Source organism: Carettochelys insculpta, chromosome 22, assembly GCF_033958435.1.
Source record: "Carettochelys insculpta isolate YL-2023 chromosome 22, ASM3395843v1, whole genome shotgun sequence".
Lineage (NCBI taxonomy): Eukaryota > Metazoa > Chordata > Testudines > Carettochelyidae > Carettochelys > Carettochelys insculpta.
The window spans coordinates 21,765,443-21,904,022 of record NC_134158.1 but is presented as its reverse complement, the minus strand read 5'-3'; the positions used below and the strand labels follow the sequence as shown (position 1 = coordinate 21,904,022).

The window sequence follows — 138,580 nt, the reverse complement described above, 5'->3', positions numbered from 1 at the left end:
GGGTTTATCATGAAGCCCTCCCGGTCCCGCCATGGTTTTAAAAGGTTAATATGATACCGCTGTGTCTTCTTGCGGCAGTCGGGTTGGCGGACTTCGTAGGTGACCGGCCCTACGGCTCGAACAACCTCGTAGGGTCCCTGCCACCTAGCCAACAGCTTCGATTCGCTGGACAGCAGTAGGACCAGGACCCGGTCACCTGGCTCGAAGCTGCGGCTCCGTGCCTCCTGATTGTACGATCGAGCCTGGGACACCTGCGCAGTTCTCAAATTTTCCTCTGCGAGGGTCCCTACCTGTTCCAGGTGCTTCTGGAGCTGGAGGACGTATTGCAGCAGTCCTTTTGAGGGAGACGCGGTTTGTTCCCAGACCTCTCGCACCAGGTCGAGGACTCCCTGGGGACGCTGTCCGTATAACAGTTCAAATGGCAAAAACCGCGTAGAGGACTGGGGAACCTCGCGGATGGCTAAAAGCAAGGGGGGCAACAACTGATCCCACCGTCGCAGGTCTTCTGGGGGGAATTTGCGCATCATTTCTTTTAGCGTGCGGTTGAATCGCTCGACCAGGCCATCTGTCTGAGGGTGGTACACGGAAGTGTGTAACTGTTTGATCCCCAGGAGGGCACAGACCTGTTTCATCAGGTGTGACGTGAAGTTAGTTCCCTGGTCCGTGAGCAGTTCCCGTGGTAGTCCTACCCGGGCAAAGATCTTCATTAGTTCCCCCGCGATGGTGCGGGCCGTGATATTGCGCAGTGGGATTGCCTCCGGGAAGCGAGTGGCATAGTCCACGAGGACTAACACGAACTTATAGCCAGCTACGCTCTTAGGGAGCGGGCCCACTAGGTCCATAGCCACCCGCTCGAACGGGGTCCCCACCACTGGCATTGGAATCAGAGGGGCCCTAGGGACCCGCGGGGGCGCAGCAAGCTGGCACGCGGGGCAAGAACTACAATAGTCCTTCACATCTTGGTAGACCCCGGGCCAGAAGAATCGGGACAGTATTCGGGCCACGGTTTTTTCTTGGCCCAGATGGCCTGCAGCAGGGATGTCATGGGCCAGCTTCATCACAGCTCGTCGGTGGCACTTCGGCACCAAAAGCTGTGCCCACTGGCCCTGGGTCTGGGGGTCCCGATTCACCCGGTAGAGCCGATCCTGGTGTAGCTCAAAGTGGGGCCACTGTGTCATGAGCTGGGGGTTTGTCGCCACCCCATCGATGGCCGCCACCTGAGTATAGGCCCGACTTAGTGTGGGGTCGTCTTTTTGATCTCGACAGAAGTCCGAGGTTGCCCCGTCGTCAGGGCTGGTCCCCTTTGGGCCTTCAGCCGGTCTTTCCGCTGGGGACTCCAGGCTCGGCTCCACACTCTCCTCGGGTGGGTCCTTGGGCGTGTCCCCTTCTAGAACAGGGGCCGCCTCTTCGTTGGGTCCCGTAGCCGGCCGGAAGATGTCTGTAAAGCCTGGCCAGTCCCGACCCAACACCACAGGGTACGCTAGTTGGGGGGCTAGGCCGACGACCAGATACTGGGTCACCCCTGCCACTGTCAGGGGCACTCGTGCACTGGGGTAAGGGCGCACATCGCCATGGATACATTGGAGCCGGATAGTCCCTAGAGTGGGGTCAGCCTCCAGGCTGGCACGTTGTCGTATTAGAGTCTGGCTGCACCCCGAGTCCACTAAAGCGACCATGGCCTTGTTTCCCACGAGGACTGGGACTGTAATTGTGGGTGCCTGAGGGGGTCGCGCCCTCTTTTCAGCCGCCCACACTCGGCCAAAACTACAGATGCCTTCCAGGTAGTCCCGTTGGAGGTGCCCCCATTGACCGCAACTGAAGCAGGGTCCTACCGCTGGTTGGGACCGCCCCTGGGTTTGGCGCCCCTTAGGACCTGGTGGTTGCATGCTAGTAGCCCCCTCCATTCGCCCCTGGGGTTTACTGGGGTCTGGCTTCAGGGGTGTCGTCCGACGCGGATTGGGTGGCTCCCGCAGCTGGCTGGACGATTTGGAGCGGGGCTCCTCTGGCTTCCCAGCTCCCCGACGCAGGGGCCAGGACGATGGGACCAGGCCCGTGGGCGCCTCTGGCTCCTCCGCCGCTAGGAAGTCTTCCATGAGGCCCACAGCAACTTGCACGGTGGCAGGGCGGTGGCGCCGCACCCAAGCCCGTCCTCGAGGTGGGAGGATGCAGAGGAGTTGTTCGAGCACAACCTGCTCCATGACCTCTGCGGAAGTTCTCACCTCTGGCTGCAGCCACCGCCGGCACGCGTCCCTCAACTCCTGTGCCACGCACCGCGGCCGGGCTCCCGGGGCGTAGGTCAGGGACCGGAAGCGCCGGCGAAAGGTCTCCGGGCTGACGTCCAATGCGTCCAGGACGGCTGCCTTTACCCGGTCATAATCTCGGGCGTCTGCCACCGACAAAGCCCGGTAAGCTCTCTGGGCCCCCCCGGTCAAATAAGGGGCCAGTAATGTGGCCCACTGGCTCCGGGACCACCTGGCCACCACTGCTACCCACTCGAAGGTGACCAGGAAGGCCTCCGGGTCATCCGCGGGGCCCATCTTCGCCAGGCGTACCGGCGGGGCCGACGCTGGGCCCTCCCCTGGAGCTTCTTGCCGTGGCTCGGTGGGTAACGGCACCAGGGCTGCCAGCTGCTGCAGACATCGTTGCTGGTGCCCCTGGCTCTGCGCCATCAGTTCTGTCAGGAGCTGCTGCTGCTGGGCTCCCAGCTGCTGGATTAATTGCTGCTGCTGCTGTAGTTGGGCAGCTTGCTGTTTTTGCTGGCTCTCCGCCAAATACTGCAGTAGCCTGTCCACCTCCATTGGGGAAGCAGAGTTAGCAGCAATACAAGAACCCACAAAACAAGCACCAGAGGAAAAGAGGGGAAAAAAAAAAAAGATAGCGGACAGTTGCCCTCACTGCCCAGGGACCTTCCCGTCCATGGGTCTGCACCCACTTCCTCACCCCTTACGTCAGGGGTGGGGACCAGGTACCCACATTCTCCACCACGTGTAACACGTCCTGCGACGCCCAGCCCCTTGGTCTAGGGCGGGCGGCAACAAAAAAAAGGGGGTTAGGGCACCAGCCCATACTCAGTTCGGGCAGTCAGTGGCTCACCGCTACCACCGTACAGGCCCCCAGCCCTCAGTCTAGGGTGGGGCAGCAGTTCACAAGAGTTGTATAGTTCTGGGCCCAGCCCTCAGTCCAGGGCGGGGCAGCAGTCCCACGTAATAATACAGTTCTGGGCCCGGCCCTCAGTCCAGGGCGGGCAGCAGTTCACAAGAGTTAAGCACCATCCCAGCCCTCAGTTTGGGGCGGGGCAGCAACACAAGGGGTAAACACCATCCCAGCCCTCAGTTTGGGGCGGGGCAGCAACACAAGGGTTAAGCGCCGGCCCAGCCCTCAGTTTGGGGCGGGGCAGCAACACAAGGGTTAAGCGCCGGCCCAGCTCTCAGTTTGGGGCGGGGCAGCAACACAAGGGTTAAGCGCCGGCCCAGCCTTCAGTTTGGGGCGGGGCAGCAACACAAGGGTTAAGCGCCGGCCCAGCCCTCAGTTTGGGGCGGGGCAGCAACACAAGGGTTTACCGACAGGCTCAGTGGGCTGGCCCTGTCAAGGAGGGGGTAGGGGGTCCTCCGAGGTCGGTCTCCTCTGGGTCATCCACCTTTGGGGGCTCCGGCCAATCGTCCATAACCACGTCGTTAGGGTAGTCAGGCGGCAGCAATACAGGAGACGCAGGGCGGTCCTGGGTCTGAGTGTTGTAAGGGTCCGCCGGGACTCTGGGGCAGCCCGCTCCCGGGGCCTCTTCCAAGGCGGGGGGTCTCCGCCGGCGGGAAGGTCCTGGTAGGTCCGGGTAGTCTCCTTGGGGCATACGGACCCGGGATTGCGTGGAGCCTCTGGGGGCCTGGTCCTCTGGCGTGGCCGGGCAGCCGCAGGCCCTCTCCCTTTGGCCCCGAGGAGCTCGTGCAGGCACGTACTCCCCGCCCCGAGGCCCAGCCCTGAATGGTTCCTGAGTCCCGCCTTTGGCTCTTCTAGCCCTTGGCCCCGCCCTCTGAGGGGCGGGCCTCTGGTCTCCTGACTCCAGCCCCGCCCACCAGGGCCTCTGCATAGCTTCCCCGGCCTCCGGGTCTGCAGGAGGCCATACTGACCCACTACACTTACTCATTGTGGAGGATTGCTCCAGGAACAGACGAAAAGAATATTCCCCTGCCCCAGGACACCTGACGGCTTCCCCTGCTTTGCAGCCTTCCTCTTCCTCTGAAAATGGACAATTGTGTATAGTTTACCATGTCCACAAAGAAATGTGCTGGGTAAGTGATGGTAAATTATATATTATAAAATGCACACTTAGAATCCCATCCTCAGTAAGCCTTTAGCGGCCTTGCAGACAGAAACTTTCCCTGATAGTAGACACAGACACCCATTTGTTCCATCTGAAAGCACATTGTGTTAATTGTATCTTAATTTTGACCTTCATTTTACAGCTGCCATGCCCAGTGTGGGACACAGGTCGAGAAAGAGAAAAAGGTGCAAGTAGGATCTCATCCTGCAACATGTGGAGTGGGATGAAGCAGAAAACAGTAAGATACCAAAGGGCACTGCTCAGTGGTGTCATAATACAGCTCAGTGGCATCACAGTCAAGCTGAGTTGTAGCAGAGAGTGCTTGATTTCCAGCGACAGCAAGTGGCAAACCAGAAGGAGGCCATGGCAAAGCTCGTAACGGCAGTTACTGAGCAAACAGGTACTGCACTCCCTGCTGCAGCTGCACAGGGGCTCTCAGCACAGCACTGCAGGAGTCGATACTTGCTGGCCAGAGTACCCTGAAGAGAGGTTGCCCACCACCCATCATCGCTGTCTCCAAATGTGAGGAGGGAAAGCAAGGATAGCCTGCTGCTCTAGCCCCAAGAGCCACTGCAAAAAGCTGTTCAAGCACCTTTGACAGGCAGGCTGCTACACCAAGGTCTGCAGAGGATGTGCAGTTCAGGGAACCCCAGGCGGGTTTGGGGGAGGGCTGAAGGCACAGCTGCCCACTACATGCATTCTACGTACTGCAACTTAACCCACTTCCACCAAGTAAAAGTATTCATTCCTTACAGCATGGTATGATTTATTGGTATTATGACAGAGAAATACATCGGTATCATGTATATTACAGATCATTCATGAAGCTATGTTTGAAGCATCTCTTATTGCTGGTGCTTCAGTGTGGTTATTGGTGAATGCTTGTGTAGGTGGCTGCGAGTAAGCCTTGCCTATGGCCTCAGATTCAGAATTCCAGACGGATGGGAAATCCTCCCACCTGGATTCACAAATGTTTTGCAAAATGATGCACTCTGTAATCATGGTGGGGACATTTGTTTTGGAAAGGTCCATATGGGTTAATAAGCAGCTGAACCTTGCTTTTAAATGGCCAAAGGTGCATTCAACCACCATTCTGCACTTTCTGAGTCTGTGATTGACGTTTTCCTTGGTGCAGTCCAGGGCTCCTGAATATGGCTTCATAAGGCAAGGGAGCAGAGGGTAAGCAGGGTTGCCCAGTATTACAGTAGGCATCTCCCCATTGCCAAGTGGGATTTTCCGGTCTAGGGAAAAGGTCTTGTCCATGAGCTTTCTGTACAGACCAGAATTTCAGAAGATGCACACATCATGAACCCTCCCTGACCATCCAGTATTGATGTTGGTGAAGCAATATTTGTGATCTACCAACCTGTGCTAAACCACAGAGAAGTATCTCTTCCAGTTTATATACTGAGAGATCATGTGGTTGGGAGCCAGTTTGGGGATGTGTGTGCCATCTGTTGCCCCACTGCAGTTAGGAAACCCCTGGGCAGCAAAGCCATCGACTCTAGCTTCTACATCTTCCAGGGTCATGATCTCCCAGAGGAGACACAGATATTGCATGGGCCACCTGCATCACCATAGCCCCCAGTGTAGATCTCTCACCCCAAATGGATTTGCTACTGACTGATAACTGTCAGGTGTTGGAAACTTCCACAGAGCAACTACCATGTGGTTCTGAACCGTTAAAGCAGGCCTCATCTTTGTGGAGTTGCACTTCAGGGCAGGGGCTAGCACATCACAAAGTTCCATAAAAGTGGACTTGTGCATGCAAAAGTTCTGCAGCCACTGCTGGTTGTCCCATGACTCCAAAACAGTGTGGTCCCACCAGTGTGTGATGGTCTCACAAGTCCAAAATCCCCACTCCAGTCTCTGCAATGCATTCAGGGCAGCCAGCATTTGTGAGTTCTTGGACTGCAGTTGTGAGATTTCTTCAAAACCATCATCATCATCCTGAACCATCACTAAGCTTTGTAATTGAAAGACAAATTGCATAACAGCCAGTGTGGTTGATGAAATGATGTGTGCTATGAGTTGACGCATTTGGAGATCCATGCTTGCGCTGGCAGAGAAAATGGCGCGATTTCAAGTTAGTTTTCACATGGTTACTGGGTGCTCTCAATTCTGGGACAGTGCTTTGCATTCTGGGATTCTAACATGAAACACCCAGGAGCAACCAGGGCTAGTGCACTGTGAGATAGGTACCCACAATGCACTGCTCATGCTGTCGAACTTGCATAGGTTAATGGGGATGTGGAAACTCAACGTGGGTCAAATTTAAAGAAGGTCTGTGGACACTTAAATTCGGATTCATAAGAACGAAGTTAAAAATTGAATTTATCTCTAAGTGTAGACACAGTCTTAGTGATCAACTCAGCTAAAGAACTCAGTTGTGATGTGTTGCAAACTATGAAGGAACGTTTGGAAAGTTTGAAAAAAAGGTCTTCATAAGTACTTCCCTGAACCAGACAGCAGCTTTGAGTAGATAAGGAACCCTTTCCTTGTCAGTGTCTAGACATGGCCAAATAACCTCTCAGATTCAGAAGAACAGCTCTTGGAGTTTGCTTCAGATGGCTTCCTGAAAACAGCATTTGAGCAAAAGACACTGTCATTTTGGTTGAGCATTAGTTCCAAGTATTCAGCCCTGTCAGAAAAAGTAGTTAAGTATCTTCTCCCTTCCGCTGCTTCATACACACGTGAGTTGTGATTCTCGGTGCTGGTTGGCATCAAAAACAAACAAAAACATTAAATTGTCTTATTGATGTGGAGCCACATCTTTACCTTAAGCTCACCAACACTGAGCCAGATAGCCCTCTCCTACTGTCTCGTCACAAGCAGTAACACGTTGAACAACTTGGTTATTTCTAGGTAAATATGTAAATTTGAATTTAATGATTATTACTTTACATTTAACTGACAATATTGATAAAGCATAAGCTTCTGTACTGTTTAATTTTTTGTACATTATGTTTATCTTTGAAATAGGGGTTGAATTTTAGAATTTTTGTGAAAAAAAAATAGATGGTTAGCAAAAATTTCAATACCAAGATAGTATTAAAACGGTTCTTTCTGCACTAGATTATAAAAAAAATTTCCAGGGAGCTACCCAGAGTTCACTAAGGACTGTCATAAGACTGCCTATGGCACTGGAAGTGTTGATATGCCGATAAGTCCGAAGTCCCAAAAGGGGTATGTGAATATTTTAAGTTTGGAAAACACTACCTTAGGGTCTTTGTAAATAATTGGTTGATAGCATTACTTAATTATTAATAAATAATTTTGTTAGTCTTTAAAGTGCTCCATGACTGCTGTTTTGTTTTGTCAGCATTACTTAAATAGTTGTTGAGTATTGTTGTTAGTTAGCAATAGGGACTTTGCCTCAGGTGGGGCATGGCTCACACACCTGGCTTCAAGTCACATTTAACATGCAGCAAGTCAATGCCCATCAGCGATCCACACAACAGTTGTCTCAAATGTCTAGGGGAAAGCCACAGGAAGAACGAGGGTTGTAGTTGTAAAAACCTTCACCCTTATGCCCAGAAGGAGCTGAATGTCTGCTTGAAGGCCCTACTTATGGAGGTGGTTGTTCATCCTGAGTCAGAGCCCTCCACAGCTGACCACAGGCTGAATACATTGGCTTCAGCACAGAGTGCACCACAGCACAAGACTCAGCCTGGAACTGCTCCCCTTTGCTGGTGCCCAGAGAGCAGCATAAGAAGTGGATTCCTTTGGCGCTAAATGGCCGAGGGTCTGTGGGCAAAGGACCTGTGTCAGGCCATGTGCCCACTTTGGAGCATCAGTTGAGTACTGCTAAAATAGACCCCCTCAAGCCAGGCGAGAGACCTGTCCTGCACCCTGGGCTGTTTCCAGCCTGTCGTGGAGCCATCAGTTCCCATACCGGTTCTGGCACTTAAAGAGCAAAGTCAACTGGATCTGCAGGTGCCAGGTCAGCATACTGAAACTGTCTCCTTCACAACTTTGGACCCTGGCACCGCACCACAGCTCATAGCCAAAAGGCCTCAGTCCCTGATGAGATCCCTGCTTACTAGGTGCAGAATCTCTGACTTGAGGCACAGTTCCCTTTGCCACCAGTAATGGCAAATGTCCAACTGCAATCTATAACCAAGAGAAAGTGTTGCTTCTGTCACTGCCCACTATACTGGAGTGTAAGCCTTCTCGGTAGTCTTTCTGGCCCATGTGCCTATTCAGGACATCTGCAGAATAGCCATACCTTTACACCCGGCTATGCACTGACCCAGCTGGCTTGAGATGGTGCTGGCTTAAGCAGAACAGTACTGCAAGCTGCTAAGTCTGTGAACTCTGTGCCCACCTCCATGGTTAATATCAAAACAAAAAGCAGTCAAGTAGCACTTTTAAAGACTAGCAAAATAATTTATTAGGTGAGCTTTTGTGGGACAGACCCACTTCTTCAGACCATAGCCATACCAGAACAGACTCAATATTTAAGGCACAGAGAACCAAAAACAGTAATCAAGGAGGACAAATCAGAAAAAAATGATCAAGGTGAGCAAATCAGAGAGTGAAGGGGTTGGGGGGGGAGGTCAAGAATTAGATTAAGCCACATATAAAGACGAGACCCTATAGTGACTCAGAAAATTCCCATCCCGGTTCAAACCACCTGTTAATGTGCCAAATTTGAATATAAAAGCCAGCTCGGCTGTTTCTCTTTGAATAGCAGTGCAAAATTTTTTTTCAGTAACATGCATACTCTTAAGTCATCAACAGAATGCCCAATTCCATTAAAATGTTGACTAACTGGTTTGTGGATCTGGAGTGTTTTGATGTCTGTTTTGTGACCATTAACCCTTTGTCTAAGGGAGTTAGAAGTCTGTCCAATATACAGAGCATCTGGGCATTGTTGGCACATGATGGCATATATGATGTTAGTAGAGGAGCATGAGAAAGTGCCCGTGATTCTGTGAGTAACCTGGTTAGGTCCAGTGATGGTATTTCCAGAGAAGGTATGTGGACAAAGCTGGCAGCGGGCTTTGTTGCAAGGAAAGGTTCCAGGACTGGAATTCCTGGAGTATAGACTGTGACTGTGAGGATCCTCATAAGGTTGGGAGGTTGTCTGTAGGAGAGAACAGACATGTCCACAAACCAGTTAGTCAGCATTTTAATGGAATGGGGCATTCTGTTAATGACTTAAGAGTATGCGTGTTACTGAAAAAACTTGATTAAGTTCATCAATTGATTAAGTTCATCAATTTGTTCCAAAACCTCCTCTAATGACATCTCAATCTTGGACAATTCCTCAGATGCGTCACCTAAAAAGAATGGTACAGGTTGGGGAATCTCCTTAGCATCCTCAGCGATGAAGACTGAAGCAAAGAATTCACTTAGTTTCTCCACAATGGCCTTATCATCTTTGAGCCTTAACCAAGCCCTGGACCCACCCATGCTCCACTGTCTCCCCCAGTGGGTGCCCAACCCAGCAATGGGGTCTGGCACTGGGAGCTGGTGCTGGGGGTGGTTCAGTGCAGGTGCTGATCAGTGGCTGGAGCAGTTTGGCCAGAGTTTCTCTGGCAGCAGAAGTGGGTGCTCAGGGCTCTAATGGATAGGAGTTTGGGGGGAGACACTTGGGGCTGCAGCAGATGCGGGGTAGAGGCAGGGCCTTGGCTAGTAGGAGTAGAGCTGCATGTCTGGCCCCCCCAAAGTGGAGGATCACGCACTACCCATACACACAGAATCTTGAAGCAATTTAAAATCCCCCTTTAATTAAACAAATGTAAAATAAACTACAATCCAGTTCCTCAGCCACTTATACCAGTATAAGACAGGAGTATCTCCATTGAAGATAACACAGAGATAACCATGTCAGTCTTTGTTCTATCCAAACAAAAAGGCAGTCCAGTAGCACTTTAAAGACTAACAAAATAATTAGGACTGCCTTTTTGTTTCCATTGAAGATAGAGTTACATGACTTTAACACTGGCATGTGAATGAAGAATTGAGTTTATGGACCAGGTCATGAGTGGATGTAAATCCGCATAGCTCAGTTGATTTATTGTACCAGCTGAGGTTCTCGCCCTATATGTAAAACTTCTGAGAGATTTCCCTCTCTCTCTCCTCCCAACCAAGCTAGGCACACACACTGAAAACTAGCGACAGACAGGGTCTGTCTTTCAATCTAGTGTCCCATTGCATGATGTATTAAAGGCTGCCCTAGGTGAATAACTTTCATTTGTTTCTCTCTGTTACCAGAAGCAAAATATTGGTAAAGAGGAGAGTAGCTCTAGGGACAGAAGCTTTTAACATCAGTGCAACTTAAATAACATCTCAGAATAATGGAGAGTGGCCTCTTTCATAAAAACTCACAGCTTTTGACTATGTAGCAGTAGGATCCATGCAGCAGTAGTGAATACTCTTTAACATTTACATATATTAGTATATTTAACCTTTGTTTTGTAAAAAGGTTGCTACAATGTGTTTTTTAAACATCCTTTAGGATTTTACTCGCACACCCTATGACCAATTCAGAGGTAATGCTAAGAAATCAAAATTGGTATAACTTACATTTTCTTTCAGCTCTGGAATTATGTTACATTTCAGTTAGATGAAACTATCACAAAGTGGTTACAAAGACAGTGTTGTACATGTAGGGAGGGTTTTGGAGAAACACGCAGCATTGGCTTAACTGTGTTCCCATTGACATCCAAGGATAATTTCGGTGGAAATGAAGTTGGCCAGACACCTTTTCAAAATCCCCTCAAGAAAGTAGGCAGGCATTAAACACTTCTATACATCACCTCTGAGCTTAGCCCCACCCCAGCTGCATTTTAATACTGGGTGTGTAGATTTCTGCCCCGGATCTCATTATTGTTTCTCATTGATTCTAAAAAATCAAAATTTTGGTGCAAAAACAGAATTTGGTCCAGATTTTCAGGGGCAAGAACTGCTCTCCGATGCTCCAAGGTGCTCTCATTGGCAGCAAAGGCCTGCTCTGGCAGCACAACGGTGGCTGGTATGGAAAGGTACTGCCTGCCTAATCTTGCCACAGCAGGGAAGCGGTGCTCATTGGTTTTCCACCAGTCCAATGGATTGGTGCTGCGTTTGCAGAGTGGTTCCACAATGTAGTTCTCCAATTGTTGATGGATTTCAGGCATGCTCTCCGTTGGATCTTTCCCCAGAAGGATATCATACATGCTCTGGGACTGGCCACTTGGGCCTCTGTCTTTATGAGCAGACATCTGGCTCCCTGCTTCTGCTACTTCTGCTTTGTAGTCTGAGTTTGGCACCCAAAACTGGGTAGAAGATGGGGACTGGTGGTTGAAGACCTGGGATAACATATTTTTGACTCTCTTATGTAGCTCACTCCTCAGGTTGGGGCTCAGGAACCTCATCTCCTTGAAACGGGGGTCTAGAAACGAGGCAATAATTGCAGGGCTTTCTAGCACTTTCTCATCCTCCAATATATTCCAGCGCTGCATCAGCTCTGACTTTATATTGCCTACCACCATCTTGATGACATCACTGGACTCTTCCAACTGCTGCCCAATGGCAGCGACAACACCATGGATGCAAGGCATCAGAGAAGAGATGGAGATGTTCTGCTCCTCACGCAAGAATGATGTGGCTATTTTAATTGTTCTCATGACTGGCACCAGGTCCTGCAAGAGCTTCCATTCGTGGTCAGCTAAGTTCTGCACAGCCAACGTCCCTTTGGGATGTTCCTCCAACAAGGACATGATAGCCCATTTGAGGTCCAGGAGGCTCTCACACATCTCAATTGTGGTTATCCAACGAGATCCTACATCCATCACCAGCTTCAACTTATTTTTGTTGATTGCTTCCAACTTGCTGTTCAGCGAGCAGGTGGCTTTTGCATCCTGCTGGAAGTATCTCACAATACCCCGGGCGGCAGTCAGAGCCTCCTGCACCTGCTCGACCTCCAGCCCTGCCTTGATGCACAAGTGCAGCATGTGGGCAGCACAGCACAGGCTGGTCCAGCCATAAACCCTCTTGAGCTGCTGCGAATTCATCATTGTATTTTGCAGGGTGTCATGCATCACACAGAAAATGGATTTGTTTGACAACCCAAAGTCTGTGAGGATGCTGTAGAGTTTCTCCCCTAAATCACTCTCCCCTTTAGTCTCATGCACTAGCTGGGTTTCCAGGATACATCTTGCCCGGTGCCACTCCCCATCAATGAAGTTGGCTGTGATTGTCAGGTATGTCTGGTTGGGTTGGGACACCCAGAACTCTACGCAGATGACTATGGACTGGGCTGTTTGCAGATAGCGTTCCAGGTGCTGCTTTACCACATTGTATCTATGCCACAGCATGCTGGAGAGCTGAATAGGAGATGGGAGGGTAAAATTAGGCTCTAGATACCCAATGAGGAGGCCAAAACCCTTGTCTTTCACCACAGAAAGAGGATGGAGGTCACGAAATATCATCTCAAGCACCAGTTCCAGAATCACATCAGTCCTCGGTTCCGAGCAGGATGCAGCATGGTACATGTAGTTTTCTGGTGTCATCTGCCGGGACCTCTTTATCATGTTCTCTTGAGCTATGAAGTCAGACTCGGAAGCTTGGTCATCCTTCAGCTGCGACAGCAAAGTGTCACGAATGCTGTGCTTCCTCACGAGGTGTTCCCGCATGGTGGTGGTACTGTTGTGGAAGGAGAGCTGCTTCTTGCAAACATTGCACTCAACATAGGCATCTCCCAGCTTGGTATAATAGTTCCACACCTTTGACTTGCGGCGATCAACATAAAGGGAGGTGTTTGTGCCATCGTGATTTGCGCTTTTCTCCCTCTTCCTCCTGGAGCCTGGGCCAAGATTGGTTGCCATGTTGTAGGTGTTAAACACCATAGATATTTCCTCTGTCAGGAGAAGAAATACTAATGTCACTATTAATACCATCCGAAACCACGCATTAGCCCCTCAAAGCACAGTAATTTCATTATTTCACAGATTTTCATAGAGAGTCAAGCCAGAAGGAACCATCTAGTCTGATCTTTGTATCACAGGCTATAAATTTCTTCCAAATACCTCTGTACTGAGCCCAATTACTTTAGTTAGACCAAAGCATTTTTGCCTCCAGGAGATCAAACTGTGTGCTACTGGCAGAGAACAGGAGAACCCAAGGTGCCATCAATGGCAGAAACTATGCAAAAGTAGCAGATTGATTAAGTGAAATGTGTCCAGATGATCCCAGCAGGCAAACCATGCCTTAAAGTTCAGAGGAACATGAATAAGTGATGGGGATGGTAGAATTATAGGAAGGAGATCTTTACTGAACATGCTGGAAGACCAGTATTAGGTGTGAAAGTTCTAGAGCTGGTGTGGAAGCCATCTGGCTCAGCCAGCATTCCTAAGCTCCTCGGTGCTGTGCCAAACTGTGTTCCTCCTGAAAGCTGGTCCTCTCATCAAACTACACAGCAGCATGCAAAATTAAATTTTATGCTTTTAGTTGAGAAAGTTTAATATCACTTTGGTCACACTTTATATAGAGGAGATGCATGTACAGTTTTTATGGGTTTAATTGATGTTATAAGCATGCTACAGATATGAATGGCATGTACTGTAGTTGATAGCATATCAGTAGAAGAGATTATAGCTGATTATGAGTAACCTATTGTCTTATCAGACTCTTAACAAATGTTCAGTAACTGTTACATCTATTCAGCTATTTGCAAATGACTTAAAACGTCCCCTTCACGTCAAGTGTGATCATTATTTATACAGCACCATACATGGACCTGGCTCTTTGCATCTATACATGAGACTGATAATAACAACGACATAATGACATCATTGCCAAATGCATTTCTAGAAAGATGCCGGGGAAATGCACATACCTTGCACTGTCTGCGGGTATGATTGAGTGATAACAGGCAGAGACTGCTCTTCTATGATCTCCTCTTTAGGCTGAGCATCCCCCCCGTTGTCCTCTGGCTTAATACATTTCTGCAAGAACTGAGGCGCCCTTTTGGCATTTACATCTGCCATTTCGCTCTTAAAGAGGGAAACAAAACGATTGTTAGAACAAGGACAAGGGACAGGGTCCTGCAGTTCTGACTTAGGCATTTAAGTGGATGCCTGGATAGGAGTCCAGCTTCTGTTCCTGGTTCCTTGGGATTTACATCACATTATTGTAATCTACCCATAGGTCTTCTCTACTATGGACATTACCTCCAGGCAATAATTAGCACTAACATAGCACCTGTCATCCATGATTTGCAAAGCAAGTCAATATTGTTACTCCATTGTACAATAAACATTTCTGCCAGTGAATTTGTAGATTTTAAGGTCACTGCAATTTGTCTAAAGGGAGCTACTGCATAACATCACGCATGGAATTTCTCCCAGTAATTCCTGCGATGTAGGAAATTGTCCTTGTGAAGACAACAGTGTGGTCTGTTCTGTATAGGCACTCAGATATCTCAATGATGTATGACTTTATAAGCACCTAAGCAAAAAGAACAGTTGAAAAAATAGGTGCAGGGCAGGGCTAGACTCTGGTCTATCACAGGAAAACCTCTGTAAGAGATCTTACGGGTGGGGTTTCCTTTATTGGCAAAGGATTCTGATTTCCCAGTTCTGAATTGTGCACTGTGAAATACTCATTTCTAAATCCCCTGTGTCGTCCACTCCCAAGTATATTCAGAAGCTAAAAGCCAACATTCTATCTATGTCAATACCAAAAGGGATGCTCAGAGCACCCATTTATTTTAACAGGTGATCATTTAAGTATCTGATACCTATAACTGCACTGCAGTGTTCCATGCGAGGAGGAGGAGCCATCTGGCAACAACCTACAAAGACCAACAAGCCTTAAAGGCATCATAAATCATGAATATAAATATTTTGACAGAGGGCTTTGCAGTCACGACTCTACTGTGTCATTTATAAGACATTCAGCTATATGCACTCCATATAGTGCAGGAGATTCTGGAGGAATGCTGCAAGTCAAACTATGTATCATTTCATGGGGGGTTAGGAATCCCTATTTATTATTTTACAATCACAAGATCTCATGACATCAGTAGATACTGTGGTGATAGATGCACTATAAAAACCTAGGTCATCTCTGACAGCAAGAAGCAAAAAGAGCAAGACATATTTTCATGCAAAAATCACAGCCTTTGCACGGTTTGCACCTGTTTCAGCATGCTTGTCACGAGAGTCTTTTTAAAGTCCAACCCATCCTTATCTCATTTCCTAATGCTTCCTGCTTTCTTCCTGCCCTCTGCTGCTATTTATTCCTGAAATTGCATCATTTAACTCTGCAAAGCCTTCGGGAAGGACATGCCATTTGCTCGGAAGGTGCTACACAATCCCATTGAGAATCTGGCTGTGCTGTTTAAAGCGTGCTGGGTTACAGTGGAAATAACCAATGTGGTGACGTCACATTTAAAAACCTCCAGCTGGTCATAGGCAGAGACTAGTTCAATAAGGCAAGCCTGGAAAATGATTTCAAGGTTAATTTGCTGTAAGAATCACTACTTTACCTCCCTTGCTTTAAAATACTTGTAAATTTCAGATATTGTGTCCAGCACAGAAAAATACACTAGAGTGCATAGACGGAAAAAAGACTGAGACAAATGAAGAAACAAGCAGGCATATGACAGTGTATACTCACTGCTTTGTTACCATAGGCATAAAACAGGCTGGTGGGTTGTTTGCAGTCTCTGAGCTCCCTGCAGTGAAACGGGATAGCTAACCTTTCATCTGGAAGTAATTCATTTAGGGCTCCTCTCAAAAGTTCACACTGAGATGAAAAGTGATCTGAAATTAAATGGATGTTTTCTTGGATGCCAACGATGCTGCAAGCACATCAGAACACAGATGTTGCATACAAACTTCTTTGTGTACAAACAGGGAAGTGGCGGGGGGAGGGCATCTTATGGCTTGCATTTATAATAATATCTCTGCATCTTCAATTCACTGGGCAAAACAATCCTATTAATAAGCAATGATTTCAACATCAAGGACCAAAACACTGTGCTTGGGCTACCCAATTAATAATACACACATTTTTAAGTGTGGATAGTTTGCCATTGGAAAAAAAACTCCCAAAGGGAGGGGTCGTGGTTCTTCAAATGCTGTTCCCTGTGTGTATATGACATGTGAGTACGTATACACATCACGCCCCTGAAACAAAATTTTGAGCAAGTAGTGTGTCCACTGGTCCACATCAGTCCAGTTGCCTTCCTTGTGCTCTGAACTGGGGTCAGTAGGGAATCAACTGACTTAAAACGTGTCCAGCTCCTTCTGAGCTGGAATCCTCTATGCCTGTAACTACCTCTGTGTCTTTCTCTTCAGAACCTGTAAATATAATTGTATATAGTTTTTAGTTTTCTTAGTGTTAGAATTTTAACTTTATAGCATAGATAGTATGGGCTAGTTTTGCCCACCTTCTCCTCATTCTCGAAGACTATGCCCAAATTTCTGGGCCACAAGAACAGTATCTCCTGTCTCCAATCCTTCTCCAGGCAGGACAGAAACTGGCACTGCCTCTGTTGCCTTGAAGAGGTCACATCACCACTAAGTACAACATCTAGTGCTCTCACTGCTTCCCCCAAATCTGTGATGGATGAGAGCACTGACTGAAGAAATACCTTATGGAAAAGGCCTGTTGGATCCAAGCCCAGAAGACCCCCTACCCCTCCTACAACAGCCTCAATTGATGAGTAAAACCCTTTTGAACATGAGCTCAGGAGCCAAGGCCAGAGCAGCTAAGCCCAAGAAACCATTAACAGGAAGCCCTGCTGTAGGCTTGACCCTGAGAACCATAGCAGCAATAGAAGACTACTTCATTATACTAATACATCAGCAATTGGATTCCTGAAAGGTCTCACTAAGATCACCCTAGTGGTGCTGAAACCTGCATCACAATAGGACCTCAACTTGTACTATCTACATGAAATGAACCATTAAACCACTGGCCATATATTTGATGTCCTGCTTTTCCATGCAGATTGTCTTTCTAATTACGATCAGTCAGGTGGACTGGTGAACTAGAAGCCCTCATGGCTGCTGGCCTGCTATACATAATTTTTCACAAGGAGATGGTTTCTCTTCAATTGCACCTAAAATTCATCCCCAAGGCAATTTCTGAGTTTCATATGCATCAATTTATTCACTTACCGGTATTTTTTCTAAATCCTCATCCTTCCAAACAGGAGAGGAGACTCACTCTCTTAATATCAGATGTGCTTTGGCATTTTATCTGTAAGAACAAAACTGATTAGAAAATCACCAAGGTGATTTGTTGCTATAGTAGAATATCTGCTCAGTGACATTCCTAAGTCGATTTCTTGCTGCATCATTCTTTATTATCATTTGTCACATATTCCTCCCTGGATGAAATGGGCCATCCACAACCATCCTTAACAGCATCTCTTCAAGAGGTAGGTAGCCACACTAAGTGACCTGATGACTTTCTGAAAAAGATGCTTTAGCCAAATACACATTTTGGGCTTGATACAGGAATAGCTGGATAGAATTCTATGACCTGTGTTAATCAGGAGATTAGATGATCTTAAAATCTGTGAGTCGATGAAACTCAGAATTTGTCTTTAGCTAATTAATACAGGACATGCTGCCTTTATTAAATATCCCCTTATGTAGCTGTGGTCCACTGTGCAAGGCACAAGATATGGGAGGCTGGATCATCGAGACCATGCAAAGCCCCGTCAGATCCATGAAGGGTCTGTGCAGGTTGTGGGGTCCAACTTAGTATGTCAAACAGTGTACCTAATGAAGGCCTAATCCCGGGAATTGCCCACTGAACTCAACTCACATTGACATCAGTGAGGATGTCCAGATTCCAGATCTCTGCAGAATAAGTAGGGATAATATTTCCTGCAGCTGTGCACAAAAAAGGCTATGATCCTATCAGGAGGGTCCATGTGATATATACTCCCAGAACAAAGTGTGGTATTGTATATTCATTATATATATATCTATCAGGAATGATGGGCTGCACCACAACATTGTTTTTTAAGCAGAAGTCAGTACTGTTGGTGGGGATATGGTCTAATAATACCAAAATAAATAAAAGCTGCTATTTTCTGCATACGTCTGCAATGCCAAAGGATTTTGAATTGTAAATTCAACATGGCAACATACAATTTGCCTATAGCCCAGAGTAGATGTGGGATGTCTTGTGGAAAGAGCACTGACTTAGGACTCAGATCAAGGTGCCATTTCTGGTTCTGCTACCCACTCTACGTGACTGCGTGGAATTTGTCTGGACTTCAGTTGCCCATCTGTTAAATAAGGTAAGACTTTCTTATAATAATAGTGGGGGAATCAGTGTTGCCTAGTGTTTAGAGCATGGATTTGACAGGAGAATGGGATGCTGGTGATGATGCTGCCACTGCCTTGGGCAAGTCACTTCACATTTCTGAGCCTCAGGAGCCCCATCTCTGAAAGGGGGATAATGGTACCAGTCGCCTTTGTAAAGTGTACTGAGATCTGAAGAAGAGTATTAGCTAATAACTGCCTTTGGATTATAAACTTTTGGGGGCAGGAACTGGTTCTTACTTTGTGTCTGTACAACACCTAGCACAATAGAGCCTCTAAGTCAGCAGTGGGCAACCTGAGGCCCATCGGGGTTCTGTGTGTGGCCCACAGAAAATTTTGTTTGCTGTTGCCCATGCACAGGGTTGCCAGATTCTGCTAATTTTCATCTGCATAGTTTTTCTTTCCTACCAGTATCGCTAAAGGGAAACATGCTTAAACTCAAGACATATGAAGTGAGGTGTGTGCTGACTGCACACTACATTATGCGAGCCATGTACTCCCTCTGCAGCCAATCAAAATGTGATTACAGCTCAATCAGCACACCCCACAAATTCTAGGACACAAGAGTGGTTAGCAAAACTACCCTATCTTGGCAGAACATTTTGGTTACAACAATTTTGTGGCACTCTGACATGAAGGAGGGCCGCTCATACAGCCCACTCACTAGCTTAGGTTGCCCCTCACTGCTCTAAGTGTTACCCTAATACAAAGAAGAAATAATGAGCATTAATATGTATCACCGGAATGCAGACACCTCTGGGCTGGAACATGAGGCAGCAACACTTAGTACAACAGGTGAAGACCAAAAGGGAAGAATTAAAGGAATGATGTCCTCAGTTTTTGTTTCCTGCTGCTGTGCAAGCCTTATTGATATTTTACATTTTTAAATGATTCATCTGACATTAATCTTTACCTAGCAGATTCACACAGGCTGTATATATTAACATATTCATTGTGGATTTTGTCACTACATTTTTAATAACTTTTTCTTTTATACTCTTTCCCTTGTCAGAAGGGATGGCCTACTTAGCTACAGTATTCCCTGGCAAGGTTTCTTTGACCTCTACAGTGCTAAGCAGTGACTGAATGTATACAGTAACAGAGAAGTAGCTAAGTTAGTCTGTATTCTAAGGAAACAAAACAGCAGTCATGTAGCACTTTAAAGACTAACAAAATGATTTATTTGGTGATGAGCTTTCGTCGGACAGACCCACTTCATCAGATCCGATGTGGGTCTGTCCCATGAAAGCTCATCACCAAATAGATCATTTTGAATGTGTACAGTTATACAAAAGGGGCCTTTACTGCCACAGAGAAATCTGTAGCTGTTGAAAAATGGCAGAAGATATTAAAATAAGCAAAAGTGTGGCAGCATCTCTAGTTCTAGTTACCTATGTAGGCCTGTAGTGTGTCTGTTCTGCCATGCCAGAGAACTGAGCTGCACACCTCTGTCAATCTCTTAAAATATTTGTAAGGGAATTGGTGTCATTGGAACAAATTCAACCAAAAAATATGTATGTATTCATTTGCAAAGGAGTGACCCAAAAATATTATTTGGAAAGGAGCAACCCTAGTATGGAATGTAATAGATTCTGTGCTGTTCCACCCTATCCATTTGCAAAGCTCTGGATTTTCATACTTATCAATTGGAAAATCCTGTTAGAGTAAGATTTTCAAAAGGGGAAAATAATCCAACAGACAAGTGATCAGGTAGCACAGTCCATTCACCAACGCCCTTTTGTCCCAACCCTCTCACCTTGCTCCCTTTGGCACTTTCTACCACTCACAGATTTTGCCTACACTACACAGCTTTTAGCATAATGAATGTGTGGATACAGCTGCATTGCAAAAAGTTGGGCAGCGTAGCCACTGGTCGTCAGCCAACCTGCTGTGTTCATGTTGTCAACAGGAGAGTGTCGTGTTGACAACCTGGTGTTCACGCTGACACTCGCTATGACAAAACTTTGATCTTTTGTGGGCGAAGGGCAGGGGATTTGGCACTTCTGAACCAGGAAAGTTTTATTTCAATTGCCAGGGTAGACATAACCTAGGTTAAATACTATTTCCCTGCCTGCAGTCTTCCCTGTAAGCTGAGCGCTTGAGGTGGCCACCAGGTGAGAATCAGCTGCCGCGCAGGTGATTAGCAGGGGTATGTCACAGATGCCAAGGTCACAGAGAGGTAGCCGTGTTAGCCAAAGGCTACCCCGCTCTCCAGGGGGACAGCTATAGTGGCTTCTTCCCCGAAAGAGCCCTGGCATCATCTCATTCTCTATAGGGAACTCTATAGGAGCTCCTCCCATAGGAACCTGGAGGTACCTTCCTCCCAGTACAGTGACGGCTGTCGGGGTTTCTCGCCATAGCAGCACAGGGCCACCAGCACCCAGGGATACCCCACGCTACAGGGGTCTCTAGAGGGGCCTGTGGCCGTCGGCGCCTAGGGGGCGCCAGAGGAGCGAGCCGGGGGAGCGCGCGCAGCGCTCCCGGGGCGCCGGCCCAAGCCGCGCGGGAGGGGGACCGTCTGTAAGGATTTCCCGCGGGCCCTCAGCCGCCTCCTGTCACGTGATCCAGGTGGCGGCGGAGGGGCGGCCCCACCCCCGGTCACGTGGCGCCGGGCGGGGGAGGGTGTTCCCCGCGGTCACGTGATAAAAGGGGGCGGGCGCCCCGCCTGCCGTCCGTGGTCACGTGACGGGCGGTGTCGGGCTGGGTCCGCGCTGAGGCTGCTCCGGCGGCCGCCATGGACCCGGCCGGGAAGGAGAAGGAGGCGCTGCAGCTCCTGGCCGAGGCCGACAGGAAGGTCCGCGGCTCCCAGTCCTTCTTCGCGGGGCTCTTCGGGTGAGTCCGGGGCGGGTGGAGGCCAAGCGGCCTGGGGCTGAGGGGGCTGCGCCCGGGGGTGACGGGGCGCGTCTTGAGGGGTGCGGGGGTGGGAGCGCCAGGCGCCGGCGCGGGGGGAGGCGGGGGTGAGCCTGGGCTGCAGGGGAGGCCCCAGCCTGGGGGGACCCCGGAGCGGGGAGCCGGTGTCTGCGCCTCTGGCAGGAGCAGGGTCCTTCCCGCCTCCGCCTCTGGCGGGGACGGGGCAGGTCCCCAAAGGGGGAGGGGGTCTTGGCCTCCCCCCCCCCCCCCCACCAGGCTGGCGGCGCCTAGCGCTGCCCCTCATCTGGGCGGGGGCAGCTGCGGTTCCCAGGGTGGCTGTGTCCCCACTTGTGCCCAGAGCGCCCCCGAGACGGGGAAGCGCGTGGAAGTGATGCAGCTTTAGCTGGGATGCTGCCGGGGTGACTTGCAGGTGGCTTGCGCTGGGTTAGCTCGCGTTGGTATGTGCGGCCTCGTCTGTTGATGTAACTAGTTGTAACCTAAACCCTGCCTGGGTGCTCGAGGCTGTGCGATTGAGTCGCGCGCCGCGTGGGCGCATAGCTGTAACGTGGCCGTGTGTAGGTGGCGCGGGTAGGCTTGACAGAAAAGATGTTTGTGTTGCTGGCTATCGGTGTTGCTTTCTAAGCATCTTTTTTTTTTTCTTTAGTAAAATGACTTAGAATGTCATAGCGGTGGGGAGTTAAATAGCAATCCTCTGATAAGGTGTCCGTCCAGTTGTGACACAGTAGCCATTATAGTGGTGGTTGCTATAGCAAACTAGCCACACTATTCTGAAATTTATATTTACGGTTTAAGCCAACTGGCCATGCTCAACCTGCCAAACAATGCGTGGCTAGCGGCTGGCGTGTTGGACACCCCAGCTATCGATGTTAAGACTCAAGAAACTTAAAACAGCAACGAAGGGTCCTGTGGCACCTTATAGACTAACAGAAAAGTTTTGAGCACGAGCTTTCGTGAGCGCAGACTCGCTTCATCAGATGCTGGTCTTGGAAATCTGCAGGGCCAGGTATAAATAAGCCAGAGCAAGGGTGGGGATAACAAGGTTAGCTCAGTCAGCAAGGGTGAGGCTCACTACCAGCAGTTGATCTGGAGGTAAGAAACTTAAAGTTTTTGGTAAAGCTTAAACCGCAAAATGTCAACATCACATATCAAATTATATAAAATAAATATACTTGCAGCAACCTATAATGTTCTCCAGCAGCTCTTTTTTTTTTTTCCACAAATTTCAGTTATTGGTGCAAACTGAAGAAAAGGGTTTTTTCACTCTGGGCCTCCAGGGCCTAGTTATAGGTTCTTCTCTTTGCCTGATCTGTGGAGACTGTGCTGTTGCAGCTCTACTTGGGAGCCTTAGCTCAAGCCATCACAGCTCCCACTTTTACTCTGTAGTCAGTGCAGTCCAATAATAACTCGAGGGTCGCCACGCTTGCGGTTATGATCCTTGCATATTTGCCACAGGGCCCCTTCCCCCAAACGAATGCCCTCCTTCTCTCCCAGAGACAGGCACTGCCAGGCCACACACCTCCTTCCTTTCCTCTCCCTCCTCTCGAACAGTATATTTCAGTGACTTGCTAGAGCTGGGCCACCTGGGCCGAAGGAGCCATTTGGCTCTGGGCAGCAGCTGCAGGAGTTGTGCGGCTGCACTGGGGCAAAAGGAGATGCATGGCTCTCGGGTGGAGCTGCTTTGGGAAAACTGCTCCAGGGGCCCCCTCAGCTGCTGCCACTGCCATGCACGTGTCCCACCAAGTGGTGGGGTGCATGAGTGGAGTGGCGGAGATTTTGCTGCCCCTCCTCCTCCGGTGTGTGAACTGGGAGGGCGTTGGATGCCACTGCTGTAGGTTCCTTCTTTGATCCCCTGTGTATCTGCCAAGATGGTGGTTGACGCTTGGGCCTGGTGTACACCTAAAACTTTGGTTAACTTAGCTGTGCCTGTCAGAGATGTAGTTAAGCCAACCTAAGCTTTGATAAAGCCACAGCTAGGTCGACAGAATTCTTCTGAGGGAGTGGATTTACTGTCCTGGTCCTCCTGTTCTTTTAGAAAGCGTGTACACTAGTGCTGCTGCAGCTGGGCTACTGTGGTGCTTGTAGTAAACATGAGCCCTCTGATGGGCCTTTAGTTTCTCTGTAATCAAGTGAAGTGCTTGTTACATGGGGCATACTCAGTGACTTACCTGAGGAAGAAGTAATGGCTGACAGGCTTAGGGGTGATGGTAAGCGACAAATTAGAGATGAGCTTACAAAGTGCTGTGGCTGGCAAAGAAAAGCCAATGCAGGTTTTTGAGGCTGTGTTCTGCAGAGCCAGCATGTCACTGGAGAAGTTTGGCTGTAGTTCCTCCTCCTCCCCCATGTGACCCTATAGCTGGGCTGTTCAGTTCTGGGGCACAGTTGACTGGAAGGGAGGTCAGAGGAGAACAGTAATAAGATGGTCAAGGGGAACTTGGTAGGAAAGAGCAGATCTGTTTCATTTGGCAAAGTAGCCACTAATTCTAAGAGAGAGAGCGTGCCATGCTAGCCTAGATACTATCACAACAAAAAAGCAGTCAAGTAGCACTTTGAAGACTAACAAAACTTATTAGGTGATGAGCTTTCATGGGACAGACCCACTTCTTTGGACCATAGGCATACCAAAACAGACTCCATTTAAGGCACAGAGAACCAAAAAAAGTAATCAAGATGGACAAATCAGGAAAAAAAAATTATCAAGGTGAGCAAATCAGAGTAGGGGGCAGAGCTACTTGACTGCTTTTTTTGTTTTGATACTAATTCTAAGTGGTGATTTGCCTACAAATAATGGGCAGGTGTGAACATCAAACACTAGTGGAATTTAACATCATACAGAGGCAAAGGGGTAGGACTGATTAAAAAGCGAGAGTGCTGAATATAGGAGAAATCGCAGGGGAGGCTTCTTGGTAATGAGAGGCACTACTGCAGAATTAATTTTGCTTGGGATTCTAGAAACCATACTGGATGTTAGAGATTCTGTAAGCAACAATCCTGCATTGTTTCCCCTGGTAGATGGGAGCGGGGAGAGAAACTGAAGTGGCCAGATGCTGCCTGTTGAAAATGATGCACGTGTCTGTGTGCAGAGGGATGGGGGAGGTTTAAAATGCAGTTTCATCTGCAGGGAGATGGGGTTAGGTGGAAGTCAGCACAGCTAGTGGCTTTAATTTGATGTCCTATGTGGGATCTCAGTCTCTGCAGCTTGTCAGCTGTGCATCTTATTTTGCTGCAGGCTGGGTTTTCAACTGAAGCAGCAGCAGTAGCAGCCAGAGGAATGGTGTTGGGGGAGGTTATACAAGAGCAAATGATGAGGCCCTTGTGACTCAAGGCACATTTGAGCCACTAGATTCTCAAGGCCTCCGAAACAGGGAGCTGCAATAGATAACACTTTCTCAGACAGCACAAATTAAAGGCTGGGAGCTAGGCTGGGTTTCCAGGCAATAGAGGAAGGGGCTGATGTCAGGAATGCCATTATTAATGTGATTGTTAATTGTAAAATAGGAAACTGAAAACTCCAGAAGAGGCTCTTAATTTTTGTCTCCTAAAATTCTTTGCCAAAGACGGTGTGTCCTGGTTCTAGGAACTTGGATTTTCACACTCTTCACATTCTTCTCTGCAGATCTTCCTTACAAAATTTTTACTCAAAAAGCAGTTTAGAGAAATAGCACAACAGAGAGAATGCTTTCTGCTGAAGTGGGCATGGTGGGTGTGTGTGTGTGGGGGGGGGGGTGTTGTGTGTGCGCATGCAGGCACTCCCCCCCCCCCCACATGCACAACTTTTATAATTAAGAGACTTAGTTGAAAATAACAAGCACCAACTATGTCATCATGGTCCATTCCTTGTCATGGTGAGGTGGCTTATGTGTCTCAAGGACCCAGAGAGCTATGCCAGCAGGAGCTACAGCTTCTGGAAGGGTCATCCAAACTGGACAGGTCAAAGGCTAGAGACCAGACAAATTTGGATCACCTCTGGCTTAGGGTTAACAATCCTATCCATATATATATAATTAAAAAAAAAAAAAAAAACAAAAACAAAAACAAAAAAAAACCCTACAGTAACACAAGTCTTGGGGAGGAGTTGACAGTTAACTCGGACTGAGCATGGAGCGTGGCAGGGGAAGCTGCCCTGCAGATGATTCTTCTCTCGCCCAGGATAGCCACCCTGTTTGGTACATGGAATGTTCAGACCATGTATCAAGTAGGGAGGACAACACAGATTGCAGTTTTGGGCTTGAGGGACTAGGTAGGCATAATCTGGGCAGCTACGCCTGGCAACAGGTGAAATGCTTATCTATTCAGGGCATGAAGAGGGCACACCCCACACAGAAGGTGTGAACTTTATCAAGAGAGGCATCTGGTGCTTTAATGCAATGGACAGCAGTATCACGTATCATCGCAGCGAGATTCTACACCAAAGTGCGAAAGGTACTTATTGTGCAATGTTACGCACCAACCAGTGAAGAATCTGAGGAATGTCAAACAGACTTCTATGAGAAACTATGAAGTGTGGTGAACCAGAAAGCAAAAAAGGATATGTTGATTTTGATGGGTAACTTCAATATGAATATTGGAAGCATAAATACAAGCAGAGAACAGACCATGGGAAAAGGCCTAGGCAACATGAATGAAAATGGAGAGTACTTCAGTGGTATTTTTGTTCTTTCAATGGACTGGTGATAGGTGGTGGTGTTTCCACACACAAGGATCCATAAGGTCACTTGGGTTTCATTGGACCACCAGTCAGAAAACAAGAATGATCACATCTGTATCAGCAGTTATTTCAGAAGATTGCTGCAGGACATCCACACTAGAAGAGGAGCAGATGTAGGGTCAGACCACCTGGTCAAGATAAAACTCAAGTTCAAGCTGAGAGGCACACCACAGAAGTGAGCAAGCTGGGACTGAGACTGAACCCAGAGCAGCTGCAGGTTTCAGAGACGAGCCGGTTTTTAAGTGGAGCTCTCCAGCAGATATGCACTTCCGGGAAACCACGTCACGAAAGATGCTGCTGTAGAACAAATTTGGGAACACACCAAAACAGCCTGGAAAGAAACCTGCAATAAAAAATTGGGAAAGAGGATAAGGTGCCACAAAGAATGGATCACAGCAGAACTCTGAGAAAAGCGAAGGAACAAAATGACAGAAAAGCAGCAAAGAACAGCAAAATGAGAGCAGCCATGGTGGTAGCTCAGACTTATTCAGAAGCCAACGAAGAAGTTTAAAAGGCTGTAAAATGGGACAAGAAGAACGTTGTGGAAAACCTTGCACAACAACTCGAAGCTGCAAGACAGAGAAACTTAAAAGAGCCCTATAACACACAGCTAGCTGGATTGCAGCATTCAGTGGATCAGCTGCTATGGGGTAAGGAGGGGTGTGTGCTAACAAACCCAAGTGAGCAGCTCAGTTGATGGAAGGAACACTTTAAAGAGCTACTGAACCATCCTGCCCACATGGAACCTCCTGCGTTACCACTTGCAAATATACCGCTGCAGATTAACAGCAGCAGACGTACAAAAGAAGAAATCGGAAAAGCCATTGCCCATCTGAAAAGTGGAAAAGCACCTGGTCCAGACAACATCCCTGCAGAAGCAATCGTGGCAGGTAGTGAGACATCAGTCAACATGATGTGTAATCTACTTGGGACACTGTGGAGATCCCACAAAACTAGAAACACAGCTACCTTATCAAGCTCCCAAAGACAGGCAACATGAAGGAATGCAAGAACTGAAGGGGCATCATGTTATGGTCTATTCCAATAGGATTCTCTTGGAGAGAATGAAGACAGAATTGATAGACAGCTTGGGGAAGAACAGGCCAGTTTCTCAAGCAAGAGATCCTGTACTGACTAAATAGCAACTTTCACATTGATCATAGAACAGTTAGTCGAGTATAACTCCACCATGTACGTAACCTTCATAGACTTTGAAAAAGCCTTTGACAGCATTAAAGGAGACACTTTGTGGAAACTGCTGCAATACCATGGCATCCCATCCAAAATTATTAACTTGATTTGGTCAGTGTATGAACCCTCCACGAGCCAAGTTGTCCACAATGGTGTCTTGACAGAATCCTTCAGCAGACTCACGGCAGTGCAACAAGGGTGCCTATTGTCACCTTTCCTGTTATTGATCACAATGGACTGGATTACAAACGGGATGACAGATGGCAATCAACCAGGCGTTCAGTGGGTACTTCTCAAACAGCTAGAGGACGTAGCTTTTGCTGATGGCGTCACCCTTCTTTCACACCAGCATGAAAGAAAAGGTCACAACGCTAAACAAAACTGCCTCAATGGCTGGACTGGGCTTTAGCAAGGGAAAGACCAAGACAATGAGGATCAACCAGTCCAACACCACCACCATCACACTGGGAGGGAATGACCTGGAGGATGGGGATCAGCTCACCTATTTAGGGAGTATTATGGGCATAGATGGAGGAACAGACAAGGATATCAATGCCAGGATAGGGAAAGCAACAGCTGCATTCAAGACTTTCTATTCTGTATGGAATAGTAACCGAGAGAAAGCAGTGCTAGTCTATATACTATCAAAACAAAGCAGTCCAGTAGCACTTTAAAGACTAACAAAATAACTTTAGGTGATGAGCTTTCATGGGACAAACCCACTTCTTCTCACCATAGCTATACCAGAACAGATTCAATATTTAAGGCACAGAGAACCTAATAGTAATCAAGTTTGACAAATCAGAAAAATATTATCAAGGAGAGCAAATCAGAGAGTAGAGGGGCAGAAGCGGGAGAGGAGTCAAGAATTGGATTAAGCCAAGTGTGTAAAAGAGCCCCTATAATGACCTAAAAAATTCCCATCCTGGTTCAAACCATGTGTTAATGTGTTGAATTTGAATATAAAAGAGTTCAGCAGCCTCTTTCCAAACTGTTGTGAAAATTCCTCTTCAGTAAGATGCAAACTTTCAAGTCATTAACAGAATGGCCCACTCCATTAAAGTGGTGACTGACCGCTTTGTGAGTCAGGATTGTTTTTGTCTGTTTAATGCCCATTAATTCTTTGTCTAAGAGTTTGAAGTCTGTCCAATATACAAAGCACCTGGGCATTGTTAGCATATACGATGTTAGCTGAGGAACATGAGAATGTGCCCGTGATTTCGTGAATAATCTGGTTAGGTCCAGTGATGGTATCTCCAGAATAGATATGTGGACAAAGCTGGCAGTGGGCTTTGTTGCAAGGAAGAGTCCCAGGACTGGTATTCCTGCGGTATAGACTGTGGCTGTTGGTTAGAATCCTCAAGGTTGGGAGGTCGTCTGTAGGAGAGAACAGGCCTGTCACCTAGGGCCTTCTGGAGTGTGGCATCCTGATTAAGGATAGGTTGTAGGTCTCTAATAATGCGTTGGAGTGGTTTGACTTGGGGGCTGTAGGTGGTGACCAGTGGTGTTCTGTTCTTGGCTTTTTTTGGGCCTATCTTGGAGTAGCTGGTCTCTGGGTATTCATCTGGCCCTGTCAATTTGTTTTTCAATTTCTCCTGGTGGGTAATTCAGGTTTATGAATATTTGGTAAAGATCTTGTTTTCGGTCTCTGCCAGTAGTTGGCTCCCTCCTCAAGCCCTATTCCACTGACTTCCTGAGGAAGTTACAAAACATCCGTGTTAAGGGAATTTAACACATTCCCATTCTGACTGGTAGCATTTTTTTGTTCTAAATGACCCTACAGGGCAGTTGGGAAGGGGGATGCTTGTATTCAGTTAACCAATTCTGTGGCAACCTTAGAGACTTTAACTTTGGCCCCTCTTTAGAAACTAACTTGCAGATGTTGGATAACTTTGTACCTCAAGCTGATCAAGCCCCCGGAAACACTAGCTGACTCTGGCAAGATCTGTCATATGCAAACAATTTTCCAGGGGAATGAAATCCCAGTCTTGTGTGGGGTGAGTGACATGGGAGTAGTTACTTGTAAAAGTAGAGTGTTTATTGCAAACAAAAACTGAATCTGAATTTTGGGATATAAATGGTCTCTAGGATGAAGTTGAAATATTTCTGCAGAACAGGGGTTCAAGCTATATATTTGGTTAGAGTAGAGCTGGGATATGAGGTAAGTGGGTCCTATTTGTTGCTGAGGCCTTGTCTCTCTGTGGTGTCTTAGGTCAAGTTACTTTGCCTCTGTTTCAGATTCCTTTAAAATAGGTGGTGCTTGCGAAGCACAGACTGTTGTCTGAGACCCCTTGAGAAGGGTGATAGAAGCATGTTTTTATTTCTCTTTGCCTTCTTGAACTGGCAAACAACTCCCTGCTACCAGCATTGTGATTTCATCTCCTCTAATTCAGCAGAGCCCTGAGTGGAGAAAAATGCTGCATAAACTTTCATCTTCTGATTTAAAAAAAAAACAACCCATGATACATCTTGAATTGTTGGTCACCTTGTGTCCAGGGTGTTAGTGAGAATCAATAACTTCAATAGGTGGATGTGTGCTCATTAGCAAAGCTAATGGCAGCTGGGGCGTGTGCCTTGCCGCAATGCCTGAATTTAGAGCACTTCAGGCTGTGTCTGCGCCATCTTCGTAACTTGCTCTGAGATTAATGGGCAGACTGAAAGCTGCCTGCTTGATCTTGGCTGGCATGGTGGCAGCCTCAGCAGCTAGCAGCTACCCCCCTGCTCTTGGGAATGTGCTATTTCTAGGATCCACGTAGCTTGTTTAAGATCTGTGGCTGTTCTTCAGTGGTTTTTATGGCTCTCCCACACCATCTGTTTTGCCTGAGTAGCAGCAAAGAAAAAACATGGGAGGAGGGTTGAGCTGATGGCTTTATTCAGAACATGTTTCCTTTCCTCCCTGTCTGGCTCAGCCCTCTGAACCAGTGACCTTATTTTACTTGGTGTAAATTACACTGCTTCTGTGCAGGTATCAACCTCACTTACTGTTATGGGCTTTGGGGACTAGCCTGAAAGTGAGTGGGAGGTGGGGTGGGGTGGCCTGGCCCACTGGATATGTGGAATGTCACATGTATGCCTGGTACTTGGCAACGTTTTCAGGTGGGATCTGGAGTGGCGTCAGGGCTCATGGTTCTCGCTGACTCTGGGTGGAGGATTCTCTGTTTTTGAGTTTCTAATGATTGGTCCATGAGAAGAATTCCTGTCCTTGTGGGGAGTGTAGTATCATGGCGGCAGAGAGGGAGTTGGTGCTGCGGGGGCGGGGGCGGGTACTGCTGCTCCATTGGCACCCTGGGGAGGGGAGGACTCCTTTAGCCAATCTTCTGGCCATTGTGCACAGGGCAAAAGACCCTTGCCACTAAGAGGAGAAAATGTTCCCTGGTGCGGCATTTCCAGTGGTCTGAGCAGAGGGTTACGGCTTTCCACTTCAGTGAGTTTGTGGTGCCTGGTTTGTTTGCAGGGGCTCCTCCAAGATAGAAGAAGCATGCGAGATCTATGCCCGAGCGGCGAACATGTTCAAAATGGTCAAGAACTGGAGCGGTACGTACACCTGCCCTGAAGCTGCTGTCTCTGCTAACCAGGCCATGTTATGGGTGTGGGGAGGGGAAAGAACCCCCAACAGGACAGAGCAGTACCTCTTTGGCTCTGGGTTTGCATTGCTAGCTTGTGGCAACATGATCAGCAGTAGCCAAAAGTTATGGCACTGCAGAGGGACCATGATGCACCAGTAGCTTGATCTCAGAGATCTGCCTGCCTGTAATGTCTGAACTCAGTGGGACCTGCAAGGGATCAGTAGTTTTGAAAATCAGGCCCAAGACCTGCTCGTTGCTCACCTGGCATGAGAATGAGCCCTAAGGTGTCGTCCTTGGGGAGGGGCTTTCTGAGCAGCATCTTGCTGATTGCCTCCCTCCAGTTGTCCCTGTGAACTAGGTCTAGGCTCAGGATAGATAAGCTCTGGAAAATCAGTTTAGCTGTAGTTGAGTATGAAGTGGGTAAGCAGTGTAACAAAACCCTTGTGTACAGGCAGAGACTTGGGCAATGTCACCTCCCTATTGGCATCCTTAGCTTGCTGTTGGATGCTGCCTGGAAAGAGGAAGCTGTACCTCCAAAATGACCCTCTTGGGTGTCCCTGTGACTGGCTGCATCTCAGGAATGGCTGAGATTATGCTCTTCACCCTCCCGGTTTCCCTTACAGCTGCAGGGAACGCCTTCTGCCAGGCTGCCCAGCTCCACCTGCAGCTGCAGAGCAAGCACGATGCAGCCACCAGCTTCGTGGATGCTGGCAATGCCTTCAAGAAAGCTGACCCACAAGGTAAGGAGCCAGCACAGCTGCTGTGTGAGCGCTGGGGAATAGGCTCCGCTGTGGTTGGTGTGGAAGAGCTGGAAGTGGGGAACAGCTGTTTTATTCCTGGCTCAGGGAGAGAGGGGTGAGATGCAGGTGCCAGGAGGAATCCTTTCTGGAGGAGTCCACAGGTCAGCAGGCGGCTGCTGCTGGGACTGAGTAACTTGCTCGTATCTATTCTTGTAACAAAGTCAGAATTCACTGACCTCTGTAGAATGTACCCACATCAGCTGGGACTACATAAAATGCACATTTAATTGGATTCACACCTTCTAGCTGGAGGTATGTTGTGGCCAATAGATCCCTGTGAAGAGAGACTTTCAGACTTCTTGTGGAAATGTTTTTTCTGTGTTGTGCCCTTAACCATCAGAGGTTGGGCGCTGTGCTTGGCAGCATGAAAGTAAATAAAGGAATATTGTTCTTTCTGGTAGCACATAAACGGGGGCACCAAATAAAACTAATAAACAGAAGGAAGAGTTTCTTCACACAACACACAGCCTGTGGAATTCCTTGTCAGAAGATGATGCGAAGGCTAACAAGGTTTTAAAAAAAGAACTAGATGAGCTCGCAGTGGATAGGTCTATCTGTGGCTGTTAGCCAGGCTGGGCAGGGATGGTAGGCAGAGCCTCTCTTTGCCAGAATGTGGGACTGGGGTGGGGATGGTGAGTGTCACTTGAGTCTCTGTTCTGTTCAGTCCCTCTGGGGCCCCTGGGATTGGCCGTTGCCAGAAGACAGGATGCTGAACTAGGTGCGCCTTTGGTCTGATGATATGTGACTTGCAGCTTGAGGGAGTTCACCCCACTGGGCAGCATGGCTGTCAAATGATACATGAGAGGCCTAGCTCTGTGGAAATCCTTGTGCAACCTGAAGAGCCTGTTTGCTGTGTTATGTGACAGCTGCTGTTGTAAGGGAACCACTGCAGTCACAAACTATGTGAGGGGTGTTTGTGTGTGTGTGTGTGGGGGGGGTGCATAGAGAATTGCATCGCAGTGAAATATATATAAAATATTGCAAGTGCTTCCAAATTTGATACTCTGCTGCCCTGACTGAGTGCCTGGGGGCTTGCCTTGAAGCTGCAGATGTGCGTGTCAAGTGGTCAGCTGGATCTTCTGGTGGAGACCGCTCTGCAGTGATGACTGCTGCAGTTGTCACGATCTCTGGCGTGGATTGGCTGTTTAGGATGCAGCAGACATGCCACCCTGCTCCATAGGGGACCTTGATGAAGTTTGACCTACCATCTGGGAGCATTCCTCTTTCCACAGATGGTGAAATCGTGTGTTGTGATGCTCACCAGCACGCAGACAGGAAGCCTAGGACTCAGCTCTGCTTGGAACTTCTTGCGGCTGGCTCACCTTATCGAAAGAGCAAGGAATACAGCTGAAAATGGGATAGCTTGGGCAGCCTACAGAGATGCGCTCTTTGTGGCCGTCTGGTAAAAGGCAAAGCCTCCTAATTAAGCTTCGAAGGGGCTAATTGCTCTATACAATCATTCCCTGTGCAGTTGAGAAATGGAGGGGTTCTTAGAAGTACCTTCTCTTTACATCTTTTTGCTGTTGAAGTGGCATTCATCCTGTAAGTAGCTCTGGGGGAGTAGAAGCTGTGAACTCTGTGGGGCTCTCTGTAGGCCTCAACAGAACAGTTTGCAGCGTGTGCTGTCTGTCCCCCTTTCCTTGTCGTGCCCAGCCCAAGAGGGCTCCTACTCAGTGTTACGTGCTATGAGGGTGATAACATAAGCCATGTCTATCTGAGCCGTGGCAGGGGTTGAACATGGATTTATATCTGCTTAGGCGGTGATTTTGGAGAAAAGATAGCAAAGTAACATGAGGAGAAAAGAAATTTAATCCTCTAGTGGATTTGCTTAATCTGTCAGATTTATGTTCTGATTATCCAGCCACCCTGCTCTCTGCACAGCAACCACCGTTTATTCTCCAAATGACTCTGGCAAGGGTGGGAGACGGTATCTAGTTAAGGAGGGCAGAGGGATTTGTCCCCGTCCTGGTGGGGTTTGTGGTATTTTCCCCTCGTTAGTGCAATTATTGTTTTCCCCCACTCTTGACAGAGCTCCTTGAAGAAGACAGGCTACTGTGCTCCTCTGCATCAGGCAAAATATAACTAGTGCACCAGCTCCTGGGACTGCAGTTCCTAGTTGCCCGCCAGTGGGGACGCAGGCCCTCTCCTCTGATCAGAGCCACGACATCCCCAGCCCATGGTAGGAACTTGAGGGTAGCCTCATGGTGTTTGCTGTGAGCCAACTGGAGCAAGGCTGGCCTGCCTTTGAGACAGGGAGAGATCATGGTTATGTAGCTCTGGTATGGGTATGCTTCCTTCTGAAGAGGCTGGCTGTAAACCCTGGGCATTACTAGCTTGAGTGACTGGATGTGCAGAAATGCTAACTGATGGCAGGAATTAAAATCCCTAAATCTGCCAGTCTGAGTTTGCTGCCTCTTAATGTGGGACAACACCATTGTTCCTTGTAAGCTGAGTGCTTGGGTGGCTGCTCAGCTGATTAGCACAGCACCCACGGTGCTCAGCATGTTTCTCTATTGGTGGTGTCCATCTGCACATGCCGTGGTGCATATAAACATTTTGCCTATGGATGGAATAAATTGGAGGGACCACTGGACGGCACTGGGGCCTGACTGGACATAGCTCAGGGAAGAAGTGAAGGCAGATCCTGTCTTTTTGCTGACAGTTTCCTAGCTATGGAGTCCCTTAATCAATGTACAGGACAGAAATGACTGACTGGCAACCTTAAATGGCCTTGGGCACCTACAGCAGACATCAGAGCTCCCTGCAACAAGGGAATATTTCCATAATGTCAAAGCCAGAAGGGACTGTTGTGACATGCAGAAGGTCAAACCAGAGAGGCTCGCTCAGTGGTTCTTGTGTCCAGCCCAGTAAGTGGAACTTCTGGTTCTCCCTTTTTAAAAGCTTGCAGGTGGAAAGGCTCCTATCCATGTCTCATGTCACTCCTTGGCTCTGTTTCTCTCCCCCAGTCTGCCTTAGATTTCCAAGTCCCTAGGATTGAATTCAGTCAAGGATTCAGCAGGTGCAGCACCTCTAGAGTTAGACAGCAGCTGCCCCTGCTTATTCTAGGGCTGATTTTTGATAGTTCTGCTTCCTGCTGGGGAGCAACACAAGTGACGTGTGGGAACAGCAAGAGAAAAGTCCTCTTGGAGTTTGGCATTTGTATGCTGAAAAACACCTCCCACGTCTTTCTGGAGAGTGCTAGTGAGAGAAACTCCTCTTCTAATAGAGGAGGGTGTCATAGCAAAGGGAGCCATCTTGGCTTGCTCACAGTGCTACAAGGTATTTTCCCAGGGCAGGCTGGTAGCCTTGTCTTTAGAAGCCTTCATAGGAGTTCCTGGCTGGTCTCTTTGGCTGGAAGATTGTGTCTGAAGAGCAGTGAATTTGCTCATCTTCCTTTCAAATGGTCTCTGAACTTTAGACCCTAATCTCCTGGGGGCCACAGGTGATTTGAGCTGAAACTAACAAGGCTTGATGGGAATGCCGGGACTCCCTTGCATGCTGCCAATTGAAGGATTGGCACTGCAAATCATAGGGGTGCATGGGGTGTCCAGGGAGAGGTAGCACCTCTGGTGTGGGGACTTGCTGTGTCTCTTCGGAGTAGTTTGTGCACCTTGGGTCCCCACCTGGCACCCAGCTCTCACCTGTGCCTCCGAGAAGCTGTAGCCTGCAGCAGCCACACCCCAATAAACCACTCCGACCAACGGGCTAAACCAGGTGCAGGTAGCTGGCAGGTCTGAAACCTGCGGTGAGATAGGGAGTTGCCTATCCCAGCATGCAAAGTTGGCCCTGGCAGATTGGATGGATGAGATCAACAGTATGATCCGATGACCAGGAAGGTGGTTCTGCACCGCTCTGTGGAGAGCGAAGGGCATGGCAAGGCAAGGCACCAAAGACCATCCACTGCGGCCTAAGAAGTCCCAGCCGTGACGACTTTTCGTGCCACTGGAACCAGGCTTCTGAGGTTGAGAGAGTGGAACTGCCCCGTGCAACGGCTTTTCCACTTCACACATTCTCCTGCACAGGTTGTTTGCATGTTGTCATCACTGTAAAGTGTTAGAGGCCCTTCCTGTCCTTCTGCAGTGTTTGTGCTGGTGAGCTTTGCACATGACTGCCGGTAACTGAACAAAGAGTTGTTCTGGAGAATAAAGTGTAGCGTGCAGGTCTTCCAGATCATGTCTGTTTGTAAGGAGGCAGCACAGCCTGGAGAAGAGGGCACTGTGCCGTCTGTCCAGCCAGCTGGTCTCTGCTCCTACCTGTGCGGCTGACCTGCTGTGGGGTCTCTGTCCCGTTACTTCCACCTGTCTGTTGGTCATCTCTGGTGCCTTTAGACTGAGCTCTTCAGGGCAGGTGCCGTTTCGCATGAAGAGTTCAAGGGGCCTGGAAGTACCACTGTGCTATAAATGTTGTGGGTACAGTTCACAAAAGCTCATAATGCTTAAGCTGTTGGCTTCCTTGCAGGCAGCACTGGTCAATGATCAGCGGATTCTTGTGTGCTGTGTCCACTCTACCATCCTAGCCAAGTCATTGTCTGTTTCCTAGTCCCCTCACTCCTTGCAGGCTCATGCTCGGGTCCCTGTGGCACTCTGCCTCGCTGGTGGGAACAGCTCTGGGACACTGGAGCACAGGGTGTCAAATAGCAGTGCTGGAGAGAATCTTTACAGATTCATAAGCTCCTCTGCAGGCTCTGCTACCTGTGCTCCTGCCTCTCATGTGCTCTCAGTTCCATGGAAGTTTGCAGCCTCAGCAGCTTTTCTCAAGTGGCTGTTGATCTTGGGGAGGGATGGTATAAATACTCACCTGGCTTTTGTCCTTTTTCAGGCAGCTCAGCAGAGTTACTGAGTGGCTTCCTTGCTCTAAGCTCCAGTGCTAATTATTTCTCTTTGTGTTTCAAACAGAGGCCATTAACTGCTTGATCAGAGCTATTGAGATCTACACAGACATGGTAAGTCTGTCCTGGCATGTCTGCAGAACTACCTAACTTTCTCTTTGTTGCTGGGCTGCTGCAGAAGGGATTGGTGACCCAATAGCTGGTGCTCTTCCCTGGATTTTCAGCCCTTCAGCATTGCAGGAATTGCTGCCAGCTGAGTCAGACATCAAACCAAGTCCCTGACTACTTGTGGTCCCTGAAGGGACCATGAAACTTCTTGCAACAGTCAGTGATTCAGCCACCATGTTCTTGGCCGAGCTGAGGCAGAAGCAGAGGGAGCCTCTGCCTAACGGCCGAACAGTGAATAGGCATCCTCGCCGGCGGTGGATTGACCTGAGCAGTGCAGCCTGCTGCAGTTTTGCCAGTTGAAGACTTATGGGTTTGTAGCAACTTCTAAGTCTGCTGCCATAGCAAGTGGTGGTTATACCCAGGGTGGTGCAATTCTGAGAATTCCAGTGGGGAATTATCCTTGGCAGCCCTGAGGTTTGCAAGTTCATCCTCCCTGCAGCAAGTGCAGCACAAACCAGAAGACGAAGGTGTGGAGTTGGTGGGCGTGTTCATTTCTCTCTGCTCTTTCAGGGCCGGTTCACCATCGCTGCCAAGCATCACATATCAATAGCGGAGATCTATGAGACGGAGCTGGTGGATATAGAAAAGGTAAGTCTTGAGTGTGCTGGGGCTGGGAAGGGAGTCAATCTGCCCTTGTGGTGCTTTCAGCTAGAAATAGGTTTTGAAGGCAAATGGTCTCCTGTGATTGGCCTGGAGTAGTTGTGGTGACTGGTGCTTGCAGCCTTGCGAGACCCAGAGCTTAATCCTATGTTGAATCCTGTTAGAGGCTCTCACAGCTAATGAGAACATCCAGTGTTAGAGTAACTTCTTGGTAATCAGGGACATAAATCCTGCTGCAGGGCCTAAGCCAATTGTTAACTGATGGGCGGGGGCAGGAGGAAAAGTAGGGTCTGGAAGAAACTGTTGTAGCAGGCTGTCGTAACTATTCAGTATGATTCTTGCACCTTCCTTTGAAGCTGGTGCTACTAGCCAATGTCTGAGGTAAGAGATTGTGGGTGGATGCCAATGGTTTGGTATCGTGGGGAGGCTTGGGTCTTGCCTTAAGTGTCTTGGAGCCAAATCCAGGCAGAGCTCTGGCAAATGGTGATGCATTTTGAGGTAATACGATCTGGTTGCAGCTGCCCTTAAATCTGAATCTGGGTGGGAGCAGGTTCTGCAGTGCGCTGCACCTCATGATTGCTCACACAGTGTAGAGTGAGTGGAAGTCACTAGCCAGTCAGAAGGGCAGCACTCCATGTAAATGACTGCAAGTTGCAGGGCAGTAGAGAATCTGGTCCCAGAAGCCTCCACTTGGACCAGACAACATATTTATAAACAAACTTCACCAACTGGAACAAATGGCAGGCGCTTGTATTGAAGACTGTCAAAGAACTAACAATATCTGCAGACACTTGGAAGGGTTTGTTTTGCAAGAGATTTGATGTTGAGGAGCGTGGCTCACGTGGGTGTCTGAGAGGCATAGTGGATGCCAGCTGTATGCCCCTCAGATCGCGCCTCTCTTTTCATAAGATGAGATGATTCACCAAATGCCAGCCAGGAGAAATAACTCTTCTTTGTCTGCTGCTACCTCGGGGATTTTGTAGGGCTGCCCACGCACAAACTGGAGCTGTGTAAATTAAACCTGTGTGAATGGTTATTTTGGATTATTTCTTTTAGCTTAATCCTGTTCGGTTTTGGCTTAAACTAAACCAAAATACACTTGGTGCAAAGGAGAGTAAGTGTCCCGGGGGCCTTTGGCACACTAATTACTTCAAAAATTAATTATGTACAACTGACAAACCTGTGGGGTATGGAAAAAGGGGGTGTTAAACTCTACTTGGGAGCTGATGGGAGAGAACTCCTGCGGTCATGGGTGGCTGTCATGGGGTCTTGGGATTGGTCCCCTCACAGTCTCACAAGCCTGACTCGGAGAAAGCTACAAACCAGCTTAATATGGCTAATGGATCCATCATCTGATGTGAGGACAGGTGGCCTCGTAGTTAAGGCACTGAATGAGGACTGAAGATTTTCTGCCTGTCCAAGTCTAGAACCTGTTAATCTGTCTCTCTGGTTCCCATTTCTGGAGGAGTGGGACGTGCTGACTCTTCCCCAGTCTGTGTAGGTCCCGTAACATGTCTCGGTGGTGGCTCTGTGTGTTCATGCAGTGCCTGTCCTGCAGTGGTAGCCCCAAATGAGCGTCTGATGGAGGGTTCTAGGTGCTAATGAGGCTCTGACTGCAGGCTCCTTCTATGAACCTGGTCTCAGTTGCTGGTTGACAATTAACGCCTCTCGGCACAGGCCCTGCATTCTGGAGTTTGCCACACAGGTGGCAGTGCTGCTTGCTGAGGGTGTGTGTGGATTTTGTGTGTAGGATTCTCTTCACAGCTCTGGCATGTGGCGCTCACCTTGGGAGGCGTTTGTTTTGGTGTCTCAATCCTGCTTGTGTGGCCTGGGGAGCTCTCACCATGTGCTGCATTTTTTTCCCCCCTCCGCCCCACCAGGCGATCGCCCATTATGAGCAAGCTGCCGATTACTACAAAGGGGAAGAATCTAACAGGTAAATCCATTTGCTGTTTTTCTTCCTTTCTTAACTAGAATGTGGCTGAGTAGTGTAGCCGCCGGACAAACTCCTGTGCTCTGTAGCTCGATGTGTGGCTATGCCAGTGCAGTGCCCATCAGGCACTTTTGTTACTACGCAGCCCAGCCCAAGTAAGGGGCAGCATGTTGTGCTAGTCAAGGAGCTGGTAAGGAACTGGGTCATAGTCCCGTCTCTCTTCCCTTCCTGTGCTTGCTTCCCCCCTTTGCTGGTGCTCATGGAGATGGAGCTGAGGCTCTACCCACCTCTCTGGGAGTGAGAGTCACAGCCCCACCAGAGCTTCTGTCTTGCAGCACAGGCTCTGGCATGGCAGGTTGCTCACATGGGAGTAGAAGTGGGTTCCCTCAGCCCCTCTGCTTTCCTGCCCTGGTGCACAGCTGGGTTTGCAGCTGAGCCCTCAGAGGACTTGACTGCAGTGAGTGTTGCTGCAAGGTGCAGCCTCCCTGCTCCTTTTTCCTACTCTTTAGTGGTGTAATGATACCAATCAAACCCTTCTGCATCTGGGCCAGGGCAGAGGAACAGAGTGCACCTAAAGAGCTGATCCTGTGGGCAGGTCCCTCGAGCACAGCTCTCTAATGGGGAAAGCTCTCCGGAGCAGCAAGGAAGCACATGCTAAAGCAGGGATCCTGGTGCCTCGTGCTCCTGGGGGTGGCTGGGTGTTAAGCAAAAGACGGTGCTAAGCACTGTTCCCTTGCAAGGGGAGCGTGCTTCATGGCCCTCCCTGTTGGCCAGCCACGAGCCCCCTTGTTGTGATGTCATGGGCCTCTTTCATGCCATTTGTGTTTCTTTGCAGCTCTGCCAACAAGTGTTTGCTGAAGGTGGCCACGTACGCAGCCCAACTGGAGCAGTACCAGAAAGCCATCGAGATCTATGAGCAGGTTGCGGGGCTCTTACTTGTACTAATGGGCAGAGGTGGTGGCTCTGTCCTCCCACAAGACACGCCTCCTGATGAGACTCCCTCCCTTCTCCTTTCCTGGGGAGACCCAAAATCCATGAACCAGAGCTGCAGGGAGCCAATTGCATAGCTGCCTTTGATTCGCAGCTTGCTTTGCCTGCCTGGAAAGCATCAGGGCAAGGGATCTTGTAATGAGGATGGGAATAGCCAGGCTTTTTTTTTCCAAAGAGGAGCTGGTACTCAGTTGGCTCCCTGTCCCCCTCTGCTGGGGTTCCCATGGCTAGGACTGCAGGGGTGCCTGTATTCAGTACCGGCCCAATAAAAGCACTGGGAATAGTTGTGTGAATGGCCCATTTTAAGCTCAAGGAATGGTCTTTAATTATTGCCCCATTGGCTGTGTCTACAGACTGCCGTGGCGGGTTTTGTTTTGGGGCATTGGATCTGTATAGGCCACTAGCGGTTCCTGTCCTGAGAACAAGGATTCAGAGAGAGTGTCCCCTTGCTCCGCCCCATGCCTGGGGAGGGTGGTGTTGGTATATCCTTCTGTGCTGCCTTGCAGGTGGGCACCAATGCGATGGACAGTCCCCTGCTGAAGTACAGTGCTAAGGAGTATTTCTTCAAGGCGGCCCTCTGCCACTTCTGCATTGACATGCTCAACGCAAAGGTTGGTCTGGCGCTGCTGCTGCGCTATTGAGCAGGGCGTGAGGTGGGGTGCCCAAGTTCTGCTCCCCCAGAGGGAGACCTCACTCACTAGACCCTCACTGGTCTGTGCAAGGGTAGCCTGGGGAGGGGCCCCTGGTGAAGCTGGGTTGGGGGTGCTGAGTCGCTGCTGTAGTGACCTGAAACCTGTTTGATTTATTCATGTTGGGCTAGTGCTTGGGCACTAAGCACAGTACAAACACAGCAAAGGCCCCGTCCCAGGGAACCTCCAGTCCAAGCAGCCTGGTTCCCTGTGGGAGCCATTGCTCAAGCCGCGGGCGGGATTCACTCCTCTGTCTTTCCAGCTGGCCGTTCAGAAATACGAAGAAATGTTCCCAGCCTTCTCCGACTCCAGGGAGTGCAAACTGGTGAAAGTAAGTGACTCTCCCGTTTTCTCTGTGCTGCCTGGGGTCAGACCCCAGAATCTGCACACAGGTCTATCCCCTCCTCCCCTGCATGGCAGCAGAGTATTGGGCTGTGGGAGAAGTGGCAGGATGGGGAAGCTTTTAAAATCCAGCTCTCTGCAAGTATACAGTAAAACAACTGCACTACCAGAGCTCACAGGATTCTTGTAATGCTCGAAGGTGGGGGTGGGGAAGTGTCTCAACCTTTTCCTTTGAGACATCCCCTGCCCCCGAGAGGCTGTAAAAGCTCCACGGCCTACATCTCCCATGGCTGTTTCTCTGTGGACGGAAGCCAGGGCCAGAGTTAGGGGTTAGTAAGCAGATCTGCTGGGGACGCCATACCGCAAAGCAAAGCTGGTGTCCAGCTTCAGCCTTGTGCAGCATGGCCCTCCTTGGCTTCAGCTTTCTGCCCTGAGCTCCAGTCAGTCTCACACCAGCCCTGCTTATGGCCCTGCCCCAGATTCCTGGTTGACACTTGCTGGTCTGAGGAGTATGTTCTGCCCTTCACTTGCCCAGAACCCCTAGCTCATCTGTCCTGCTCTTCCCTTCCCTACCCCACTTCTCCCTCTAGCATGAGGAGGAGCCATCCAGCTCTGAGTTGTGAGAAGCCCTCCTCAGATCAGTGTGTGGGAAGCCTGTTGAACTGCCATGTTGCAGTAGTAAGGTACCAGTACCTGAGGTGAGCTGTGAAAGGCATCTGGACTACTGCTTCACCACTGTGGGAATCTCTCTTCCCCTTGGGCTGGCTGTTCTGCAGTGGGGATTTGTGTAGAGGGACTGGACTGGGGTGAACTGCTAGGGCAGCTCCTTACTTCCTACAGACAGTGTTCTGATCGTGAACAAACTGGTGTTGTGCTTAAAATAATGCCAGATCCAACCCTGATACACAGGGTAGTGCTTCAGTTGGCGCTGCTGGTTGGCCAGTCCTGCTTTCCCATTAACAAAACTCTGCCCTTGGCTACAGGCACTCCGCTCGCTGTTGCAGCGGCTCACTGGGAGTTCCCGCCATGCATGGCAAGTAGGTCAGGATCTGTGTGCTGATCCTTATTCCTCTTTCTCCTTCTCAGAAGCTGCTGGAAGCTCACGAAGAACAGAATGTCGACAGCTACACTGATTCGGTATGTGCACCGGGGGGAAGTGTGTAAGGCCGCTCAGCCCTGGCAAGGACTGGGAGGAAGTGACTGCTTGGGAAATGCATGTTGTGACTAGAACGTGGGTGTGAAGTGAGGATATCTGTGCTAGCCAGGCCCAGTGTTGGGACTGCTCACCGCAGCATGTTCTCGGAGACTCCAGCCCATCTTCCCTGTAAATTACCAGACAGTGGGTCTCCTGCCCTTTCCTTAGCACTCACTAGTGGATCAGGCAAAGGTTTTGCCAACTTCTCTGTAGGGCTGTTACTAATTCACCATCCCACACCACATATGGGTTTACTTTTTTGTGGGCAGTAGATGTGGTGGGGAATGTACATTTACAGAACACCACTTGGGTTAAAAGCAGGTAACCTAGAAACATTAAGTGGAGCTCCTTGAAGTGAAGGACTACCGAGAACATGGGGACAGGTGCAGCTTTTACCATTGGTGCATTCAAGGTGGCTTTTATCATGAGTGGACTTGTTTCTTGTACAGAATCCCAGGCTCTTGGCAGTGGTTTGTGAGGGTTACCCCTGCGGGCTGTTGGTGCTTAATTTTACCTGGGCCTCTGCAGGTATAGCTGCTTGCAGCTCCTGTTGGCTGGGGATCACTGTTCCCAGCCAATAGGAGCTTTGGGAAGTGGCGCAGCCTGGGACACCACTTCCCACAGCTTCCATTGGCCAGGAACAGCAATTCACAGCCAATAGGAGCTGTGAGCAGCTGTACCTGCAGAGGCATGGGTGACTAAACTGCTGTCTGCCTGCCAGGGACTCACCTTGGTGTTCAGCAAGTAGCCCGCAGGCTGGATGCAGCCCACCATGGAACTAGGGCAGTGGTCTGTTTTCCTGCTCCAGGGGGCTAACTGGGCAGCAGTCTCCTGGTGGGCACAGCCATGTGGCATGTCACTCGTTCAGATCATTCCTTCTCTGACTGTGCAGGTCAAGGAGTACGATTCCATCTCACGGCTGGACCAGTGGCTCACCACCATGCTCTTGCGTATCAAGAAAACCATCCAGGGTGAAGAGGAGGATCTGCGTTAAACCCTGTCCCTTCCTTCCCAGTCACTGTCAACTCTGTCCTCTGCAGAAGTCTGCACGGATATCTATGTGTTGGGGGGAGGGGTGCCTGGAAGAGGAGGATTCAGACCTCAATGACCTATTGCCCCTTGTCTCATAACCCTTTTGCCCACAACCCAAAGAGCATAACTGGTTTTAGCAAATACAGGGCCTGCAAATGTAACCATCTGATGCTGATGCTGCTGCTCTAGAGAGGATGTATTGAAGTGACATGAGCTATCTTCCCTGGGCCAAACAAATCACTTCCTGCTTGGCGGGGCTTCCCAACCTGCCTGCAGACTCCTGCCCAGGCAGGATCCTCTAATGCCCTTACCGTTCCCCTTGTTCCCTCTTCAGATATTTGTTCATACAATTAAGATTTTAAACCTGCTTTAGCTCCTACTCTGTTCATGCTGGTTTCAGAAGACTATGCAAAATCAGCTTGCCTCCCTATTCCTGCCATTTAGAGCCGATCCTTTTTCCACTGCCCCTGCCTTATGCTGGTGGCTGGAGTGGTTCTTGCCCAGCCTAGGCACTGATTTTAAACTCTGTACCAGCAGGAGTGGGGATGGGAGTGGCTCTCCCTCAGCTGTTAACTTAATCCCCTCCTCAGCCTGCCAGGGAATCCCTACAGGGTCTCAGAAGCCTGAGCTCTGTGTGCCTCCAGCAAGCCTGCAGCACTGCTCCAGGTTGAGAGATTATGGATGGCTGTGACTTTTCTCACAGCTGAGGGAGTGTGGGAACAGGTTTTGCTCTACACTGCCCTCCCCTAGCCTGCAGAGGGCTGGGAAATGCAGCAAGCACAAATGGGCACTTCCTCTGTCCCTGTTTGTTTCAGGGAAGAGCTGTGCAGCCTGTCTCTCTGATATCTTGGCTACACAGACTTTCCTAGGCAGTTCCTTAATCCCCACAAGGCACTGACTAGAAGCCTCACTTTGCTCTGTCCCTGTTATCTCTTCCTTTCCCAGTTCTATTGTCAACTGCACCTGCTGGCCTGAGAAGTACACCCTGTTTCTATCCCCTAGCTGCAAGGCTGGAGTGCAGCTCTGCAGCCTGGGGTGGTAGGTGCTGTGTCATTTGTGTGTGGCCCACAGAGGAGAGCGCTGGACTGGACGGTCATTCCCACGCTGTGTGGGTAGCCAAAAATAGTAGTTCTGTGCTTCTGGTACCTTTTTAGTAACCCTAGCAGACCTTTCTGTGGTGACTTTTTTTTTAATTTAATCTCATCTCCCATTAGGCAGTAGAAGACTACAGTGTGGATGCTGGATGCTCTCTGCATGCAGCAGGCTGACTGCTGCAGTGGGTATGGCCCTGGCTTGGAAGGGAACATTACTCCCATTCAGTATTGTGTGTGTGTACAGTATGTGTTGCCATAAAGGTTTTTATTTCTGGACCATTCTCTTGGTTTTGAAACCCAGCACAAGAGGGGCCAGGTGGGGCAATTCAGGGTTTACCCTGTGGTAATCTCCACTTCTGTATGGTTTGTTGGAAGAAACAAGAAGTCTTGCTGCATGTTTTAATGTCAACAGAAAGCGACTCTGCCTGAGTGTAGTGAATAATTGCACAAGAAAAATAAAATCTTTGCATGAGCAAAAGTGGGTTTTTCTAACTAATCCTGCACCTAACATCACACCCCTATACTGAGTGCATCTGTGGGCTTGCATAACAAAGGAGGCCCTCTTGTTGCAACTGATTTCTCCCATTACCTTGCAATTCATTTTTAGGGTGAGTTTATTCTGCACTGGCTATGGAGTTAACACCACCCCTGTGCACACCCTTTATTTGCCAGATCTGGGCTGTGGTTAGTCAGTCATCTGACTGGCTCAGTCCAGAGAGCATAGATGGACCAGACTTTTATCCCTGTTCTTAATCTGTCACCTATGGTAACTAAATTCTAAGTGCTGAATACTTCATTCTGACTTCTCAAGAAAATGTTTGTAAGAGTTCAGCTTCTGTTAGCAAGGCTGGAAATCAGCACTACTCATGTCAAATTCATCAGTTGAGATGATAAAACTCACTGCTGCTTCCCCAGATGGTCACTTCCAAAAATAAACTTAGCATCTTTCAGCTACAAGCATGGACTCACTGCAGAATAACTCTCATGAGGCTTTGTTTTTTATAAAGATATTTTTCTCCTTAGGCACAGCCTCATTGCAAAATCACCCCTTGAGCAGGCCAGCTGTCAACTCATTCATCCATCCACACAGAGGGTGGATGAGAATTAATCAACAGCTCTGAGATTTACCTTCCTCCCCACCCCCAATCTGATACTTGTGTTGATCTAATGATTACAAGCTGGTCTCCTTGCATTTATAGGTTGTCCTTGGACCACATTGTATCCAACCAATTAGAGTTCCAGCTGTTCATTAACAAGCCTGTCCTTTGGATGCTAGAGGCATGGTTGCTCATGTGCTGGGTTGGTTCAGTAATACATTGAAGCAGCTGTAAAGGCTGATTACTTCAGCTGACAGCTTGTAGACAAACTGGCACAGCTCCAGGGTGCCTGACTGAGAGTGGGCCTTCCTGCAGCCATCTTTTTTTTTTTTTTTTTTTTTAATAAACAGGTTCAAGAAACCCATTCTACAGAATGGAACAGCAACGAAGGGTCCTGTGGCACCTTATGGACTAACAAAAGTTTTGAGCATGAGCTTTCGTGAGCACAGACTCACTTCATCAGATGTTGGTCTTGGAAATCTGCAGGGCCAGGTATAAATAAGCCAGAGCAAGGGTGGGGATAACAAGGTTAGCTCAGTCAGCAAGGGTGAGGCTTACTACCAGCAGTTGATCTGGAGGTGTGAACCCCAAGGGAGGGGAAGCTGCTTCTGTATTTAGCCAGCCATTTGCAGTCTTTGTTTAAGCCAGAGCTGAGGCCATCGCATTTGCAGATTAATTGTAGCTCAGAAATTTGTCTTTGGAGTCTGGTCCTGACATTTCTTTGCTGTAGGATAGCTACTTTTAAGTCTGCTACTGTGTGGCCTGGGAGCTTGAAGTGCTCTCCTACGGGTTTTTGTATATTGCCATTTCTGATGTCTGATTTGTATTCTTTTACAGTCTTTATGTAAAAGAATAAACGCCCACAAATCAGATATCAGAAATGTCTTGAAATATCTTCAAAATTTCCACCATTCAAGTGTAAGTGAGCTACTCTCGTACTTGTGCTGTGTACCTTATCTAGAGTAGTTCCTTTGGATTTATGTGATGTGAACAATGCCTGTTTTTGCAAAGGCTGCATACCAGCTCATCTGCCACAGCAGGATGCCCTGCTCTCCTTGCCTGTTGCAATATAAGGTGAAGCTCTGGGTGTGGAAGCTGAAATGAGGGTTGATTTGTTTTGCATAGGCCCCAGCTTCCTGTCCTGAGCATTTCCTACTCTGTACAAAGAGTGCATGAAACAGACCCTGCCCTGGGGTGTGCTCTGGGGCTGTTCTGATGGCCCTTCCACTGTCCTAGCCTGAGGGGGAGAGGGATGCCCTTAGCCCTGCCCCTGGGGTGGGGGTAGGTGCTCTTTAGATCTCTCCCCTTCTCAGGGAGACAGAACCTCATCATGTCCCCTGCACGAAGGGGTGCTACTGGCCTGTCTCGGCATCCTCGAGGGGGTGTATTACTCCGAGCGCCCCTGCCCCCCAGTGTGGGGCAGGTGCCCCAACCCTCCCTGCGCGCGAGGGGCTACCCCACGTGACCCTTCTCTCTCCTGCTATCTGCCTGCATGGGGCTGCCCCCTCCTACCCCAGGTGACCCCGCTTCCGTCCCCTGCCCCCATAGGGGGCTGACCCGGTGACCCCAAAGGCCCACTTCCGGCGCCCGAGGAGGCGCTGCCCCACCCCGCTGTGACGCAAATGCTTCCGCCCCCTCGGGCCCCATTTTGGACGTGGGCACGCTGCCCTGCGTGTGACGTCACCCGCCACGACTTTACGCGCGGGCGAGGCCCCCTTGGCCAGGGTGGCCGCGGCGCTGCCTGAGGCGCGGCATGGCGGCGGGGGCGGGATGCCCGCTGCGCGAGGACAGCTTCACGCGCCTGGGCTCCCAGAGCAACGTGTACGGGCTGGCGGCGCTGGGCGGGCCGGGCCCCCGCGGGCTGCTGGCCGCCACCCTCAAGGGCAAGGTCCTGGGCTTCCGCTACCAGGCGCTGCGCCCGGGCGCCGGCGAGCTGCAGTTCACCTACATCCCCGGTAAGCGGCCTCCGGAAGCTGCTGCGCAACTACATCCGGGGTCAGGGGTCAGGTGGCGGCCTGGGGGCGGGAGTACGTCTACATCCGGGTGAGGGGGTCGGGGTCATCCTAGGGTCAGGAGTCCTGGAGCGTCGACCGCCAGGGAGCTGGCGTGCACGTAGATCCGGGTAAATGGGGTCAGGGGTCATCATGGGGTCAGGGGTCACACAGAGCCGGTGGCTGCCTGGGAGCTGGAGTGCACCTACATCCAGGTGAGAGGGGTCAGGGGTCACGAAGGGCAGGTGGTCAGGGCGCTGCTCTTCCTCTACCTCCTGGGTGAGAGGGGCTGGGGTCTTCCCGGGCCCAGGGGGCCTCAGGGGTAGGTGGCCTGGGCACTGCAATTCCCCTAAGTTCTAGGTGAGAGTCAGAGGTCATCCTAGGGTCAGGGGTCATGCCGAGTGGGTGGCCAGAGATCTACAGTTCTCCTACACCCCAGGGGAGGGGGTGACCGGCCGCGTTCCCCTTCCTTTTCTACGCCCCTGTGCAGAATGGATTTGGTTCTGTGCCCTAACAGAACACAGAGAGGATGTGAAACACACCCCCCTCCACAGGGGTGCGCCTAACAAAACTCATTCTGCGCATGGATGGTGTGTGGTGGGGGTGGGGCTGAGGGGTTCGGCGTATGGGAGGGGCTCTGGGGTGGAGCTGGGGATGAGGCATGTGGAGTGCAGTAGGTGGCTCAGGGCAGGAGGTCGGGCTGGGGGTGCAGGAGGGGGCTCGGTGTTTGGGTGTGTGGTGTAGGAGTGAGCTCGGGGGTGGGGTAGAGCGGGTTCAGGGCTGGGGTTCTGGGTTGGGATGTAGGGAGTGGGAGGGGAGCTAGAGTGAGGGAGGGGGTTCAGGACTGAGGCAGGGAACTGATGGGCAAGGCACTTACCTGGGGCAGCTTCCACATGGTGAAGGGGAGGGGTAGACGGATGGGTCCGTCCTGTTCCACACTCACCTACTAGTCCCACCCTCACAGCTTGGCTTGTCCGTGTTTCCCAGCCAACCAGAGCTGCTGGGATGGAGCATCCTGGCGCTTGCGGCAATGTGGCTTAAACCAGGCAGGGGAAGGGGAAGAAACGGCAGCATGCTGAGCTCCCCCCAAGCCCTGCCCCTGGAAGGGCTGATGCATAACACAGGCTGCAGCTCCTAAAGCCCCTTTCTTAATCAAGCACAGCTCTTGCCCGCCCGTGGCAACTCCTTGCTGGAGCTGAAAGAGTGCTCCTCTTCTCCAGCTCCAGCAGGAAGCTGCTGTGGCTGGTGGGGGGAGGGGGAGCAGGAGCATGGAGCTGGGAATAAGGAGTCCTGGGAAAATGGGTTATGGAAAAACACACTTTGTTTATATAAGGCCTGCAAACAGCAGGCAAGTTTCATGTAAAGTTTATTATTATTACATTAAACTTTGTGACCTTTTGGAAAACTCTAAACCATTAATCTAAGATCAGAAGGCAGGAGCTGTTATTTTAATCTTCGCTTGCACAACGCTAGTGCCATGGGGACGTGATTCTTGGTATGAATAATGATAACCAGTTCTGTCACCTATTTTTTTTTTTTTCCTGGCAGTTGACGCAGAAATTGTCTCAATTGACACGTTCAGCAAGTCGCCACCAAAAAGGGGTCTTGTGGTGGGAATAACTTTCATTAAGGTACGTATTTTTCCTTTCCTGCCTCCCCTTCTCTCAGCAGACGGCACGTGTTACATTTTAAAATACACATAGCTCCGTAGAAGATGCTGGAGTAACATCTGTGAGGATGTTGCTAACGACAAAACTGCGATGCCACATGCAGCTGCAGGGCAAACATCTGCCCCATTTCCACAATCCTGCCACATGTCCTGAGTAAAGATCTGTTCTGTCCAGGCCCTCTCAGTGAATGACAGAGGCCCAAGTCACTTTGAGTTTAGAGCCAAGCCCCAGGCTAATCTTCTATCTTCTACACAGCACAATCTAACTTCTCACCCACAGGGTCATACAAAAACCAAAAGAATATATGAAATAAACACTTGACACATATGTATAAACAAGTCATTATACTAATAGCAAGTATATTAAAAATGTAATTTAATTGTGAGTTTCCACTGCAAGCAAAACTCTTCATTTTAGGAAAACTTTCCCTGATGTCACCACAGCCAATCTGGTGTCTGACCTCTGTAACTTTGTTCTCACCCACAATTATTTCTGATTTGGGGACAATTTATACTTCCAGATTAGTGGAACTGCTATGGGAACCCGCATGGCCCCACAATATAGTAATATATTTATGGCTGACCTGGAACAACAATTCCTCGGCTCTTGTCCCCTATTAGCCCTGCTCTACTTAAGAGACATTGATGACATCTTTATGATTTGGACCCATGGTATAGAGATTCTAGAATAGAAGAATTCCACAGAGAGTTCAACAATCTGCACCCCACCATCAACTTATGCCTCGATTACTCCACACAAGAGATACATTTCCTGGACAGTACAGTACAAATCAAGGATGGCCTGATCAGTACCACACACTGCTGGAAACCTCCTGATTGCTATGCTTACCTACACGCTTTAGCTTTCATCCTGCACACATAACTAGATCCATTGTTTACAGTCAAGCCCTTAGGTATAATCGCATTTGCTGTGATTCTACTGACAGAGACCAAAAACTACAAGATCTTTACCAAATATTCATAAACCTGAATTACCCACCAGGAGAAATAAAAAAAACAAATTGACAGGGCCAGATGAATACCCAGAGACCAGCTACTCCAAGATAGGGCCCAAAAAAGCCAAGCACAGAACCCTACAGCCCTCAACTCAAACCACTGCAACGCATTATTAAAGACCTACAACCTAACCTTAATCAGGATGCCACACTCCAGAAGGCCCTAGGTGACAGGCCTGTTCTCTCCTACTGACAATGTCCCAACCTTATGAGGAGTCTCACCTACAACCGCAGTCTGTACTGCAAGAACACCAGTCCTAGAACTTTTCCTTGCAACAAAGCCCGCTGCCAGCTTTGTCCACATATCTATTCTGGAGATACCATCACTGGACCTGTTCAGGTTATTCACAGAATCACAGGCAGATTCTCATGTTCCTCAGCTAACATCATATATGCCATCATGTGCCAACAATGCCCAGATGCTTGTATATTGGACAGACTTCAAACTCTCTCAGACAAAGAGTTAATGGGCATAAAACAGACGTAAAAACACTCCTAACCCACAAACCAGTCAGCCACCACTTTAACAGAGTGGGCCATTCTGTTTAATGACTTACAAGTTTGCATCTTAGTGAAAAGGAATTTTCACAGCAGTTTGGAAAGAGAGGCTGCTGAACTCTTTTATGTTCAAATTTGACATGTTAACAACTGTTTGAACTGGGATGGAAATTTTCTGGGTCTTATAGGGGCTTTTTTGCATACTTGGCTTAATCTAATTCTTGACTCCCTTACCCTTCTGCCCCTCTACTCTCTCATTTGCTCCCCTTGATCATATTTTTTCTGATTTGTCTACCTTGATTACTGTTTTTGGTTCTCTGTGCCTTAAATATTGAGTCTGTTCTGGTATGGCTATGGTCTGAAGAAGTGGGTCTGTCCCACGAAAGCTCATCACCTAATAAATTATTTTGTTAGTCATTTAAGTGCTACTTGACTGCTTTTTTGTTTTCCTGGTTTTAGAGTGTGCAAACTTATTTATAATTGAAGAAGAATCTAATTTATGTCCAGCATCACTGTTAATGTTAAGCATCGTGAGCCCATTCAAATGCTCCGGTCCCATTTTAGAACAATGATCGTTCTTTCCTTGTTTTAACACGTTGAATGTGCATTCCCCTGAAGCCACTAATGCAGGGAACCTGATAAAAATACTTAATGCAATTGTGATAGTAGGAAACACAGGCCGAGAGTGAATATTCCTTGAAGTGGTTCTTTTGGCTTGCAGTCTGATTTTAAAGTTGGTGGAATGTATACATTTCAAGAACATGATCTTGTCACAGAAATCTGTTGACGTTTCGTTGTACTTTTATTGAAACTGATCAGCTGCTGACTATAGATCTTCAGCACTGTGTTTCTGTTCTTTCTCTCTCCCTGGCACCGCGGGGTGCTGGTCCATGACTACAGCTCCTAGATAATAAATGATAGTCAAGGTGTAGGATTTCATCTGGTCTGCTGTACGAATTGTGTGACAGTCCTTCCCGCTATAAACCTCTGTGGTCTGACATGAACCCTGTCGGTTCTGTGACCCTGGGTGCTAATGTGTGGGGGTGCTCAAACAGGTCCCTGTCTTCCCCACTCTCTCTAGGACTCAGGAGATAAAGCTAGTCCATTTCTGAACATTTATTGTGACTATGAGCCTGGCTCAGAATATAACCTGGACTCCATTGCACGTAAGTAACCAGGCTGACCTCTGTCCCTTACAGCGTGGAGCTGGCAGCAGAGTGGGGCTAGAATTGGCCTTCAGCAGCCGTCCCCCAAGCTGAGATCTTATCACAGTTCACAAGCTAAGCCGCGTCGGCCTGGCCCAGTGCTTAGCTGGGGACATCTAGGGAAACCCTGGGTGCTGTGGGTACGGGTGCTGAGGTGACTAAATGGGGAGTGCTCCAAGGAATGAGTGCTCTCCCTGCGAGGGCCCCCTCTTTCAGAGCAGACTTAACTGAGATCTGCCTGGTGGCGGGTGGCAGAAGGACCCCTGGCACTTTCCCTAAACAGCTTTGGTTGTCCTCCCCAGGGCCCTGGCCAGTGGGAGTAACAATGTTGGTGTCTTGCTCAAGTTCCAGGGAGTGGTGCCTGCTGGCTGAAGACACAGCTCTGCAGGCAGCAGTGCAGAAGGAAGGGTGGCTGGGGACAGTATTGTCATAGCATCACAGAACACTAGAACTGGAAGGGACCTTGAGAGATCATGGCGGCCAGTTCTCTTCCTTCACGGCAGGGTCAGGAAACATCCATCGAATCCTAGAATCCCAGGGCTGGAAGAGGCCTCAGGAGGTCATCGAGTCCAGCCCCCTACCCAAAGCCATTCACTCCTGACAGGTGTTTGTCCAACCTGCTCTTAAAAAGCCCCAGTGATGGAGATTTTACAGACTCCCTGGCCAATGTATTGCAGTGTGTAACCACCACGATGGTGAGGAAGTTTTTCCTAACATCCAACCTAAACCTCCCTTGCTGCAATTTAAGCCCATTGCTCCCTGACCTACCCCTGGAGGTAAAGGAGAACTTTTTAAGTACTTGAAAGCTGTTATCACCTCCCCTTTCAGCCTTTTAATTTCCAAACCACACAGAACCAGTTCTTTCAATCTGCCTCCTCAGTCATGTTTTCTAGACCTCTCATAGTTGTTGTTGCCCTTCTCTGGACCTTCTCCATTTTATCCACAGTTCTCCTGCAATGTACCCAGAACTGGACACATTGCACCAGCTGAGGTCTAACGAGGGCAGAGCAGACCCCTTCTGTGTTGCTGCTGGCAGTGTCTGTCCCTTCAGAGCTGGGCCCCTGGCCAACAGCTGCTGCTCTCCAGCTGCCCAGCTCTGAAGGTAGAATTGCTGCCAGCAGCAGCGTAGAAGGAAGTACTTCAAATTCTCTGCAATAACTCTGCAATCCCCCCTCCCTGTGATCAGTGTGCCCTGTAAGCTGAGGATGCGGGCGGCTGCCCAGGAGAGATTCAGGTGCTGCCCAGCTGATTAGCAGAGAGCTCAGAGCCGGCAGCGTGTGTTTCTATTGGCAGTGCACATCTGTGCGTGCCTCAGTGCACATAACAAAATTTATTCCACCTATGAATGGAAAAAAATTAGAAGGAACCCTGCCTGAGTCCCGTAAGAAAAGCTCTTTTGGGGATGTCTGTATCTCAGGAACCCTGCTGTCACTTGAGCCCCAGCATGGCTCACTAGCCCTATCCCAGGCCCTCAGGCGGGACGGCATTCTAGGTCGTCTGAGTTACCCCGCAGATTTCAGAGGACTTAGCAGGGCTGAGCTCGAGCCAGAAAGTCGACTGTAACTGTAGTGCTCGAGGCATGGCACTCCTCTCCTGGAAGGGCGTCAGGCCTGGCATATGAGCACCGGTCTCCAAGATACCCGCCCACATGGCCATCTTCCGCTTCCCTAGGAGGCTGGGGGCGAAGATGTGGCTTGTCGGAGCGCTAACCTGCACCGCAGGTCCCTGGCTGTCCGCGAGCCAGTGCTGCGATCTGTGGGGTGGTGGTGGTAGAATTAGCCACTGACCCTGCGATTTACCATCTCTCTCCTTCCCCCGCAGAAAGCTGCTTGAACCTGGAGCTGCAGTTCACCCCCTTCCAGCTGTGCCATGCCGAGTACGTATACCGCTCTGCAGCTCTCTTCGCTTCCCTGCGTGAGCTTGCAAACTCGCCCGCGGTAACCGCTCGGTGCAGTGTTACACCTGTCCCCCCAGCCCCTCCCTGCTCTGAACAGCAGCAGGAAGGCACCTGGGGATTTGCCACCCTCTCGGGCGGAGGCCCTGGCATCTCTAGCAGGGGCCCTGTCGATTGCGCTGTTTTTCAGAGATGGGTGATCTGGAAAAGGCATTTCAGAGATGCCCGGGGACCTCCCATCTCCGCAGCCAGCGCTCCCGCTCAGTGGTTCAGTCCACATGCAGAATACATTTTGTTATGTGCACTGAGATGTGCGGATGTGCACCAGCAGCAGAAACCCAGGCTGCCGGCTGCAGGCGCTCTGCTAAACAGCTGGGCAGCACCTGACTCTCCTGGGGGGCTGCCCATGTGCTCAGCTAACAGGGAACCCCCTGCCTGACCCTTGGAGTTGACAGTTGTGACCAGAGTGATCGGGGGGGCAGGGAATAGGGCACTGTGGGAGAGTTAGGGTTAACTCAGGTCACGTAGCATCTGTGCTCACCCTGCGTTGACCTTGGTAGGTCGGCCATTGTGCCACACTGCGGTGGTGGGGCCTTGACTGCATCACCGAAACAGGGTGTTTGTCGGCTGGACGCCGATGGAAGATGCGTGGGAAGCGGCCGAACATCACCTGTATTTTTAGGCGTAGCCCGGACCTTGCCTTGTTCATGCGCTTCCTGGTTTCTCAAGTCGGGTGCCTCAGCCCCAGGCAGCCTCCTGCCCCCGTTTGGCTTTTCTGCCTTCCCCTTGCAATTTCGCTTCTCCTCCCCAGTCCTACCGTGCACAAGGGCCCTGCCCTTTGCTGTGAAAGAGCTGCAGCCTGCTGACCCGGAGGTGGCTGCCTGGCCGGCGTGTGGGCATGATGTGAGCTGGATCCCAAAGCGCGAGCGCCTTCATGTCTTGCCGAAGCCCCTGCGAATGCAAGTCCTCGCCGCCGTCCCGAGCCAAGCCCGGGCGAAGCACTTTGAAACCCGTCAGCAGCAAAGTCGCTTCTTTCTGTGCCATGTGGAATCGCTGGCTGATGATTTGCCATTTCTGCTCCTCTAGAGTTCATGTGGGACACCAGCCAGAGACAGTCTTTCTTCTGAGTGGGAACGACCCTGGCATCCACCTGTACAAAGAGGTGAGGGCAGCGCGGGGGGAGGGACTCTTGCCAAACAAGCCACGTGGTGCTGGGCTCTGCGCTGGCAGGGACCCCTGTGCGCTAGCTCCTCCGGAGACTGCTGTGTGGGAAGGCGCCTCTCCTCCAAGGCAGGGATCGCACACCTCCGTTAAAACGCAGCCGTCTCTGGAGTGGGCTGTGGCAGTGTTGACAAGGGGATCCCTCGCGCAGGGCTGATGTGCAGCTGCCTCTGGGGTGGGGCGTGGCAGAATTGTGCACCCCGTGCCGAGTGTGGGCCCCAAAGGGGTGAGGCGTGGCAGCTGTTCCCCAGCCAGCCGTATGCGTGGTAGGACAGGAGCTGGGGGTGCTGCACTGGCCGGCCTGGTTTCCCCCAGTTCTTTCTGCCTCCAGCCCTAGCTTGTTGTTGGGCTGGAGCAGAGCTCTCGGGGGGGAATGTCCTGGAGAGCAAGAGAGACCGGGTGGTGAAACTCCACCATGGCCCCTGGTTGCTTCTCCAATCCCGCCTGTGCCATTTGCATTCCCCCATGTGGCTCTGTGCCCCTCCTCGTGGCCCCTCGAGCTCCTACTGCAAGGTGCTGTGGGAGGTGGCTTCCCCCGCAGCGCTGCTTGTATCTGCGCTGGGGCAGGGATGTGTACACTGGCCCTTTAACAAAAATCTTCCCCGTGACAGCAGCCTGGTGTCATCTGGCACTTCGACAGCGGGTCCCTAGAAGGTTGGTTAGTCTCCTGGTGCCTATTGGGATAGGGACACTGAGGCGTGGGAGAGGAGAGGGGCCTGGCCCAGGTTGCCCAGCAGGCCAGGGGCAGAACCGGGAACGGAGTCGTAGATTGTTCTAACCACTGGGCCACGCTGCCACGTTGGGGCAGGTTCGGCCCATCACTCCCCTGAGGCCGGGCCGGGGGGAGTCGCTCAGACTGGCCCAGCATGTCTGAGCTCAGTGTCCGCCCAGCACCAGCTCCGGGGCCCTGACGCGGCTGCTTCCCCCGGCAGAACGAAAGCTTGCACCAGTTCGAGGAGCAGCCGGTGCAGATCCTCTTCCCGGAGCTGCAGGACCTGCCTAGCAAGTAGGAGCAGCGGTTTGTTACCTAGGCCCAGCCATAGGGTGGCATGGCTGTGCGGGGCGGGGCTGTGGAGGGGAGGGGCTGGGCTGGGTTTTGGGGGGTGGCCATGGAGGGGAGGGGCTGGGTTTGGGGCAGGGCGTAGCTGTGGAGCTGCACGGCCAGGGAGGGGCTGGGTTTTTGGGGGCATGGCTGTGGAGGGGAGGGGTTGGTTTGGGGGGGGTGACTGGGGGGGGGCTGTGTTTGGGGGTGGCCGTGGCTGTGGAGGGGAGGGGTTGGGTTTGGGGGTGGCCGTGGCTGTGGATGGGAGGGGTTGGGTTTGGGGGGGGGCTGTGTTTGGGGGTGGCCGTGGCTGTGGAGGGGAGGGGTTGGGTTTGGGGGGGGGCTGTGTTTGGGGGTGGCCGTGGCTGTGGATGGGAGGGGTTGGGTTTGGGGGGGGGCTGTGTTTGGGGGTGGCCGTGGCTGTGGAGGGGAGGGGTTGGGTTTGGGGGTGGCCGTGGCTGTGGATGGGAGGGGTTGGGTTTGTGGGGGGGGGCTGTGTTTGGGGGTGGCCGTGGCTGTGGAGGGGAGGGGTTGGGTTTGGGGGGGGGGCTGTGTTTGGGGGTGGCCGTGGCTGTGGAGGGGAGGGGTTGGGTTGGGGGGGGGCTGTGTTTGGGGGTGGTGTGGCCATGGAGGTGAGGGTTTGTGTTTGGGGGGTGGAGCGTGGCTGTGGGGCTGCGCGGCCGTGGGGGTGAAGGAGTTGGTTTGGGTGGGTGGGGTGGGAATGGGGGGGCTCATTCTCCCACAGGAGCACTGGGTCCCATGGGAATAGCGACATCTGCAGGACACCGGCTACTGCCCCTGCCCGTGATCTGTCCCCAGCTAACACCGGTGCGTCCTGGCCTGTCCCACACAGGGTCACCCACCCCAGCGAGCCTGGGGCCTCCTTCCCCTGCTCCCCAGGTGATGGTGACCCCGCCTGGGGGCGCTGTTCTCTGCTCTGTTGGACACTGAGCTGGGCTCAGCTTGGGGCTCCGGTGCCAGGGTTTCCTGCCATTGCTCTCAGCTCTGCAGCTCCCGGTCCCTGCGACACTCTTCCCTCCCTCCCCACCTGCTTCCCTCTGGCTGCCTTCCTCCCTCCCCACCCCAACTCCTCCTTGGGGCAGCGTCTCCCCACATCCCTCGCCCCCGACCTCACCCGCCAGCTTCCCTCACATCCCTTCCATCCACGCGCAGAATAAAAGTTGTTCTGTGCACCGAGGTGGGTGTGGACGCGCACCACCCCAGGCACCCGCTGCCAGCCATGGGCGCTCTGCTAACCTGCTGGGCAGCCCCGTAATCTCTGCTGCGTGGCTGCCCCAGCGCCCACCCACCACAGGGTCACATTCTTCTCTCCCCAGTGTGCTGTGGCTGGATGTCTACAACATTCCCAGCTCCGGCCGGCGTCTCACAGCCTTCGGGTGCCAGAACGGCTACCTCCGGGTGGCGCAGGTGGAGCAGGCCAGCAGAGGTGAGCGGGGGCTGCCCTTCCACGGACACTCAGGGCCGCGGTGGTGCCAGGTCTCACCTCGTGGCTGGGCTGGTGGCACGTCCATGGCAGATGGTGCCACGCCCATTGTTGCGTCCCCCACGGGGTGAGTTCTTCCACGTACGTGGACTCCAGTGGCTGGTGCTGATTTAGACAGACTCGGAGCTGCCTGAGTAACAGCCACGTCCATCCCCCTCCTAAGCTGCTCCTGCCTAGGCTGCTGAGTCCCCGGCTGGGAGCCCAGAGGCTCCCCTCCTTGAGACGGCCGCTCGAGAAGGGAGGGGACTCGTCAGGGAGCTGGTTGCCAGACAGGGGCTTGGCCAGATGGGATCTGCTGGGCTTCCCGTACCCGCTGGGGGCGACCCTGCCCTGGTCTGTCGAGGGGGCTGGACCAGACGGCTGCACACAGCGCATTCCCGTTCCTAGAGCCCTGGCCCCTCCGATTCGGGGTTCCTGGGATGCCCGACCCGGTTTTATCTCTGTCCTCCCTTCAGCGGCTGAGCAAGTGGGAGTTTCAGCTGCCAGCGCTCGTAGGCCTGCTGCAAATCGTGGCCACACGAGCAACGTGCACCGGCGTGCCCTGGTGCCGGCAGAGAACGCTTTTCCCATCCCACGGGAGCTGTGGAAATTCCCAGCCTGAACTGGGACTGAAATTCGCAATCCCCCAGATTTTGCACCCCGCAAACCAGGGTCAGCCGGGTGGAAACGGTCTGCAGTTTCCAAACGTTCCCACTGCAAGCTCTTAGCTCACCCGTCGTTTAGTGTTGGGATAGAAAATAAGACGAAGAATATCTTGCTTCCCCTATATAAAGCTATGGTACACCCACATCTTGAGTACTGCATGCAGATATGGTCTCCTCACCTCAAAAAAGCTATATTGGCATTAGAAAAGGTTCAGAAAAGGGCAACTAGAATGATTAAGGGTTTGGAACGGGTCCCATATGAGGAGAGGCTAGAGAGACTGGGACTTTTCAGTCTAGAAAAGAGGAGACATGATTGAGGTATATAAAGTCATGAATGGTGTGGAGAAAGTGAATACAGAAAAGTTATTTACTTGTTCCCATAATATAAGAAGTAGAGGGCACCAAATGAGATTAATGGGTAGCAGGTTCAAAACTAATAAAAGAAAGTTTTTCTTCACACAACGCCCAGTCAACCTGTGGAACTCCTCGCCAGAGGACGCTGTGAAGGCCAGGACTCTTTTAAAAAAGAGCTCAATAAATGTTTGGAGGTTAGGTCCATAGAGGGCTATGAGCAAGGGGTAAGGTATGGTGCCTTTTGTCGAAGGCAGGAGATGGATGGCGGGAGACAAATCGCTTGATCATTGTCTTCGGTTCACCTCCTCTGGGACACCTGGCATTGGCTGCTGTCAGCAGACAGGACACTGGGCTAGATGGACCTTTGGTCTGACCCAGTATGGCCGTTCTTATGTTCTTATGCTGTTCAGGGTCTCACCCAGCCCCCCTGAACTTTTGAACGCATTCGACCTCTTTCTCAGTGGGGAAATTCATCCAAACGGACCCTTTCCTGCGAACAGGTTTGGTGTCCCAATGCGGGAGTGTATTGTCACAAACCTTCCCCCTGCTCTTGTGCGGGGAGGGCCTGGGCTGCTCCCTCACCTTGTCTCTTTGCTCTCTGTCGCAGAGGTGCTGCAGAGCTGGAGCATTCAGCAGGACGGGCCCATCTCCAGGGTGCTGGTGTTCAGGCTCCCGGCCTTCTGCCCTGAGAGCGCCCCTTCCCAGAGTGGTAAGAGGGGGATGGAATGGCTGAGGTTTGAGGCAGGCATGGGGCAGGGGCGGTTGTAACTCACGGGGAGCGATGCTTGTTACCCCTGGCAGCGCGGCGTACAAAGTCCTTCCTTGTGGTCCCTCCCAAGTAGACCTGGCCCCTGCCTGGCTCCGCTCTCCTCTACTCGTGGCTGCCTGTTGGGAGCTGCCTCAGACCGGGCTGACGGCGGGTTAGCTCCCAGGCTCTGTGCCCTGCCTCGCGGGGAGCACGTTGCTGCTGGCACGGCCTGCTAGAGTCCCGCTCGCCCCTGGGCTGGGCCTTCCCAGTGCCGCGGGGCTGAGGTGAGGCAGTCAGCTGAGCCAGGGCTGGGAAAGCCAAGAGGGGCCTGTCTGGCAGGTGGGGAGCAGGAGGCTGCCAGTGCCCAGTGCATTAGCTGCCAGCTGGTGGGTGTGTCTCCCCCCGTCGTGGCCCCTGTGTCTGCTCCCCAGGTAATGCCGCTGACCAGGGCTACAGCGTTCTTGTCACCAGCACCATCGAGCTGTCCGTGGTGTACAGGTGAGTGTGGGGCAGCCGGGGCTTCACAGAATCATAAGGCTGGAAGGGGCCTCAGGAGGTCATCGAGTCCAGCCCCCTGCCCAAAGCAGGATCAACTCCAACTAAATCATCCCAGCCAGGACTTTGTCAAGCCAGGACTTAAACACCTCCGGGGATGGAGATTGCACCACCTCTCAGTAACACATCCCAGTGCTTCACCACCCGCCTGGGGAAAGAGTTTTTCCTCATATCCAACCTCCCCCTCTGTAACTTCAGACCATTGCTCCTTGTTCTGCTGTCTGTCACCACTGAGGACAATTTCTCTCCATCCTCTTTAGAGCTCCCCTTCAGGAAGTTGCAGGCTGCTATTAAATCACCCCTCAGTCTTCTCTTCTGTAAACTAACTAAGCCCAAATCCCTCAGCTTCTCCTCATAGGTCTTTCGCTCCAGCCCCAGAATCATTTGTGGTGCCCTCTGCTGAACCTGCTCCAGCAAACCCACATCCCTTTTATACTGGGAGGGCCCAAAACTGGACACAATACTCCAGATGTGGCCTCACCAGCGCTGAACAGCGGGGAATAACTGCTCTAGACCTGCTCGAAACGCTCCTGCTAATGCACCCCACTGCGCCGTCAGCCTTCTGGGCTACAAGGGCCCACTGCTTACTCACATCCAGCCTCTCAGCCACCATAACCCCTCGGTCCCTTTCCCTTGTCCTGCTGCTGAGCCAGTTGGTTCCCAGCCTGTCACAACGCTTCTGCCCGCTCTCACCTGGGGACCTTTCCAGGCTCGCAAGGGCAGCTTGATCAGGAGGCCAAGGGCTCAGACGGAGCATTGGCCTTGCTGCTGTGGCTGTGCCCAGGGACAGGTCTCCTCCCACCAGCTCGCCTGCAGCTGGCACCGGGAAGCCGGGTGGGTTGTGTACAAGCTCAGGGCTCATGGCCGCAGCTCCCCTCGGGATCCACAGGGGAAGGGGAGTGGGCACCTCCCCCCAACGCCTGCCAAGCCGTCCTCCGGCCTGGGACTCAGGAGAGCTCTGCTCTGTTTGGTGACCCTCTCTCAGGAACGTCCTAAGCTGCGGGCTGACGGATCAGCTGACCCTGCCAGCCAGCGACCGGTACGACAGCGTGCTCTGTGCCCTGGTGACCGACGTCGACTTCGACGGGGAGCCCGAGATACTCCTGGGCACGTACGGCCAGGTACGTGGGGCTGGGCTGCCACTGCTCTGCTGGGTGGCGAGGGCAGGTCGGGGGCAGGATCTCTGTGACAGGGCAGAGCGACTTTCAGGCTGGTTCCCATGCCCTGCCAGGGGCCAGTGCCAGCTGCGAACCCTGCAGTGCCCATCTGGCTCCTGCCACACGGAGACCTGGTGCTTTGGGGCTCAGTGGTGCCAGGCTGAGTCCAGGGGTGGCAGCTCCATGCAGATGGGGGCAGAGGGGTAATAGAGGGATACAGAAATTCTGCCTGCGGGGGAGGGAGGCAGCCAGATCCAGGCAGGGAAGGAGGCTCCTGGGGGTTCCTACCTGCTCCTGGCCTGTGACACTCCCCTGGGTCCCACACATGCCTGCTGCCCTGTGCCAGGCGTGTGTGAGTTAACGTGGGGAAGGAGCTACGACAAGATTTGCACCTCCAATTGTGCTGCCCTGGGTCACATGATGGGAGCCTGTGAGTCCAGCTCAGGGCTGCTGGGGGACCCGTTCTGTAGCACGCCAGGGCAAGCAGCACTCGACCGTCCCGGGCGGGGGCTGGCCACCCTGTTCTTAAGCACCTGCAGGGAGAGGGATTCCTCAGCTGCCTCCGTCACTCCTCTGACAGGCAGGAAGTGAGCCCCGGGTCTCCCCTGCTGCAGAATCATCCCGTCGCTCCCCGTCCTGCCTCCTACAGACACAGGGAACCCTTCACCCCGTCTCTGACAGCCCAATGAGACCCAAGGACTGGTCCCAGGCTCCCCCACTGTTGTCTCTTCTCCTGACTGACCAGGCCCGGTTATAACCTCTCCTCCCCAGCCCCCTGCTTTAAACCTTTTTTCCCGGTTGTTGCTCTCCATTGGGCTCTCTCCAGTTTGGCCCCACGTTAGGTACATTGTGTTCCCCAGAACTGCCCCCAGTGAGCTGAGCTGAGCTGAGCTGTTACCTCCTGTACCACGCTGCAGCTAACACGCTCCGGAATGAGATGCACCTTGGTCACAAGGCCACCGCGTTATTGACACAGACTCTCTGTGGGATGCACTGTAACCCTCAGCTGCCTTTCAGCCCTGCTCCCCTGTACCAGAGCAGGTTTCTCCAGGCTCAGCTGAGAGCCAAACCGGATTGCTTAAAACAGGGCTGCGTACGGCCCGAGAGTGGGGCTCCTCCGTCACACGGCACCAAACCCCTCACACAGAGCACCTCCGCTGCCTCTCCAGCCAGCACGTAGTCACACACGCAAACCCATCAGCCACTCCAGCTTCCCCTGTGCCACCGCCAGAGCCCTCCAAACACAGCTGAGAGGCTGTGAAGACCAGTCTCAGCACACCCACCCAGGTTCTCTCCCCAAAGGACCAGCCACAGCTCCAGGTCAATATATACTTAGATCTGACCCAAGAAAGCAGGCTGGGCCAATCCTACAGAATCTAAAGGGTTATTAATGAAAGAAAGAAAAGGGCGAGAGTACTAATTGTTAAAGCCATCAAATTCCACCCACCAATCACAAAGTGCCTGGTGCCGGCTGCAGCAGATGGACCTGGAGTACATCTTTGTCAGGCCGGGGCAGCCATCCTGCCAGGCGCAGCTCATCGCAGAGATGCTCCTGGAGCAATGAGCTGGGCTGAAGACAAAATGGGGAGACCTCAGGGCCCCCGTTATACCCCTGCCCGCGTGGTGGGAAATCCGTCGTTCCTCCCTGTTTGGGCCCACGTCCCAAATGGAGCCTGTCCGTGAGCAGGTCACGTATTCGTGTCATTTTTTTGGGCATTCTGCCGTTGGCTGCCTCCAGAGCTACGGCTCCACAGCCACGGCCCCCCGACATGGCTTGGTGTCAAGTGCTGCTTGACCTGGCTAGCAATCCTTTCACTGGAGGTAGCTAGGCTCCCAGTGTGGTCTCCCAGAGACTGCAACTTTGACGACAAGCCCAGAGCCAGCACGTCTGACTCCGCGTACGCAAGTGTTACAGGTGTATGAGCAGCACAGGCAGGTTCAGCAAATCCCCAGCTTTCGTTAGACACCTCCCTTGGCCCAGGATTCAGGCAGGAGTGCAGGGAGCTCGTCCGGGGAGCAGCCGGCAGCTGGCCTGTGTGGAGGATGGGAGCTCTCCGGAGGGGCCCCGAGCTGCTGAGCCTGGAGCAGGACATTGGCCGAGCCTAGTTCTAAGCTGAAGGGCCTTGGGGTGAAGAGCGCAAAGCCCCAGGCTGCAGTGGGTGTGCTGGACAGTGGAGTTGGGGAAACCGAGGCAGGGGCCAGTGTAGCGCCAGAGAAGGCGGGACCCTGTCACGCCCCCCAGTGCCCTGAAGCGAGGGAGTCTGTCGCCCTGCCAAGCCCTCCCTGTTCTAAGGTCAAACACGCCCCTGCATCCTACCATGCACGGCAAGACCTGTGGCTGGGAGGTTTGCGGGTGTGGGAGGCTTAAAGCAAGCGTGTTCCCTGTGCACCTCTGCGTGCTGTCTGCCCTGAGCCGGGAACCACCTGCCTTGCAGCAGGAGGGGGTTCCCTGGCTCTTTGGCAAAGACTGATCGTATGGTGCCACGCCTGGTTACCTCCTCCCCTGCTGGCACAGCCTGGCCATCCTTAGCCAGCCCTTCTGGCCACCTGCGACTCGCCTGCCTGCATCCCAACCTGTTCCTCCCTCCTCCATTGCAGGAGCTGCTCTGTTACAAGTACAGGGCCCCAGGTGCTCCCAGCGCTGGCGCAGCAGAGGCCGAAGCCTTGGCCCAGCCGGCTGGGGGCTTCTATCTGCTCTGGAAGCGGGGCTTCCCCAGCCCCCTGCTGTCCATGGAGTACACAGACCTGACCTGCGACGGGCTCTGCGAGCTGGCCGTGGTGTGTCTGAAGGGGCTGCATGTTCTGCAGGTGAGTGGCCTTTAGTCGGCCCCATGTCCCGGCCAAGGAGCGTCGTCTGTGAGTCAGACAGGGGCTCTGTTTCCCAGCCTGTCCCGAGCAGGTGCATGGCATTGCTGGATGATGGCTGTTGAACAGCTGCAGCGTCCCCCTCCAGAGGCAGCCGCAGGTGCCAGGAGAGCCAGGCAGGCAGGAGCAGCTTGCACTGGAGCGTGTGCAGGCTGGCGGGAGCCTGTCCTGGCAGGGCTGGCAAGGTGCAGGCAGGCACGAGGGGGTTGTCCATAGCTGTGCTGCAACCTCCCTGACGGGTACATGGGCCAGGCCGGGCCCGTCCACCCGCTCACTGCTCCGTTCTCCTCCCGTGCAGCACAGCCTGGCGCAGACGGCCCAGTGCCTTCTGGAGAGGCTGCGCCAGGAGGTGGCACGGCGCAGCCGCGGCTCCCAGCGGGTGCGAGAGGCCAACCCGCCCGAGGGAGCAGCAGAGGAGTAACGGCGCATGAGCTGCACTCGCCGCTTCTGGACAGCCTCGGGGCAGGGTCCTGGGAGGAGCTGACGCGCCGCCGGGGGCACCTTGCCCTGGGGAGCAGTGATGAGAGGGAGCAGGACCCAACAGAGAATGCAGATCTTTGGCCGTGAGCGCGGAGCAGCCAAGGAGGAAGCCCTGTAGCCTCCCTCGGCTACACGTGCCGACACGCACAGCGCGTGCCAGGAGCCGCTCTCCTGCTGGGAGAGCCAAGGGCAAACGGTGGACTTCTCTGCTGGCTTTGTCCGCTGTGTGCCTGCCAGGCCGGAGCCAGCCCATGGCGCAAGGGCCCCCAGCTGACTTCGCTGTACTGTGACATGGAACCGCCCGCGTTCAGTAAACCAGCCTGTGCCCCTGTCTTGCTGCCGCCTGTTTCTGTCCTGCGATGTTTGTGTGCCGCTACCCGGAGGTCCCCGCAAGGGGCTGCGGGCTGGGACCACCCCCAGCACCCTTCACTTGTCAGCTGGAGGAGACCCTTCAGCAAAGGAGCTCCTGGGTTAGAGGTGGTGACTTTGGGGCACTCCTTAGTCCAGCTGGCAAAGCTGGGGGCTGGGAACTGAAGCCAGGCAAGCAACGATGCCTGTTTGCCCCAGTGAGGGAAGGGCTTTAACCACAGGGAGCCCTGCTGTGAGGGTGGGCAGGTTGGATTCGCCCTCAGGGAGTCAGGCAGGGCTGGAGCAGGGGGCGAACCCCCAAACGCCTGGGAAGCTGGACTTGGTCAGTTTCTGAAAAGGCACAGGTCCGAGTTGCTCCTGCTCCCTCCCGTGGGGCATTGGGGCCAGTATTCATTTGCTGTGAGAGAAGTTCCCTGGGAGCCAGGCGCTTGGACGGCCACCCCGGAGGGAGCCCACGGCCGCCTGGCTGCGTAGCAGAGCACCCAGTGAGGTTTTCACCTCCCCTGTGGTGCACATTTGCTCAGGCCAGGTGCACTGCGATAAGTTTATTCTGCACATGGATGGAAACAGTTCGAGGGAGGATTGTTCAGCTGTGGGGTTTATTCCCAGTACAGCCATGAACCCAGTGACTGCCCTGCCGTGACTCAGTTTCCCCAGAGGAAGCTGGTGACACCCTGCGCTGTCAGGGCTCTGCGAGTGCCTGGGTGTTGGTTCCCCGGGCATCTCCTTTGCGTTTCTCTGTCCGGCGGTGGGGCTGTGACAGCGCTGTCCGGCACAGCCTCGCAGGAGCACACCAGACATAACACCCAGTCGTCAGGGGTGTCGGCCAAGCTGGCCGGCTTCGTTCCCCCATTGCGCGGCTGGGGCAGTTGAGGTCCAGGGAGCTGAGGGGCCCTGCAGGCCCGGGCGGCGCTCCAAGGGCCAGGCCACACTTCCGCGTCACACGACAGGCCCAGGGCAGGGGGAGGCCCAGCATCTCGGTGCCTGGCTCGTACGTGGGTGCTGCAGCGTGCCCCTGCCGCCGCTCAGCCTCTCTCCCCGGCACTCACGTTTGCAGACGGCTCGCGAGGGCTCAGGAGGGAGCTGTTAGCTCAGCGGCCTTCCCTTACTGGACCCAATCTTCCTCCCTCCTTTCTCCCCTGGGGCCCTCTCTTCCCCAGCCCCAGCGTGGGGCCAGCACTGGTGTTCCGGCCTGTTCCACCATGTCCTGGGAAACAGCTGTGAGGTTAAAGCCCTTCCCAGTCATGGGACAGAAGCTTGTGGCAGTGGGGGAGGGGCATAATAGCTAGGGGGGTGGGGAATGATGTGCTTGGGGGGGTGCTATGCAGCAGGCCAGTGGGGGGAGAGGGGATGGGTGCTGGGGGGGGGCTAGGCAGCAGGCCAGTGGTGGGGGGAGGGGATGGTAGGGGGTACATACCTGCAAGGGCAGGAGAATTCATTGTGTGCGTGTGGGGCTGAATTCCAGAGCTGGCCGGAGCCAGGTGAGCCCCAGGCTGGGAAATCAGCTTCTGTTCTTCCTTTGCTCCAGGCTCACGGCTTGGCCTGGCCCCGACTTTCCCTGCCTGGCCCCAGCCTGGCTTGCAGCGAAGGCCTTTTGGGGCAGGTTTGTGTCCTCCCAGGTGTGCACCTGCTGCTTCTTGGTGCTCCTGTGTCCTACAGTCCTACAAGTGATGGGTGAAGCTACAATTCCTGGGGCGTCTGTGGCTGCCTTCGCTGCTCATCACCAGCTAGTGAACAGCACAGGGTGGGCCTCAGCCAGCAGCTTCCCCTGCTCTGGAAATTAGGCCCACACCCCAGACAGACTGACCAGCTGGTGTTCCCACATGGCCTCTGTTGGTGCTGTGGCTGTGCTTTTGCCTTGGGGCTGTCTGCAGGCAGGTCTGGGCCTGAAGCTGGGACAAGGGTGAGGGTTGGTGTCTGCCTTCTGCCCTGGCTGTGGGGGTGTGTGTGTGTGTGGGGGGGGGGTCTTCTTTAATACCACCCTAGCCCATCTCCCTCTCTTCCAGCTGACAGCCCCCTCCCCCTGGCAGACGTGCATGGCCCAGGGCAGTAACACTAGGGGGTTGTTAAATAATGCACCACTTTGAATGCTGGCCAGACAGAGGAACCCCACAATGTATCCAGCTCCTTTCAGGGCTCCCCAGAAGCCAGAGTTTGAGAAGCACCAATAAATGCAGCCTGGGGGATGGGGCAGCCACTCTGAGCAGGGTGAGATGTATCCCCTGCCAGACAAAGCCAAGGGCTATTCATCAGTCAGGCTCCAGGCCGCCCCCCCATTGGCCCTTCACTGGGAGGCTTGGGCCCAGCTCCTATCCTGCGACAGACTCCCTGGGGAAGCTGGGGAAGACATTAACCTGCCCTAAGCCTAAGCTTTCCCATCTGTGAAATGGGATGAACCATCCTGTCTCCTCCCCTGACAGCATCTGTCTGGACTGCGAGGTTTGTAGGCCCAGGCCTGTCTCACTAGGTACACTGCAGCCAGGCTGCCTGGTGAATGTGGCTCCTTAGCGGTGGTATTGAGTGGCTCTCAGTGACTCTGAGAACGTGTCCCCCACCTTCGTTCCCTCCCAGCAGCCAAGCTGAAAGCAGTTTGGATGTTTTGATCAGTGCTCTGCAGTTCTGGGAGACAGGCAACAGCTGCCTTCTGCCATCATAGAATCCTAGGCCTGGAAGGGACCTCAGGAGGTCATCTAGTCCAGCCCCCTGCCCAAAGCAGGATCAACCCCCACTAAGAGCCTCGTTCCCTGTCTCCGGGGCCTCTTGCTAACTTCCAGTCCCGCTGCCGGGCATAGGAATCTGCGCTAAAAATAAATCAAGCCTGGGGGGTGTTCGGCTGGAATTCCTCTGCCAGCTGGTTCTGGCCAGGCCCATGGAAACGGGGCTGGGCGGTGAAGGAGACAGCCCCTGCAGCTTCCCTCCCCAGGCCTGCTGCCCCAAGTGGCTTTTTTCCTTTACATGGGCAGATTTCATCTTCATCACCCCTTTGGGGCTCATGGAGCCTCATAAATATGCAGCTTGCCAGCAGCTGATTGGCTCTGGCCTTCTTCCCCCTGCTTCCCCCGCACAACACAGGCCGTGCCTGCAGCCAATAAGCTCTGGGCACTGAATATTCATGAGGGGACCATTCTGGCTGAGGGACAGATGGGACTGGCGCTGAAGCCAGAGGAAGGGAGTGGGGGTTGGAGCACTTTCCTCCCCCTTCCTTTTGCCCAGCGCAGGGAGCAGTAGCCACGCCTGGCCTGGGGGTGTGTGGAAGGGGAGATGCAACAGACCTCAAAGCCCTTGTGCAGGGGGAGGGTTTCGGTCCCGACCTGGGCACCTTTGCACCACCCAAGGCTTGTGTCTAGGAGCAGTGTGACCTAGTGGGCAGAGCAGTGGCCTGGTGTTATGTGCATAAGAAGCACACGGGATCTTTTCAGAGAGGTAAGGCAAGAACGCCGTGTTTATTGCAAATACAGCACCACCATGTTACGCGTATCGTTTACACCCACCCATGGATCAATGCTCTGATGCGGACGAGATGAGAAGAACCCAACCCTGCAGTGGTGCTCACCGCTTCTATACAGCTCAGTCCATCGCTCTGGTTCTGTCCCCTGCCCCAGGAGTCGCCAGTCAACGGCCGAGGGGGCTGATCCTTTCCCACAGCCCAGGTCCACGTGTGACTTGTCACCTACAGACGAGACTTAATTGTCCTCTCTGGGTGGGTCAGAATCCAGTTCCCATTGGTCTTCTGCCACCAGGTCTTTCTTGTCCAGACAGGCGGCTCCAGCGGCTAACTGGGTGAGCATCCACATTCACGCTTCCAGGTGGCTGTCGCACACCCCCGTCCTCATGCACAGACAGCACAAGGGTTGCAGGCTAATGCAGCAGAGATCACCCTCACAATGGAGTTTTAGGGACAATATGGAGTTAGATACAAAGTGTCTGTGGACGCAAAGGAACAAATATAAAGAGTAATACAAAGGTATGAAGTAGTACAGAGCTCCTATCAAAAGCTACAAGGTAATACAGGGTAATAGGAAGGTACAGGGTAATACACAGGTACTGGGTAACACAGGGTAATACATGGGACAGGGTAATACACAGTTTCTATCAAGAGCCCCATTTCTGCCCTGGGGGCTCGGTGGCCCCCTGGGCTCTAGGACAAGTCACTCCCCTTCTACAGCCCCCCCCCCCGTCTGTCTGCACTGAGCTCCCCAGGGCCGGGGCTCCTGCCGTTTCGCCCCCTTTCCTGTCCCGGCCCCGGGTTGGCTCGGCTGGGGGTGTCCCTGCTGCTGCCCTAGGGCCTGGCTGGGGAAACTGCAAACTTGTGTCAGAATTGTCCCAGCTGCTGGGGGGTGTATTGGGGGGCGGGAGCCGGGGGGGCCGGGAGATGTCTCACCGGGGAGGGCTGGAGGCGGGGGGACTTGGGAGCTGTCTTACCGGGGGGTGGGGGGGCGGAGCTGTCCCGTCGGGGGGGGGCCTGAGCTCTCCCGCCGGGGAGGGGAGCGGAGCTGTCCCGCGGGGGGGGTCGGGGTTGGGGGGGCCGGAGCTGTACAGCGGGGGGGGGCGGAGCTGTCCTGCGGGGGGTGGGGGGGCGGGGAGGGGCCAGAGCTGTCCCGCGGGGTGGTGTGGGGGGCGGGGGGGGCCCGAGCTGTCCCGCCGGGGCGGGTGGGGGTCGGGGGGGCCTGAGCTGTACAGCGGGGGGGGGCGGAGCTGTCCCGCGGGGGGGCCGGTGCTGTCCCGCGGGGGTGGGGGGGCGGGGAGGGGCCGGAGCTGTCCCGCGGGGTGGTGTGGGGGGCGGGGGGGGCCCGAGCTGTCCCGCCAGGAGGGTGGGGGGCGGGGGGGCCGGACCTGTCCCGTCGGTGGGGGCCTGAGCTCTCCCGCCGGAGGGGGGGAGCGGAGCTCTCCTGCGGGGGGGTCGGGTTCGAGGGGGGCCGGACCTGTCCCGCCGGGAGGGTGGGGGGCGGGGGGGGCGGAGCTGTCCCGCGGGGGGTGTGGGGGCCGGGGGGGGGCCTGGAGCTGTCCCACCGGGAGGGTGGGGGGCGGGGGGGCCGGAGCTGTCCCTCCCTGCCAGGTGCTGAAGGCCAGGGCGCGCTGCTCCCCACGGCTCCGCCCCGCGCTCCGCCCCTCCTCCCCTGGGCGGTCTCGGCCGCCGCTTGGGCGGGGCCGGGGGCTGCTCGGCGAGCGAGCGGAGCCGGGGCGGTCCCAGCGCCCAGCCCAGCCCGCGGCCATGGGGGAGGCAGCTGGAGCGGCGGAGCCCGCTGGCCGCCCGGCAGGTGGGAGCCGAGCGGAGCCCCCGCCAGGTAGGAGCCGGGGGCAGGGGGCGGGGAGCGGCTGCTGGCTTCTCGGGAAGCGGGGGTGGGGGGTCTGGGGGGCAGGGGGCTCTGAGGGGGGACGGGGGTGGGGGGCTCTGAGGGGGGGTTTGCAGGTTTCCCCCCAGGTTGTCCAGGGCCCAGCGCGTGGGGGGCTCTGCCCCTTGCCGGAGGGAGTGTGCTCGGGCACACGTGTGTGTGTGTGTGTGTGTGTGTGTGTGTGCGCGCGCCGGGTGGTGCCTGGTGTGTCCCTGCACCCTGGTCGCTCCTGTGCCTCCATCTCCCCATCCCCCGGCCCGGCTGCCCCATGCGGGGGGCGGGGTTCTCCGCACTGCCGCCGGGGCTGGCTCAGTCGCTGGCACACGGGGCGCTGATGCCCCCTGCGACCCTCCCCGGCTCGTGCCATGTTAGATTTGCAGCCGATGCGTCTGTGGAAACCCCCCGCCTTGCGATGGATCGGCCACGCGCCCCCCCCGGCCCAGCCACGCGCCCCCTCCGGCCCAGCCACGCGCCCCCCCCGGCCCAGCCACGCGCCCCCTCCGGCCCAGCTACGCGCCCCCCCCGGCACAGCCACGCGCCCCCCCGGCACAGCCACGCGCCCCCCCCGGCACAGCCACACGGTTTTCAGCTCCAGCCCTGCAGCTTCCGTTTTCTTGCCCGGCGCCGGGCTCCCCCGGGGGCTTTGCCAGCCCGTTGCGTGGCCGGGCGCTGCCCTCCTCCGACAGGGACCACCCAGCGCCCGGCCCAGCCAGCCTCGCCCCGGGGTGCCGGCCGCTGGGCTGGACCCGCCTGGGAACCGCTCCGCGCCTTCAGATGAGCGCCGAGCTGGGCGGCTGCGGGGGGCTGGCGTTTGGCACGGCGGTGGCTGGGAGGCGGCGGACAAGCCCGGGCCCCTGTACCTATAGGGCCACTTTGGACGGGCTTCCCCGCCCCTGCAGCGAGCCTACCGGCCGGGCGGCTCATCAAAGCACTGACGGCTTGTGCCGGCCCCCCCGGGCCCCGGGCTGGCACCCTCCGAACGACAAAGCGCCAGGGGAAATAACCTGGCATTGGTTCCTCGGGGCCAGCTCCCCAGCAGGGGTAAACTGGTGTCACGCCGGGGAGGCTGCAGGGCCAGAGCCCCAGCCGGGGGTCAGTCCTCGCACTCAGGGGCCCGGATCCCCCGCTGGATCCCAAAGGCTCGGACTCCATTAGCGTCAAGGGGGTCACAGCCCCCCCCCGCGGGTGTAACGTGGTGCCCCCGCAGCAGGGCCGCGCACCGCACCGGGGTAAGGCAGCCTTGCGCCCTGGCCGCTGGCGGAACCGTGCGGATCCGGCCCAGGGGAGGAGCTGGCCCTGGCACGGTAGACGTTAGGGCACCGGCAGCAGCGAGGGGCTTATTGCCAGGAGCCGCCTGAGCCCCCAGCTGACCGCCTACGTGGGCCTGATCCTGGATATTTAACATGCTGGCAGGGGGGTTGGCACGCGCGCGAGGTTCCCCTGGGCGCCCCGGCGGGACCGCCTGAGAGCCCCCTGGCCACGCTGGCGCTGCAGGACGTGCTGGCTAGCCAAGGGGCGCTCCTTCGGGCTCTGTCTGTGCAGCGCTGGGCACCCGGGGCCCGAGCTCAGCTGGGGCTAGCGGGTGCTCCTGGGGTATGAATCATAATGGGGGTGGAGCAGGGTGAGGGGTGAGCCGGACCTGAGCCGTCCGCCTCACTCGGTTACAAATACTGCCCAGGTTAGCGGAGAGAGTTGCCTGGAATTTAAACACCGGCTCCTTAAATCCGCTTCCACCCCGAAGCCTGGGAGGGGCGGGGACGTTTCCCCCTCCCCGGAGCGGTGTCGATGCCCGTGAGGAACACCCCGGCTCTGCCACGCACGGGTGAGAGCCAGCGGGTCTTCTCCTCGCGCTTTTAGAGGCACTGGGGCAAGTCCTCAGCTGGGGTAAAGTGGCACAGCTGAGCTCAGTGGAGGGACACTGATTTACACCGGCTGGGGAGCTGGCCCCATGGACTTCAGTGGCATGCCAGCTTTCTTCCATCCCTGGGCAGAATAAATTTTGTTCTGTGCACCGAGGCACGGGGGATGTGCACCACAGTCGAAGCCCAGGCTGCCGGCGGGGGGCGCGCTGCTGATCAGCTGGGCTGCACCCGAATCTGTCCTGGGCGGCTGCCCACGCGCTCAGCTCACAGGGAACACGGGTGGGAACCGCTGGCTGTAAACCAGGGTTCTGTGGGAGCCGCTGGGGAGATGCTGCTTTACACCCCCTCCAGGCGGGGGGCACTACTCCAGGGGTACGCTCGGCCCCTTGCACTAAACCTGCTGGGACACACCTGCCGCCGGCCCCCCAGCCAGCGAGCTTGCCCCACGCGTGGCCCCTGTGACTTCAGCCCACCCGCGGAGCTCCCGGGCGCGCACGCAGGGCGGCCGTAGCAGCCTGGCCTTCCTGGCGCAGGTGTCAGCTCTCCTGCCCAGCGCAGAGCGGCGGGGTGTGAGCCGTGCGGCGGGGTGCGGGCGGGGTGCACAGAGCCAGATTCCTCTGTGCGCAAGCGAGCTGGGGGGGGGCAGTAACACCCTGCGGGTGTGACACAGGGCGAGCCACGCGCAGCCGGTGCCTTGCGGTTTTCCCAGACTTTGGTTCCAGTGCCGGCTAACATGAAGTGGCTATTCCCCAGCCGGGGGACAGGGGTACCCTGAGTTACTGGCAGAGGTGGGGAAAGTACCCCAAAAGTTACTTGAGTAAAAATGCAGCTGCTTTCACTGCTGGATACTTGAGTACAATCAAGAAGTGATGTCTGCGTGTATGTCTGCGTGCGCGTGTGTGTGTGTCTGCGTGTGCGTGCGTGTGTGTGTCCGTCCATTTACTTAAACAGTTTTCCAGAGGGACCCCTGTGACTTGTACTTAAGTACATTACCCCCGCATACAAGCAGCTGTACTTTTACTCAAGTAACTTTGGGGCTACTTTTCTCACCTCTGGCTAGTGGCTGCAGGAAGGGAATCAGGTGCTGGGTGAAATCCACCAGCTGGAGTTACTCCAGGCCGGGCTTTCCCCCTCCAGGGTCCCCTGCAGCAGAGCCGGCGACGCCTGGGTTTGGCCGTGGGCTTTAATGACTCACATGGGCTGCGGGTTTGCTCTGAGCGTGCGAGGCGGCAGCGGGCAATGCCCCTTCTGTGGGTAGCCGCCCCTGTAACACCCTGCTGGCCTGGGGGCCCTCCCTGGGCGGCGTTGGGGTGACAGAGCTCCGCCAGGGGGAGGTCAGGGTTCCCCATTCGCGTGTGGCGTGGGGGGGGCTGATTCTCTGGGGCAAACAGCTGGTCCCCCAGAGAGCCAGCGGGGGGTGGCCATTGGGAAATAGGCTGGGCCGCGGCAGCTCCATGTGCCCGGAGAGCCGCCCCCTCCCCTTCGTAAGTGCTGGGCCAGCACCGGGGAGAGCCGCGCTGGAAGAGCGCCCTCGGGTTCTGCCTGGGGACGAGCTGGAGGCTGCCGGAAGGGCTGGGCTGGGACTTGGGGGAGCAGGAGGGGGCGTGAGCCGCCCTCGGTAGCGCGGGTGGCAGAGACCAGTCCGCACTCAGGGACCCCCAAGGGCAGAGCGGCCCCTGCGATCATCCCTCACCTCCGGCGCCCCTAACATCCAGCAGCCCTGTCGCGCCCCTCCGAGGCCCAGGCGGGGTAGCTCTTAAGGTGCTGCAGGCCCGCTGGTTCCTTGGGACCCGACCCGGAAACCTGGTGACCCCCTCCGGGACCACCGGCCTCGGAAAATTCGATCATCGCTCAGTGCTGGGGCGCGTCGATTTCAGCCGGTCGATGAGGGATGAGGGCTCTTGGAAGACATTTAGGAGTAAATTACAGCTAAGGATGAGCCCAGAACAAAAAGCAGCCCCGTAGCACTTCAAAGACTAGCAAAGGTGAGGAGCTTCCCTGGCACAGACCCACTTCTCCAGACCAGAGCCGGACCAGACGCCCAGAGCGCTGAGAGCCAGGGCTGGTAGCTGGACCCAAACTTTGTGGGACTGCAGGAAACTTGGCCACACCCATGATAAAGGTCCTCCGGCTGGCGAACATCTTGCCGGATGAGGGATGTTGCTGGATCAGAGCTGCCGGACGAGAGAGGCTCGGCCTGTGGCAGCGGTGAAGAGAGACAGAGGAGGGAAACTGCTGCTTGAGGGTGTGTTCAGGTTCCCTTTGGACGTGGTGACAAGTTGTGTTTTAATGGCTAGAAGGCTTTAATCTCCCCGTCCGCTGCCCCTGCCTGCTCCTCCCACCCCTCCAGTCTCCTGTACCTGCATGAGTTTAACTCGCCCCAGGCAATTTTGCACAACGGGGACAATTCAAACGGGTGCAAACAGAACAAACGCGTTTCAAAAGGACCACGCACATTCGGCGGCAGAACCGCAGCCAAGCAAGGAGCCGGGGACCTCACAGGCCCTGCGGCTTCCCAGCGGAGCAGATGCAGCAAACCAGCCCCCTTGGCGTGACCAGGCCCGGGGCAGAGGAGGGTTTTCCCTCAGCCCGTGTGTTGTTCCCCTGGTTACGTCTCCTCACTGCTGAGCCTCGCGCCTTGTTTCCACGCTGGTTTCAGATTCCCACAAGCGCCTCCTGCGCCTGACCAAGGAGGCCTCGGGTATCACATTTCTGTGCCCCAGCTCCGGAGTTACAGCCTGCCCGGAAAGGCTCCTGCCTTCGCCGGTCCTTCCACCGCCACTCCTGGCTCTGGGACGAGCCTCCAGCCAGAGGCTCCCACCCTTTGCTGGTGCGGACCCCAATTACCCCCCCCAAATCATTCACAGGCCCCCCAGCCAAGCCCATTCCAGCCAGGATGTGCGCTTCAGCCCCTGGCAAAGGGATCCGCAGCACGGATGTCCGCACCGCCCTTGGGAGCAGCGTTGGGAGGGATCTAATTGAAACACAGGAACTGGTTGTAACTTTGCAATTGATTTAAAACTTGTTTTCTACGCTCCTTGCTATTGACCTTCTATTTTTTTCCACCGACTCCCGCCGGTGCGCCGGGGATCCGCACACCGCAGGCTGGGGCCCACCCTAGGGCAGGGCCCTTCTCGGGCACTCCGGAAGGCAGATCTGCGGCGCAGCAGATGGTTTTAAAGAGGGTCCTTCGAGATCCGAAGCCTTCCCAAAACCGCTGTCCCCTGGAAGCTGGTGAATTGCAGCCGTGAGATTCCGGGCTCCCCTCCACCCTCCCCGCCTGACTCGGACAGCCGCAGGGCGGTGGGAGCTGGATTGTCCGCTCCGGAGTAGCCTCATGCTCCGTGCCGGCGACCCAGCCCTCTTCAGGCAGCCCCTCAGTTCAGAGGCTCCCCAACCCCTCCCTGGCTCTAGCTCCCAGGCAGCCCCCAGCTGTAACAGCTGCTGGCGAGTCCGGACCAGCCCCCAGCCCTGGCCCTGAGACCGCCCTGCCCTGCGCCTGTGCCGGGTGCAGGCCGAAGCTAATCCCTGGTTACTTGTACTCCACGGCTGGAAGGAGGAGCAGCGTGTGCCCTGCCCTGGGCAAAGTGTTGTGCTCCGACCCCCACTTGCTGCCGGTTTGGGCCAGGCCTAAGAAAGGGTTTAAACCTATGGGGTTCATGTGTGGCCTGGGGGGGTAGAGGGCTGGACTAAGATGTGAGTTCGAGCCCTGGCCTGCTTGGGCAAGTCCGCTTCCTATGGCATGCCTCAGTTTTCCCATCTGTACAATGGGGGCAATGATCTTACCCTCCTTTGGAAAGGGCTTTGCGATCGGTTGATGACAAGAGCACCTGAGGACCGGGGTCATACCATAAACCAGGCAAGATTTGCAGGCAGGGCTGGGTGAAGTCCACCCTGTGAAGTCATCCCCCCCGCCTCGCTTCAGACCTCCCCAATGGGTCATCCACCAGTTACGGCCCCTCAAAAGAAACAGCCATTGCCAGCAATCCTGCGGCGAGGAGTTCCACCGCTCATCGGCACGGGGCGCGTGTGGCAAACCTGGGGGGGGGTGCTCCTACCCGCCCCTCGTCAGCTCCGTGTCTGCTCCCCCGAGTGACCCTAGTGGAGGAGGAAAAGTAACTCTCAGCCTGACAAGTGTGGCAGATTCCACCCTGTGTTGCTAGGGAAGAGCTGCGGTAACCATGGCGACACTGACTGCTCACCGCCTCGCCCATGGCAGCGGTGATGGTTATTATCGCCAGTGATTGTTTCACACACGTGCCAGGCACTTCCGGGAGCATGGAGGAAGGCCGGCCCCGCGCCTGAGCCCCCCGCCAAACGCCACAGCTGTGGGCTCAGGCTGCCTGCAGACTCAGGCAGAGGTCCCTGCGCCAGGGACATGTGGGGGGGCTCCTGCCCCGGGGAAACAGGGGATTAGTGTGGGGGCGCTGTGCGGCTCTCGGCTGCTGCAGCTGTGCGACTGGGGGGGCGCGATCCAGCCCTCGGGTTCCCAGAGAAACGGGGGCCCAGCAGTAGAGGCTGCCAGACTGCAGAGCGTGAGACAAGGGGTCTCCCAGGGGAAGCTGCTGGTGGTGCTCAGCTGCGTGCGTGGCTGGGTCTCAGCTGCGCCCAATGAGTGGTTACCATCCGAGGGTGGGGAGCCCCGGTGGGCCAGTCTCTAGTCCACCTTGGTTCCGTGGCCCGCCAGGGACGTTGGTTGGAGGATTCTCCATGGGGCGGTGAGCACGGGCGTGTACCTGGCGCAGTTCACCCCCCTCCCAGACACCTGTTCCTTTTGCGGCACGAGGGAGACCCTGGCGTACATCTGTGTTGAGTGCGCCAGGTTGCAGCCCCTCTTCTGGCTCCTCCAGAACCTGCTGCTGAGGTTCTGGCTGCACTTCTCCCCACACCTCTTGATCCTGGCACACCCCATCCGCGGCCCCACTAAGTAGCAGGACCTCCTCATCAGCTTCCTCCTGGCAATGGCTAAAGTAGCCATCTATAACAGCCGGGAGAGGAGGCTGGCTGAGGGGGAGACCTGCGACTGTGGGGCCTATTTTTGCTCTGCCCTCCGCTCATGAATCAGGGCGGAGTTTCTTCTGGACAGTGTCCACTGACTCCCTTGAAGCCTTTGGGGAGCAGTGGGCGCTGTCCAGGGTTCTCTGCTCGGTGTCTTTCTCTGGCTCCCTTGTTTTGAACCTTTGACCCCCACTCCCATCCCTGTTCTCTTTTTAGTTGTCCCCAAATTCATTTGGGCCATGTTCTTTTGAATGGGGCCTTTTAGTCGTGGGCAGGCTGTGCCCGCCCCCTCCATGGTCTCCCAATAGTGCAATGAGTGGTTAGTTCTCAGCTGTGTGCAATGAGTGGTTCATTCTCAGCTGCGCGCAATGCATGGTTTTCAGCTGCAGGCAATGGGGCTGTTGGTTCTCAGCTGTGTGCAATAAGTGGTTAGTTCTCAGCTGCTGTAGTGGGGTTCAGGGGTCCCCAGACCCTGCTCCCCTTCTCAGGCAGGAGTGACTCTCACTCAGCAGGAGACCAGCGGGTTTATTAGCTGACAGGGCACAGCATCGTACAGAGGGGTCAGTGCAGCCGGCAGAGACAGCCAGTCCCATCCATGCTGGGGAGAGGAGGCCCTGAGAGGCCCCCCTCTGAGCCGGGGCCTTGCCCGCTCCTTTGTCTCCCTCTCTCTCTCAGCTCAGACCAACTGCTTTTCAACTCCCAGTTCCAATTCAAACCCCTCAGGTTCCACCTCCTCCTTTGTCTGCAGTACAGGGGTGTCACCTGGTTGCCTAGGTTACCCTCAGCAGGAGCCCCACACTGTGAAATACACACTCATATCCCACAGTACATCACAGCTGCATGCCAGGGGGTTGTTGGTCCCCGGCTGCGCACCGTGGGAGGTTGTTTCTCAGCTGCGCGCAGCAGGTCGTTGGTTCTCAACTCTGGGGCAATGAGCTGGAGGGGACGAGCTGCGTGCAAGGAGGTGTCAGAGCTCAGATCTGCGCCATGAGTTGTTGGTTCCCATCTCTTGCAGCGAATTGGAGCTCAGGGCCTGAGCTGTGCCGAAGGTTGCACAGACACGTGGAGAGACACGGCCCTTCTTCCGGGAGCCTCAAATTGAGATCGACAAGAGAGAATTCTTGCCCCAGGTGACAGGGGAACCCAAGGCCCAGGGAGATGAAATGACTTGGCTAAGGTCAGCCAGAGGAGGTCAGACTGATGGGCCAGAATCTCGCTGCCAAACAGAACGGGGACCTTCTCGAGCGATCCTTCCCCGTCCTCCACTCCCAGCATCTGTAACAGAGAGGAAGCCGTGCTAGTCTATACACTATCAAAACAAAAAGCAGTCAAGTAGCACTTTAAAGACTAGCAAAATAGTTTATTAGGTGAGCTTCCGTGGGACAGACCCACTTCTTCAGACCAGAGCCAGACCAGAACAGACTCAATATTTAAGGCACAGAGAACCAAGAACAATAAGCAAGGAGGGCAAATCAGAAAAAGATAATCAAGGAGAGCAAATCAGAGAGTGGAGGGGTGCGGGGGGGAAGGTCAAGAGTTAGACTGAGCCAAGTATGCAGACGAGCCCCTATAGTGACTCAGAAAGTTCCCATCACGATTTAAACCACATGTTAATGTGCCGAATTTGAATATAAAAGTCAGCTTGTCCACTTCTCTTTCCAGAACGGTGCGATAATTTCTCTTCAGTAACACACATACCTTGAGGTCATTGACAGAATGCCCCGTTCCATTAAAATGTTGGCTAACTGGTTTGTGGATCTGGAGTGTTTGCACAGCTGGCACCAGACGCCCAGGGCTCCTCTCCAGGGTGGCCTGGGACCCCCACCCTTCGCCAGCCGAGGCCCGGGTGCAGGGAGCCGGCAGGAGCGGGGAGCCTGCCACGCCTGTCGGAAGGGCCCTTTTGTGCGACTTACAAGGGCTGATTAAAGCCATTATTAAGAGCTGGGAACCCGGCAATCCGCACGGGGGAAGGAACACAATCCCTTTGTCGCCGAATGAGCCTCCCGGACTGGTTAATTGATGTTTCACCCTGGCACTGGTAATGAGGCGATTACATTAATTACAGGCGTGTTCCCGCGGGAGTTGCAGGCGCCTGCTGTTCCGGCCTGGTGCGGGTTGGCCTGGAGACACGTTCCCCAGGCGGCTCTGCGGCTCTGGGGCCACCGGGAGAGGCAGCGCTGGGCAAGAGGGGCCCCAGGCGGGAGCCACAGCTGGTGCTGGTGGGCAAAGCTCAGTCCACACCAACGGAGCAAGGCTGATTGGCGCCGGCCGGGGGTCTGGCCCCATGGAGCACCACAGAGCTGTGGCTGGTTGGCGCCGGCCAGGGGTCTGGCCCTGTGTGCAGGGAGGACACACCCTTAAGTCTGGTGCTCAGCTCCGTTGTGTCCTGTGGGGTGCAGGGTGGCCCTCTGGGGCCCGTGGGTGGGGGAAGCGCCGGCAGCCAGCCAGTCCCATGAGCCATCGGGGTTTCTATTTTCACATCCCTTCCTTTCCATTGCCTTTTTATAGCTGGTGCCTGGCTCCAGTTGCTATGGTGATGCTGGCGTTGCTGGGGGGGGCCTTGTCTTCGCCCACCAGCCTGGCACTGAGGCTGTGGCTTCTGCAGCGGGTGCGCCTGGCCTGGCGGGAGTCTTCCCCAGCCCATCCGGGGCAGTGCTGAGGGCCTTCTTCTGGGTCCCAGCTCCTTGCTGTCCAGCAGATGCTGCCTGGGGCATCCCCCGGCTGGCTGGAGGTGGCAGGTCCCAGTGAGTGAACCCACTTTTCTGGGTGAGCACCTAATGGGGCAAGGTTTGGCAGGGTCTAACCTGAGCTTTCTGGGTGCCAGCTCCCCCACCTGGGGAGGTGTCAAGTGCACAACCAGGAAACAGGGCATCTGTCCCTGGCCCTGCCACAGAGGGCGGGCAGATCACGCCCTGCCTGTGCCTCAGTTTCCCCACCCACCTTTTGTCTGTTTGGCCTGTGAAGTCTTTGGGACAGGGATTGTGTCTCTGCAGTGCCCAGATCGACAGGGCCTTGATCTCAGTAGGGGGCACATTGTGACATGTATAAAACTCTTTCTGTCTGGAGGCTGGTGTCTCAGACGTGGTAGCATACTCAGTATCTGCTTTAGAAAAGTATCGGAGGGGTAGCCGTGTTAGTCTGGATCTGTAACAGCAGCGAAGGGTCCTGTGGCACCTTATAGACTAACAGAAAAGTTTTGAGCATGAGCTTTTGTGAGCAAAGACTCACTTCTTCATATCAGATCATCAGTTCATCAGATCTGATGAAGTGAGTCTTTGCTCACGAAAGCTCATGCTCAAAACTTTTCTGTTAGTCTATAAGGTGCCACAGGACCCTTCGTTGCTGCTTTAGAAAAGGTAGTTTTCACCCCCTTCCTGCCTAGCAACCCAACTGGAAAACAGACAGTATTGTTCACCCCAGCAGCTGCTCTCCTTCATGGCATAGATCCTTTGAAATTCACAGTGGAGCCTGAGATAGAAATCAAAAGGAGAATCTCCATTCACTGCTAGCAGTATAGGGCTTATGACACACACCTAAGCAGTCTGGATCCCTGTCAGCAGAAGGCATATGCACTAGCAGCACTTCACATATACACCCTAGTCAGTTTATGATACTCCCCAGGGTTTGCTGACCTTTCACAGTGAATGATCCTTTGCCCCCTGCTCCAGCCTGTCCCACCTCGCCCATGACCAGACACCCCCTTTAAATGAGAGTTCTCAGTTCAATGCCCACAGCTGGAGTACCGTGCACAAAGGATACAGCAGAACTGCCCAAGGTTCAGACGAGCACAGCAGAGATGATCGAGGGGGCGCAGCAGCTCCATCCCCTAACACAAGAGCCAGGGGTCACAGGGCTACAGAAAGAGTGAGCTCAGGTCCTGCAGGGTGGCCCCACTGATGGCTATTAGTCACGAGGGTCTGGGCTGTCTCTCCTTGTTCAGGGTGACCCTAACCCCCTCACTGCCAGGGTAGGGAGACATGTGGCTCATGTTTGGGACAGTCCCACTCACATTGTGGCCCTGGGCACGGCCCCGCACCACCCTGTGCCATGAGCCCCCACAGCTGAATGCCTGGCTGTGCCCTGTGCAGCGTCCCGTCATCCACTTCCACACCATGGGGAAGGGGGCAGGCTGCCCAAGCGACTGGCTGAGCCTGATGCTTCCCCCCAGTGCTGGGTGGGGTCTGGCTGCGATGGACAGAGACATATGGAGCCATCGTCCCATTTGTGCACAAAGCCATTTAGGGGCAGACCGGGAAATGGAACTCAGGAGTCTGCCCAGCTCTAACCACTAGCCCACACTTCCCTCCCCCAGCTGGGGATAGAACCTAGGAGCCCCAGCTCAGACTGCCTCATGCTCTAACCACTAGCCCACACTTCCCTCCCCCAGCTGGCAGTAGAACCCAGGAGTCCTGGCTCACACCTCCTCCTGCTCTAACCACTAGCTCCCACTCTTCTCCCAGAGCTGGGGATAGAACCCAGGAGTCCTGGCTCACACCTCCTCCTGCTCTAACCACTAGCTCCCACTCTTCTCCCAGAGCTGGGGATAGAACCCAGAAGTCCTTGACCCCAGCTCTGAGTCCCACCCAGAGAGACCCCAGGGTAAGATCCCCACCCCAACCACAACCACAAGCTTGTGCCCTGCTCTGCTTCTTTACAAGGCAATGCCTGCTGGGCAGGGCCATCTGCAGCAGGTCCCAGGGGCAGGAAGGGCACAGGGAGGCCTGGCACATGCCTGTGGCAGCTGTCCCAGCCCGGCTGGTGGGGGCTGATGGAGCTGGTGTAAAGACACAGGCTGGATCGGTTCACTGGTCTGTTCCTGTCCCATCTGCACACTGAGCGTGGTGCTCCGCCAGGAGGTGTCTTGCCGCTCTGTGAGGTTCCTCTGTGCGGCTGCCCAGGGCGGGGGAGCCTTAGCTGGCTGAGCCGGGGGTAATTGCCATCATTAGCTCTTGTCACCGAAGCTCCCAACGTGAGTGGCAGCAGAAGGAGAGGGCGGTTAGCCCCTGTTTTACAGACAGGGAAACCGAGGCCTAGAGCGGGGTGGCAGTTTGCCTGGGAGTCACGCAGCAATCGCAGGCAGAGCTGGGAATACAATCGAGGAGTCTTAACCCCACTCCCACCTCCTTCTAACTACTAGACGCCACTTCCTTCCCAGTGCCAGGAGGACAGCCTGGCTCTCTAACTTCCCCGCACCACCAGCCAGCGCTGCGGTCTGCTTTCCCCTTACGAAGCCTGTCTGAGCACACCTGCAGGAGGGGGCTTATGGTGGGCAGGAGTTCCCCGGGGCTCACCGCAGGGAGGGTGACTCATCCCTAGAAAGCACAGGTCCTGCGGCGACTGCAGCAGGCTGCTGCCATCCCTGAGGTGGCCTTGTGCCAGCTCTGGCTCCCTGCCCCTTTCCTGCTCCTGGACAGCCTGGCTCCAGCCCAGCACCTGGCCAGGGAAGGCTGCGGAGGCAGCGCTAGGGCAGCCTCAAACCGGGTTCCCTCTAATAGTTCCATCCATGAGCAGAATAAATTTTGTTCTGCGCACTGATATGTGTGCGGACGCGCACCACCCATAGACACCCACTGCTGGTGGGGGGGCGCTCTGCCAGTCAGCTGGGTGGCACCTGATTCTCTCCTGAACGGCCGCCCACGTGCTCAGCGTACAGGGAACCTCCTTGTTGCCCAGGATTCCCCTTCTCGTCTGTGCTAGTGAGGGCTCTGTGTGGAACGAGGCGCGTCCAGCTGAAGAAATCAGTTCTGGCAGCTCCTCCCAGAGGCTGGGACTCCTCCATTGTGGACACTTCCCTGGCAGCCTGTGGCACGAGGTGAATCCAGCTGATCGCCAGCGTGTGCTGCCCTCTCTGGCTCCCCTAGTGTGCCTGGCTGGCCAGGGACCCCCCGGCACCATCAGGGCAGAAGGACCCGGTTCTCCGCTCCCTGGGATCCCTGATTCTCCTGCTCCGAGTACATCCCCTGGGACAGGGTGGGAGACTGGGGGCTGCTGTCATCTGGGGATCTCCCCTCCCCAGGTGTGTGCATGTGGCTGGAGATGCAGCTGAGCTCTTATTAAGAACGGCATCAAAAGCTCAGGGGCTCCTGCCGGTGTGATTTGACATCCTTTCGTTAAACCTCCTTAGTGTCACGTCCCAGGTGTAAGCGGCTTATCGGAGCTCCCTGCTGTTCTCGGGCCCACACTCTGGAGGGAAGGCGGCCCGTGAGTGTATCAAGTGCTGCCTCTGGCCCAGGGCCAGTCCTCCCTTTGCCAGCCTCAGCCTGTCACTCCTAAATGAGCGGCCAAAGGCAGCTGTGTGTGCAAGGCTGTGTGTGCAAGGCTGAGTGTGTGAGGCTATGTGCATGCTACTGTATGTGGGTATGTGTGCACAAAACTGTGCACAGATGTGTGTGCACGAGGGGTGTATGCACAAAGCGGCACGTGTGCATGTGGGGATAAGTGTGCACAAAAGCAGGCATGTTTGGGTGTGCTCTGTGTGTGTGTACCAAACTGTGTGTGTGCATTGTGTGTGCACACGGGTGTGTATGCACTGGGGGTGTATACACAAAACTGTGTGCATGTGGGGGGATGTGTGCACAGAAGCAGGCGTGATTGGGCGTGCTCTGTGTGTGTGTGTGTGTGTGTGTGTATGTGTGTGTACAAAACTGTGTGCAGGCATCTACTGGTGCATAACTGGTGTGTGTACAAAAACCACCTGTGTGATGGTTAGAGTAAGGGAGCCTGGGAGCTAGGAATCTCAGCTTTTATCCCTGGCTCCCAAAGGGTAGGGCAGTGTTTAGCACTGTGCGCGTGTGGGGGGCAGGGAGGAGTCAGGATTCCTGGGTTCCCTGCCTGGCCCTGGAAGGACAAAGTACCTTGAGACGCTCCAAGTGCCAGCAAGGTGTGACCCTACAGTGCTATCACGTCTCTCCCGTTCTCTCCTGTAGATCCCGTGGGGTCTGGCAGGCGGATGGAAATGCCCCAGCTCATGGTGCTGGCGCGGCAGCTGCTTCCCCCTTTCCTCACCAAGGCTCTGCTGGCGTCTGTCCTCCTGGCTGAGAACTTCCCCTCCGTAGGCGCCTTGGACACGGTGTCGGAAAGCAACATGACTTGCCAGGGGTCCAACCGGTGCCATCCGGGGGTGCTGCTGCCCGTGTGGCAGCCGGACAACCCCTCCTTCGGCGACAAAGCTGCCCGCGCCATTGTCTACTTTGTGGCCATGATGTACATGTTCCTGGGCGTCTCCATCATCGCTGACCGCTTCATGGCCTCCATCGAGGTCATCACCTCCAAGGAGAAGGAGATCACGGTCACCAAAGCCAACGGTGAGACCAGCATCGGTACGGTGCGCATCTGGAATGAGACAGTCTCCAACCTGACCCTGATGGCGCTGGGCTCCTCGGCGCCCGAGATCCTGCTCTCTGTCATCGAGGTGTGCGGGCACAACTTCCAGGCTGGGGAGCTGGGCCCCGGCACCATTGTGGGCAGTGCCGCCTTCAACATGTTCGTAGTGATCGCTCTCTGTGTTTACGTCATCCCCGCCGGGGAGAGCCGCAAGATCAAGCACCTCCGAGTCTTCTTTGTCACGGCCTCGTGGAGCATCTTCGCCTACATCTGGCTGTACCTCATCCTGGCCGTCATCTCCCCGGGCGTGGTGCAGGTCTGGGAGGCCCTTCTGACCCTCGTCTTCTTCCCTGTCTGCGTGGTCTTCGCCTGGATCGCCGACAAGCGGCTCTTCTTCTACAAGTATGTCTACAAGCGGTACCGGGCAGACCCGCGGAGCGGCATCATCATCGGCACCGAAGGGGAGTTCCCCAAGGACATTGAGATGGATGGGAGCTTCTTGGCCAACGACCACCGGGAGAACATCTTCATGGATGGGACGGCCTCCGCCTCCCCGGCCTTGGCCTCCTCCACCCAAGAAGAGAAGGAGCTGGACGAAAGCCGCAAGGAGGTGATCCAGATCCTGAAAGACCTCAAGCAGAAGCACCCGGACAAAGAGCTGGAGCAGCTGGTGGAGATGGCCAATTACTACGCCCTGCTGCATCAGCAGAAGAGCCGGGCTTTCTACCGCATCCAAGCCACCCGCATGATGACCGGGGCCGGGAACATTCTCAAGAAGCACGTCTCGGAGTTCGCCAAGAAGTCCTCCAATGTCCTGGAGGTGCCGTCGGAGGCAGAGGAAGAGAACTACAGCAAGATCTTCTTCGAGCCCTGCCTGTACCACTGCCTGGAGAACTGTGGCTCAGTCACGCTGACCGTGGTCTGCCAGCAGGGCGGGGAGGAGAACCACACCTTCTATGTGGACTACAAGACGGAGGACGGCTCGGCCAAGGCAGGCTCCGACTATGAGTACAGCGAGGGGACGCTGATCTTCAAGCCGGGCGAGACCCAGAAGGAGCTGAAGATCGGCATCATCGATGATGACATCTTTGAGGAAGACGAACACTTCTTCGTCCGCCTGCTCAACCTGCGGGTGGGAGACGCTGAGGGCATGTTCGAGTCCGACTCAGCCGACCACCCCAAGGGCCGGCTGGTGGCCCCGCTCATTGCCACCGTCACCATCCTGGACGACGACCACGCTGGCATCTTCACCTTCCAGGACAAGCTGCTACGGGTCAGCGAGTGCCAGGGCACCATGGAGGTGAAGGTGGTACGCAACTCCGGGGCTCGGGGCACGGTGATCGTCCCCTACCGGACAGTGGAGGGGACGGCTCGTGGAGCCGGCATCGACTACGAGGACGCCTGCGGGGAGCTGGAATTCAAGGATGACGAGACCGTGTAAGTACAACCTGCTGTATAGCGTTTCTGTGACTTGGGAGATGCACCCAGCATTACCACCTAGGGGGAGGTCATGGTGGGCAGGGCAAGCCTGTGTGTGTCAAGCCCCAGCTCCCAGAGTCCTGGGATTAGCGGAGAATCTTTGCTTTCATTAGTGCAAAAAAGAAGCATGTTTCTAGCTCTCTTGGTGGGTGAGAAACGCTGGTGAATGCAGCAAGGCAATGCCAGGTGTGGCGTTGGCCACCAGCTGCTGGATTTGGGCTGAATCTTCAAGGTAGACAAAAGCTTGGGCTTCATTGCTTGTGGCCTCGGTCACCCATTACGCAACGTGTCCCAGCTGGTGAGGATGTAGGTCTCCTACAGCCCCAGTTTTGAGCCTGGTCCAAGCTATAGCAGGTGGTGCTTTCCGGAGATCCCCGGTTCGAGTCCCTGGGGGGTGGCCAGGAGGATGAGTCAGCTGAGTGCGGAAAGTGGGTGTAAATTTAGCTCGGGCAGTGCTTTCCGCGAGGGAGAATCCGGACCTCTGTATTCTAGCTCGTTAAAGGCCACCTTGTCCGTCTGGCGTGGGGGTGACTTTTGGAGAGTCGAGGGACAGCAGTTGTAAGTACTCAGCCCCTGGCACCAGCTTCAATTTTCTGCTCCCTGAGTTCCCATGGGAAAGAGAAGGAAAAGCTTTGTCCTTTGCCATCTGCCGAGGAGGATAAGGACTTCTGTCATGTGTGATATATGCCCTGGGCCGCCAGAGCTTCCGGTGGTTCACCGTTACCTCAGGTGACAGCTCTGGCTTGGACCCCACGCGTGGGGTTGGTGTTCCAGGTGTACGGCAGGTGTGAGGATCGCGGTAGTTGTGTGGAATGTGATGTCCGTGCTGAGCTGTAACGTGCAAATGCCCCTTGTCCTGTCTTCAGAGCTCAAGGAGAAAGTTTTTCCTCCTTCCTCTTGGAACAGCCTTTTAGGCCCTTGAAAGCTGCTGTTATGACCCCTCTCAGCCTTCTCTTTCCATCTTCCCTCAGGGCAGATGGGAGGAGGTGGGAGGTTCCCAAGGCCCGGGCTGAGGCCGTGAACGCTGGAATAAGTTGCCTCGGGAGATTGTGGGATCTCCACCGTTGGAGATGTTTCAGAGCAGGTTGGCCAGGCGTCTGTTGGGGAGGATATAGCTGGTGTCTGGCCCTGTCAGGGGCGCAGGGGCTGGACTCAATGGCCTCTTGAGGGCCCTGCCTGTTCTAGGATCTGTGAAATACAGGAGTGTGAAAGGAGCTGCTTAAAATCAGAGTCCCAGGGCTGGAAGGGACCTCAGGAGGTCATCGAGTCCAGCCCCCTGCTCCAAGCAGGACCAGCCCCAACTAAATCATCCCAGCCAGGGCTTCGTTGAGCTGGGACTTAAAAACCTCTAGGGATGGAGATTCCACCACCTCTCTAGGCAACACATCCCAGTGCTTCAGCTCCCGCCTGGGGAAATAGCTCTTCCTCATGTCCATCCTACCCGTCTCCTTCTGTAACTTCAGCCCATTGCTCCTTGTTCTGCCGTCTGTCACCACTGAGAACAGCCTCTCTCCAGTCTCTTTAGAGCTGGGAAACCTTTGTAGGGGGCTGCGACCGATTCTGGCTTCTCTGGCTCAGGCAGCTGGGATGGGAGAACTCTTGGGTTGTATCTTGGCTTGGTCGGGCCCCCGGAGCCTGGTGGCAGCATGGCCTCTCCTTCCGCACCCTGGGAGCCTGTCATGGTGCTGGCAGCATGTCTGTGCAGCAATGATTTAATCACTGCTGGGTGTACTACAGCCACGCTTGCGAGCTCCAGGGAGGAAGCAGAACACCGTTACACCAGGTGCTGTACAAACAAAGGACAGTACCTTCCCCAGAGAGCAGCTGGTCGAAAGCCATGTCTCCATGACACAGGGTCTGGTGGGACCGCTGCCCCGGGTGGGGCACCAGGTTAGGCTGGCTGTACTCCTGGAGGGCTTGGCATATGCCATAACTTTAATTAAAGATTCATCTCTCATTCCCGGGGGGCTGGTGGCCCTAGGTCCTGTTCTAGCTTCCCCAGGGGAAGTCGAGCATCCACTGGCCAAAAAGTACTTCCCTGGGACCAGCTTAGTGCACTACCCTGGACAAAAGCAGCTGCCACAACAAATAGCTTTTGGCAGCTGTAAGTGCCCCAGGGCTCGTGCTGGTATGAACAAACCCTGCCCTGCTCCCAATCGGCCAGAGTTGTGGAGGCAGACCCAGCCGAGCATCTGAAGAGAGGGGACAGGTGGGCTGGGCAGGGCTGGGCAGCTGGGCTCCCTCGTGTTTTCTTCCACCCACTGGCAGAATAAATTTTGTGTGCTGCAACGTGTGTGGATGTGCACCACCCATAGAAACACAGGCTGCCGGCTGTGGGTGCTCGGCTAACCAGCGGGGAGGCACCTGCATCTCTGCTGGGTGGCCGCCCCAGAGCTCAGCTTGCAGGGAACGCTGCCAGGCAGACAGCTGTGGGCGCACTGGGAGACAAAAGGTTTGTCTCTGATTTATATTCTAATGGGGAAATCCACCAAGTAACATCACTTGTATTGCAGTAGCACCCAGATCTCATTGTCCTGGGCCTTGCACAGACCCTCAGAGGGTACCCACTGGACTGGGACCTGCACTGAGGTACCCACCAGACTGGGCATTGCACAGACCCTCACCAGGTACCCACCAGACTGGGCATTGCACAGACCCTCACCAGGTACCCACCAGACTGGGCATTGCACAGCACTGCCGGCACCATGACAGGCTCCCAGGGTGCAGAACGAGAGCGAAGGCCGGGGGCATTCCTGGGGCTCCCAGGAGTTCCCCAGTACAAGCAATTCATAAGTATCACAGTTGCCTCCTTCCCTAAATCCCTCGTTTCTCTCCCGTTTGAAAGAATTCCACCGTGGCTCCGCCGCTGCCACCTCACCGGAGCAAAGCTGGACGGTTGCCTAGAAAAACCAACGCTGCGTGATCGCTTCCCTTTGTGGGGTGCCCAGCTGAGGAACTCCTTTCTAAGTGCCTTTCTAACTACATCATTAATAATCGCTGTCTTCCTCTCCGCTGGAACCAAGTGGTTCTTGTTAACGATTCAGCAGCAGCAGAAGAGAGTGAGGAGGGCTGGGAGCAGCTAGGCTGAGGACTGGGGTGGCTGCTTAGGAGAGATTCAGGTGCCCCCCAGATGATTGGCAGACAACCCCCAGCTGGCAGCCTGTGTTTCTATGGGTGGTGCACATCCACGTGTGCCTTGGTGCAGAGAACAAAATTTATTCTGCCTGTGGATGGAAAAAAATTAGAGCCCACACAGGTGCTGAGCCTGCCTTGATTGCCTGTCAGCTGGCTTTCTACATCGGGGGGGGCAAACTTGATGTCGTCGGGCCCCACTTTTCATCCAGCCCCTCCCCCCCACCCGTCTAATATCATCCAGCCGGAGGGAAGTTTCGGTTCTGTTTGTGGAAAAGTAGAAGTGCTTGTAAGAAAAGAGGTGAAAACCGTGTGACTCGCTCTACACATGGGAGTCCACAGACATGAACGCAAGAGCAGATTTCAGCTTTGTTAATGAGATGGCTGAGCCTGAGACCCAGCAGCCAGTCGTGGGCCCCCCCCTTACAAAATGTCATGCCCCCCCCCGAAAGGGGACCACCCCCACGCCCAGCCCACACCCTCCTGGCCAGAATTCTCACATCCATCCCAGTCCATGGGGGAGGGGGAGAAAAACCAGGGCAGGGCTCTTCCAGGAGGGCCCCAGCCCCAGCCCCAGCCCCAGCCCCATGCTGCTGCAGGGGGGGCTCCAGGGGGCTCTGGCCCCAGCCCTATCCTCTGCTCCCCTCCTGTGCTACATGGGGGGAGGAGGGGTGGGGCTGAGCTCCTGCCGCGTGCCAGCTAAAATCGTCTCACACGCCACTGAAGCCTTGGAGCGGCAGGACTCCTGGGTTCTTTCCCTGGCTGTAGGAGGGGAAGCGGGAGGGGGGCCTTTCCCACTCTACTAATTTATTTCACGGGGAGTTAGGTGCCCTGTGAGGATCTGAGCTTTTGACCACACAATGCCTCAGTTTCCCTTCTGTAAAATGGGTGTAATAGCATTGCCCCACCTCACAGGGTATGCACACATGAAGGAGGATTAAGGAGTGTGAGAAGCATGGCCAGAGGTCTCTATTCCTCCCTGGGAGAAGTCGATGGGGGGGCAGGTGTTATGGGACGCGAGGGGTGCGGCTCAGATCTGACATGAAGGTGTGATTGTCAGGGCACAGTCATGCCTGGGCTACCTCGGGCCAGGCCAACTGCATCATAAAGGGATGACAGGGGCTGTGGTTGGAGCCACTGTTCTGTAGATATTCTCTGCCCCTCTGCCCCCACCCCCAGGCCTAGACGGGACAGATCAGGTGCATACCCAGAGTGCACTGCACCATGGCTCATCTCTGCTCCCCCTGGGCCCAGAGGAGGTGGGGAGTGAGTTAGAGCAGCCTTGAGGCTGCTCTAACTGATGCTGGGGGCTGGGCGGAATCAGGAGAACTTAAAGGAGTCGGAATTTCCTCCTGTATGGTCCAAGCACAGGGACTGAAGGAGACATCTAGGCTGCGCCAAGCACAGTAGCAGGAGAGGCAGAGAGCTTAGGAAGTGAAATGTACAATGGTGACTGAGGGAGTGGGGGAGGGAAGTGGCCTGTGTTTATTATCTGATCACTGCTCATGGCCAGGGAGGAGGACTGGGGCTCAGGAGTCCTGGGTTCTATTAAAGACCCACGGAGGGGAGCTGAGTGTGTGTGGGGCGGGGGCAGACCACTGCTTTTCTGCTCTGTGCATGACTGGGGAGAGGGGGTTAAATAAAGCACAGTAGCAGTCCAGCGTGAGCCCTAGGGCTGTCCGACGAGAGAGCTGTTTTTCCTCCGGGCGGAAAGGTTTTGTGGCAAACCCCATCGTTTTTCCCATTGTAGCTACCATGGCACTTTGGGCCTTTCCAGCGCTCTCACAGGGGGGTTGCAGGTTGTGAGCTTTCACCTGTTCAGTGAAAACACAGCTCTGTGGAGGGACAAAAGTCCCTTTATCAAAGGAGTTTTTTCCACCAGCTGTGCAGAGTAGTGGCCTGGGAGCCAGGGTGTGTGTCGTGATTTAGAGCCCAGGGTAGGTTTCAAGCCTCCCTTTCATTTACCGTAATTCCCAGAATAGTCTGGGGCGAGTGGCTTGGTGACTCTGTTTCCCCATCTGTGAAATGATGACAAGAGCATGACCAGGGCTGGGACCATCTATTCCTTATGGTTTGGTTCGGTGCCTTGCACGCTGGGAGCTGGCCCGTGACTGGGGCATAAAGTTGCTGCTGTGATACACTGAACAGCAACAAAAATGTACAGCGCCTAGCACTGTGGGGCCCCAGGCACAATGGCAGTTCAAATAATAAAGAATAACTGCCAGCTCCGTGGCACGTTATCCCGTCTCTAATGCCTGGAGCCCATCCCAGATTATATATCTTCTCCCTTGCCTGTGGGCTTTCAACTCACGCAGTTTGGGCTGGTGTTTGTGCATCCACAAGTCACGAGGAGCTGTGGTAACTTCCCTGGAATACACACGACCCCACTGTCCCAAGTGAATCAGTCAGACAAGGGAAGGGCTTTGAGTACAGAAACTTTGGCTGTTTCTTCCCACCACAGCAGCTGCTTCAACAGCCTAAGCTCAAAATAAGTTATTTCTGAAAAGAGCATCTCAAAACGGAGCATTCCCAGTGGAGCGCCCAATTTCGAAATAGCAGCCATGACAGGCTGCCTCCTGGGAGGCTGATTAAGTCGTAACTACCTCTGCTCAATACACACTGAGTCAATTTCGCAGTTGAAGGCTGGGGAGAGGGGAGTCAAAGAAAGTGGTTTGTTTCAGCTGTCACTATTTTGAGTTAAATGCCCGGTTACTGCAGAATAACAGGCTTTGCAGGGTGGATATAAGAAAGTTTTTTTCTGGAAGAAAGGGGTTTTTCCACAAAAAAAAAATATCCCCTGTTTCTAACCTGTCTGTAATAATCCTCCGAAAGACGGAAGATCAGCTAAAGCACTTGAAACAGAGAGTAGCAAACCAGACGTTCATTCGAATGACACCCTTGGTCCGTTTAGCTGCAGAGAGATTTTATTAAGACACACCCGTGCCCCGCATCTTTCAGAGGGTGTTAAAGGTCCTCACCATTCTATTTGTCCTTGCTGGGGAGAGGGGAAGAAGGCAGCAGGACAGGTGAGCTGGTGTCGCTCACCTTGGGGAGGACAAACGTACAGAGCCGGAGGGAGTGGAGCAGCATCCCCAGTAAAGGCCGTGTCCGTCTCAGGCTGACTGGTACTCACAGTCTCCCCACTGGAGGAGTGCGGGGCCTGAGCTGCCCCCAGGAGACCTTGCAAACTCATACCAGTAGTGGGTTCGTTAGGGTGTTCTATGAGCCACCTCACCTGCCTGGGGCTCCCTGTAGTGTCGGAAAAGACACAGTGGTGACTGGCTAAGCCTGACGCTGATGGATCTGATTCCTGCTGGTTTCATGGCCAGCTGGGGGGACCTTCCTCCACTAGATTAAGAAAGCCCGGCCTCAGGTTTCCTGTCTAGGGTAGAGCTTCTGCCCGGTTGTCTCTCAGCTGGCTGGGCGATAAACAGACCCAGACACTCTCTAGCTGCCAATGGTTCGGTCCCCACGGTTAAAGCAGGGGGAGATGCAGGTCTCGTAGAGCTGGAAGGGACCTCGAGAGGTTGTTGAGTCCAGGACCTTGCCCTCACATCAGCCCTGGTGCTTTTCCTTTTAAATCCAACCTGCCCCAGCCAGTTGGAAGGCCCCTGCAAGGGCTGGGCTCACAACCCTGGGCTTACAAGGCCTATCGTCTTACCACTGAGCTCTCCCTCTTCCTGGGCCCACCCTGCAAACCTGGGCTACCAGGGCTGTCTCCTGACATGCCAGTGAGCCCCAGAGCACAAGGCAGAAGGGGTGTGGGGGGGTGCCTGGGCCCTGCCCTCAGGCAGCCTGCTCACAAGCTTCACATTATGGGTCGGAATCCCCCCAGCCCAGAGTTATAAGGGGGCAGCAGGTCATTAAGGGAGGGGCTGTTTTCACAGAATCTAAGTGCTGGATCAAAGGGGGCCCAGCTCGTCTCAGTCCCAGAGCTGCTGTGGGGAAGGTGAGGTCCCCAGCCGGTGTAAAGTCGCATTAGTTCCATTGAAGGGGCCAAAAAAGTGGTAGAGAACAACTATAGAACACTAGGACTGGAAGGGACCTCGGGAGGTCATCAAGTCCAGTCCCTGCCCTCATGGCAGGACCAAGCTCTGACCGGACCATCCCCCATAGGTGTCTGTCTAACCTGCTCTTAAATATCTCCAGCGATGGAGATTCCACAACCTCCACCGGCAATTTATTCCAGTGCTTAACCACCGTGATAGGGAATTTTTCCTTATGTCTTATCTAAACCTCCCTTGCGGCAGTTGTAGCCCACTGCTCCTTCTCCTGTCTTCAGAGAATGGTTTTTCTTCCTCCTCCTTGTAAACCTTTTAGCTACTTGAAAACCGTTGTCATGTCTCCTCCAAGTCTTCTCTAAACTAATCAAGGCCAGTCCTCTCACTCTTCCCTCTTACAAAAGACACGAGACTAAGGCAGTGAATCTCTCGTTGCCTCTCTGTAAACCCATGGGACGCCCACACCTTGAATATTGTGTGCAGATGTGGTCGCCCCATCTCAACAAAGATATCTCGGCACTGGAAAAGGCTCAGAGAAGGGCAACAAAATGAAGAGGGTTTGGAAAGGGTTCTGTATGTGGGGAGATTAAAATCAGAAAACAAAATCTATAAAATATAAAATAAATATATAAATAAATAAAATAAATATAAAACAGAAAATGTATGCATAAATATAAACATCAACTGAATATCTATAAAATCAAGACTGGGGCGGAGGAAGTGAATCAGGAAAAGTGATCAACTTGTTCCTGTATCACTAGACCCGGGGGGGTCACCCAATGAAAAAAGCGGGCAGCCGGTTTTAAGTTAACAAAAGGAAGTTTTTCTCCACTCAGGGCCTGGTCGGGCTGTGGGGCGCCTGGCCGGAGGAGGTTGTGACGACCAAGACTTTAAGAGGGTTCAAAAAAGAACTACATGAATCCATGGAGGTTGGGTCCGTCAATGGCTGTTAGCCAGGGTGGGTGGGAAAGGTGTCCCTGGCCTCTGTCTGTCAGAAGCTGGGAATGGATGACAGGAGAGGAATCACTTAGAATCGTAGAATCCCAGGGCTGGAAGGGACCTCGGGGTCATTGTGTCCAGCCCCCTGCCCAAAGTAGGATCAACCCCAACTAAGTTATCCCAGTCAGGACCTTGTCAAGCTGGGACTTAAAAACCTCCAGGGATGGAGATTCCACCACCTCTCTAGGGAACACATTCCAGTGCTTCACCACCCTCCTGGGGAAATAGATTTTCCTAATATCCAACCTACACCTCCCCCGCTGTAACTTCAGACCATTGCGCCTTGTTCTGCCGCCTGTCACCACTTGGTGATTCCCTGTTCTGTTCGCTCCCTCTGGGGCACCTGGCATTGGCTGCTGTCAGCAGATAGGGCACCGGTCTGGATGGACCTTTGGTCTGACCCCGTGTGGCTGTTCTGATGTTCTTATGTTAGCCTGCAGGGCCAAATCCCCAGAGCTGGGGCCAGAACCCAGTTAGTCTGTTAGCAAGTCCTGCCTGCAAAAGCCCCTCCCCCTGCCCCGTCCCCCTCCTCTGTGTGCACAAGGGAACCCAGGCGTCCGGCCATCCCGTCCCCATGTGCGTATGAACTTTGATGTCGGACCGAAGAGTTGTCCCTTGAACAGCCATCTCCTTCCTGCCCCATCCCCGTGGGCCTTCCTTTCCTCCCTGTAAGCTTTCCTGCCTGCCCCGGGTCCAAGGATCACCAGCCACACGTGCACACTGCAGGGAGTCAAGCCAGCGGCTGGAGGCTCCCAACTCCTCCCTGAGAAGTGAGCCCCGGAGTCCTGGTTCCCAGCCTCCCCTGCAGTACCCCTGTCAGCTGCACCATGAGCTGGCAATGGAACCCAGGAGTCCTGGTTCTCAGCCTCCCCTGCTCTAACGCACTGACCCCGGCGCTGCTGAGCAGGCAACAAAGGCCGAGTCCCCCTCCATTTCCTTGCTCCAGCCTCTAGGCCTCATCCCTCACACTTCCCTATTCCATCGACCGAGAGGCTTTCGTGAGGGGAGACTAGCTGGTAACTCCCCCTCCTCCCTCGCACGCAGTGCAGCAATCACATCCCTCTCTCCATGTCCCACTGCATGCCCGTCGTTCAAACTGCCCTGCGTCCAATCTGGCAGCCAAAGAGCCCAGCCGCTTGCTGCTTGCGGGACGTATTTGGTTTTCCTCTCTGATTCCCATGAGAGTTTTTCTGGGACTTCCTCTGTCCTCTCCCTGTCCTCCATCCTCGTCAGGAATAAGCAATCGGGGGGAAATGACCATTCGTGCCTCTCCACACTTGAAAACACGGCAACCTTCATGCTTCAGGGCCTATAACAACCTCTAGCTCTTGGGGTCAGGAAGGCTTTTCCGCAGGGCTGGTTATTCCATGGTGAACTGGGAGGGTGTAGAGGCCTGGCACCTTCCCCTGAAATATATGGCATTAGCCTCTGCTAAATCCTGAATTAGATGGGCTGAGAGTCTGATCCGCTGGGCAGTAACTGGGGATATAATAGCTCTGCCAAGCAGGCCCTTTATCTAAGCAGCACCCCTCTGCCCTGTGGCCTCATGCCCTACACAGAATCACCCCCTGCACCCCCAGTGCTGGATGGCTCCCTCTTATTTCGTCCCCACCCCTCACCCCCCCTCTCCTGCTGACGGGCATTACTCATTGCGCCGACAGCGAGCCAGAGGGAAAAGGCGCTGGTGAATTTTTAATGCCTGGTGCTATGGAGGTGCTGACAAGCTTCTTTATTAATGGCTCTGTTCCTCCTTCCGGGATTGGAGGAGGGAGGGGGTTGGAGTTGGGGTTGGTTCCATTCGTTTGCAGAAATGAAATGGTGTCAAATTAATTGCAGTCGGGCTCGTCCTTCTATGGGCCAGCCAGTTCCCTCCCATCTCTGCTGGCAGAGAGCTGGTCCTGCCACTGGCCATGGGATTGGGGTTGCTTCATTAGGAGACCTGGGATTTGCCTAATGAGGCAGGGAATGGGGTTGCTTTTTCCAGCCTTTTGAGACATTCCTGCAAGGCACCAGTTTGTAGGTGTGACTGGCATGAGTTAGAGTGACCCCTCTGGCTGCTCTAACTGACAGCAGCCTGGCCCGAACTACCTATGTGCTGCTCTGCAGGCCAGAATGCCCCGGAGCCTGACTCTCCAGCTAGGCCCCAAGGTACTGGGGCAAATTTTCCCAAGAGGTGGGCATGCTGGGCCCTGCTTGCGGGCCCCATCCTTGTGCCATTGGGGCACTGAGCTCAATGGCAATTACTGGCCTTAAAGTCCAAAGAAGGAGGAAGTAAGATTATTTCTGTCTCTCCAGCAGGGGGCCAGTCAAAGGCTTTGCTGAGACTGAAACCCATCTCCTGACGCTCTCACTCAGGGTCCCTCCAATTTTTTCCATCCAGGAGCGGAATAAATTTTGTTCTGAGCACCAAGGCATGTGCCATGTGCACCATCATTAGGGGGACACGCTGCCAGCGGTGGGCGCTCTGCTAATCAGCTGGGCAGCACCTGAATCTCTCCTGGGCGGCCGCCCACGCACCCAGCTGATGGGGCGCCCCCACCCTGTCCCCGTGTGAGTCCAGCAATGGAAACGGAGCCCTTTGAATCCCCAAGTCCGTTTCCACTGCTGATCTCTCTTGAGCGGCAGAGTGGGCACAAACTCCATCCACTGCTCACACCTGATGTTCACCCTGTGCTGGTTGCAGCTGGAAAAGGCCGTAGAGTTGGAATAGGCCCTTCCCATGCCAGCAGCCAGGACCGTGGGTTCCCTTCCCGATGCTGGGTAATCTTGGAGTGCACTTTGTACCTCAGTTTCCCTTTCCATTTGCTGTCTTGTCTCACGCAGCCTGGGCAACAGGGTTGCTGGGGAAGGGGAGAGAGGCCGGGCCCACACGTGGGCAGCTTTGCCAGGGTGGTTGTCCCACCATCCCAACCCAGCAAAGTGCTCCTTGTGCAACACGCCTGGCACGGGGTTTCACTCGTGTAGCTGCCTGTGCGCCAGAGGCTTTGGACACCATGGTGCTGCTTGCTCAGCCGTTGCGTCGCCTCACGCTCTGACCAGCAGAGCTCTGCGGGTAAACAGTTGCAGACGGGGTCATCGTTCGCCTGGTGTAGCAGCCTCCTGAGCAGGCTCACAGAGCTACAACTGGGGTTAGAACTCACACCCTGACTCAGGAGAGATGTGTGGGACAAGCCGCATCTCTTTGGGGCAGGGGCTGGCTCTGACTCTGTGTGTGTGTGTGTGTGTGTGCGCGCGCGCGCGCGCACAAGCATGCACACACCATACCTGGCACAACAGGGCCCTGATCTCGGCCAGGATCTGGGTGGTGCCAGCCTGATGGGGCCCTAATGTCGTCCGCGGTCTCTGGCACTACTGAGATAGAAACAATATTGCTCATTTTTTGGTAGTGTCATACGAGGTGATGAATTGGCAGCTAAATTAATTTCCTTTTGATCAGCAACACACTTTGCAGATCTCAATCAGTCAATTGCAAGGACTTCCCCCCTCCCTCGCCTCTGGGCCGCCCGGTTACCCACCAGCTTGGAAGTGGGGAAACCGAGGCAAGCTGTGCTAGCTGGGGCCTGCATTTTCTCAGCTGATGGCGCTGGGAGGGGTTCCCCACCCCGGCAGGGAGCCTCAGAACTCCGGGGAAACCTGAGCCCTGCGTGGAACCCGCGCCCTGAGAATGAGCCAGCCTGACTCACACCTGGGCCCCAGCGGGCTCTGCGCAGAAGAGTTTGGAAGGTGGCTGTGTGTCACTGGGGGGTTTCTGGAGTGGGGAGAGGACCAGATGGTGCGTAGGCAGCTCAGCCGCGGCGTTCTGCTCCATTGGCTGGGCTGGTGCCCATTTCAGTGAAAGAGCTGTACCATCCGCACAAGGCAGGAACACGGGGTGGGCTTCGTCTGCTTCTTTAAAAAGCCTTCTCCCTTCTGGGCGGTAGCTGCTCCGGCGGCGGCATGGTGGGCTGGGGCCAGGGCCGTGCGTAGCCCAGGAGACTTCGGCAGCATTCTCGGTCTCGTAATTGGCTTTTCCTGCGGGTTGCTCGTGGCCCAGCTCCAAGCTCTGGGGTTCTTCTGGCGGAACACTGGAGGGGAAGCTGGGGGCGCTGAGTGGGTCTTTGAGGGTCCCCCTGCGGCCTCCCAGCTCTGCCCCGACCTGCAGATGATTGAATCACGGCTTGGAGCAGGCCCAAAGCTGAGCCCAGCAGCCTGTGGGCAGCCCTCTCTCTGGGCTGGGCTTTCGCTGCAGTACCAGCGCGTTGGGCAAGAGGCTGGCCACGGCCGTAGCACAAATCCCGCATGAAGGGGAAACCGAGGCATGGAGTGGGGGCACGACTTGTCCCACGGCCCATGCGCCACCCCCCAAGTTCCCTCTTGCCCGAACAGGCAGCCTGAGGGGTCCCGGTGGTCCTGTTCTCACCACCCGGGCTGGGTGGGACGGGGACCCTGTCCTGCCACTGCTGCTGCATGTCTCTGGGCTGAGCGGGTGGCGGGACATGGGGGTCTTCTCCCAGCACTTCCGCTGGGTGGCCCTGGCAGGCCAGCTCTGCACGGTGCCCCTTGGCCTGTGGCCTGGTCCTGCCTGGGTACTGTGCGCTGAGTCCAGGGGGCAGAGCTGGTGGTGGAGCAGCTGGCATCTGGGCCTGCTCTAGGCTAGCTGCATCAGCAGAGGTTGGGAGTCACAAAACCTGGCTCAGCTTTTGCCTTAACCACTAGTCCCCACTCCCCTCCCAGAGGTGGGGGTGGAGCCCAGGAGTCCAAGCTCCCAACCCCTGCGCTGAGCACACCCGTCCATTGCCTGACACACCTGTGATACATCCCTCCTTGCACAGCCACTGCCCGACACACCAGCTTTTCTCACACCCAGTCCCTCACACTCACACACACGCCTCTCCCAGGACAACCTGCTCTCAGCCCCCCCCGCCCTTACACGTTTGTCACACGCCCACTCTCTCCTGCTCCCACGCCATTCCCGCCCCCGCTCAGTGGCGCCAGGCTCCAGCCTTGCTGAGCAGCTCTCTGCAAGCAGCTGGGGCTGGAGAAGGAGCCTGTGCCAGCCCAGCCAAGGGGGAGGCCTCCAGCCCCTGCCCTGGCAATCTGGTCCCTTCCACCAGCCGGGCAGCCTACGGGAGCGACTGTGTGATGGGAACCCCCCTGCGCCCCAGGGAAAGGCCGGCAGCAGGGTAGCAGGAGGGGGGCAGCAGGAGAGGGGAGAGGCAGAGGGAATGGGGTCAGGAAAGCTCTTCAGGGGGTCTGGATTGGGGCCGAGGGGTTGTGTGAACAGCAGCACTGGTGCCCCTCACTCCGACCCACAGCCCCTGCCAGCCCAGTGCCCCTCGCTCCAACCCACAGCCCCTGCCAGCCCAGTGCCCCTCGCTCCAACCCACAGCCCCTGTCAGCCCAGTGCCCCTCGCTCCGACCCACAGCCCCTGCCAGCCCAGCCTGCCTGTGCCCCTCGCTCCGACCCACAGCCCCTGCCAGCCCAGTGCCCCTCACTCCAACCCACAGCCCCTGCCAGCCCAGCCTGCCGGTGCCCCTCGCTCCGACCCACAGCCCCTGCCAGCCCAGTGCCCCTCACTCCGACCCACAGCCCCTGCCAGCCCAGTGCCCCTCGCTCCGACCCACAGCCCCTGCCAGCCCAGCCTGCCTGTGCCCCTCGCTCCGACCCACAGCCCCTGCCAGCCCAGTGCCCCTCACTCCAACCCACAGCCCCTGCCAGCCCAGCCTGCCGGTGCCCCTCGCTCCGACCCACAGCCCCTGCCAGCCCAGTGCCCCTCACTCCGACCCACAGCCCCTGCCAGCCCAGTGCCCCTCGCTCCGACCCACAGCCCCTGCCAGCCCAGCCTGCCTGTGCCCCTCGCTCCGACCCACAGCCCCTGCCAGCCCAGTGCCCCTCACTCCAACCCACAGCCCCTGCCAGCCCAGCCTGCCGGTGCCCCTCGCTCCGACCCACAGCCCCTGCCAGCCCAGTGCCCCTCACTCCGACCCACAGCCCCTGCCAGCCCAGTGCCCCTCACTCCAACCCACAGCCCCTGCCAGCCCAGTGCCCCTCACTCCAACCCACAGCCCCTGCCAGCCCAGCCTGCCGGTGCCCCTCGCTCCGACCCACAGCCCCTGCCAGCCCAGCCCTACACTCTGAACCACTTCTGCACTTTCATCTTGACCTGCAGTTCAGCCAATCCAGAGCATAAGCGAATGATTCCTAGTCCAGTATCTGCTCCAAGCTGCTGTGCTTCACCTCTCAGTGGGGGTGACAGGTCCTTACATAATCAGCTGCTGTGCCTCCCCCCAGAGAAGGCTGCATCTCAGTGGAGGGTGGGGGGTTCTGTCATGGAGTGTGGGGGTCACCCGACCCTGCACCCCCATCTGCAGTCAGATGTGACTCACTCCGCAGGGAGCAGAGGAGGGTGACGAGGTGACAGGGACAGCCTAGAACAGACCTGTCAGCACAGAAAACAAATCCATCAGTACCATCCCTCTTGGGGAGAGGAGCCCAGAGCGGTCCCTGAGCAGGGCCCTGGCCCCCTTCCCTCCTGTCCAGCCAGAGGAGACTGACCACTCCCAGCTGCCCAGCTCCTGTTCAAACCAGCCAGGCCCCTGATACCTCCTTTGTCATGTTTCCTGGAGAAGAAAGGGCTCACCTGGTTGCCTAGGTTACAAGGCCAGGGAGGGCCATTGTGTACACAGAATAAGTCATCGTCCTGAAAGTGCCGTTACCACTGTGCGCTGACGCTTTGCCTGGGGAAGCTGAGGCACCACCTGGTGTTACTGTGGGAAGGTAGGAAATACATGAAACCGAACCAGGGGACTAAAATCCTCACACCCTGCACAGCGTGGCAGGTTGTTGTTACAATCAGCTGTGTGCTCCACCCCAGAGGCGGCAGCATCTCACTGATGGCGTCTAACTTAGCATGCTGGGCATTAGCCCCGGGTTTGACAGATTCAGTCAACTGGGCCAGACCTCCAGCTGGCGCAAACTGGTACTGAGGTCAGCTCTGCTCTGTGAGTTGGGCCTGCTGAATGCCCGGCCGAGTGGCAGGAGCTTTGTTTGCACTGTGGGAAATCCCCTGCTTGTTAGTTCCAGTCTCTGGCTGTGGCCCGGCTCCTGCAGGGATCCACAACCAGCTGCCTGGAGACTCAGCCAGACAAGAAGTCAGCATGTGGTGGGCAGGGGAGGTTCTGTATTTCCCAGAGCAGAGCTCGGCTTGTCTCTCCCCTGGGGGGACGGTGTTTGTGGCACAGATACACGCAGATGGCCCTTAAATGAAGCTTATAATGAGCAGTCAAGTTCCAGTGTGGCCACACTTAACTCAGAGCACGTCACTCTTATCTGGAGGTGTTGGAGTGTCCAGGCCTGCCCTGAATTATTGTCTTAGTCTTCTTGTTGGGTTTCTAGGGCCAGATCCATGGATGGCAGAGAGACTGAGGGGTCCCTTTACAATCAGCTGCTGTGCTCTTCCCCAGAGGTGATTGCATCTCATTGGTGGAGGAGGGATCCCTTTACAGTCAGCTGCTGTGCTCTGCCTCAGTGGTGGCTGCATCCCAGTGGTGGGAGAGGGATCCTTTTACAATTGGCTGCTGTGCTCTGCCCCAGAGGTGGCTGCATCTCAGTGGTGGAGGAGGGATCCTTTTACAATTGGCTGCTGCGCTCTGCCCCAGAGGTGGCTGCATCCCAGTGGGGGAAGAGGGCTCTTTTGACAATTGACTGCTGCGCTCTGCCCCAGAGTTGGCTGCATCTCAGTGGTGGAGGAGGGATCCCTGTACACTTGGCTGCTGTGCTCTGCTCCAGCAGGTGGGCATTGACCTTTGCACAATGCAGATTTTGGAGCGATCATCCTGTGGTTACTGCATGGTCTGAGCAGTGAGGACTCCTGGGTATTTGTGCCTTGGTGAAGGAGCGCGGTGTAGTGGTTAGTAGAGGGGGCTTGTGGCTCATGGATCAGGAGCGTGGCTGGGAGGTTAGAAACTGGGAGATTCGTGAGCCAGTACAGCTGGGCAGTGTGCCCTGTCGGTGGAGCCAAGAGCGAGTGTCCACAACCGCCAGTATGTTTCTGATGGTGGTGTACATGTGCCTTGGTGCATGTAACAAAATTTATTCTGAACAGACGTTAAAATTAGAGAGAACCCTCAACTGGGGTTCTGTCCCAGGCACTGTCTTGTTTCAAGGCCTCGACCAGCCACTGTCTCGCTCCCCGACTCTGGTTCTGCACCTGTAGCAGGAGGAAGATGACGTGTCTCCCGCAGAGAAGCTGTGATTCTCAAGTCACATGTGTCCATCAAGTGCTGTGACTGCTGGGCTCTGCGAGAATGTGCCCTGGGAGTGAGTTCGTGTGGCTTTGTAGAGCAGCAGAACCCCAGCCTAAGGCTTAGCCAATTTCCCAAGAGAAAAGGGAGCCTTGCGCATTCCAGCACGTTTACACAGGACAGTTAATCTGGAGTGAGGCCAGTCCTGAACTGAAAGCCCTTATGGCTTTTCTGGAACAGACCCCTGTGGGCCTCCAGTGGTACCACACCGATTTCAGAACCAGGGCACCCCTGCCATTCAGACGTCAGAGAGGGCTTGGTTGCTAATCCGAGATGGGTGTCATTGTTCACACCCAGCCCTAGTTCCCCTCTGCACCTGGCCAGAGGCACCTCAAGCAGAGCCCGGACGCAGTGGAAACCACATTGCCAGAGCTGTCGGAGGCTTTGGGGTTGTTTGGAGGGGTGGTTTTGTTGCTGGGGGAGTTGCTGGCTGGAGGTAGCCATTGCAACACTGGGGCCGACCCATCCCTCCAGCAAGGTCACCCAGCTCCGTCATGACCAACACCAGAGGCTTTGGAGCAAAGCACTCCCACTAGTGGCCTGGTGGGATAACATGGTGCCCAGGGCAGGTCCCCTCCTGACCCTGAATTGCTGGAGGTTGTCTTCTGCCTTGGAGCATGAGGGCTTGTAACCTCTCGCTTACGTTTCACTCTCTCCACTCCTAACGCTGGATGTTCTCATCATTCGTATAAATGGCTGATCCTTTTCGGCCTCTGGCTGGACTCTAATTAGAATCAAGTCTCTGCTTCCCAATCACCTGCTCCTGCACTCGAGGCAAGCGACTTTCCACTCCCTTTGCACTCGTCATGTCTTGCCTGGGCCCTGGCGTCAGCCTGAGCAGCCCCAAGGCTGCTCTGATTTGCACTCTGCTCCCTCTGGGCACTGGGGGCAGAAGACAGCCACAGAGTGGCATGGTCCAGCCATGGGGCTCTCTCAAGGTGCCCTCTCTGCCTCTCAGTGCTATCAGTGCAGCCCGAGCAGGTCTGCAGATCAGGCCCCATTTTGTTTTATTGTTTTAATTAAAAATCTGTTCTCTCCCCCTCCAATAAAGAGGCCAGATCGAAAGAGCTGCTTACGTTTGAAAATCGTCACCACTGCTTAAATGGCGCTTGGTCCCAAAAACTAATTAAGGACAAAGCAAGAACTGGGAAAAGATAATGAGGCTGTCCCGCTACCCGCCTGTGCCATCCTTCCTGCTTCTTCGGTAGAGAAAACCTCCATCCTCAAAGCACTTGATGTGAGCCCCTGAACTCTGCAGACTCCTCCGAGTCCCTTCTCCTGGCGAGAGACCAAGAGCCGTTCTCTGGGATGCTTCTACCAGGCTCGGTGTCCAACTAAAAGAGCGCCGAGAGCCCCTTGTGCTTAACTGGACAGGAGAAGGGGAGAAGGGAAAGGCCCACGTGCAAAGTGAGCACAATATGCCTGTGAACGTGAGCGGATGGAGGGCGTCGTTCCTCAGGGGACCAGGGTTTGGAATTAAGATGATCCCTGCTGCACTGCTCAGGTTTCTGACACCGCGGGAGAGGCAGCGGCAGTAGAAGATTGTCATTCAGGAAAGGGGCAGAAGCCCTCATGTCCCAGAGAAAAGGGGAGCTGGTTACAGTCTAGCAAAGGTGGAGGGCAGGGATAGAGTCCAGAGTGACCTATCTATATTGGAGGGTTGGGCCAAAAGAAATCTGATGAGGTTCAGCAAGGGGAAGTGCAGAGTCCTGCACTTGAGACGGAAGAATCCCAAGCCCTGTTATGGGCTGGGGACCGACTGGCTAAGTAGCAGTGCAGCAGAAAAGGCCTTGGGGGTTACAGTGGTTGAGAGGCTGGATATGAGTCAACAGTGTGCCCTGGTAGCCAAGAAGGCTAACGGCATATTGGGGCATGAGGAGAAACATTTCCAGCAGATCTAGAGAAGTGATTATTCCCCTGTAATCAGCACTGGTGAGGCCATATCTGAAGTATTGTGTCCAGTTCTGGGTCCCCCAGTACAGAAAGGATGTGGATGTGCTGGAGCAGGTTCAGCGAAGGGCAACAAAAATGATTAAGGGGCTGGAGCACACGACCTATAAGGAGGGGCTGAGGGATTTGGGCTTATTTAGTTTGCAGAAGAGAAGACTGAGGGGTGATTTGATAGCAGCCTTCAACTTCCTAAAGGGGAGCTCTAAAGAGGATGGAGAGAAATTGTCCTCCGTTGTGACAGACGGCAGAACAAGGAGCAATGGTCTGAAGTTACAGAGGGGGAGGTGTAGTTTGGATATTAGGAAAATCTATTTCCCCAGGCAGGTGGTGAAGCACTGGAATGTGTTACTGAGAGAAGTGGTGGAATCTCCATCCCTGGAGGTTTTTAAGTCCTGGCTTGACAAAGCCCTGGCTGGGATGCTTTAGTTGGAGTTGACCCTGCTTTGGGCAGCAGGTCTGGACTCGATGACCTCCTGAGGTCCCTTCCAGCCCTGGGATTCTATGACAGGAGGACAGGAGTAGAGGGGTGTGATGGGGTTCAGGGGTCCCCCTGCACTGCACCCCGTCCGCTGGCAGGAGAGACTCTCACTCAGCAGGTACAACAGCAGGTTTATTAGGCAACAGATGTCCAGTTTCTCACAGAAGCAACAGCCTAGCAGCCAGAGACAGTCCTTCCAACCCGTCCTGGGGGGAAGACCCCGAGGGGTGCCCCTCTGGAGTGTAGCTTCCCCCTCCTCAGGCTGGCTGCCTTCCAGCTCTCCCTTTTTCTCGCCTCTAACTGCCGCCCCCGATTCAAAAACCCCAGCTCAGCTCCTCCCTGCTCTTTGTTCAGGCAGAGGTGTTATCTGCCAGTTGTAGCCCCAGGGTCATCCTTAGCCACTGGGAGCTGCTGCTTGCCTCGGACATCCAGCCTGACTCACACATGCACTCCCCCCACTCCATCACATCTCTCCCCCCTTCCAGACCGCACTGAGCGGGGTCACTTAGCCAGTGACCCGGGGAAGTTCGGGGCCCTCCCTGCGTGACAGGGCATCGGCTATGGTGTTGTTGTTCCCCTTGACGTGGACCACCTCCATGTCGTAGTCCTGCAGGAGCAGACTCCACCGCAGGAGCTTGGCGTTGGCCCCTTTCATGTGATGTAGCCAGGTCAGGGGTGAGTGATCGGTGTACACGGTGAAACGCCGTCCAAACAGGTACGGCTGCAGCTTCCCCAGCGCCCACACCATGGCCAGACATTCCTTCTCTATGGCCGCGTAGCTCTGCTCCCGGGGCAGCAGCTTCTTACTCAGGTACATGATGGGGTGTTTCTCCCCCTTGTCATTCACCTGCATTAGCACCGCCCCCAGCCCCACGTCTGAGGCATCGGTGAACACCAGGAAGGGCTTGTTGAAGTCTGGATTTGCCAGCACTGGGGCCCTGACCAGAGCCTCCTTCAGCGCGCAGAGGGCCTCTTGGCACTGCTCGGTCCAGACCACCTTGTCAGGCTTTCCCTTTTTACACAGCTCCGTGAGGGGGGCTGCGATGGAGCTAAAGTGGGGCACAAACCTCCGGTAGTACCCCGCCATCCCAATGAAGGCCTGGACCTGCTTCTTAGTCTGGGGTGTTGGCCAATCTCTGACAGCCTCCACTTTAGCTGGCTCTGGCTTTAAGCAGCCGCTGCCCACCTTGTGCCCCAGGTAGGTCACCTCAGCCATTCCCACCTTGCACTTCCCTGCCTTGATAGTCAGACCAGCCTTCTGGAGTCGGTCCAGCACCTGCTTGAGTTGGGACACATGGTCCTCCCACGTCTGGCTGAAGATGCAAATGTCGTCCATGTAAGCCAGGGCAAAGCTCTCCATCCCTTTCAGTAGCTGGTCCACCAGACGCTGGAAGGTAGCGGGTGCCCCCTTGAGGCCAAAGGGCAGGACCAGGAACTCGTAGAGCCCCACAGGGGTGATGAAAGCTGACTTCAGCCGGGCATCTTGGTCTAATGGCACTTGCCAGTACCCCTTGGTGAGGTCTATGGTGGTGAGGTAACGGGCTCCCCCCAGCTTGTCTAAAAGGTCATCAGGCCTGGGCATGGGGTAGGCGTCTGAGACAGTGATGGCGTTGAGCTTGCGATAGTCCACACAAAACCGAACAGACCCATCTTTTTTAGGGACTAACACCACGGGAGAGGCCCAGGGGCTGGACGAGGGTTGGATCACCCCCAGAGCCAGCATGTGTTCAACCTCCCGCTCTATGTCCTGAGCCGTCCTCCCTGTGGCTCTGAATGGCACACACTTGATAGGGGCGTGGGTGCCTGTCTCTATCCGGTGGACAGCCAGATCAGTGCGTCCGGGCGTGTCCGAGAACAGCTGTTGATGCGAATGCAGCACCTCCTTGATCTCCGTCTGCTGGGCAGGGGTCAGCTGGTCTGAGAGGGGAATAGACTCCAGCAAGGAGCCGGCTCCAGTCCTTGTGAGTAAATCCACCAAGGGATCATCCCCCTGCCCCTCCCAGTGTCTGCACACGGCCAGCACCAAGTTCTGTCTGTCCCAGTAAGGTTTCATCATGTTCACATGATAGACCCGGTGGCTGTGGGTCCGGTTCGACAGTTCCACCACGTAATTCACGTCATTTAGCTGTTTGACGACCTTGAAGGGCCCATCCCAGGCCGCTTGCAGCTTGTTTCGCCGCACAGGTATAAGGACCATCACTTGATCCCCGGTGGCATAGGCTCGGGCCCTGGCGTTACGGTCATACCAGACCTTTTGCTTCCTTTGGGCCATGGAGAGGCTCTCCCTGGCCAGGCCCATGAGCTCGGTGAGTTTTTCCCGGAAGGTCAGTACATACTGTACCACTGACTCCCCTTCAGGGGAGGCCGTCCCCTCCCACTCTTCTCTGAGCAAGTCCAAGGGTCCCCGTACCCTCCTTCCGTACAGCAGCTCAAACGGGGAGAACCCCGTGGATTCCTGGGGCACCTCCCTGTATGCAAACAGCAGGTGGGGTAAGTACTTGTCCCAGTCATGGGGGTATTGATTCATGAAGGTTCTCAGCATCTGCTTCAGAGTCCCATTGAACCTCTCCACTAGCCCATTGGTCTGCGGGTGGTAGGCTGTGGCCCAGGTGTGCCGGACCCCACACTTGTCCCACAAGCTTTGCAGTAGGGCCGACATGAAGTTGGACCCCTGATCTGTGAGGACCTCCTTGGGGAACCCCACTCTGCTGAAAATGGACAGCAGTGCATCTGCCACGGTGTCAGCGTCGATAGAGGTCAAGGCCACTGCTTCTGGGTATCGCGTGGCAAAATCTACCACTACCAAAATATATTTCTTCCCCGAACGCGTTGCCTTGCTGAAGGGGCCCACTATGTCTATAGCCACTTTCTGGAAAGGCTCCTCTATGATGGGCAGTGGCCTCAAGGCAGCTTTCCCCTTGTCCCGGCTCTTCCCCACCCTCTGGCAGGGATCGCAGGACAGGCAATACAGACGGACAGCTGCAAAGATCCCTGGCCAGAAAAAGTTCTGTAACAACCTTCTCCTGGTGCGGTGGATCCCCTGGTGTCCTGCGAGCGGGACATCATGGGCTAGGTACAGCAGCCTGCGCCGGTACTTTTGGGGAACCACCAGTTGCCTCTGGACCTTCCATGGCTCCGCTTTGCGTCTGGGAGCCCATTCCCGATACAGGAATCCCTTTTCCCATAGGAATCTCTCCCTGCAGCCCTCCCCCAGCTGTGGAGCTGGGCTGAGACTGGCCAGTTCCCTCAGCTTCTGCAAGGAGGGGTCTCTCTGCTGCTCTGCCTGGAATTCTTCCGCTGGGGCAGGGGCGGATGCTACTTCCCCATCCCTGCCTGGCTCCAGCACCCCTGGCCTGTGAGATCTGGTTTTTGGGAACCCCCTTTCTCTCAGGGTTGGCCCCTGTGGCTCCTGTGACTTTGGCTGGGCCTGTACCCCTGAATCTGGGGAGCGCACCCCTCGTTTTCTTTGGCTACGGGTCAGGACCAGGGCACGAGGGCGTTCACCTTGCCAGTTCTCCAGGTCAGCCCCCATCAGTACATCCGCCGGCAAATGGCTGTGCACGCCCACTTCCTTGGGGCCTTCCTTCTTCCCCCATTTCAGGTGCACCCTCGCCATGGGCACCTTGAAAGGGGTCCCATCAATTCCTGTTATCGTCAGGTGGGAATCGGGTATCATGCAGCCCGGTGCCACCACCCCGGGTCGGGCCAGCGTCACGTCAGCGCCTGTGTCCCAGAACCCCGTGACCTTTTTCCCGTCTACCTCGAGGTGTTTGAGACACTTGCTCCACAGAGGCATTGCCGCCCCCACTCTGTAAACTGGCCTCTGAGCATTTGGTCCCCCTGAGGAGCTGGTCTGTGGGGCGGATTCGGCCCAAGCCGAGTGCCCATTGTCAGCACCACCCGCCTTGGCCGCCAGCCCCTCTGGCTTCTGGGACCCCACCCAGTTGACTCCATGACCCCCCGGCCTGCTCAACCTGTCTGGGAGCCTGGGGCACTGGGCTGCTCTATGCCCCTTTCGCCCACAGCGGTAACAGCCTGGGTCTTGTGTCCCTCGGGCCGGCTGCTCTGTCCGGGCTCTGTTTGGCTCTCTGGGGGGTGGGTGGCTGGCCCCTCTTTCCTGGGCTTGCCCAAGAGGTGGTCCCCTCTGTCGTACAGTTAGGGACCGGTCTCTCTGAGATTCTCGGTTTCTCCAGGACTCCCTCTCCCTCCGGGACTCCCTCTCTCTCCGAGACTCCCTCTCTTTGTGGGGCTCACTTTCAAACCTGGCCCGGCTGTTTGTGAAGTCATCTGCCAGTTTCCCTGCATCATGTGAGTCCCCTGGCTTCCGGTCCACGAGCCACACCCTCAGGTCAGGTGCGCACATCTCGTAGAATCGCTCCACGACCGCCAGCTCGATCAGGTCGTCTACGGACTGGGCTCCCATTCCGAACGCCCACTTCTGGTAGTATTGCTTCAGGCGGGCGGTTGTATCTACATGGTTTTCCTCTGGCCTCTTCTGCGCCTCCTGGAACTTCTTTTTGTACATCTCTGGAGTCAGCCCGAACTTATGCAGCAGGGCCTGTTTGAACCGTTCATAGTCCCCAGGCTGCAGCCCCACCAGCTGGCTGAGCACCGCTGTGCCCTTCTGGCCCAGCAAGGGGGTGAGGTGCCGGAGCCACTCATCTGGGGGAACCTCATGCAACTCACAGGCTCGCTCAAAGGCGGTAATGAACTCGTCCATGTCCCCTGTGTCCTGACACTGGGCCAGCACACGCGTCTCCAAGTGACTGGCCACCCCGATCCGTCTGGCCCTCTCCCCGCTTACCGCAGCTGGGGTCTCTTGGCGTCTCGCCTCTGCCATGGTTCGCTCATGCTCCCGCTCTCGCTCTCTCTCCTCACGCTCTCTTTCTCGTTCCTGGCGCTCGTGCTCACGCTCTCTTTCTCGTTCCTGGCGCTCGTGCTCTCTTTCTCGTTCCTGTCGCTCACGCTCTCTTTCCCGTTCCTGGCGCTCATGCTCTCTCTCCCGTTCCTGGTGCTCCAGTTCCCTTAATTTCACTTCGAGCTCCAGCCGTCGCAGCTCTGCGGCAGGGGACTCTGCCCGCGATGGACCACCGCTAGCTGAGCGCGACCTGGCGGGCACCGCGTCTGTCTGACGGCGTCGAGCCCCTGCTCCTGTCGGAGAGTCCGAAACGCTTCCCGAGGTGGACCGGCCACTTTCTGTTGGGACAGGCTCTGCCCCCCCGGATCGGTCATTCTCTTCCAGCTGTGCCATCAGCTGGGCCTTGGTCGCCTTCCCTACGGTCAGGCCCCTCTCTCTGCACAGCCCCGCTAGCTCTGCCTTCAGGAGTCGGGTATAATCCATCTCCCCACTGTCTCCTGGGGTATCCACTCACCAGCAGCAGCTGCAGGAATGGCTCTGTTCCCCCTCTGGCTCTTGTGAGACTCCTTCCTTCTCTGGTGCTCAGTCAACCACTGCTGGGAGCTCATCCGTGGGTGCAGTGCATCCCACTTCTGACACCAGTGTGATGGGGTTCAGGGGTCCCCCTGCACTGCACCCCGTCCGCTGGCAGGAGAGACTCTCACTCAGCAGGTACAACAGCAGGTTTATTAGGCAACAGATGTCCAGTTTCTCACAGAAGCAACAGCCTAGCAGCCAGAGACAGTCCTTCCAACCTGTCCTGGGGGGAAGACCCCGAGGGGTGCCCCTCTGGAGTGTAGCTTCCCCCTCCTCAGGCTGGCTGCCTTCCAGCTCTCCCTTTTTCTCGCCTCTAACTGCCGCCCCCGATTCAAAAACCCCAGCTCAGCTCCTCCCTGCTCTTTGTTCAGGCAGAGGTGTTATCTGCCAGTTGTAGCCCCAGGGTCATCCTTAGCCACTGGGAGCTGCTGCTTGCCTCGGACATCCAGCCTGACTCACACATGCACTCCCCCCACTCCATCACAAGGGGGCAAAAGGGAACATTCCTGCACCAGTACACACCCAAGGGACCCGGCTGGAGCGGGGAAGGCAGAACCGGCCAATTGGAGCCATTGGTAACTGGGCAGCAGAACTCTCCATCACATGAAATTGGTGAGTCTGAGGACTTAGCCAGAGTCCGACGGTGACGGGCCATTTCGGGGGATCTCAGGGAACCAGGAACCATCACAGAGCTGCTGGAGGGATGTTAATGATCCTGCTTTGGGCCCCAGGCCAGTCACTGTGTTTGAGACCAGGGCGTGGATTCATGAGTGGGACGGCTGCGTCCCACGCGCTGACCTGGAAACAGACGAGCACATGCAGATCCCCAGAGAGGCATACGTGGGCTCAGTTACAGGAACACATACAAACATATGGACCCAGACACATGTGTACTCTGACACACCCAGGTGCACCACTGCCTGCGGACACTAGCATGCAAGCAAACATGGATGCACAAGCAAGCGCACACCAGCGTGGCTCATGCTCAAACTCACACGGTTACTACTTCTGGCACTGAGACGGCTGGGATTAAGAGTCCAGCCAGAGTCACTCTGAGCGCTTACAGAGATAGGAGGTTTGTCCTGCCCCTCACCCCATCCACCTCCCGTCCTGCCCAGACAGCAGTATCCCATGGCACTGCCGGGCCTCACACGCCGTGTGTAGGGGGGCTCAACAAATTACAAGCAGTTGTGCTCATCATCTGAGAGACAAAGATGAGACCAGGGCCCTGTTGGGCTGGGGGCCACTCAGACCCTGGCTGAGATCAGGGCCCCATCAGGCCTGGTGCTGCCCAGACCCCAGCTGAGATCAGGGCCCCGTCGGGCCAACCACTGCTCACACCCCAGCCAAGATCAGGGTGCATCAGGCCAGGCATGGCCCAGACGCTGGCTGAAGTCAGGGCCCCGTTGGGCTGGGTGCTGTCCACACACATGGAGACGAAGCGATGGAGGGGAGAACTTGTGGCACTGTGGGGTGGGGGAGTAAGTGACTCACCTGCAGTCACTCAGCAGAGGCCCCTAGAGGCTGTAGCAAAGCCAGGACCGGAGGCCAGGTCTCCTGATTCCCAGCCCAGTGCTTAAACACAGGCTACAGTGCAGCTGCCAGGCAGCATTCAAGGCCCTGTGATGAGCTCAGCCCCAGCTGGCAGGGACCAGCCAAGCAGCTACATGCCCTGGTGGTTATATGTCGGATTGCTTACAAAAACCTGCACCCCCACTGCCCTGGGCTGGTGGGTCAGGGCTCTGAGCCAGCGTCGGGAGTCCGGCTGTGGGTAGGGATCTGGCAGGAAACAGCATATGAGGGGCCATCAGCATCGTGGGTGGGATCTCTGCCTGTCCCCACATGTGGCTGTCCCCAGATACCGCCTTATGTGTGTCTGTCTGTCTGTCAGTCTGTTCCCACCCCCTCTATCTATCTAGTGATCTCCAGCCCCATCCCATGCCCACTGGCTCCCCGCCCAGGTCATGCCAGGCTGAATAGTGGCCATGCCACCGCCTCCATGGGCTCATTCCATTGCTGCCCTCTGGGGGCCCTGTCCTTGCACCCCAGGTCACCCAGACACTGACAGAGCTGGGAGAAGAAGCCAGAAGTCTGGCGCCTCTCCCCTAATCCAGTAACAAGGCCCCATCTGCTTTCCAGAGCTGAGGCTAGAGCCCAGGCCTTCTGCCTCTTCTTCTCCGCTCTGATCCAGGTCCCCTCCCTTTCCAGAGCCAAATACGGAGCCTGGCAGCTCCCACACTTGGTGGCTCTAACCACTAGATACCACTCTCCTGGAGCTGGGGTGAAAACCCTGGAGTCCTGCCGCCCAACCCCCTGCTCCAGCTACTACACCCCGCTCCCCTCCCATCACTTGGCAGAGGCTCCATGAGTCATGGCTTCCACTCCTGCCAGCTCTAACCACTAGACTCCCCTCCCCTCGCAGTGCCAAGTACAAAACCCAGGAGTCCGGACCTCCTCTCCCTAATCTTTCCTCCTTGGCATGGCAGAGACCTGGCTCTGCACTGTGGCCGGCAGATTTGGTAGGCACAGAGCCCTTGGTGCTCGACCTTTCACTCCATGACTATAACCGTAGCTGGCAGCTCCCAGCAGATCCTGCACATTTCCACCCCTTGCAGCACATTGCAGCTGGTCCCTAGCAGCTCCTCTGGGCCCCCCTGGGGCTGCCTTGACAAAGGCCCAGCAGCTGCCCACAGTGAGGGCTCTGGCTGGCCGTGCTGGGAAGCGTGGAACCAGACCAATGCTCTCGTGTTGCAGCAGGTCGGTGGGTTTGTCAGGCTGGTGCTGTACCAGCTGGGCAGTCCTGGGGGTCATTGGGTCTCCCCTGGTACAAGGGGCCCCTAGTGGCAGCAGCAGGGCTATCGGGAGCTGGGCTTCTGGTCTCAGCACCCTGGACAGCGGCTGCTGGAAAGGGCTGCCTGGTCTGACTCATAGTCTGGGGGTCTAATGCACCTGCGCTCCTCTGTAGGTCAGGACTCCATCTCCCATGATGCTTCACTTCCCATATGGAGGGAGAGACATCATGGGACATGTAGCTCAGCCCAGGGGGCAGCCCATGGGGGAGAAGGGGTGGGTGGAGACATCTGAACTGCAACTACCAAGAGGCACCATAGTAAGCAAATCAAACTCTTTCCAGCTGGGCAGCTGAGTCACTGAGGGGAAAAGTGGTTTGCTCAACCCAGAGGGGAAGGATTGGAACTCAGGCTTCCCAGATCCCAAGCTGACACCCCCACCTAGAGGACGCCTAGTCTCTTGTGAAAGCCTAGACTTCCGCAGGAAATTGGACACCCAATTCTTTCCCTGTGCATCTTTGTCTCTCTTTCTCCCATGTCCCATCTCCCCCATCCTCATGACATTTCCAGCAACATCTGCCCTTCGCTCATCTTGGTCCTTTTCAGTGACAGAGCATATAACCGGGCAGTAACTTTCCACCTGGAACTGCTGGCTTGCGGGTTGAAATTGATGGCCGCACAGCTTCTAAAGGGGTGAGGGAGAAAACCTGCCATCTGAAGCTCATGCTGAAAGCTGACAAGCTCAAATAACTTCAGGTTTTAGTAGGAGAGAGGGGGAAGAGAGATTAGCTGCATGCAAAAGGCAAATCCGCCTGCAAACTGTTTTTATCTTCAGAAAATTACCCAGGGACTAGCAGAGAATTCCAGCTCTTTGGGAGGCTTGTCAGTTATTAATTCAGATGTATAAACAACTCAAGCAGGTGGTTAATGCTGTGCTTCAACACCTGGTATTGCAGAAAGGGATCTGTGGGGACAGAGTGGACCACAAGCTAAATATAAGTCAACAGCATGACACTGTTGAAAAACAAATAAGGCAAACATCATCCTGGGATGTATTAATAGGAGGGTTGTAAGCAGGACACTCGGAGTAATTCTACTGATTAGGTCTCACCTGGGCACCACATTTCAGGAAAGATGAGAGGAAATTGGAGAGGGTCCAGAGAAGAGTAACAAAAATGAGTAAAGATCTAGGGAATGTGGCGTAGGAGGGAAGATTGAAAGAACTGGTTTTATTTAGTTTCAGAAAGAAAAGCCTGAGAAGGAACATGGTAGCAGGTTTTAAGTCACTAAAAGGTGTTACAAGGAGGAGGAAGGAAAAAATTCTCCTCCTGAGCCTCTGAGGATAGGACACGGAGCAATGGGCTTCAGCTGCAGCCAGGGAGGTTTAGGTTAGACATGAGGGAAAACTTCCAAACAGTCAGGGTGGTTACACACTGGAATAAATTGCCTGGGGAGGTTGTGGAATCTCCATCATTGGGGATTTTTAAGAGCAGGTTGGAAAATCTCCTGTCAGGGATGGTCCAGATGGCGATTGGCGCTGCAGTGAGCCGGGGACTGGACTTGATGACCTCTGGAGGCCCTGCGGTTCTATGATTCCATTGCAAACTTTTGCGGGAATTCAGTGGTGGTGGATGGGGTCAGGAGAGGTTAAGAGGTTGTGTCTACACTGCAAATGGAGAAGTGATTGCCCCATGGGCGGCCACACCCAAGTTAGCTTTAATCTAGTGAGCTTCAGTACCCATCACAGGACAACCCTTGGCGGAACCCAGCCCTGAGATGCAACATGGGGCAAAGACCCCCAAATGAGTGGCAGAGCGGTGGGCCCCAAAACTAGTCAAGCAGGAAGCAGGCCATGCTAAGGGACTGGGTGCTAATAATGCTTCCTTTCATCTCAGATCCACTGGCTCCTTGTTGCAGCAGGAGCTCAGGGACCTGCAGAGCTGCCAGCGGCAGAAAGAAGGGTGGGACGGGACCGTGTGAGCCAGGGGAGATTGGAGACAGGAGAAGGACTAGAGGAGGAGGAGAAGGAGCTAAGTCTGTCTCACTCACCAACGCTGGGAACACATGGGGGCCCCTCACGATGTCTTACGCTGGGCTGGGAGGGAGGCAGAGAGTGTTATTAGTAATCTGTCACCCTGGAGGGTTGATCACACCAGTCCAAAGGGTTTGCAACCTGGCCAGGGGGCTGGATGGGCTGGAGGGGTAGCTCAGTAGTTTGAGCATTGGCCAGCTAAACCCAGGGTTATGAGCTCAACCCTTGAGGGGGCTAGTTAGAAATGTGGGGCAAATAGATTTTTAAAAAGCAAAAACCCAGCAGGTATAGTGATAGATCCTGCTAGGAGAGCAAGGGGCTGGACTTGATGACCTCAGAAAGTCCCTTCCAGTGTGGTAGATAAATAGGAAGTGTGTTACCACACTGGCCCCCCACTCCAGCACAGGCAGGCTACCCACCCAATCCATTCTGACACCCAGGACCCCTGACTCACGTGCTGCCTTGGGCAGCAGAGAATACACCCTGGGCCAGCTGGAGGACACTGCTCTGGGTGGGAGCAGAGCTCCCTGTAGCTCTTCCCTCCAGGGGTGTAATTAATGCTGTTTTGTGCACTGAAGTATATGCACCAGCAATAAAACACCCGCTGCCGGCTGGGCAGCTGCCCACACACGCAGCTCCCGGGGACCAGAGTAGGGCCTGAGTAGGATGGAGAATCTCGCCTGGGCCTAGCGCCTGCTCTGCTAGTCTAGCGGTTCTGGGCTGGGTGTCGGGGCCTGAGGCTCCCATGGAGCCCACGAGAGGAACCCGGTGCTGCAGAAATCTCTGTCTTCCCACACTGCCGTGAGCGAGAGACCGGGGGGCGGCAGATCCGCCTCTGTTCTGCTCCCGCCGTCAAGGGGCGTGGATAGATGATTTTGCAGGGGGTGTAATATGTGTGAGCTCCTGTTGCTCCAGCCCCCAGGAAGGGACGTGCTCTGACAGGGGGCGATGGGATTAAAACGCCAGCTGTGCCACTGGCATCCCGCAGGCGGGGAAGGGGCCCTGGCAGGCTGGCCAGCACCATTCCCAGCAGCCCCAGTCAGACTGCGGGCATTCCCATGGGGTGACTGTCACTGCTGGGGGAAGCTGGACTAACAGCCTCCCTTGTGGCTGCTGGGTGCTCCAGGCACACTGCTTACACCCCAGAGGAGGGCAAGGCATCCTGCCAGCTGGAGCGATGGACTAGCGTTTCTGCTTCGTCTTGGATCCCTGGATCCAGCTCCTGACTTCCAGCCTTTGACTGCCACTGCTTGGCATGATCACCAAGCTCCAGTCATGACAAAGGGAGCGCTGATCTCAGCCAGGGTCTGGGCAGTTTCTGGCACGATGGGGCCCCGATCTCTGCCAGAGTCTGGGCAGCAGGGTCTGAACTGGTCTTTGCAGCATCCCCTGGGGGACAGGTTTGGTGTCTTCCTCATGCCATCAGTAGGGAAACTGTGGCACGGTGCAGCGCCTTGAATCAGGAGGGGCGTAGCAGCAGAATCCAGCTGTCCCACACTCCAGGCCATGCTCACACCCTCTATCTTCTCCACGGCTCTCTGCTGTCCTGACACAAAGGGGAGCACCCCAGCATCCTGCTTCCCAGCTGCCCCGTCCCCAGCTACTTCGCACCCACCTTCCATTCCAGAGCCCAGGAGTCCTGGCATCCTGCTCCACAGCTCCTGCACTCCCTTCCTTGAGCTAAGACCAGAGCCCACCATCAGCACCAGCTGGATCCTCTGTGCTCGTCCCAGAGCCAGGCAAAGAACCCAGGAGTCCTGACACTTTGCCCCCAACTTCTTGCCTGGCTCCTCAGTCCCGGCTGGCAGTGAGGGCCCAGCATATCCGGCTGTGGGTGGGGGCATTACCCTCTGATGAGCGCCTCTCCCTGCACCCTCTGTGCCTCTGAGAGCGACAGCTCTCCGCAGGCCACAGGCCGCTTGAGGAATGGACCAAGCAGGTCTGGGGCCAAGACTGGAGCCTGGGCCAGCCAGGTGCCAGGCCAGCGTCCAGCGAGCATCCCGAAAGTGGGTGGGGTCATTGCTACCTGCACAGGGGCGGGGTTTAGTGGCCAGGCCCACAAAGTGGGCGGAGTTAAATGATTTCTTCAATAAAAGTGTGAGGTCACCTAGCCTCGCCCCCCGAGGCAGGGGTTCTATAACATGCTCCGCAAAGGGGGGCAGAGTTACATGACTGCACCCCCAAAGAGGATATTGTTTATGGCACTTAAAAGTGGAGTTGTAGGACTGCTCCCCAAAGGGGGCAGGACTACATAGACCCCACCTTCCAAAGGGGCGGGGCCACAGAGTTCTCCCTGAAAGAGGGCGGAGCCTCCAGGCCCCCTTTTTTTAAGTCTGTTCTGTCCCATCCCTCTGCAGCTGCCTGGAACCTGCTGTCAGACAGGGGCCTAGGAGCAGTGGTGGCTAATCCTGAAAGCAGGGGCACCCCAGAGCATGGCCCCCCTAGTACTCTAAGCCCCATGGAGGGACAGGCTGGGGGGCAGGAGTGTGAGCTGGCGTGCAGGAACCAGCACCTCTTTCCTCTGCCCCTTGTCTCAGGGCTGGGAATCAGGTGGATGGATCATTCATCCCTGGTCCATCTGTGTGTCCCTCTTCAGCTTTCAGTTCCACCGCCCCCCCCCCCGCTGCATTCTCTTCTTCCCCCCACAGCCTTGATTGCTGCCCCCCTTCCTCTCACCCCCGCCCCACCAGCTTCAGGCATTGATTCCACTGTGTTTAATGTCAACGAGCAAGGATGCAGGTTGCCATGGCGATCTCTCCCTGCTGATGGAGAGACTCCAGTTTAAAGGCACCTGGCATCTCAGGGTCTCTTGATTCCCTTGAAGTGACTCTCTGCATCACGGAGTTTCAAAACCAGTTTCTCTCAGTCAGCGCAGAATGGGACGGCTCCTGCTCCACAGAGGCAAAATCCGTACGGGGTGGAGGAATGCACAGGCAGTGACTGAGGCATTTCGTAGCAGGAACAGATCCTAGATCCACCTGCTCCAAGAGCCCCTAGAAGAACCCTTCAAGCAGTATAGAGCTTATGACACACAGTAGAATTGTTTCAATTCCATCCAGCAGGTCTATAGTGGACACTAACACACATACCCAGTTCATGAAGTTGCTTGGTACCCTGTGGAATCAGGCCTAGCAGGGTCTTTTTGGGGTGGTGGACAGAGGGGGTCAGGTCAAGAGACATGGGGTGTTTTTTTTCCTGGTTCCACGCTCCAGGATAAATCACTTCCCCTCTGTTTCCCCTCCTGCCTTTTGTCTGCCTTCTCTGTTCAGACTGTGAGCTCTTTGCACCAGAGACTGACCCTCAGTTAGGGTCTGTGCAGCGCCTGGCCTGAGTGGCACCAGGCCGGATGTGGCCCTGGTCTTGGCCGGGCAGTGCCTGGCCCGAAGTGGCCCTGATCGCGGCCAGGGTCTGGGTAGCCCTTGGCCACCAGCTCGTACAATAATACACCTAGTAACGATACTCATGTGCTTGTAGGGGCTGGACCAGGGAGAGCGGGAAGAAGAGGAGGCCCAAGAGGAGGAAGAGGCGTGTTTGAGCAGCATGAGTGCAGGAAGAGGCCTGGGTCTGCAGAGCATTGGGGAGATGGAAGGAAAGGGGACCGGGCGTCTCTGGGGAGCAGGAGCAATTTGTCCCCCCTCCAGGAGCCAAGCGCGAGAGCTGTCAGGGTCAGACATGGGCTTGCTTGAGAGCTGGGCACAGCAGCCCTGGGACCGGCCAGGATGGGGGTGCAGAGGATTGACCGGTGCTGGAGTCAATGGGGGCAGATCCTCAACTCGTGTAAACCCACCAGAGCTGCATTGGCCTCCAGGGACCAGATCCCTGGGTGGTGTAAATCAGAGTCGGAGGGATGACTCTGGGTCTGGCTCAGCAGCTGTGGTGTCTCCTTGGCAATGAGCCCCCTAAGTCCTGCCCCACGGAACAGAGACTCTGGAGCCCGGCACAGTCTTGGTTGTTGCAGGGGCCAGGTCCTGGATGAGGAAGGGATGTTTGCTGGGATCCGATGGGGCTGAAGTGAACACCAGAGCCTGGTGGGTAAAGCATTAGCTGGGCGGGGGTCAGAGTTCAATTCTTCCACTGCTGATACACGCAAGATACTGCATCTCTCCAGCCTCAGTTTTCTCATCTGTGCAATGGGTCCTTTATTCCTCCCGCCGCATGCCTTCCCTCTTTGCTGGGAGCTTTCCCTCTCTCTGGGTCTGTGCCCGGCACGGTAAGGCCCCGAGCCTCGAGCCCTCTTAGCACGGCTGTGAGACACCTCCGATACAGCCCAGTGTCTCTGCAGCTGGCCCCAGCACGAGAGAGAGCTGAGGAGCATTTTAACCTTTTCCCCGGAAAAGGCTCTGATGAATTTCAGTGACCTCATGAATGGGGCAGCTGGAAAGGAGCTAACGAAGTGAGATGAAAGATTGCAGATGGGGTGGCAGTCAGCATGCGGCTGGCAGCTGGCCAAAGGCAGGTGGTTTACAAGCTTGCGAGCTGCCTTTGCATTGGGGTCATGGCCTCGTTCACAGATCAGGAGCTGCCCCCCCGCCCCCATCAACAGAAAGGCTTTAAAAAATCCGGAGATTGTTTTTTCTAAAGCACACGCCCCAGGTTCTTTGGCTGCTTTCTGGGTCCGCCAGGCTGCTCTTCCCCCCACCCCCAGGGCCTTCTGAGTCAGTAACGTAAAACAAGCCACTGTCCTTGTGGATGTTGGGCACCAGCTGCGGCAAGGCTGGTGCCGAAATCCCCTCAGCTGGCCACGCTGTGGCTGCTGCAGAGGTTTTTAACAGAGGAAGGACGATCCAGTGGTTACACACTGCCCCCGAAATTCAGCCACGTCTGGAGTGGAGCACACCAGCGCTTGGCAATGCCACACAGCCAGTCCCCGTGGCAGGCAGGGCCCTATCGCATGGCGTGCGACCCCTTTGCGCCAAAGAGGCAACTCCATCAACCAGCAGCGGCAGTAGGCTGTTCTCCTCTGTGCCCGGGGAGCGGAGGGGACTTGGGGCTGGGTGGCTCTGAAGGATGCTGACCTGCCGGCTGATGCTTGTTTGCATGAGTTCTCCGTTGTGCCAGGGGGTTTCGTGCACTGAAACAGCGTGGCCTTGGCTCACGCAAAGGCCCTGGGGCTGCAGGGAGCGGGAGCTGGGGAGCGGTTCCTGGGCCTTTCAGACTCGAGCTGCCCGGTGGGATCCGCATTTCGATCAGCTGGGAGCTCTGGAGCGGCGCTCACCATGTTCCGGGGCTGACCCGCTGCCGCAGCAGTTGTGTGCAGTGCATGTGACCCGGGGCTGGCATCTGGATGGGCGTCAGGAACCTGGCGGAGCCCTGAAGGGCCTGTCACCAGAGCCAGCCCAAGCCTGGCAGTGCTTTCGCTGGAGAAGCCGGCTGGGCAGAGGCACTGCTGGGGGAGGGGCTCTCAGTGCTCACAGCCCCAACCCCAGCCTGGCTCCCAGTCACACCACAATAGCCAAATGGGGGATGGAGGCAGACCCCCAGAATCATGCCCCCTCTGCACAGGGAGCCTCCGAGGCCAGCGTGGGGCTGGTCAAGGGCCCAGCACCAGCCCAGCCACAGTCCCTGATGTAGCAGGTGCATTGGGGATGTGGCTGGTGTGTACTGGGCTGGGGCTATTCCCTGACCCCCAGGGCCCATTGAAGGCAGGTTGGGGGCTTGGCTGCAGCCCACTGCCCTGGGGCTGTTCCCTGTTCCCCAGAGCTCACAGGGGGGCAGCTTTGGGGTGTGGCTGCAGTACTCTGCCCTGTGGCTATTCTCCACCCTTCTGGACTCCTGAGGCAGAGGTGAGCTGGAGCAGCCCTGGGGTTGCTCTTGCTGTCTCTGAGGCCCGAGTGGCTCAGAGTGCCGAGAGGAATTTTACTGCTCCATGCCCCCTGCTTCAAGTGCAGCGTCAGCAAGGCCCAGGCCCCCCCGGTGGTGCCATCTGGGAGCTCGAGAGAGCCCTGGGGCCTGTCCAGCACCCAGCAGGCCTGGCAGAGCATCCCTCTTTAGTTCACCCCAGCCCCATCCAAGCTCTTTCCTCCATCACCTGTGGGCTGCTTCCTTGGGCGCCTCTTTAAAGTCACGTGTGAGAAACTGGAGTAGTTTTGCCTCCCTGCTTGAGTTTCTGATGCTGGGGCGGCCAAGGCTGCTGCGGCGGCAGCGTGGGCGTGCAGCAGGCAAGAAACACCAGCACTCTCCTGCTGCAGTGCTTCATGGCTCTGCCTCCGGAGGCACAGTGGCAGAACAAGGCAAAGGAGTGGGAAGGGGCTCGTGTCTGAAGGGCTGCAGCTGCGAGCCAGACTTCCAGCTCCAGACCATTCTCGGCTGTGAAATTGGCACATGGGCGTGCCTGTTGCTCCAGGTTTTATGTTCCCTAAATCTCATGCTTCAGGGCTACAGCCGGCCTCCAGCAGGGGTCAGGAAGGAAAGGAAATCTCCCCTAACCCTCTCCAGGAAGGCTGGAGATGGGACACTGACCACGAGTAGGATGATGCTCTTGGCTCGAACTACCCCAAAGCTGCGGAAACTGAGGCACAGAGCAGGGACGGTCCCAGACTAGGAGCCAAACCCAGGTATCCTGAGCCTGTTGGTCTTCCTAATAGACTACACAACCACTCACCCTCAGCAATGTGCTCCTAGCACAGCATGCCGTCGGGAGAAGAGGCAGTTTTTTTCATGACTCAGGAATATGAAGAGGTTTGGAATTTTTTTTTAATAACAAGCAGTGGGCGGACTGCAGTGAATAATTACTGGGAAAAGCAGCTACTCCGTCGAGCTGCAGCGAGAACATAGACATGAGAATGAGTCAGAGGAGCTGGGGGAATATGGGATGGGAGGGAAATGGGGGGGTGGGCTCTGAGTGGCGGGGTGAAGTTAGAGGAAATGAGGGGGGATGTCTGTATGCTCCTTTGAAGCTGAACCACGCTGGTTTGCTGCCCTCACCGGATCCAGCTACTAAGGGAGAGGGATAGATGGGGCCGGGGAAGGGAATTGTTTACTAATTTCAGACTAAGCCCCTCCCATGTGGATGCGCTTCCAGAATAAAAGTGATTTCAGTCCAGATTAATTCCTCCGCTTTGTGTCATAATAGAGCATGTGGAAGGGGAGATATTGCAAACTAGCCATTCTGGGCTTCATCATGTCAGGTGCCATAACTAGATCGGGGCTCCCGTTGTGCCGGGCGCTGCACATACATTTCCCTTGCCTGCAGCGTGTGCGGTCTACAGAAGACAGCAAATTTTTCCCATTTTACAGCTAGGGAAACCGAGACATAAAGCAGCCCAGCACACAGCAGACCTGAACATGGAGCTCCTGAGTGCCTGCCCAAGGCCTTACCTGGCCACAACTCTTGTATGTAAACCTACCAGTGGCAGGAAAGCCACTGAGTTGCTTTTCTCTCCTAGGGCATATCTCCTCTTGCAGTTAGTTCTAGGGGCCATGGGGACTTGGGGCTGGGGTGTGCCCACCTCACAGGTAGTACGTGTCCCCATATACCAGTGTGGAGCCCAGGGGACATGGGGAGGGGGCCAGGAGAGGTGCATGTGTGGAACTGGAGTAATGAAGGTTCTTGCTTTAAAGAACTGGCAACCGACAAGGTAACACCAGGGGCTGATTCTCCGTTCTCAGAGCTGGGGGTGCGGGAGCTTAAAGCTTCTGTTGCTCTGGCAGCCTCCTGGGTTTGCGCAGCCTCCTGCCTGCTCCAGTGTAAATTAGAGCAGCCCCAAGGCTGTTCTAACTCATTCTCCACCTGACCCCGCCCCAAACCACCTGGGCCCTGGAGGGCAGAGAATAATTACAGTGCAGCATGTTCTCGCTGCAACCCAAACTGCCCCTTAGGGGCATGGAGAGGCACCAGTGCTGTGTGCTTCAGCCACCCCTGCCCCTGGGGGGGGGCAGAGAATAGCCACAGTGCAGTGTGCTCTGGTCACAGCCCCAGGCCAGGAGCAGAGGCCTGGCGGCTGGCGCTCAGAGGCTGGTGGGGTGGCGGAACTTTGGAAGTCTGTTTTCTTCTTGCCTTTATTCAATGCCTTTTTCCTGCCCTCTGTCCTCAGAAGGAGCCCCCCCGACCCACCCCGAGCACTGACCCCGCTGCGGGCAGCCCCAGCACTGCCCTGTGACGCGTGCTGAAAGGCCAAGGGAGAAGGTTGCAAAGGGAGGTTCTCACCTGCCCCCTCTGGCTTCAGGGGAGGAAAACAAATAACCTGAAAACTCTCCTCCCAGAGCCGCAGATTCAATGATTCATCAGCCAGTAACCTCCTCCAGAGATCCGTCTGCCTGGAGAGGAGCGCGCCCGGCTGGAGGGGGAGCGGAACTAGATGAGGCAGTTTTCACACTGAGGGGGCTCTGGAATCCCCCAGACTTGGGGGGGGGGGCGGGGTGTGATTCGCTGCAATGCCACACAGTGTCGTGTGTGGGGCAGATGTGCCCTGACCCCCGCCTCAGACCCATAGCTGCTAAAGTAACCACTTTCCACCAGCCCCTCCATGGATGCTTCCTCTTCTGGTTGCTAGGAAACCATGGGAGGGGGAAGCAATGTTCAGGGCTTCGAGAGATGGCACCCACCCAGCACAGCTGGGCCCTGGGGAACCCCAGCAGCCTTTGCTCTGCAGCCCCTCGGCCCAGCTTGCTCATGGGGCTTTCCAGAGGGGGGTAGAAGTTGAACTCCTGGCTGCCCCGATCCAGCTGACCCCAGGCCTTCAGCAAAAGGAGAATCGCCCAGCAGTGCAGGGACCTGACATGCGGCTCAGCAGTTCTGAGTCCAGGCAGTGGGAAGTTTGAAAGGTCTGTTTTCCTCTGTGCCCAGCCCGACGGGGCCCTGATCTCGGCTGGGGTCTGGGCAGCACCCGGCCCAAGGGGGCCCTGATCTCCACTGGGGTGTGGGCAGTGCTGATCCTGAGCAGTGCTGAGCAAAGGCCAGGCCAGGCCAGGAGACCCCGGTGAGGAGGTGATTCTCCCCCACCTGGGCCCTTCCTGTAACCCAGGCGGTCCCCCAGTCCCCTAATGCCCTGGTGCCCTGTGTCTCGGCAGGAAAAGCCTGCAGGTGAAGATTGTGGATGATGAGGAGTATGAGAAGAAGGACAACTTTTTCATCGAGCTGGGGCAGCCGCGGTGGCTGAAACGGGGCATCTCAGGTAAGGCAGGTCCCTGCTCCCCTCGTGCGCTCTAACCTGGGCTCCCTCCTTCTCTGCCCACCTGGGGTTTTCCTTGACCCCAGCCGGAGGGGCTCAGTTTGCCCTCAGCTCCCTGCTGCTCAGCGGAAAGGGGCTGCTGGTCCCACTGCCGGTGTGTTTGCAGCCAGGACTCTGAGGCTCTAGGGTGGTGTACGGAGGAGAGTGGGGGTCCTAGTGGTTAGAATGTAGGACTGGGAGCCAGGACTCCTGGTGTCCATCCCCAGCTCTGGGATTGCGTGAGGGCCTAGTGGTTAAAGCAGGAGGGCTTTGAGACAGGACTCCTGGGGTCTATCTCCAACTCTGGCAGGGGGGTGGGGGTCTAGTGGTTAGAGCCAGGGGCTTTGAGCCAGGACTCCTGGTTTCATCCCCTGTTCTGGCAGGGAGTGGATGTGTAGCGGTTAGAGCAGGGGGGTGCTGGGATTCTGAATTTCTTTGCATTGCTGGCTCTGGCAGGAGAAGTGGGTCTAGTGGTTAGAGCAGGCTGGGTGCCAGGACTCCTGGGTTCTGTGTATTCCTGGCCCTGGGAAGGGAGTGGGTACGGTGCCTAGATCGGGAACAGCGTTAGCCAGGACTCCTGGGCGCTGGTGGCAGTGACTTAGAGTGGGGCAGTAGAGCAGCGCAGCCAGAAACCTCCAGCTGACCTGATCCCTTTAAGGGACAGGGCCAGATTGTCTGCCGGGAGCCAGGCCCTCCCTCGACCCCATGTGGCTGGAGGCTTTGCCTTTGTGCACTGTGAATCCGATTGATGGGGACCAGCATGGGCGGGAGGCCTGGGCTACAGCCCCTCAGCTGGTACTGCCCCGTGCCCACGAGTCTGAGCCCGGCCTCCTGCCGTCCGCTGGGATCTTTCCTCTGCTTCTCCTCCGCGAGGCGCTGAACCACTCACCGCGTCTCTCTCCCTCTCTCTCCGCAGCCCTCTTGCTAACTCAAGGTAAGAGACTTCCTCCTCCCCTCCATTCCGCACACCCCCAGCAGTCCCGCTGTGGGGCTCTGTCTCCCAGGGCTGCAGCGTGTGGGCCTCCCAAGCCAGATGGGTCACCCCGGGAGAAGCAGGGCCAGCTACCAGCCGCAGGACTTCAGCGGCCAGCGGTTCACTGCTCCGGCTTTCTGATCCTGGCAGCTTGGCAGGGGAGCAGGGCTCCCTCTCATGTTTGCCAGCCGTGCACAGAATAAATGTTGTTCTGTGCGCTGAGGCATGTGCGGACGTGCACCACCAATGGGCAGGCACGCCGCCGGCTGTGGGTGCTCTGCTAACCAGCTGGGTGGCCCCTGAGTCTCTCTGGGCGGCCGCCCACACGCTCAGCTCACAGGGGGCGCGGGAAGGGAATGCTAATAAGCGAGCAAGAGCCGAGCCACGCCACCGAGCGCTTTAAAGCAGCCCTTAACCTCTTTGGATACTGTCAGCTCCACCCCAGCCCCAGCCTTCAGCCCAGCGGTTCCACCCTCTCCTCCGAAGTCAGTTCTCTAAACCTTCCTTGGGTTTTGCTGAGCTTCTCCGGACCCTCCTGTTTGTGCCCCTTTTTCCCTATCCACGGCCCCCAGACTTGTCCCCAGCACCTGTCTGGGGCTTCCCCAGTTCGGAATGGAGCAGGGCAGTGCCCCACACCCCCCCGTGCCCCAATGATAAGCCCTTGGCTCACACCTGCTTTGCACTGTAGACCCCCCCTGCTGTGGGAGAGGTAGAGATGCTGGGGGGTGGGGGGTGGGGATAAGGCCCCAAGCGACCCAGACAGATTGGAGGGTTGGGCCAAAAGAAATCTGATGGGGTTTCAACACGGCCGATCACTGAGTCCAGCTCTGAGGACAGAAGTGGCTGTTCTGCAGAAAAGGACCTGGGGATTAAGGTGGAAGAGAAGCTGGATGTGAGCTGGTGCGCCCTTGCAGCCAAGAGGGTTAACGGCGTGTTGGGCTGCATTAGGAGAAGCATTTCCAGCAGATCTAGGGAAGTGATTATTCCCCTTTACTTGGCACTGGTGAGGCCACATCTGGAGTATTGCGTCCAATTCTGGGCCCCCTATTGCAGAAAGGTTGTGGACACACTGGAGAGTCCATCTGGGGGTGGGGTGGGAGTTTGTGAGGAGGGGCTGAGGGATTTGGGCCTATTTAGTTTGCAGAAGAGAAGACTGAGGGGGGATTTAATAGCAGCCTTCAACTTCCTGACGGAGGCTCTAAAGAGGCTGTCCTCAGTGGTGACAGGCGGCAGAACAAGGAGCAATGGGCTGAAGTTACAGAGGGGGAGGTGTAGGTTGGATATGAGGAAAAACCATTCCACCAGGAGAGTGGTGAAGCCCTGGAACGGGTTGCCTGGGCTGCGTCTACACTACGGGAGAAATTCAAGCGTAAGGCAGTTAGCTCCACTGTACCAAGTGGCTGTCTTCACTGTAAGTACCATTAGCCCAGTTTCGGGAACACTAATATCGATAGCACAATATTGCCGGAACCTGCTGGGTGCAGCATCAAGTTCGAATCTAACAGTTCCGCTGAAGGCTGATGTGGAAGTGCCATGTCTTTGAACTCATCAGCCTCCAGAGGCTGACTGGGGCTGCTGCACCTGGGTCCCGGCTGCCCGCCACTCGTGGGAGCCGGGAAACTGACTGGCACAGCACCTGGCTCCCGGCTCCCGCCAGCCAGGCACAGCAGCGCTGGTCAGTTTCCTGGCTCCTGCCTGCTGTGGGGACCCGGCAACCAGGCAGCAGGGTGAGTGCTGCCAGCGGCGGGGGTGCAGCAACCCGGGGGGGGGTTAAAAATGCGGGACTGAGGGAATTGTGGGATAGGTTCCCACAATGCCCTGCTGCAGCAGCCAATGTTTGGCCGCTCTGGTGTGGCAGCACTGACTCGACTCTGTGTGCACCTTGTGGGAAGTGAGGATATTCCAAACCGAATTTATAAAACCCAGCGCTATAAAATCGAATTTATCTGGTAGTGTGGACGTAGCCCTAGAGAGGTGGTGGGATTTCCATCCCTGAGGCGTCTAACTCCCGGCTTGACAAAGCCCCGGCTGGGGTGATGTAGTTGGGGCTGGTCCTGCTCTGAGCAGGGGTGTTGGACTCGGCCTCCTGAGGTCTCTTCCAACCCTTCTCTTCTGTGACTTTTATTCCGGGCACCCTCAGCCAGTGGCGACTGCTGGGGAGGGACATGGGGGGAACACAGGTTACATGAGTGCCCCTGTGTGACTTCTCCCTGCACCACCCCTAGCCCAGGGGAGAGCCCCACCTCCTCCTGTCTCCCCACTCTGACTCCCCCCATGCCCCGCCTCTTCCTGCCCCTGCCCCACCCCTGCTCTACCCCTTCCCCAAACTCCCTGTCCCTGCTCTACCCCCTCACCACCTCTTCCCATCCCCTCCCCACTTCCATTCTACCTCTTCCCCAAAGCCCCCGCCCCCCGAGGGATGCAGCCAGGAGCCTAGAAGGAGCAGGGCTGGGGCTGGCAGCAGGGGTTGGCCTGCATCCTGCATTCCCCACCAGTGGGGGAAGGGGAGTGACCTGGCCCCAGCCAGCTCTGTTCCCCCAGCACTCATCCTCCAGGCTGCTGGCCCCTTGCCCACTCCCCAGCCTGGCATTTGGGGGACCCTCCGTGCTCCACCCATCACCCCTGTTTTCAGCCACATGACCCTCCCCACACCCCAGCCTAATACACTGCACTTCTCCTTGTTGAATTTCCTCTTGTTGATTTCAGAGCCTTTTGGTAATTTGTCAGAGACATTCAGCACCATCTCCTCTAACAGACAGGCCACAACCCAGCCCTGAACTAGGGCAGCTCCACTATTGATTTCCAAAGGCCCAGGGACGGAGAACCCACCGCGCCTCTGGAGACATTGCCCTGCTGGTCAATTGCCCTCGCTCTTAACAGTTTGCACCTTCGTTCCAGCCTGAATTCTTACAGCTTCAGCTGCCAGCCCCTGGAAAGAGCCTCGGTGATCGTCACAGCTCAGCGGATGGCTTGTAATCATTCATTGCACCTTCCACCGGCAAGGTGCCTGTAACATGCACAGCTCACGTCTGGGGCTCTCGAGTCGCAGCTGTTGATTAGGCATTAACCCTTTATGGGGCACTGGGGAAATGGAAACGGAATGGAGAGAGCTCATCAGAGGCCAGGAGATGAGCAATTTCTTGCTAAATAGATGAGGTCGTTAGATAGGAAGGATGAGGCAGCTTAATGAGCACTAATTGACTCTGGACTGTGTATTCAGGCCTTACAGAAACAAGACGAGGACCACTCAAGGAGAGCGGCTGTGTCTAGAATCAAGGCATAACACGTGTCCTCCATGGTCTTCACGTGTGTTTTCAGGCTCACCGTGTGTGTTCTCCACAACTTACCACGGTTCTTCGTGGTGTACCACAAGTTTTCCATTATTTACCATGTGTATTCTCCATAACATCCCCATGTCTTTTCCATAACATAGCACATGTGTTCTCCATGGCTTATCATGTGTGTTCTTCATAATTCACCCTACATGTTCTCCATAACTTGGCGTGCGTTTTCCGTAGCATACCACATGTGTTCTGCTTATCCTACCATGTATGTTCTCCATAGTGTACCACATGTGCTCTCCATGGCTTACTATGTATGTTCTCCATAACATACCAAACATGTTATCCTTGGCTTACTGTGTAATTTTCCATATCTTACCAGCTGTGTTCTCTGTGGCTCACTGTGTGTCCCCCATAACTTACCACTTACATTCCCCATGGCATAACATGTGTGTTCTTCATAATTTACCACACATGTTCTCCATTGCTGACCACAGGTTCTCCATAACTTACCTGTCTTTTCCATACTTTACAACACATGTTCTCCCTGACTTACCTTGTGTCTTCTCCATAAAGTCCCACATGTGTTCTCTGTGACGTACCATGTGGGTTCACCATGGCTTACTCCATGTTCCCCATGGCTTGGCGCAAGCTGGACCAGACAGAAGGGGGACCTCTGCACGGCTGCAAGTCACTGAAGTGTAGGGCAGGCCAAGAACACTTCAGGAAAGGGGTCCAGGAAGCTCTCCCATGAGACACCATGAAGCAATTCCTAGAGCAGCTCCAGGAACTAAGAACCCTGAGATGTGCCCCAGGAATCCTAGCACCAAAGCCAGAAAATTGCAGTGCATGTGTGGACGTGGCTAGCCAGCTGTGGCCCCTTGCAGACCCTTCATAAGCATGCGCTACATACGCCTCAGCTAAGAGGTGGTGCAGGTGCGCCCAAGTGGAGGAGAAAGCATAGGCATGTCCCTGCCCTGTTATCTCACCTCTGACAGCAGCCACTGACCCTATTCTGCAGAAGACTTTGATCCTCAATCCCCCCATCCCCCAAATCATATTCAGACCCCGAACTGCCAAATGTTCAGCCCAGGAAAGTGCCAACTCCCCCCAAACCTCTTCAGTCCCAAACGGCAAATATTGTGACCTGAAGTGACCAACCCCCCCACCCCACCCCCAAAAAGTGAGCCCCAACCTGCCGAATACCTCGGTTTCAGCTGGGTTTTGAGCATTTGCCTTCCTGGGGGGGGTGTTCCAAGCGATTTCCTGCCCCTTCTTTCAGACACTGCCCTTGAGAAGAGCGTTTCACTGGGCAATTCCTTACCCCCCCCACGAAATGTGTACGGTCCCCATTGTGCCCTCCCCCTGCAGTTGCAACTGGAGGTTGTTTGTTCTGCTGGCTGCCTGCAGGCCCCCGTGGGCAGGTAAAAGGCTCCCTCCTGCAGCGCTCAGCTGGTGGCTGGCTGTGCTGATGTAGCAAAGGCTCAAATCCAGCGCCCAGGAGCGCCGCAGCCTGGCTGTGTGATCTGCAGCCACACACCCTGGTGTGGCCGACTGCCGTGGGGCTCCTCAGCAGCGCTCACGTGGCGCAGACTCGGGAAAGAGGAAGGAACTTGGAGGGGTCTGGTCCAGTCCTGGGCCAAGCACCATGTAGGCCATCCTGGAGAGCCCGGCAGTGACCCTGCGCTTAAACGGCTCCAGCGCTGGAGCCTCCACACCCTCCCTGGGCGATTTCGTCCAGTGTTTGACCAGCCTGACAACTAGGACGTTTTGCCTCATGGCCAACTTAAACCTCCCTGGCTGCCCTTGAAGCCCATTGCTGCTTGTCCTGTCCTCAGAGGCCAAGGAGACTATTTGTCTCCCTTCTGCTTGTAACAACCTTTAGGTACTTGAAAGCTGCTACCACGTCGCCTCTCCGCCTTCTCTTCTCCAGACTAGAACCAGGGAAGCCAGTTCTGGGGATGGGGGCGGGGAGGTTGGACCGAGAGCAGTTTGGGCGGGGTGTGTGTGGGGGTGGGTGTGTGTGTGGGGGGGTGGGGATCATGGGGCTGCGTCAATGGGCATCTATATGTGTGCGGCTGGTGGAGAAGGGCCAATGGGAGAGCCCAGGCAGTTGACAGGATGGCTCCTCGATTGGACCCAGTGTGGCGGCTCAGAGGGGAAAACTTACACAGCTCCATTGTGATCCCACATGGTTCCCTTCTGCCGAAACCTGACTAGTGCCGGACGCTCATGTTCCCTGTACTTTTTGCCCCACCTGTGTGTGGAATACATTTTATTCCATGCACCGAGGGGTGTGCAGACGTGCACCACCAGGAGCAACGCAGGCCTCCAGCTGTCGGCGCTCGGCTCGTCAGACAGGGCGTGCTTGAAGCGCCACGCCTGGCCGCCCAAACTCTCGGCTTGCCGGGGAGCACCGTCAGAAACTTCCTCCCCAGAACCCATCGCGACGGGCTTTCCTTGTGCTGCAGCACCGGTGCGAGGGGGCACGCGCGTGCACACACACATTGCTCTGCGTGCACGCAGGCACACGCGCGTAGGCAGACCACACGTGCGAAGCACACACCTCTGCAGCCTGGTGGTGTACCTTGGAGCCCTGGGGGTTATTGCCCTGAAGCGGGGACGCGGTGGGTAAGGCTGTGACGTGATGTTGTTTAATTACAAGGAACACCAAAACTCCTGTTCCACCGGACGCAATCAAACACCGGAGAGGCCCACTTGGTTGGCAGTGCCAAGCCCCCTCCTGGCAGTCAGCCCCCCCAAATCCTCTCCCAGCCTTTTCTCAGGGCCAGGCGACCAGTGCTGCCCCCTCTCGCCATGTCTGTGGGCTCCCAGTGTTACGGGCGTGAAATATTGAAACCTTTCCAGGGGCTGTATAACTACAAAGCTTTTACTCGACCCTGGAAAAGGGTTGGATGTTGGAATCACATTGAACAAAATTTTCTGAATCGTGACATGTGCTGTAAGGGAGGGAGTGCTGGGGTCAGCAAAGACGGGGAGCCAGGACTCCTGGGTTCTGTTCCTATTTATAGGAGGGGCTGTGGGAGCTAGTGGTCACAGCAGAAGACTCCTGGGTTCAGTTTCCTGGCAGCAGTGTGGAGGGTTCTAGGAGCAGGACTGTTGGGTTTTATTTCCTGCTCAGGGAGGGAGTTTATATGGGGTGCCCCCATTTATAGGAAGGATGTGGATACACTGGAGAGGGTCCAGCGGAGGGCGACCAAAATAATTAGGGGGCTGGAGCATACGACTTATGAAGAAAGGTTGAGGGAATTGGGACTGTTTAGTCTGCAGAAGAGAAGACTGAAGGGGGACTTGATAACAGCCTTCAACTTTCTGAAGGGAGGCTGCAAAGAGGCTGGAGAGAGGCTGTTCACAGTGGTCACGGATGGCAGAACACGGAACAATAGTCTCAAGTTGCGGTTGGGAAGGTCCAGGTTGAACATTAGGAAAAACTTTCTCCCTAGGAGTGGGGTGAAGCAGTGGAATGGTCTCCCCAGGGGAGTAGTGGAGTCTCCATCCCTGGAGGTGTTTAAGTCTCGGCTCAACAAATCCCTGGCGGGGCTGATCTGGTGGGTTTGGTGCTGCTTAGAGCAGGGGCTGGACTCGATGGCTTTTTTAGGTCTCTTCCAGCTCTATGATTCTATACAGTGAACTCTAGTCAAGACTCCTAGGTTCTTTTCGGCCTTCTGGGTGGGCGTGGGATCCAGCGGTGGGGGGCTGGGAACCAGGAAACCTGAGTTCTCTCCCCAGCTCTGGGAGGGTTATGGAGTTGAGGTGGTTAGAGCAGTGGGGCTGGGAGCCAGGGCTCCTGGCTTCTGTCCATGTGCTGCCGCTGCCAGCCACTCACTGGCCCATGTCTGAGATTCCCCCCTGCGTGCCAGTGCCAGCTCTGTTGGGACCAGCCAAGTAGCAATACAAAGCCCTAGCCAGGCAAGCTGCTCCACCCAGTGTCTGGCGTGAGGTGGGTTGGGGCTCCGGGGGCTGGGCAGGGAGCTCAGCACCAGCCAAGGAATGCAGGGGCGGCATCTCTCTGGTGCGCCCATCCTGTGCTGGGGAGCGAGGCTCACCTGGGATCACAGGTGCAGGTCTGGAGGGGCGGGGCGCTGCTGCAGCCCCAAGCTTGACATGGTTTCCAGGCCTCACGAGGCTGCCAGTTTGGGCCGGGACTCTCGGCGGCCCCTGAATGAACTGTCCCAGCCCCAGCCTGGAACTTCAACTGCACTCAAGCCCTCTCTTTGGTGAGCAGCTGATGGGGTGTGGGGGGGAACTCAGGGCTCCTGGCGTCCAGGAGCTGGTGATTAGGTCTGTCTGGGGATGGATGGATGGATGGGTCTGTCTGGCAGTGGCTGGCTGGCTGGAGGTGTGTGTGAGGATGGATGGATGGATGGGTCTGTCTGGCAGTGGCTGGCTGGCTGGAGGTGTGTGTGAGGATGGATGGATGGATGGATGGGTCTGTCTGGCAGTGGGTGGGTGGATGGGTGGGTGTGCTTGGGGCTGGCTGGGTGTCATGGCCACTGGCTGAAAGTAGCATCACCCCAAAGCTGCAGGGTCTGCCCCATAGCATCACAGCCTCTGAACCCAGAAGGGCCCCTTGCGATCCTGCAGCCTGCACCCTGCCCTGATAGAGCCTGGGACCGAGACCAGCCTGACCCAAGCCCCGTTGGAACTAGAGCTGCCCCTTTAGCAAACAGCTGCCCTGACCAATGCGTGCCGGGATGGAGACTCCCCCCCGGCCCATGCCTGGTGAGTGCTACAGGTGGCAAATTCCCTGCCAGCCCTGCCACCTTTTCCGCTTTTCTCCAGCTTCTCCACTGAGCGGCTGGGCCCAAGCCGGCTGTGCTTGTGCAGGGGGGGTGCAGGTTTGGCTGGGACCTGGGGGCAGAGCCAGCCCATGGGTGGGGGCATGGCTGGGGCTGGGAGATGGGCTGTGTCACCTCCCACAACTGCCCCCTCCCAGTCGGGTCTGGGGCCTGGCCTGCTCACTCCAGCTACTTCACTGTGTGCTCCCAGGGACCATGGTGCTGGCCTGGCAGGTCCCTGCCCTGGGCCCCAGTTTCCCCATCAGCATTACAACAGCACTGCCGGGGCTCCCCACAGTGCGGGGAGGATGGGGAATGCACAGCTGCTGGGGGGCAGGGGCCAGCACTAGCCCTGCAGGGAGCAGGCGGCAGTACCCCAAGGGCGGGGGCAAGCCAGCTCTGCTGACAGGTTGTCTCTCGTCCAGCCGAAGGAGATAAGAAGCTCTCGGCTGAGGAGGAGGAGGCCTGGCGGATCGCCGAGATGGGCAAGCCGATCCTGGGAGAGAACTGCAGGCTGGAAGTCATCATTGAGGAGTCCTCTGACTTTAAGGCAATTACCCCGCTCTCCCCCATTGGCCGAGCATGGCAGGGTACACCAGGCCCCCTACCCCAGCGGGGCCAAGTGTGGCTCAGCACAGCCACCAGCCCAGGCTGCTACCAGGCTTGGAGGGGCAGCGGGCCTAGTGGTTAGAGTGCGGGGGTTGGGGGGTTTCCATTCCTAGTAAAGGATTGGGGGTGGGGGGGGGTCAGGACTCCTGGGTCCCAAAGCTCTGGAAAAGGGAGGTGTGGGGTGGGGGTCGAATGAGTTGGGGGTTGGAAGTCAGGTTTCCTGGGTTTGATCCCCAGTGTTGGAAGAGGCAGAGGGACTAATGGTTAGAGCAGAATAAGGGTGTCCTGAAACCCAGTTCTCTAACTACTGGGCCACACTTCCTTCCCGCAGGTGAGAAACCAACTCAGGAGTCCTCTCTGCCCTTCCCACCTTGCCTTAGTCAGAAACCGGCCGGCCTGCCCTGCGCAGGCACAAGAACCCACCAGCTTGTGGCAGGTGCTGTAGGTCTCCAACAGTGTTACTGGAACTGCTTGGGCTGCTGTTCTGGTCTCAGTCCCAGACTGGCTTCCCAGGCAGCAGCGCTGTCCTGCAGGCCATGCCACTTGGCGTTCTGCTTTGTAACCACTCCCCTGGGACCTCGAGGTGGAGCACAAGGCAGTGGTAGGGGCAGCGTCTGTTCCAGATTTCCGCCCAGGACACCACCACGTTCTACATTGCCCCTTCGAATGCCACCCTGTACTAGGTCACCATGCAAGCCTGCTCCAGATCCCTTTATCATGACGGCCAGCCAGTTCTAGAACAGCAGCCAATCCCAGACTCTAGAATGCCTGCCAGGTCTAGAGCACCCAGCAAACCTGGGCTGACATGTAGGACATCTAGAACACCTACCAAGATCCAATTAAAAAAAAGAGCTGGATAAATGCATGGAGGTTAGGTCCATCAATGGCTATCGGTTAAGCAGGGTAGGAATGGTGTCCCTAGTCTTTGTTTCTCAGAGGCTGGAAATGGATGACAGGGGAGGGTTCACTTGAGGATTACGTACTCAGTTCACTCTTTCTGGGCATTGGCCACCGTCAGAACATAGGATACTGGGCTAGATGGACCTTTGGTCTGACATAGTCTGGTCGTTCTTGCGTTCTTATGTTCTAAGTCTAAAATGCCACTGTAGAAGACAAGCCAATTCCAGAATGACCACCCGGAGCTCCCACTAATTCTAGAACAGTACTCTGCAATGCCAGCCAATTCCAGAATGCCCCTCCAGGACATCAGCCCATTCTAGATAGCATGCTATACAATTGCCAACTCATTCCAGGTCATCTGCTGTAGAATGCTGGCCAATTCTACCTTCTACCATGCTACAACCACCTGGGGACACCAACCCATTCTAGATCACCTGGTTTACACACTGACCCATTCTAGATCTGCCTTCTCAGGAGCTCCAGGCCATCATGCTAGAATGCTGGCCCACTCTCCTCAACCCACTCTAGCTTGTCATGCTAGAGGGCTACGCTCTTGTCCACCACTGCACTAGGTCCTTCTAGACCACCGAGCTAGACTATCAAACTGGATTAGAGTGCCATGCTGGAATGCCACTGCCAACACCACCCCATCGCACACTGCCACGCCAGAATGCCAGGAAGTTCTGGTGTGAAACTACTGCCCCGCTTCCTGCCCACACTTGGACACCTGCCTCTTCTAGATGCCCATGCTAGAATGCCAGTCAAGTTCTCACTTCTTCTCTAAGCATGGCATCGGCTGTAATTAGCCCCCTTTGCAAGTGAGCCACAGTAACTGCCTGAGCAGCAGAGTGTGTGTGTGTGTGTGGGTGAGAAGGGGGCAGCTGGGCCGTGTGGTGACAATTCTTTCTTTCTTTCACCCAACCAATGCACTGAGAGGCCACAGAAGGGGGCTCAGCTGACGAGCCTCTTTCACTACCAGCCCTGTGGCTTCTCCGGGGTCCCGGGGCTATTTTGTCCCTGCGTGGTGCTCCAGCCCAGCAATACCCAGCCAGTGTGCAAACGAGTGAGGCTGAGGCTCTGCATCAGTGGGAATTGAGAAGAGGGGTTGTGTGGTTCCCTCGGGCTTGAGCACTGGCCTCTGCCAATGTGCCCAAACACAGGGACCTGCTGCCGGGGCACCATGGCCCATTCCAGCCTTGAGGCTGGGAATGGAGCTGAGATCTGGCAAACTCATTGCACACAGGGGGCCCACTGAAGGGACCTTGCCAGATCTGTCCCCAGTTTAGTACCACCCTCCCCCTTGGAAACTGACAGAGCCCCTCACCATCCCTAACAGAATACCGTGGACAAACTGATCAAGAAAACCAACCTGGCCCTGGTCATTGGCACCCATTCCTGGAGGGAGCAGTTCCTGGACGCCATCACTGTCAGCGCAGGTGGGTGCCAGGGCTGCTCTGGGCATAACCAGCTCCACCCCAGAGGTGGCTGCATTCCAGTGCTGGGTGGAAGATCCCTGCATAGCCAGGCCCCCACCCCGACCCCAGAGGTGGCTGCATTTCAGTGCTGGGTGGAAGATCCCTGCATAGCCAGGCCCCCACCCCCACCCCAGAGGTGGCTGCATTTCAGTGCTGGGTGGAGGATCCCTGAATAGCCAGGCCCCCACCCCCACCCCAGAGGTGGCTGCATTCAGTGCTGGGGGGGCTGACATAGCGGCTGACGCTGTGGTCCCCACCAGGTGACGAGGAGGACGAGGAGGATGGGCGGGAAGAGAAGCTCCCGTCCTGCTTTGACTACGTCATGCACTTCCTGACGGTGTTCTGGAAGGTGCTGTTTGCCTGCGTTCCGCCCACTGAGTACTGGAACGGCTGGGCGTGCTTCAGCGTCTCCATCCTGGTGATCGGGGTCCTCACTGCCCTCATCGGAGACCTGGCCTCCCACTTCGGCTGCACCGTGGGCCTCAAGGACTCCGTCAATGCCGTGGTCTTCGTGGCCTTGGGCACCTCCATTCCAGGTATGGAGCTCGGCAGGGCCTGCGAGTGACAAGGGCAGAGCCAGGGGAAAGCCAGGAGTGGGGACTCTCCTCACACCAGGCAACACTAGGGTGCTGGGCTGCAGGGAGGGGGGCAGGAGGCTCAGTAGGGGGCGCTCTCCCCTGCAGGTGGGGCTGGTACCATTGCCCCAGGGCAGCACTAGGGGGCACTGGGCGGCAGAGGCTCAGTGGGGGGACGCTCTCCCCTGCAGGCAGGGCTGATACCATTGCCCCAGGGCCGCACTAGGGGGCGCTGGGCTTCAGGGTCCCAGTAGGAGGCGCTCTCCCCTGCAGGCAGGGCTGGTACCATTGCCCCAGGGCAGCACTAGGGGGCGCTGGGCGGCAGAGGCTCAGTGGGGGGCGCTCTCCCCTACAGGCAGCACTGGTACCAGCACAGCCAGGGGAGCCCAGGGCTGGGCTGTGGGTCGGGAGCGAGGGGCGCTGGCAGGGCTGGGGGAGTCCCAGGCCTGGGCTGACAGGGATGTTGGGGTCCCATGGAGCCCACAGCTGGGCACTGGGAGGTGCCAGTCACGCCAGCTGGGGATTAGGAGCTGCAAGGTTGATGCTCTGTGCCCCCCACAGACACCTTCGCCAGCAAGGTGGCCGCGCTGCAGGACCAATGCGCCGACGCCTCCATCGGCAACGTTACGGGCAGCAACGCGGTGAACGTTTTCCTGGGGCTGGGCGTGGCCTGGTCGGTGGCCGCCATCTACTGGGCTGCGCAGGGCCAGGCCTTCCAGGTGCAGACGGGCACGCTGGCCTTCTCCGTCACCCTCTTCACCATCTTCGCCTTTGTCTGCATCAGCGTGCTCCTGTACCGCCGCCGCCCGCACATTGGGGGCGAGCTGGGGGGGCCCCGCCCGGCCAAACTCCTCACCGCCGGCCTCTTCCTGGGCCTCTGGCTCCTCTACATTCTCTTCTCCAGCCTGGAGGCGTACTGCCACATCCGGGGCTTCTGAGCCGCCGGCCGGCCAGGGGGAACGCAGCTCCCATGGCCCCTTCAACCACAGACGCTGCCGGGAGGGAAGGGGTCTCGCTCCGCTCCAGCCCCCAGAGCACTGAATGTCCTGTTTGCTTTGGGTCGGCGTGGAACCAGGAGCCGCCCCCCTCTGCCATGGGGCAGCCCTGATAAGGGGGATCAGCCCTCCTAATTTTTAGCACCCCATTGACATTGCTGCACCCCCAGATCATTGGATTTGGCACATTCCCCCCTCCCAGCTTACAGGGGTGCTTGGAAGCAACTGTGTCCCCTTCGAGCTGCAGTGGATTGGGGGGATCAGGGCAGGGAGCTTGGGGGTATCAGGGCAGGGAGGTTGGGGAGATGGGGCAGGGAGGTGTGGGGGGAATGGGGCAGGGAGGTTGATAAGGGGAAGACAAGCGGGTGCCATGACTGCCCCCCCCCCCCGGTGTTTTCATTTAACCTGCGTTGCTCTCCGTTGTACTTGTCTCCCCGTGCCTGGGGATGGGTTGGGCCATTGGACGGGTGGACAGAGGGACGCAAGGCTGGGGGAGGACAGTGCTGACAGGGTGACTAGCCCCCCCAGCTCTGAAGCAGTGGGAGAACAGGCAGCTGGCCACAGCCATCACTGGGCGAATGGTGCCCCCCTGTGTAGGCTGATAGCAGGGGACTGCGGGGGCCAGCCAACTGGGCAAGGCCTGTGTGCCCCACACACTCCGCAATGCTGGTGTCACCCCCAGCCAGCCTGGCACCACCAGACACTCTGCTTGCAACAGATGGGTAATGCTGGGCTGACTGCTCCTCCGCCTGGTACGACTGACTGGGGCACACACTGAACGTGCAAAGACCCCCCCGTGTGTACACATACCCACTGCACACAGACGC

At 55.4% G+C, this 138,580-nt stretch overlaps 4 protein-coding genes across 8 annotated transcripts; 3 read left to right on the top strand and 1 right to left on the bottom strand.

Moving 5' to 3' along the window:
- Positions 1–7,061: 7,061 nt before the first annotated feature.
- Positions 7,062–15,962, bottom strand: LOC142024721 (E3 SUMO-protein ligase ZBED1-like). Its single transcript, XM_075016885.1, has 3 exons — positions 15,923–15,962; positions 14,139–14,295; positions 7,062–13,160 (listed from the first exon to the last, which is right to left on the bottom strand). Exons 2-3 carry the CDS (start codon positions 14,287–14,289, stop codon positions 11,113–11,115), a joined length of 2,199 nt encoding a protein of 732 aa, XP_074872986.1. The 5' UTR covers positions 14,290–14,295; positions 15,923–15,962; the 3' UTR covers positions 7,062–11,112.
- Positions 15,963–21,266: 5,304 nt separating this feature from the next.
- NAPA (NSF attachment protein alpha) lies at positions 21,267–43,868 on the top strand. Its single transcript, XM_075016436.1, has 11 exons — positions 21,267–21,423; positions 30,813–30,892; positions 31,548–31,664; positions 36,620–36,666; positions 37,231–37,308; positions 39,201–39,256; positions 40,089–40,173; positions 40,750–40,854; positions 41,195–41,263; positions 42,361–42,411; positions 43,362–43,868. Exons 1-11 carry the CDS (start codon positions 21,326–21,328, stop codon positions 43,461–43,463), a joined length of 888 nt encoding a protein of 295 aa, XP_074872537.1. The 5' UTR covers positions 21,267–21,325; the 3' UTR covers positions 43,464–43,868.
- A 3,510-nt stretch (positions 43,869–47,378) lies between these two features.
- On the top strand, positions 47,379–64,866 carry KPTN (kaptin, actin binding protein). Of its 2 annotated transcripts, none has more exons than XM_075016713.1 (12): positions 47,379–47,647; positions 49,232–49,314; positions 51,948–52,032; positions 53,893–53,947; positions 55,052–55,127; positions 56,119–56,192; positions 57,566–57,675; positions 59,338–59,439; positions 59,910–59,976; positions 61,019–61,154; positions 63,789–63,998; positions 64,359–64,866. In XM_075016713.1, exons 1-12 carry the CDS (start codon positions 47,446–47,448, stop codon positions 64,620–64,622), a joined length of 1,464 nt encoding a protein of 487 aa, XP_074872814.1. In that variant the 5' UTR covers positions 47,379–47,445; the 3' UTR covers positions 64,623–64,866. The 2 variants fall into 2 exon arrangements, with proteins under 2 accessions (XP_074872814.1, XP_074872815.1); XM_075016714.1 differs by having other exon boundaries at positions 47,381–47,647; positions 64,354–64,624.
- A 5,264-nt stretch (positions 64,867–70,130) lies between these two features.
- On the top strand, positions 70,131–137,828 carry SLC8A2 (solute carrier family 8 member A2). Of its 4 annotated transcripts, XM_075016172.1 has the most exons (8): positions 70,131–70,189; positions 84,024–85,857; positions 124,007–124,110; positions 125,063–125,080; positions 133,625–133,749; positions 136,045–136,144; positions 136,444–136,719; positions 137,320–137,828. In XM_075016172.1, the coding sequence occupies exons 2-8, from the start codon at positions 84,047–84,049 to the stop codon at positions 137,694–137,696; spliced, it is 2,811 nt and encodes a 936-aa protein (XP_074872273.1). In that variant the 5' UTR covers positions 70,131–70,189; positions 84,024–84,046; the 3' UTR covers positions 137,697–137,828. The 4 variants fall into 4 exon arrangements, with proteins under 4 accessions (XP_074872273.1, XP_074872274.1, XP_074872276.1 ...); XM_075016173.1 differs by lacking the exon at positions 125,063–125,080; XM_075016174.1 differs by lacking the exons at positions 70,131–70,189; positions 84,024–85,857; positions 124,007–124,110; positions 125,063–125,080 and adding exons at positions 131,597–132,638; positions 132,942–133,143.
- Positions 137,829–138,580: the final 752 nt, after the last annotated feature.

Coding starts and splice junctions, on each gene's coding strand:
- LOC142024721 (XM_075016885.1), bottom strand. CDS start 14,289: ATGGCAGATGTAAATGCCAAAAGGGCGCCTCAGTTCTTGCAGAAATGT. Junction 13,161..14,138: donor ATACCCGCAGACAGTGCAAG/GTATGTGCATTT, acceptor TTCTCCTGACAG/AGGAAATATCTATGGTGTTT.
- NAPA (XM_075016436.1), top strand. CDS start 21,326: ATGGACCCGGCCGGGAAGGAGAAGGAGGCGCTGCAGCTCCTGGCCGAG. Junction 21,424..30,812: donor TTCTTCGCGGGGCTCTTCGG/GTGAGTCCGGGG, acceptor GTTTGTTTGCAG/GGGCTCCTCCAAGATAGAAG. Junction 41,264..42,360: donor GGGAGTGCAAACTGGTGAAA/GTAAGTGACTCT, acceptor TCTCCTTCTCAG/AAGCTGCTGGAAGCTCACGA.
- KPTN (XM_075016713.1), top strand. CDS start 47,446: ATGGCGGCGGGGGCGGGATGCCCGCTGCGCGAGGACAGCTTCACGCGC. Junction 55,128..56,118: donor GCATCCACCTGTACAAAGAG/GTGAGGGCAGCG, acceptor TTCCCCCGGCAG/AACGAAAGCTTGCACCAGTT. Junction 56,193..57,565: donor CTGCAGGACCTGCCTAGCAA/GTAGGAGCAGCG, acceptor TTCTCTCCCCAG/TGTGCTGTGGCTGGATGTCT.
- SLC8A2 (XM_075016172.1), top strand. CDS start 84,047: ATGGAAATGCCCCAGCTCATGGTGCTGGCGCGGCAGCTGCTTCCCCCT. Junction 136,145..136,443: donor CGCCATCACTGTCAGCGCAG/GTGGGTGCCAGG, acceptor GGTCCCCACCAG/GTGACGAGGAGGACGAGGAG. Junction 136,720..137,319: donor CTTGGGCACCTCCATTCCAG/GTATGGAGCTCG, acceptor TGCCCCCCACAG/ACACCTTCGCCAGCAAGGTG.